The sequence below is a fragment of the Polypterus senegalus genome, chromosome 17 (assembly GCF_016835505.1).
Source record: "Polypterus senegalus isolate Bchr_013 chromosome 17, ASM1683550v1, whole genome shotgun sequence".
Classification (NCBI taxonomy): Eukaryota; Metazoa; Chordata; class Cladistia; order Polypteriformes; family Polypteridae; genus Polypterus; species Polypterus senegalus.
In genome coordinates, this window is record NC_053170.1 from 50,602,271 (window position 1) to 50,729,661 (window position 127,391).

Below are 127,391 nucleotides of genomic sequence, written 5' to 3' on the forward strand. Positions count from 1 at the left end.
AATGTGTAAGAATATCTGATTTCCAGAGCAGAAAAGGTTGAAAGACAAAAAAAAAACTTAAGAAAACACAAACAGAACAATAATTACAAGAACCACCAAAATCTCTGACAGTGCATTCAAATGAACCACAATGGACTTCAATTCTCAGCCTGTCCTTATACAGGTGGGGTGGTATCTTAACTGTGATGGATGGGTAAGCCTGCCTGATGGAGATCCACCCACAAAAAAAAGGAAAATGAGAGAAATTAAAAACACATGAAGATGCTGGATAATAACCAAACAGAGTAAAATTACCAGATAATTCCTAATTAAGCAAATAATAAATTAACAGAAAAATATCAAAAAATGAAGAAGCATTGTTCATCTGAGAAAGGGGAGGAACTCTGACTTGGCCATAACCTTTGCCCTCTCCCATTTACTCCAGAAGAACAGACAGGCACATCATTTCTAGGTTAATTTTCTCACATGTCTTCTACTAGAGAGACTCTTCTGTTAGTAATAAATCTTCCGTCATTTTTATGTCTGATTTCTGTTGTGGCATTAGCTAATCTTACTGTACCTCATTAGGCAATATAAAAATAAAAAGATCTGTTATCTTTGATCACACAATATGTGTTCACATTCTGCTTATCAATTCCTTCAGTTTTCTCTTTTGGATTTTGTTTTGCTAGGACACTCTGCATTGCTAAAGGGTGGGGCTACAAATACTGTATATGAACATGTGACATCATGGAGTGTTGTCATGTGGTTTTGAAGGCCGTCTAATCAATGCACCAATTTTGTTCACAAAGAAAAGGCATTTTGTTTCCTTGAGGAAACTAGATTTCTCTGGAAATATTTTTTTGTGGCTTTAACAATGTCACACAAAAATAAAAAGACCAATTGTCTTTATTCACATAATATCTGATATTACCTGTTTCTGCTTCTTACTGATGTTATAGGATTTACTTACTTTATTACCGGTACTTTCTCTGCGTTTGCTATATTTATGTTATGATTAGTTAGGTTTAATCATTTTTTGGGGTGATTCCTGCATGGATACATTAGATCTATACATTCATTTGGATTTTTTTTTGACCCAAGGAAATTATTTTCACAATTAGTTTTTGAACTGAAAGTAAGCTGGCAAAGTTATAATTTTGAAGTATGTCACCACATCTCCATCTACGTTTTCATTTGTTCGCAACCATTTTTGGACCTCTAACATTGTTTGTTCCCATGCAACCCACCCAGAATCCCTCAGGATGTTTTCTAGGTTATCTGATTTTGTGGATAAGACCAGGGAAACTTTGAGACTTACCAAAAGATTTTTTGCTATTAACAAATTTTTGTTCCTGTCTCTGATTATTGATTTGGATTAGTGTTTCTCATACTAATGAAATATTGGATTGCTTTTTGGTTCTGGCCTTAGCTTAATAGGGGGCTCTGCCCCCTGCTCACTTTGCTCGCCAACCCCCGGGCAGGCTCTACGCGCTAGCCACTTTGCTGCTATGCTGCTCACATATGGAAAAGCGGATATAGATTTTAAACAGATTGTTATTTTCATGGGAATTATTACATATGCATAATAGACCTAACTATTTTACATTACAACGAGTAATTAACCATAGTAAAAAAATAGTAAAACATAATAAATTGAAAGAAAATTATGTTTCATGTTGCGTTAGAGGTATTTGTTGCGTTATACATTTTCGCTCTGTTTGGCTTTGAAATTAACACTTAAATACTTTTTAAACTTGCACTTTTACTGTAAAACTTCAGTAAAAATAATATTTGGAATTAACTTTTCGTCAATATCGCTTTGAACTTTGATTCCGTGTTTGGAGTTACATCGTAACAACATAACATATAACTGCCCGTAAGTGAATATTGTTTCTTTCTCTATAATAAATAAACTGACTTTTTTGAATGTTTGTCCCTGTGATTTGTTAATTGTCATAGCAAAAGCTAATCAAATGGAAAACTGTAAACGTTTTAATACGAATGGCAAATCAAGATCTCCTTTGGTGCCTAATGTTTTTCGCGGAAGATGTGCTACATTACCTTTCTTGTATTATGGAGTTCTGTATATTAATATATTCTTGTTTATCATAGCATCAGCCTTTAAGCCATTGGTTTTCTTTTTCTTCCTGAACTTATTTATTGATTTATTTAATGGGATTGGCTCCAGCAGACCCCCGTGACCCTGTATTCGGATTCAGCGGGTTAGAAAATGGATGGATGGATATTTAATGGCCTTCTGTAAAAGGCAACATTTTACCCATGGGGAAAAATTAAGTACCAGTGGTGTGAAAAACTATTTGCCCCCTTCCTGATTTCTTATTCTTTTGCATGTTTGTCACACAAAATGTTTCTGATCATCAAACACATTTAACCATTAGTCAAATATAACACAAGTAAACACAAAATGCAGTTTTTAAATGATGGTTTTATTATTTAGAGAGAAAAAAAATCCAAACCTACATGGCCCTGTGTGAAAAAGTAATTGCCCCTGAACCTAATAACTGGTTGGACCACCCTTAGCAGCAATAACTGCAATCAAGCATTTGCGATAACTTGCAATGAGTCTTTTACAGCGCTCTGGAGAAATTTTGGCCCACTCATCTTTGCAGAATTGTTGTAATTCAGCTTTATTTGAGGGTTTTATAGCATGAACTGCCTTTTTAAGGTCATGCCATTGCATCTCAATTGGATTCAGGTCAGGACTTTGACTAGGCCACTCCAAAGTCTTCATTTTGTTTTTCTTCAGCCATTCAGAGGTGGATTTGCTGGTGTGTTTTGGGTCATTGTCCTGTTGCAGCACCCAAGATCGCTTCAGCTTGAGTTGACGAACAGATGGCCGGACATTCTCCTTCAGGATTTTTGGTAGACAGTAGAATTCATGGTTCCATCTATCACAGCAAGCCTTCCAGGTCCTGAAGCAGCAAAACAACCCCAGACCATCACACTACCACCACCATATTTTACTGTTGGTATGATGTTCTTTTCTGAAATGCTGTGTTCCTTTTACGCCAGATGTAATGGGACATTTGCCTTCCAAAAAGTTCAACTTTTGTCTCATCAGTCCATAAGGTATTTTCCCAAAAGTCTTGGCAATCATTGAGATGTTTCTTAGCAGAATTGAGATGAGCCCTAATGTTGTTTTTGCTTAACAGTGGTTTGCGTCTTGGAAATCTGCCATGCAGGCCGTTTTTGCCCAGTCTCTTTCTTATGGTGGAGTCGTGAACACTGACCTTAATTGAGGCAAGTGAGGCCTGCAGTTCTTTAGACGTTGTCCTCGGGTCTTTTGTGACCTCTCGGATGAGTCGTCTCTGCGCTCTTGGGGTAATTTTGGTCAGCTGGCCACTCCTGGGAAGGTTCACCACTGTTCCATGTTTTTGCCATTTGTGGATAATGGCTCTCACTGTGGTTCGCTGGAGTCCCAAAGCTTTAGAAATGGCTTTATAACCTTTACCAGACTGATAGATCTCAATTACTTCTGTTCTCATTTGTTCCTGAATTTCTTTGGATCTTGGCATGATGTCTAGCTTTTGAGGTGCTTTTGGTCTACTTCTCTGTGTCAGGCAGCTCCTATTTAAGTGATTTCTTGATTGAAACAGGTGTGGCAGTAATCAGGCCTGGGGGTGGCTACGGAAATTGAACTCAGGTGTGATACACCACAGTTAGGTTATTTTTGAACAAGGGGGCAATTACTTTTACACACATGGCCATGTAGGTTTGGATTTTTTTTCTCCCTAAATAATAAAAACCATCATTTAAAAACTGCATTTTGTGTTTACTTGTGTTATATTTGACTAATGGTTAAATGTGTTTGATGATCAGAAACATTTTGTGTGTCAAATATGCAAAAGAATAAGAAATCAGGAAGTGGGCAAATAGTTTTTCACACCACTGTATCTATTATCTATCTATCTATCTATCTATCTATCTATCTATCTATCTATCTATCTATCTATCTGTTTGTCTGTCTGTCTGTCTGTCTGTCTGTCTGTCTCTCTGTCTGTCTTCTTGAGATTTAAAATGATACTTAAGAATAGAAAGTGTGTTGTACTTGTTAAACAGGTCATCTGTATCTATTTATGTTTAACTTGTAGTTTTTAAAATACATGACAATCATTTATTAATTGATTATTAATATTATTATGAATAATTATTTATTATATTATTAATTGTGTTGTGTTTATGCGTATCTCAAAATTGTCTTTAGTATTTATACAAATGCATGGTGGGAAACATTTCTTTAATTAAATAATTAAGCAGGAATCACCCATTAACTTAACACACACATCTTTGGAGATACAGGAGAAAAGCTTAGCAGAAACAGGGAAATGTTCAGACTCCACACAGATGATGACCAGGTGTGGGATTTGAACCAAGGATGTTGGATTTGCGAGACAGCATTGCTAGATACAAAGTCCATTAAGTTAGGGAGTCGCTAAACCTTTTAGTGTCATATAAGAGGACTTTGTTGTTACATCAGGAAGGGCATTCGGTGTAAAATTTTGCCAGATAAATATGCGGACAACAATACAAATTTCCATACAGTCGAGGCCAAGGTTGACAAAGGTCACCACCTGTGCTGTTAGCCAACAGGGTGCTGGTGGAAATTGGGCTGCTGTTGGCCGAAGAAGGGGAAGGGTGGAGACGTGTCCGGAGGCAGAAAGACAAGAGGAAGGTGAAGACAGTGGAACTGGACATGTGCAGAGGAGAGATGCTGAGTATATTGGGAGAAGGATATTAAGGATAGAGCTGCCAGGCAAGAGGAAAAGAGGAAGGCCTAAAAAGACATTTATAGATGTGGTGAGAAAAGACATGCAGGTGATGGGTGTAACAGAACAAAATGCAGAGGACAGAAAGATATGGAAGAAGATGATCAGCTGTGGTAAACTCTAACTGGAGCAGCCAAAGGAGAAGAAGAAGATAAGAGGACTTTTTCATCCGATTTTTGACTGCATGGAAGTCAGCAAAGAAACCATCATTTTAGTTTTGGTAATAACTCAGCTACAGTAGTTTTCATTGCTAAAGAAGAGAAAGTCTGCAGCTTGGCCTCCCAGAGATAAGAACTTTGCTGCAGCCGTGCCTGCTGGAGACTCATATATGTGTGAATTTCTTTGAACTACTGGTTTCAGCTGTGACATTTTTCTAAGAAAGAGATCACGCAATCTTGAAATGTGCTTGCTGTAAGCTGTAAATGACAGTTCTGCAACAGAAACTGCTGCTGATGTGTGGTGAGAAAGGCAAGAGCCTGTGGCTGTCAGTAGCTTGGCTTCTTCAACCCACTAGACTTTCCAGGGTGGCTGTTCATGATGCATTTGCTTCAGACACCAGGAGCATCTCTACTGAGGAGGTGATGTGTGAATGGTGTTGTTTAGGAGTTATCCTGGAGTCAAACTGCTTCTCCCTGCCACTCTACAATCACACACTTCTGGATTGAATTATACAGTATAAGATAAACCTCAGTCATTTTGCCTTTTTCATTGCGTAGACACTTAGTGCATAAATAGGAACAGGACATGCATGGCTTTAAAAGAACAGCATCACAAAGGACAATTTAATGTAGCAGATGCCTTTAGGACACAAGGACCCAAAGCCTGCTACTTGATGGCTTTTCCTGCTTGGTGTCACTTTAAATAAAGTGATGTTAGAAGTGAGTGTTTTCAGAAGCGGCACATGTCATATGTTTTTTCTTGAGCTGAAATAAACCTGCTCTTCCAGACTAGTGCTGCTTGATTGCACTCGTTCAGTGTTTATTTTTAATAATTCACACCTCACTGAGGCAGCGATGTGAAACTCGTGGGCCCACTGTACCTTTCTTCTTTTTGAAGGTTAAAGCAGTCAACTGCTGGAAACATGTTATCCTTTGCTGTTTCTGTGAATGGTTAACTCCAAATGGCCCATTGAAATCTCCTGTACCTGGGGGCACATTTTAAAGCAAAAGGAAAGTTGTGTCTTGGATACAAATTACTATATGCAGATCTGAAATATCTTTGTTGTTTTTCTAGCTTTTTCCACAGTTTTCTTTTTAAAGGTGTAAAAACATGCACCTAGTGATCCCATTTGAATTCTAACACTAGCCATTTGCTCGTACCATTTGATGAGAATTATTCAGCACCGTAACAGGGCAGGATTCTTCCAACATTACGTGCGTCATTGCATTTTTAACAGTTTAGCGCCTGAATGATCACCTTCACGTCTCATCATATCTTTAGCAGTCTTTTAAATTCAAAATCACTCTTTATTAAAAACATGTTGTATACTATCAGATCTTCTCTGATTACAATTTCACTAATGTTTAATGAGTTTGGATTACGATCTAAACAAATTCTTATAATCCATTCATTGAACTTTTTCCACTAGAGAGGTTTCAAGTATGAGGTAGCAGCCAATGCTGGATGGGGTGCCATTCTATCAGAGGGCCCACTCGGGCACAGCCATTCAGATCAGGCAAACCTGGACACCATCATGGAAACACATGAGAAAGCAGAACAAACAAAAAAATCTACAAGAACACAAGGAGACACTTTATCGGCCAAGCCTAGGGACTTCACATGGGTCCTTGGAAATGGGGCAGCTCTTTTAATCTGTGCCATTCCTTCATTACAATATAGAATGCTTTTGTGTTATTATTGCATATGTGGCTGTTGCCTTGTTTTAAGAATTCTTACAAGACTAAAATACTTACAGCTTCTAACTAGGTTGAACATGTTCTTCATATATCCATGAGGACTTAAGTTTAGTTTCTCTTCATACAGTGCCTATTGTGGAAGACAGGGGGTGCCACTGAGCCCCTAACCCCAGACAAAACTGACACACATACAGTCATGGGTTCAAATAAAGGTTAGTTATTCTTTCCAATACTTTTCACAACAAACAATCACAATGGGCTATGATTCCTTTCTTCACTCTTCTTCCACACCCTACAGGTGTTGCCTTCTTCCTCCTGACTCCTACTTACTGAGTGAGGTCCTTTTTTCTTGGACGTGGGAATACTTCTGGTGCCAGGGCATAGCCGGATGGAAGTACTTCCAGGTCAATCGGAAGTTCCCTAAACCAGGAAGTGTAACTCCCTGTAGCGTCCTCTGGAAGCACCAATGGATCCCAGCAGGGCTACCTCAGTGCACTACAAGTCCCAAGATTCCTTGTGGGTATTGTAATGGGTCCAGAAGGCCAGGGATGCTGCCATCTAGCCAGCTGGGGAGGCATGTGGTTTTGAAACGAAGCCTCCCTCCATCATTCTGTCACATTGGCCTCCCAGGTGGTTAATGGAATAGAACCAATGCCGGCTGGGATGCCCGTCCTTGCATGTGGTCCTTTACATTATTAAATTATTCACATTCTTGGAAGTTTTTTGAAACTGATCACTGAAAAAGATTTAGTGTCAAAGTAAAAACAGATCTAGCCAAGTGGTTTAAATTAATTACAAATATAAAACATCTTGCCTGAAGAAGGGACCTGAGTTGTCTCGAATGCATGCTTATTGTAATCTTTTTAGTTAGCCAATAAAAGGTGTCCTTTTGCTTGTCTTCTCACTACATTCATAATGGCTAACATGGTACAACACCCTAGTACTGCAAGGTTCACCGACAAAAGCACGATAGACATATGAGCCCCGACAAAACCGCGACAGACAAATGAGTGCCGACAAACCCGCTAACTGGTTTTCGACAAATGCGTGCCAACAAAATCGGCACAACAAAATTGCGAGAGAGGCCAAGAGAGAGGGACGTGTACGTGCGCATTATGTGCACATTATGTGCTAGGTTATAACTGCTATAACTGCTGATGGCATGCCACGAAAAAATAACTCATTCGAGGGTTGGCATAACGCGTCATATACAAAGCGGAATTACCAGCAGTCAGGCAGCCAGCAAGTCTAAATACGCTCAACTATCAAGACGTCTTGCTACAATTCTTCCTACATATGCAGGGCGTGATCTTAAGGACTATCTGCGTGCCGTGATCATGGCATGCCGCGTCTCATAATATTGACTTCTAAAATAAACTTTATTATATATGCTTTAAACTAGAAATTCATATTTAATGAAACTTTTCCGATTTTGTCCACGTGATTTTGTTGGCGCGATTTTGACGCCGCGTTTTAATCGGCGCTATTTTGTCGGCGCTCATATGTCTATCGTGCAAATGTTGGGTCACAGTACTACAAATATAAGACAAAAAATAATTGTATCACCTAAGTATTCACTCGCTTTAATATGCTCCCCTAAATCATCAGTGGTGCGGCCAACTGGTGTTTTAAATCTCATCATTAATTCAAAGGAGATCATTTGTCAAGGGGTTTCATTTGATTGTAATATAAACGCACCTTATACGGAAGGGTCCCATTGTGGTGAGTAAGTATGGGAGCCTAACCTACACAATGAAGACTGAAGAACACTTCAAAGAAATCTTTGAATAGGTGACTGCAAAGCACAAGTCATGGACACAAGATGCTGAATATGTCTAGGAGTCCAGTTAAATCAGTCATGAAGAAATGGAAAGATTATGGCACAGCAGTAATTCTGCTTATAGCAAGACATCCACAAAAAAGTAGTAATAAAGCAAGAATAAGACTAAGAGAGGGAGGCCACTAAGTGACCTATGAGAACTCTGAAGGAGCTGCAAACTACAGCGGCTAAGACTGGAAAGACTGTGCCTACAATAGTACTTCACCAGTCACAGCTTTAAAGGATAGTGGCAAAAAGAAAACTATAGTTAAAAAAAAACACACTCATGACATTTAACTGGAGTTTGGCAGAAGGCACATGGGACACTCTGGAGTCAGCTGGAAGAAGGTTCTATGGTCTTATGAGGCTGAAGCTGAGCTAAATGCAGAATAATATCAAAAATACACCATCCCTACTGTAAAGCATGGTGGTGTCAGTACAGCAGGCCTTTGTTGTCTTGTTTGGGTTGAGGGAAAAATGAATGCAGCAAAACTGAGAGAAATCCTGACAAAAAAGACTTCAAGAAACCTGCACCTTGAGAAAAGACTTGTTTCAAGCAAGATGATGATCTTAAATATGAAGCCAAAGCAATAAAGGGATGGCTTAGAAACGACGATGTTAATGTCCTGGAGTGGCCAAGTCAGAGTTCTGATCTCAATCCAACTGAGAATTTGTGGCTGGACTTGAAAAAAGCTGTTCACTCACAAACCCCACGTAGCCAGATAGAGCTTCAGCAGTTTTGCAAACAAGAATGGGGAAAACATCACAGTGCCCAGAGAGCAATGTGGGAGCTTATGGGAGAGGAAACAAAAGCTGACAGAGACCTGTGCATATCGACTCGAGGCTGTAAAGACTGCCAGAGTTGTAAATACTGACTGATGAATGCTTATACAATCAATTATTTGGTGTTTTATATTTATTAATTTGAACCACATTGTAGTGACCTGTTTACTTTTTACATTAAAGAATTTTTTTCTGTTGATCAAATTAAACCCAATATGATTCAATGTTATCTTCTTATATAATACGCTACCGTGGCTGTCCTTTTGTCTGTCTAGGAAATTAAATCACCTGTAGCTTGCAAACCGTTTGACCTATTGACCTGAAATTTGGTACACATACACTCACCAAAAGGATTATTAGGAACACCTGTTCAATTTCTCATCAATGCAATTATCTAATCAACCAATCACATGGCAGTTGCTTCAATGCATTTAGGGGTGTGGTCCTGGTCAAGACAATCTCCTGAACTCCAAACTGAATGTCAGAATGGGAAAGAAAGGTGATTTAAGCAATTTTGAGCGTGGCATGGTTGTTGGTGCCAGATGGGCCGGTCTGAGTATTTCACAATCTGCTCAGTTACTGGGATTTTCACGCACAACCATTTCTAGGGTTTACAAAGAATGGTGTGAAAAGGGAAAAACATCCAGTATGCGGCAGTCCTGTGGGTGAAAATGCCTTGTTGATGCTAGAGGTCAGAGGAGAATGGGCCGACTGATTCAAGCTGATAGAAGAGCAACTTTGACTGAAATAACAACTCGTTACAACTGAGGTATTCAGCAAAGCATTTGTGAAGCCTCAACACGCACAACCTTGAGGCGAATGGACTACAACAGCAGAAGACCCCACCGGGTACCACTCATCTCCAATACAAATAGGAAAAAGAGGCTACAATTTGCATGAGCTCACCAAAATTGGACAGTTGAAGACTGGAAAAATGTTGCCTGGTCTGATGAGTCTCGATTTTTGTTGAGACATTCAAATGGTAGAGTCAGAATTTGGCGTAAACAGAATGAGAACATGGATCCATCATGCCTTGTTACCACTGTGCAGGCTGGTGGTGGTGGTGTAATGGTGTGGGGGATGTTTTCTTGGCACACTTTAGGCCCCTTAGTGCCAAATGGGCATCGTTTAAATGCCACGGGCTACCTGAGCATTGTTTCTGACCATGTCCATCCCTTCATGACCACCATGTACCCATCCTCTGATGGCTACTTCCAGCAGGATAATGCACCATGTCACAAAGCTCGAATCATTTCAAATTGGTTTCTTGAACATGACAATGAGTTCACTGTACTAAAATGGCCCCACAGTCACCAGATCTCAACTCAATAGAGCATCTTTGGGATGTGGTGGAATGGGAGCTTTGTGCCCTGGATGTGCATCCCACAAATCTCCATCAACTGCAAGATGCCATCCTATCAATATGGGCGAACATTTCTAAAGAATGCTTTCAGCACCTTGTTGAATCAATGCCACGTAGAATTAAGGCAGTTCTGAAGGCGAAAGAGGGTCAAACACCGTATTAGTATGGTGTTCCTAATAATCCTTTAGGTGAGTGTATACTACATGATGTCTACTATCTGCTTTCGGGGTGATGATTGACCTCCAAGGTTATTCCTCTTTTTATTTTTATTTTATGTTATAGTAGAATCAACTCTCGGCAGTGGACTGCAGGGCAGCCATGTGACGGATGCGTATGGACGCCGTTCTCATCCTTACCACCTTCACCATCACTTCCCCTACCTCTTCATATCTTAAATCATTCTTGAGGCAGATTGAAGAATTAAGTGCCAGGTTAAGTGAAAAATTAAAGAAAGCGTACAAAGTAATTGCAACACAAACACTAAGTTAATGAGTTTTTAAAATGAAAAGATGCCGACAAAAGAAGAGAAGCAGTGGGCCACTAGGGTGGAGAAAAGAAGAGCTACTCAGGAAGCAGCAAGCACATCAGCCTCTGATCAAATGAATGATAAACGTACAGAGAAAGAGTTTGAAAACTATGCATGCTCAAGTCAAGTGTATTCACTGCACGTTATCATGCAGTGCGTCATTACTGGTATAACAATAAAATGTGAAAACATTCAAGGAGGTGAATACTTTTTTCAGGTACTTTACTCTGGTTGTTTCCCACATCTAAGATACATGTAGCTGCACTGTTCAGTTACTCAGTGGTGGAGATGAGTGGCCTGTGAAGCAACTGAGAGCTCGCTAAAGGTTGGTTCTTATCCTGTTCTAAAATCTACTGCGATAAGTTCAGGACCCCTCTAGTTGACTTTATTAGAATAAACCAATTTAAAAGGTTACAAAAGCAAAAAACTTTTGAGAGCTGTTACTTTCTCATTACCTTTTTATCTTTCTGACATCTCATGTACAGCGTTGCTTCCTGTGTGTCTGCAGTGAGCAAGCTCAACAGTGCATGACATGGTCATGAACTCCGCACACGTCTGTCTTAGGTGTCTGTTTGTTTTATCTGTATTGATTTTTCTTTGTTTGTCTGGGGAGTCAAAGTACACCTTAGTTTCCATTCTCTAAGCTGTTTATAAGAACCTAATTTGTTCACGTTCTCTTGTGGTAGGTTATCCAGCAGGCCAAAGCATATCAGGGGTAGTATGGGCACTAAAGGGTCAGTAAACAGGGAAAGCTTCACTGCTGGAACAATAATCAACCAGATGCTTGGAGGGAGAGTAGCAGGTCAAAATCATGGGGACATGTGACAATGTATATTATGTGTTTGCTTGGCTTTCAAATTGAAAGCCTGAAAAAGAATCCTGTTGTTATTGTGGCATGCAGTAAATAAAGTAATGAAAGAGAAAAAGAAAGTGCCATGGAAAAGCTACTAGAATACACCACAGAGCTTCTGTAGGGCACAGCTTTGACTGTTATCAATGTGATGAATACACTAAGAGAATTGTCCTATAATGCAGAGATCACAGTTTACACGTGCAAATCCTACCAGGTGACATTATACTAAACTGTCTCTGCAACTTAGTAAGACATGCCTGGACTTCGGAGTTCTGAAATCATAAAATCCAAGATTGTGGAAAAACGTCACTTCATTCAAGGGCTCATTGAGGCTACAGTTAGGAGATGAGGTGACAAAGAAAGCATGTTGGATTGACATTACTGTGGGAAAAGCAAAATTCACTCCAGTTTGGAACTAATGCATGTTTAGGTGGGCCTTTTAATTATGCTGCACTCTTTATTTTACTGCCACTCTGTATTTTTAAATAATGTAATTTTTTTTATGGAACAAAGAGCATGTTTAAATATGGATTGGTATAATTAGCTGGAATTGTCAATCATAGTATTAGTTCTGTGAAAAGTATTTGTCCCATTCCCATTTTCCTCTGTTTTGTATATTGTACATGAATGGACTTTCATCAAAGTGCAGTATTAGAAAACACAAGGTCAGGTAAATAAAACAATAATAATATATTTTATTTATATAGCACCTTTCCCATGCTCAAGGCACTTACAGAATTTAAGAAAGAACGGCAGGGTATACAGTATATAGCATTGTACAAACCAGATAAATAAATAAAGAAGAGTAAGATAGTAAATAAAGAAAAAAAGCCTAACAGACAACATAATTGATGGTCTACCACACACACAGAGGTTACATGAGCATCTTGACAGAGAGGTAGACTGAGAGAAGGGTAATAAAGTTAGGTAGAGCTAAAGACCTTCCTGGACAGAAGAGTTTTGAGTTGTTTTTTAAAAGAATTCATGGAGTCAGCTGACCTGATTAATTTCGGTAGGTCACTCCAGAGTCTGGGCGCTATACAGCTGAAGGCCCTGTCACCCATGGGGTGTAGATTAGTGTGGGGCACAACAAGATTACCAGAATCGGAGGACCTTAGTGGGCGGGCAGGCACATAGTGATGGATAAGGTCACTGATGTAGTTTGGCACAAGGTCGTTTAAGGCTTTGTAGTTTATTAGTAGAATTTTATATTCAATTCTGTAAGATACAGGGAGCCAGTGAAGACGGAGCAGGATGGGTGTGATGTGCTCGCTGCTGCTGGTTCGAGTGAGGACTCTTGCAGCCGAGTTTTGAATAAGCTAGAGCTGTGATATAAGATTAGAAGGGGCACCTGCCAGCAGCAAGTTACAATAATCTATGCGGGATGTGATAAAAGCATGGACAAGTTTTTCAGCACTAGAAAAGGAGAAGAAGGAGCGAACACGGGATATGTCACGGAGGTGAAAGTAAGAAAGTTTCTTAATGTGATTTATTTGGGTTGAATAAGAAAGATTCTTTACAGTAGAGGCAGGTCTGATGAGATCACCGCCAAGATGGACTGGGAAGGAGCTCATTTTATTAAGATGCACTTTAGTCCCAATTTGCAGGAGTTTAGTTTTGTTGCAATTTAATTTTAAAGAGTTCTGCTCCATCCAGGTATTAATTTCACTGAGGCAGGTTGTGAGCAGAGAAAGCTCTGATGAAGTTCCACTTTTAACATTGAAATAGAGTTGAGTATTGTCTGCATAAAAATGATAACCCAGTCCAAAGCTACGAATAATATTGGCAAGGGGAAGCATATAAATACAGAAGAGCAGAGGGCTGAGGACAGAGCCCTGAGGAACTCCTTGTGTGACTGGCACTGAGCTGGGTCTGCTGTTGCCAAGACTAACAAATCAGTCAGATAGGACTTGAACCACTGGAGGGCAGTGCCAGAGATACTAAGCATGTTCTCCATTCTGGACAGTAGAATGTCATGTCTGACAGTGTCAAATGCTGCACTGAGGTCTAATAGAATTAATATGCTGGTTTGTCCAGAGCCTGCTGCCATAAGCAAATCATTGGTTACCCATAGCAGAGCAGTTTTACAGCTGTGCTGTGCTCTGAAACCAGACTTAAAGGGTTCCATCAAATTATTAGAGGTTAAGTAATTGGTGAGTTGGAGGCTACAACACGCTCAAGAACCTTTGACAGAAAAGGTAAGTGGGAAACAGGCTGAAAGATGTTAAGATGGTCAGCATCGAGACCAGACTTTTTTATCATTGGTGTTACAGAAGCGATTTTAAAAGTGAGCGGCACAGCGCCAGTGTCAAGGGATGAGTTTATTATTGTTGTAACAGTCGGGATTATGACATGAAGGCAGGATTTAATAAGTGTGCTGGGGATGGGGTCCAGTACACAAGTAGTCGGCCTCATCTTACAAAGCAGGTTATTAACAAAAGCAGATGTGACTGGTGAGAACTTAGAGAAGGAGCTGGATGGAGTGGGAAAACAGGGAGAGATATAAACAGATGATGTATTTATGTTAGTTGAATTATTTAGATCTTTAATTTTGTTACGGAAAAAGTGGAGGAATTCTTCACAAACTTCAGTTGAAGAGGTAGTTGGGCCAGATGCGGGTTTGAGTAGTTTATTAATTACAGAGAACAAAACCCTTGGGTTGTCTTGGCCACTTTCAGATTCAGTGAGACTTTTTGCAGGAATATTGCTGTTGGTATAAAGGAGCTGCAGTCACGTTTCTTGACACACTTTTGCTGAATGATTTGTTTCCTGTCAGTCCTCAGTGTTGCTGTCTCAGAGAGAGGATGTGCAGCATTGTTCATAATGACACTCAGTTTTGTTTTAATTCTCTCGTTTGCTACACCCTCAGGGGGTCCAGAGTGTGTCCCATCACTTTTAATTAGATTGTTGATTTAGTAGGCCTCTCTTGAACTGATGTTACCAGCCCAGTACACCACTGTGTCAAAAATCACACTGGCCATTGCAGAGTTGTAGAGAATGTGAAGGATGTCACTATCCATGTTAAAGGAATGCAGTCTCCTAAGAAAAAAGACAATGCTCTGCACTGCATTGCTCTTATCCATGAATGCCATTTTTTCTCTTTTGTATCAAGGAGTCATGTGGAGAGGCCTCTAGTTATTTGAATGTTCTTCTGGGATCCTCCATGACTTTTTAAATGAGCTGTTGCTATAATTTGTGTCAGGCCAGTCTTTCCTGTGAAGATTCACCACCGTCCTGTGTTTGAAGATGATGGCTTTTACTCTGGTGTGGCGGAGTCCCAGAGCCTTAGAACTGTCTTTGAAACGATTTCTTCATTGGTAAGTTTCAAAAGCTTTTTTCATTATGTCTATTCTGGGATTATCTTTAATTGAGGCATAGTGGTCCTCAAGAAACCTAGTGTTGACTGCTTCACACTTTATGGGAATTGTTATGATATAATCCAACAGGGATGGCTACAATCAAGTCTGGCTGAGTTCAGTCAGCTGAGTCTAATGTATCATTCATCTGGTTGAGTGAGCAATCAAGAGGTACAATAACTTTTCAGTTGGGATAATTTTATTACTTAAATATATTATGTAGCAATTTTGAAATGGTGGTATAGGTTTTCTCTGGTTCCCTTTACTTAATATTGTATTTTTTTCTAAAGATCTGAAGCCATTTATTGTGACAAATACACAAAAACAGAAGATATCAGGTAGGGGACAAAAACATTTTTTTAGAGCTCTGTATCATGTCATTAGAAACCCTGTTGAATGATATAGTTTGGGAATACCCAATCATCATATGCATTTTTCTGATGGGATAAAAGTAAATAAATAATATTCATAGAACCATTGGTCCGACTGTAGCCCAAGTGACCAAGAGTATCAATCATCCCTTCCATGGGTCTTCGTGTTTTAATTTTGGTAGATTACTGATCTTCTGACTTTTGTCGTAACCCACGTCCAACCTGAAGATCTTTCTTAAACTGCCTACTTCACAGGTGGTGTAATGTCAGTTTTCTGGCTCTGCCTTTGGTTTCGCTCAATGCCATCTTACCTTCCCAAAGAATCCCTACATATAGTTCTGCCTCTTAGACTCTTTGACTTTCTTTCATTTTCTTTTTACTGCATTGTTCATAACATTCCAAACAATTCTAGCACATGGGTCAGTAAAATCAAATCAAATCAGTATCTTATGTTCAAAATGTGACTGCATTGACTTTAAAGCTGCATACATTCTTTTATTATTTGGCCATTTCTCAATCCAGAGACCTCAGCCTATGGGGGTCAATATTTTAAATACTTCCTTTTGTTACATTGATAAGTCCTGCAAACCACAAATGTTTGCGCTTTCTGTATGAGAAGGTCCTCTGATGTTTGTGCTGAGCTGCAAGGGGGATGGGAGCTTTAAAGTAGGCCAGAGGCTACTGCAGTACATGAAAGAAAGAAAGAAAGAAAGAAAGAAAGAAAGAAAGAAAGAAAGAAAGAAAGAAAGAAAGAAAGAAAGTTCTTGCATATGCAGTATAACATAAGAACAGCACAGAGGCACAGTGAGCAGCACTACCACCTAAAGGGTCCTGTGTCTTGGATTGAAATTCTTCTGCATGTTCGGCCCTTGTTCATATGGGTTTACATTCAGAGATGCGCCAATTCGGTTACTGTGATGGACTGTGATGAAATTGAATTAAGTAGATTTGAGTATTTTAGTTTATGTTGTAAAAGAACAGAAGTTTAAAGGTTATTTTCATAATGAAAAGGAAAGAAAGTCAAAGACACAAATTTCTGACTGTTGTAACCATTAGGGGGCACCACTGAGCCTCAAACTACAGACACAGCAATACCAAGTGCAATTCCAAATTCAAATAAATGATTTTTCTTTGACAAAATGCCTTCCTCATACAATTACCAGTAAAACAAACCATTCACAGTTCCTCCTACCTCATCCAAAAGAGTGCTGCCTACTGCCTCCTGACTCTGACTCAATTAAAGTGAGGCTTTCTTTTAAAGTTAATCTTGGTCTCTTGGCCAAGTTACTCCGGAGCACTCCCGGGTCGTGAAAAAATTAGGGCAGTCCTCCACCAGCAGATCCAGACAGTGTGGTGTCTATGGACTCCAACTCCCATACCATCCTGTGGGTGTCACGATTGGGTTTACCTTTGAGGAACACTACCACCTACTGTATGGGGGAATGAATTGCTCCCAGTGAGCCTGTTCGTCCAATCCTTCCAATATTGCCTTTTTGGCATCTACACTGTATTGTGTTCATCAGGTGTGCAAATGGAAAAGAAAAAGAGCACAGTGGCAAAATGGAGTTGCCTAAAAACACAAAGCAATCCAAGGTGAACACAGTCCCAATGCAGAAATTCAGAAACTTAGTCAAAAACAGAGCAGAGGTCAAAAGTCCAGAGATATCTGTCATATTTCAGCCAAGGTTCCTCTTCTGACTAGGATTACATTTCATGTTTAATGTCTCTTTTTGTTTATTTTTGATTTTTTAATTTATGTGCATAATGTTTATTCTTTATTTTTGGTTTTGTCTATTTTATATGTAACCTGTGTTATGTACCCAACTCAATTTTTTGTTGTACAATAATATATAATTTTCTATGAGTCCAGGCCAATGGCATGCTTCCATCCATCCATTTCTAACCAGCTGAATCCGAACACAGGGTCACAGGGGTCTGCTGGAGCCAATCCCAGCCAACCACAGGGCACAAGGCAGGAACCAATCCTGGGCAGGGTGCCAACCCACCGCAGGACACACACAAACACACCCACACACCAAGCACACACTAGGGCCAATTTAGAAACACCAATCCACCTAACATGCATGTCTTTGGACTGTGGGAGGAAACCGGAGCACCCGGAGGAAACCCACGCAGTCACGGGGAGAACATGCAAACCAATGGCATACTTGCCCAATTTAATAATAATAATAATAAAAATAATATATTATATTTAAATAGCTCCTTTCACTTCTCAAAGCACAATTTCATTCTTAATTGTTGGCTTAATATTTGCAAACTTTTCTTATTGTTGTGGTGGTAATTAGATGGATGACCCCATATAAAAATGGGAAATGCTAAGGAAGAAGATGAAGAAGAATAAATTACATTCTGCACTCAGCTATGATTAACAGTGTATATTCTTATAAATTCTGAATTGAAAAAATCATATCATTTGTGTAAACAGTCAAAATATGCAAAATATCCAACGCACAGGCCTTCAGCAGTCGTGGCGATACACCATCTGGACCCGTTGCTTTGCTGGCACAAAGTCTTTTCAGCTCTTTGCTCACCTGGACTGCTGTAATTGTGGGTGGGGATGTCTCACCTATGCTGGTATCAGCAGAAGGATGGTTGGAGGATGCAGTACTCCGAGGTGAGAGTGGGTTAGGGTGATCAAACCTATTAAAGAAGTTGTTCATTGGGTTTGCTCTCTCCACGTCTGTCTCGATGGCGGCCCCCGCTTCGAGCTGCATCCAGTGATAATCTTCATGCCATCCCACACTTCCTTCATGCTGTTGTTCTGCAACTTCTGCTCCAGCTTTCTCCTGTACTGCTCTTTCGCCGCCCTGAGCTGGACTTGGAGTTCCTTCTGCATGCACTTGAGCTCATGCTGGTCACCACCTTTAAAAGCCCTTTTCTTCTGGTTCAAAATGCCCTTGATTTCACTTGTAATCTATGGTTTGTTGTTAGCATAGCAGCGTACTGTTCTTACTGGAGCTACAATGTCCATACAGAAGTTGATGTAATCAGTTGTGCATTCAACAGCCTCTTCAATGTTCTCACTATGTGACCCCAGCAATATATCCCAGTCTGTAGTTCCAAAGCAGTCTCTCAGAGCCTGCTCTGCCTCAGGGAACCACTTCACACTTCACACAATGAGCGTGTAGTTGTAGGTACTACATGCTGGACGTTTAGGAGCTCTTTAGAGTACTGTCTTTGTGGTCCTCTCTGTGTTATATCATTAGTACTGTATTATTTACTGGTGTACAAAATTTTTATATTTATATTAACGATGCATCAATTGGGGCAGAGTTTATGCTCTAGAGGAATGATGCACACGCCCTCATGAAGAGGCATAAAGTTGTAGTTTGAGTCGTTCAGCTAAGACCTTCTTTGTTAGCCGAGCAGCTTTGCGTACCCATTGGGGATGGCTTCCAATCTCACAGCAAGTATGAAGAGACATTTGTTACATTAGCACGACAGTATATCATAGTGAAGCTTTTTTTTAATTTATAATAAATATTTTTTTGCACACACATTCATTTCGAACACCATTACTATAATAGTACATTTAGCACAAAAGTGTACTGTAAACACCAAGGTGGGGGCGTGGAAAGGGGGTGGAGTCAAAAGTGATGCAGATGACAGGGGCATCAGCTTATGGGCCTCAGAATGTCTCAGGTTGCTAAATCTGTCCAAGGCCTTAAACTGTCCTGACTGCAGCTAGACTATATTGGTTCTCCCGGGTACAGGATAAAAGGAGCAGCCTCACTTCACTCTGGGAGCCTGAGTTGGGAGGGAGAAGATGAAGCTTGCTGGAGGACAGAGGAGGTAGAGAGAGATGAAGAAGACAGAGACTGGGAGTATTTGCTGTGCTTTATACTGTGTTTGTAACTGTGCTTAGTGCTGTGGGAAGTGACTGGGGAAGAGTTTCCCACAATAGGACACAATAAAAACCTGTGTTGTGCTGGACTTGTGTCTGTGTCAGTCTTCTGTGTGGAGTGTTGTGGAGCTGGAGTGAGCGAGCCTGCTCCTGCAGCTGAGCAGGGAGCCTGGGTGTTTTGTGTCAGTGTTATTCAATGTTTTTACATTAGTTTACTATTACACTGTGCATTCTATGGTGTAATTAACTATAGTTGTGCTTAATCTTTAAAAAAAATATATTTATATACAGTTCGTACGGTCTGGAACGGATTAATTGTATTTAACCAACCAGAGTTTTGGAATGAATTATGGTCGTGAACCGAGGTTCCACTGTATATAGTTTTTTCTATTTTCAGCTGACCCTTTTTATGTGTGCATTGAATTCCTTCAATCAATAAAAAAAATCATCAGAGACAAATTAGTTATTTGGACATTTTTTTTTCTGTCACAGAGTGGGGCTGCATAATGCTGGATAGCAGTGCACTGTGGAGGTGACCCAACAAAAGAATCCAGCATCCTAAGAAAAGTCAAAATGAAATGCCTAAAGAAAACACACACATTTCTCAATGATGAGCTCCAGAACCATGCAAGCTCAAAACTAACTTTCCTTGCTACATAAAATAATGAAACCTTATCTGACTGACTGAATGTTTCACAAAACATGCCAACCAGCCACAGTGATCGAAGCAATAACCAGCACCATAAAAAACATTGCACAGTTTAGGAAGACAAGGCTGTGGAGTTCAGGTAAGCTGGACATTCCCTCAGAAGTTTTACACTGGAAGCCATGGTAAGCAGATCATTTATCTTCAAAAGTTGGCATCTGTTCATTTCAGTTTCTCTCAAATGAGGTCTTTTTTTCAGATTATGTCATATATTTTTCTGTAGGAACACAAATATTTTATCTTTTAATCAGTGGGCTGGGCTCAAATCAGTAGCTAGAATTTCTCAGGATGAGTCACAGACTTCATTCAAGACAGGATGCATTATCTGCGTTCACACCATGATTCATATCACTTTTATTTCAAGGTTGGTGGGGGGGGGGGAGTAGTACTGTAAACCACTCCTGATTCTGAGCCTTGTGCGGTGAGGACAAGTGAGCCATTTCCTTCATCACTCGGTGCTTACATACAACATGTTCAGTAATTCATTATGCTGGATTGTATCTCTTAAATAATATTTAATAAATCACCCTAAAAAGCAGACCTACTGCTTTTCTCTTGGTGCATTTGATGTTTTCAAGGAATTCCCAGGATAAGACAGTTATGCAAACATATATTTGATAAGGAAAGTGGATTGTACCTGCTGACTTTTTATTAAGGCTATAATTACGCTACTTAGAAATCATGCGATTATATCTATCACTTAGCTCTCTCACCTCCCCTACTCCTCTTTGTCCACTTGTCTACAAATCCTGCTATATCTACTGATCCTGCTGTTAAACCGTGGAAAAGAACTCAGCAGCTCAGGGATTAAATCATAACAAGTACACTTTTAAAAGGCACACTAGAAAACAATTGCCGGCCTATTTGTTAAATTTAATACGTTTTGGTTAATTGGGATTTGTTCTGCCTTGAGTGTGTCAATAACCAACAATAAATGGTGTGCCAATTTCTTGCAGGGCACAACTACTCAGAGGGCAATTTGGAAATACCAAATACAATTACAAAATCTAGAGAAAAGCCACAGAGACACAGGAAGGCCATACGTATGTGACACAGGCAGTAATCAAGCTGGGCTTTGAACTGTGTTTTCTAAAGCCGGGTGCACATTATATAACTTCTAATTGGGGCGGATATTATACTTGATGACTGCACTTGCTGATCTTGTCACTTGAGGATGTCAGATGTCACTTGTGTGACCAGTACAGGGCATTTCAGCATCCCAAATCACAAACACAACCCCACTACACAAGTCCTGGGTTCAAATAAAACAGGTTTACCCTTACAACAAGGTTCTTATCATTGGTTATCCACAAATATTCTGTTCTCCACACTCTTTCTCTCTGTCTTATATATCCACTCCTTCCAGGTGAGTGTTGTACAGCTCCTCTCCCAACTCCGACTCACCAGGATGGGGTTGAGTGGCTTCCTTTATCTAAGAACCAGAAGTACTTCCAGTACTAGGAAAGAACCTGGTGGGAGCACTTCCAGGATGAGCACAAGTCCCCAAAAGTAGAGATCATAAACTCTCTTACCATCCTCTGGCAGCACCTCTGAAACCCAAAAAGGCTGTCTGATGGGACTACGGTTCCCATCATGCCTTGTAGTTGTCCACATAAGGCCCAGGGATGCTGTCATCTAACACATTGGGGGAGCATGTAGCCCTGACCATTTGTTTCACCAGGTTCTTCTATCAAACTGGCCTCTCAGCTAGGTATTGTTCCTTGATCTGACCTTGCCAGGACGCCAGCATACCCAGTTCAAAACTGGCATCTTCTGCCTTCTTCCTGTCTAAGGCAGGGAACACCCTGTCTTTCCTCTTGAGCTCCCTCCATTTAAGGAACCTTGCCCCATCCCAGCTGGGACACCCACCCAGGTACATCATCCTTTACACTAGTTTAGATATTGCAAAGCATTACAAATTACATAAGTCCATTATGACTTTCTAGTATAGTTTTACATTTTCAATGTATCACATGCACACCCCAGCCAAAACTCATGCTGCCTGACAGAGCCAGTGCTGTGCAAATGCTTTACAGGTATGACAAGTTCAGCTGCAATAGCAACCCTTTGTTTTTCTTTTTTTCCATAGTGTCTTGGTACATTGAACATGAGACATTAGACAGACAAGCATCTCCTTTTTTTTGATATTCAACCAATAAAATGTAGACCACTGGTCGCTGTTTTTCTTTACTTTACTGAGTAGTGAGAAAAGCGCTATATAAATGTAAATTATTATTATTACTATTATTATTTACTGCAAATGGAGAATGAAGCTGCCATGTTTACTCTTAGAAAACAACAAGAAAATCTGAACGATCAAGGTTGAAAGTTTACCACTGTGACCACAGACCGCCCATGTTTCTAGATGTGTATGGTTAAGGCTGTAGAACTAAATCAAACAAAATGATCACAAAAGTGCAGATAAATATTGACTTGCCCTTGTCCATGTGCAGATGTTCCATGGTGTTATATTTTCTGTTTCTCTTTTAATAGTTCCTGCTGGAATAGGCTTCACTGGTCCGAAAAATGGAATGAGGGGTTAGAGGTAAGTGTGCTCTGTAGATAGATAGATAGATAGATAGATAGATAGATAGATAGATAGATAGATAGATAGATAGATAGATAGATAGATAGATAGATAGATAGATAGATACTTTACAGGTATTAATCCCAAGGTGAAATTCACATAATCCAGCAACAGCATACTGATACAAAAAACAATATTAAATTAAAGAGTAATAAAAATGCAGGTAAAAACAGACAATAACTTTGAATAATGTTAATGTTTACCTGCCCGGGTGGAATTGAAGAGTCGCATAGTGTGGGGGAGGAACGATCTCCTCAGTCTATCAGTGGAGCAGGACAGAGACAGCAGTCTGTCGCTGAAGCTGCTCCTCTGTCTGGAGATGATACTATTTAGTGGATGCAGTGGATTCTCCATGATTGACAGGAGCCTGCTCAGCACCCATCTCTCTGCCACAGATGTTAAACTGTCCAGCTTCATTCCTACAATAAAGCCTGCCTTCCTCACAAGTTTATTCAGGTGTGAGGCGTCCTTCTTCTTTATGCTGCCTGCCCAGCACACCACCGCGTAGAAGAGGGCACTCGCCACAACCGTCTGATAGAACATCTGCAGCATCTTATTGCAGATGTTGAAGGACACCAGCCTTCTAAGGAAGTATAGTCGGCTCTGTCCTCTCTTGCACAGAGCATCAGTATTGGCAATCCAGTCCAATTTATCATCCAACTGCACTCCCAGGTATTTATAGGTCTGTAGCCTCTGCACACAGTCTCCTCTGATGATCATGGGGTCCATGAGAGGCCTGGGCCTCCTAAAACAACAACAACAACATTTATTTATATAGCACATTTTCATACAAAAAGTAGCTCAAAGTGCTTTACATAATGAAGAATAGAAAAATAAAACACAGTAAGAAAATAAAATAAGTCAACATTAATTAACACAGAATAAGAGTAAGGTCCAATAGCCAGGGTGGACAGAAAAAACAAAAAAATACTCCAGGCGGCTGGAGAAAAAAATAAAATCTGTAGGGATTCCAGACCATGAGACCGCCCAGCCCCCTCTGGGCATTCTACCTAACATAAATGAAACAGTCCTCTTTGGATTTAGGGTTCACACAGAAGGACTTGATGATGATGGTCACGTAGACTTCTGGCTTTTAATCCATCCATCATTGTTGGAGCATCATGATGCTTTGAGTAGGTGGTGGTGGCGCAGGCCACCACAAAGAAACCGGAAAAAGAAACAGAAGGGAGAGTAGGGGTCAGTACGGATTTTAGAGCCACCATGAATAGTTATTATGATGAATTGAACATACAGAGTATCAGGATTAAGTTAAAGTGAAGTTATAAAAAGGCCATTTTAAAGTAATGTGTTTTCAGCAGTGTTTTAAAGTGCTCCAATGTATTAGCCTAGTGAATTCCTATTGGCAGGCTATTCCAGATTTTAGGTGCACAACAGCAGAAGGCCGCCTCACCACTTTTAAGTTTTGTTCTTGGAATTCTAAGCAGACACTCATTTGAGGATCTGAGGTTACGATTTGGAATATAAGGTGTCAAACATTCTGATATAAAAGATGGGGCGAGATTATTTAAGGCTTTATAAACCATAAGCAGAATTTTAAAGTCAAGCCTGAATGACACAGGCAACCAGTGTAGTGACATCAAAACTGGAGAAATGTGCTTGGATTTTCATTTCCTAGTTAGGATTCTAGCAGCTGCATTCTGCACTAGTTGCAAACGATTTATGTCTTTTTTGGTTAGTCCTGAGAGGGGTGCGTTACAGTAATCCAGTCGACTGAAAACAAACGCTTGAACTAATTTCTCAGCATCTTTCAGTGATATAAGAGGTCTAACTTTAGCTTTGTTTCTTAAGTGACAAAATGCTGTCCTAGTGGTCTGATTAATATGCGATTTAAAATTCAGATTGCAGTCAACAATTACCCCTAAGCTTTTTACCTCCGTCTTGACTTTTAATCCTAATGTATCCAGTTTATATCTAATAGCCTCGTTGTATCCATTATTGCCAATGACTAAGATTTCAGTTTTCTCTTTATTTAACTTGAAAAAGTTACTGTTCATCCATTCTGAGATACAAGTCAGACATTGTGTTAGTGAATCAAGAGAATCGGGGTCATCAGGTGCTATTGATAAGTACAGCTGTGTGTCATCAGCATAGCTGTGGTAGCTCACGTTGTGCCCTGAGATAATCTGACCTAATGGAAGCATGTAGATTGAGAATAACAGCGAAACCAGGATAGAGCCTTGTGAAACACCATATTGGATATCATGGGTGTGTAAAATCCACCACCAGTGTGTTCAGGTGTAAGTGGTTTGAGTCGCACCATTTAACAATAAATTAAATATTTATTTATTTATTGCTCTTTTACAACCAGTCCTGCTAGGGTGGGCTCAGGCAAGCAATTTAGATTTGGATTAAGCGAATTTCAGAATACCTGATGAGAACTTTCAGTTGTAAAATAGAGAAACTTGAATGATGTCAGTACCTCTTGAATGAGAATGGAGTGTTTATTCCTGTTAACCGAAGATCATTTTCATAAAATAACTGTTATTTTTGGTAGTGTCTGCTGGCTAACAGAGTGGACTTTAATTCATAAATCATTTTGTGATGGAAGGGGGCACGATGGGGCAGTGGTGCAGTGGTAGAGCTGCTGCTTCAAGTTAGGAGACCTGGGTTCACTTCCCAGGTCCTCCCTGCATGGAGTTCGCATGTTCTCCCCGTGTCTGCGTGGGTTTCCTCCAGGTGCTCTGGTTTCCTCCAATAGTCCAAAGACATGCAGGTTGGTACATTGACAATCCTAAATTGTCCCTAGTGTGTGTGTGTGCCCTTAGAACTGGCGCCCTGCCTGGGATTTGTTTCTGCCTTGCACACTGTACTGGCTGAGACTGACTCCAGCAGATCCCCACGACCCTATGTTAGGATATAGAGGGTTGGAAAATGACTAACTGACTGACTTTGTGATGGAGTGATGTGTACAATTTGTAACAAACGCATGCAATAAATTGCACTTATACTGCAGATTTGTGAATGGCCACTCGAGAGGAGCTGCATACAATGAACATTACTAAAGGTTCAGCTTTAAGAAGCCCATGTGGTTTACCGGCTAAGACTGTTAACCGGGCTCTTCCTCTGTTTTATTGAGTGAGCTGGACTGAGGCACCTGACTTGTCTGGGTTTCAGTAATAACATTTCATTTACTCCACCCATCCTTCCATTTTTTGAACCTGCTTAATCCAGGGATACAGAAGTCAGGACTGACCTTGGTCAGGAGCCCAGCCTATCAGACTGGGGTGTCTATGCTTGTTAACAATTGTACTTGTAAAGTTCCTTAGCATATCAGTCATTCAAGAAAGGCGCTATATAAAATTAAAGTTTTTTTATGTGCTTTGTGTGTCAGTTGCTGCAGTGTTTGTGGCTGGAAGTTTGTTCACCACTCAGAACATTACAGCATTATAAAAAGTGTGATATTAGAATAAATTCTCGTTGATGGTATACACTAAAATGTAATGTTTAAGAATGAAAGCTTAATGATATTGTATTCTGCTTTGAGCTAATTAGATAACCTAAAACACAGAAAAGCCTTTATATGACTAAATGTTATTTGTGCTCTTATGATTTTAGCCTAAGTTTGTATTTTTAGTTCAAAAAAATGAAAGTTCTCTGCTGCCTCCCTTGTGTCCACATTTCTGTCTGTTCTTGTAATGTCTGGCCCTCCTTCCTGGATTAGGCATTGGAGAGCTGAAAGATGTTTACCAGATGTTACACGGAGAAAAGAACAAGCCAGTGAAAGATTTAAGTTTTATACGATCTGCCATATGAATTCCCACTGCTTCATTTTCCTTACTATTGCCATACCCTCGGGCCTTTTAAAGAGCTTACTCGTTTTTGTTCCAGCAATTAAACACCCTGCAGTGTCGGCCTTCTAATCTGTAATCTGAAATGTTGATTGAGTTGCATTTGTGTTAATCAAGTGTATCCATCCGTCGCAAAAGCGGCTTTGTAGGTCTGATGCAAAAGCTGCTTTGAATCGCCTCCAATCTACCTCGGGACGCTGAGGCTACTACCATTGATGCTTTACTAGAAGGGGGCACACCCTTGATTGTCTATTTCCCATTGTATTTTCCTTCTGGAATTGGAGCAGTTCAGCAGGAAAAAACAAAGCATCTGGCATTAATGAGTCTAAATACTCACTCTGGGGCGGAAATCTTCATTACTGAGTATTCATGAAGTCTTCTTGGAGTAAAATTCTGAAGTGAAAAGACGGTGGCTCTACAATTCCACAATAATTTGGGAAAACAGTGGGAGGATGGCTAAACACTGTGGGCAGTGCACATTTTCAAAAAGTCAACATGTACAGTAAGTTTATGGTGAACATTTATGCAAAAAATATGGGCTCTGTTATTACATGTGGTAAGCTGTGACTTGTATAGTAGAGTCAGGTGTGTTTGCAGTGCAGTAATCCTGCTGCCATGGCCGCTGGTACCAGAGAGCTTACTCAGAGCATGGACAACTCCTTGTTTTTTTACCATTTTCATTCTGGCAAAGAAGGAACCAGTTAAATGTCTTCACGTGTTATCACTGTTTTATTTTCACCTTATAATGTTGGATTGGCACCTCACCCAGGACTGGTTCCCCCATTGCACCTGATGCTGCCAGAACAGAACTCGGTTTTCCTATGACCCTGAATTGAATAGGCGGGTAGAGAAAATGAATTAATGCATGTATATTGTTGTTAAAAATTACTTATTATAACCAGTGGCAGTTCAAGCACATTTGGTGCCCTAGATGAGGCCTTAGTCAGGTGCCCTCCTGCCACCCCCATATTGGAGAAAATACAAGTTTATGCTCCCCACTCCATCAGGAATGACAACACGTCATCAATTGGAATGCAGTAGAATATGCACCACATTTATTGAAATAGTTAAAAAAATGCAAATGCAAAAAGGGGAAACAGTAACTTACTTATAACAGTTGTAATAGTAAATGTTTCTACAGTTACATTTATAATCCATAATGCAATGTGATACAAATAAAAAATTACTCCACCAATTTTCACATTGCATAAGTGACTTGCAGGGGTACGCCTGCACCTCCAACACCCAGACCCAACCAAAATACACAGTTATGGGTTCAAGGAAAGACATTTGATTCAAACAAAATACCTTCTACGGGATTTTGTCACCTTAGAAACCAGCAACACTTTCATTTCTTTTCTTTCCTTTTCTACCTCCACTGTCCTCTAAACAAGCCTTGCCCACCTCCTCCCGACTCTTGACGCTAGATGAGGTGGAACAGCTGCTTTTCAACATGAATCCTGGAGTACTGTATTTCTGGTGCCACAAAATTGCCTCCTGGAAGCATTTTTGGGTCTGGTAGAACATCTCTGTAATAGGGAAGCCGCTTCCTCCCCTAGAAGCACGCGAGATCCCCAACAGAGCTGCCCAGCAAAACTACAGCTCCCATGGGTGTTCAAGCGGGAGCCATACTGGAGGGACAGTGCCAACCAGTGTACTGAGGGAACACAAAAGCCTTAAGAGGCGGTTTCCCATCTGTCATGAATGCCCGTCCATCCATGTCCTTTTGTTATCATGACTTTCTGGTCTGGTAAGTAAACGTCCACCATGGCCATGGTGTCTTCTATGACAGCAATTCCTTCCTCTTCTCTCTGTCTCTCTGTGTCTCTTTCATTCTGCCTCCACTCCTCCTCCAGCAAGCCTTGTCCCTCTTTCTCCCAACTGTGGCTCCTGGAACAGTGGCAGCGAGCTCCTTTTATTTATTCCTTGGAATATTTCCGATGGCCCATTAGCCTCATCTGGAACCACTTCCACGTGAGGTGGAAGCCCAACAAAGTAGGGCTCTGCAGTCCTTGCAGCATCCCCTGGCACCACAAATGGAACCCAACAGGGCTGTGCTGAAATCCAACTCCCATGGAACCCTGTGGGAATTTGAGGCTCTGCTGCAACTTAGGAGGGCTGCCATCTAGTGCTCCAAAGGAGATAATGCCTTGTGCATGCTCTTTCCTCCAGTCCTTCTTTTAAGACGACATCCAAGCCTGGTGAGAGCCCAGGTCATCCTCCTCAATGCTCATGTTGTTCGATGACAAATCAGGCAATCTCTTTAACTTCTATGCAAGTTGTCTTCCATCTAAGTCAAACTATCCTCTTTGGTTTAATGTGTTTCCAATTGTTTTGTTTCCTCAAGGCAGAGCAGGAGGAGGCAGACGCAGATGGCCTTTTATTAATGGGGTCAGAAGAGGGTGCTCCAAATATTTAAGAGTCAAATCTAAATTAATTTAAAAAGATGCAACTTTGGTTTTTATACTAACATACTATCTTTGTTATTTGTTCAATTAGTTTATTATCTAATGTCCTTTTTTACAAACAAAAATGTCATGTGATTTAGCATTTGCAGTAAAACAGTAAAAGCTGTCAAGTTATTATACTTCTTTTCACCTTGCCTTAGTTTTGGAGAAAAGGTAAATTAGCAATAGATAACTTAAAATTTGGAAATAATATGTTTTGGCTTACAATGGGAGACATAAGAAAAACAAGAAACAACAACTTGATAGTTTATGTTTTTCTGAGGACAAGAGAAAGTTCAGCTGAATACTTTTTTGTGAGTCTAGCTCATGGATGCATACTGACTTGGAGTGTAATGGTGGAGCTCTATAGTGACTCAACTACAAACTACTATTCTAAAAATGTAACATAAAATGTTCATGATAGATGACATACAGTAATAGAATATCTTTATTTTTAATTTGCTTCTCCGATTCAGCTTTCTTTTCTTTTGGAACTGTGCAGTGGAAGGCTTTGTCCCTTTCATGATGAACAGTTCTTCACTTCTGCAATGCCTTATATGTGACTTAGTGATTGATTTGAGCCCATCCTGCCACCTTGATCAGTACAGTGCAGAAAGAAGACACACACACACTTCAGAGAAAGAGCAGAAAAACTTGTACTGTTTTTTTCTCATTTTGTCATCATAACCAAACAACAAAAATCATGTATTTGTGTTCTGTAGTTTTTGTTTAAGTTTTGTTTATGTTTGCACTGGCCACAAAATAAACACATTATATTGTAATCAGTTCTTACTGTCCAACAGGCGAATGCCCTATTCAGGTGGAAGATAGGGTGGAGGGAGATTGTGCACCACCAGGAATATGCTACGCTACGCCTATATCACCTATACCAGAAACTGCAGAAACTGCCTCAAATTATTACTATTGTGAAGGGCTACCCAGTAGAAAAGAGGATGTCATGAATGAGGGAACTGTTAAGATGGAAGAGGACAGACCTAATCCCAAAGAAGACCTCAAAGAAAATGAGAGAGAGCCACACAGAGAAACAAAAAAGGCCTTGCAATTGCTTTTGTGAGGGTGCAGGGGCTGCTAGGGGGCAATACAAGAACAAGAGAGAACATTGTGCCATGTTTCTGTATAACTGTGTAGAACAATTCTGAGAAAAACAGACCATTCAACCTAACAACCTCATCCATCCTATGCACCTAGAATGTCAAAAATAACATCAAATCAAGATGTGATGGTCCTTCAAGTCCTACACTCCATCAGACTACTTGGTGATTTTTTTCATGTGTCTGTGGTCCTTTGTGTGAAGAAAAACTTTGTAGCATTTGTGTGAAAGTTACCTTTAACAGGTTTATAAACTGTCTATTTAAAAAACAAATACAGCAGGGATTCACTGTATTAGTACCTTTCATAATTTTAAACACCATTTATATCACTTTTTAATCTCTGTTTACTTAAACTAAAAGCGTTTAACTCCTTCAATTTCTCCTCATAGCTCATATGTCCTAGTCCTTCTCTGAACCTTAACTAGCACTGCTGTGATCTTCTTTGCAATATGGAGACCAAAACTACACACAGTACAGTAAAACTGAAGTATAACCTCTCTTGACTTGTCCTTCACAAAATGAGATATTCAGTATAACCTAACAACTTGCTAGCCTTCTTGATCGCTTCTGCACACTGACTGGATGTATAGTACATAACAATTAGTCCGCTATGACTCAGATGTCCTTCTGATAAGGGGTACTTTCAAACTTCCCATTGTGCTTTCACATCTAACATGACCAATAACTAAAAAAGGACCCTGGCTGAAGCAAAATTTAAAAAGCAACTGACAGAGATTAGTTTTAGAATTCATTCCAAACTACCAGTTCTCTTTGTTTGGGAATGGGACCTTCTCCCAATGCCTCAGCTTTCTTCTTTGGAAATCTATTTTTACTAGTATTTTATACTCATCTAAGAAACATAATCTTCAAAACATTCAATTTAGGATTGTTCACTGTAGTTATTTTAAACCACTAAAAGCATTTTTCTGTGAGTCTGTCAATTCATCCATTGCATTCCTTCTGCCAAGCGAGAATCCCAAGTACGTTTTTGCATGTTTTAGAAGTGACCCCTAGTCTCAGCTTTCTGGATTGCTAAATTTCTCTCAACTGTCTTTTGCATTAAATGCGTTTCTTTTTCAAAATTGTTCTCTTACTGAATCTCTTCTCTCTGTCACTCATTTATAACATTAATTAAAGCTGATTTGTCTAGGTATAATAACTGTAAAGGCATCCTTAGCTTCCTGCTGGAAATCTGATGCCCTTATCTCTTTTTCATCTTCTTAACTTCCATTTTGGTACCACTTTAGATTAGGTATCCCTAATTACGTTGTACTTACCATATAATTACTGGTATAATTACAGAGTAACTATGTGTTTATTACCTTTTACTTACTGTGTAATAAAGTGTAGCACTATAATTAAGTATTCAGTTGTAATTGTTATTCCCCAATTTTTATAAGAACGTGTACCATATATACTTGCATATAAGTCAATCATAAAATCAAACCCCGACTTATACTCCTGTTCAAAAATGCGACCCTTACATTGTTTTTTCTTCACATCTTCTTGCTTCCTGCAATCTCGCACCAGTTTCTCAGACGCTTTTTTGTTGCAGCTCTGTAGTCACCTCTTTCACCACTGCAATAACTTTTAATTTAAAACCAGCTTCGTATTTTCTTCTGATTGAATGCTCCATCGCAGATAAGGGATGCTCTTGCGATAAAGGTGTATAAGGGTGTGAGATACAAAAAACATAAAACAGTAGAAATGTCGCGTCGGAATAGTTCAGATCTTACATTGTAGTCACATAGGCACAATACATAGAAAAATTGGCAGTGTGGTTATTCTCTCAGATGGGCATTAACATATAATCCCTTGGACCAATAGTGTGAGCTTTCCGCATTCGACTTATATGACCAACATTATAAATATATTGGAAATCAAAAATCAAGCCCCGACTTATTCATGGGAGAACTTAAATATATACCGAGTACATACGGTATATATAAACTGTGAGATAACAATTACAATTGAGTACTTAATTATAGCATTACACTGTATTACACAGTAAGTACTAGGTAATAACACCTAGTTACTCTCTATTTATACAGGTAATTACAGTACATAGTAAGTACAGTGGGACACCAAATCTAAATCATTTTTCCTTATTACTCTCGGCTGCAGTGATCAATGGGTCATCCGCTTCATATATTAGAAAATGGCATGCTCTGGTGCAAATTTTGTGGAGCCAGATGGCCTGTGGTTGCTGCCATTCTCTTCTTCGTTCTACCTAAATTCAATGTCAATGGGTCCTGACATCCAGGGTACATTTTCCTCCTGGGTTTTGGTCATGTGGTGCTTTTTTTTTTTACCTTTTTAAACTGGTTATGTCTTGTGGGTTGGTCGGGTGGTATGGTGTTTTCTACAATTAATACTGCCATTATGGTTGTATTCTTTTGACTGTTTATTTCATGAGGTACCTATAGATTACTGCTTTTTTCAACTGTTTATTCTTGTTATTTAAACACCAATTAATATTTGATCACAAAAATAAATAGAATTCATCCACATGCTTGGAAAACAGCATAATAAAGAGTGATCATGTGATGATGTCACGCTTTATGACACAGACAAACATGTGCTTCATAAGTGGAGCCTTTGTTAAACACAACTTGACTATGGAAATGAAAAACAAGTGGAAAAAGGTGGTACCTTTGATGAAAACAACTAAAATAGTGAAACAATGTCACTGTCGTTATGAGAAGAATAGCAGAAAATGAAATATTTGAGTTCAATACTGGTGAAAAATAATAGACAAATGGAAAAAATTAGAAATCGCAACACTGAAGAGTTCAAATATTGCAAAGGAGGTTGAGCCAGGAATGAGACTACCCGAGAACTGAATGGAAACACTGGGAAAGTGAAGTATAATTCTCTTTGTACTTCTACTCCCTCTGCAATAATTTAATGAGACCAACCTCAGTTTTATTCTGTGGACTTGTAAATTCCTATGCCATGTTTTCAAAAGAGGTCTTGCTGAATGTTTAACTTAAACGAATGTTGATGCTATAAGGATTTAAGGCATTAATCACCTGAAGTCATTGGTTTCTCTCAAACTATGTCATGGTTTGACCATTTGACAAGTTTCCCTTTGCTGAACAGTTGAACCAAGCAGGTGGTGAGTTATAAGACAATTCTTTTGCTTGTGCATTTACAGAGAAACTGAGGGTATTTTTGCCTCTTTCATTCTTGAAAACCAGGCAGAAGCTAAAGATTCAAAAATAAAAGTTAAGATTTCATTAACGCTTTGTGCCATGAAGGAATGTAATACATGAGTGGGCACATCTTCACCCACTTTCACAAAGAGCAGGAGAACACAATGTTTTCTTTTATTAAGTCTTCTACTTGAGCTGACAGAGCTTTGTGAATTCAATGCATAAAGGAGGAACAAAGAAATAATGAAGAGTTTTAAGATTTGACGTTTTACAGAAGCCACAGAGTTAAGCTAGGCTTGATATATTGAAACAAATAGCCCATTTGTCCAAAATTTTTGTTTTGTGATCACACTTATATTAAACTTAGAATGAAATAACAAAGCACATTAAAACTGAATGCACAACAATACAGCAAAGGAATATTTATATTTAAAAAAAGTATTATATGAAAACCCCAGCACGGTGCCCACATCCCATAGCTTGGCCCAGCTTGGGAAAAGAGAAAGGGAATGGAAAGAAAGGTTCATGGCGAAACTTCAAGGGGTGCAGTCTTACAAATATTCCTCTGCAGAGAACAGAGGAAGGGAAAGAAAGAAAACGGGGCTACCAAATGGTGGCTGACCACGAGTTAATAATGATACCAGACATATTGTTAGTCAGGGATACATGCAATTCAAGAAGAATTAAATTGTGAAACAAGGATTTTTAGAGATTAAAGGAAAGTGAATCAGATGCCTTCTGTCAGTCTGAGATTATTAAAAGACCAAAAGTAGAATGTGGGTAGCAGATGACATTGACAAGGTTACACATACTTAGTGCAAGGACACTACACACTCATGAAAACAATATAACAAAATGAGAACTAGCGGCAAGGGGTAAAGAACAAAATTGCGAAAAATTGTTACTTGAATGTAAAGAATTAGACAAGAGGTGGCACATAGAAATACCAGGGTATGGAAAAAAGGACAAGTGTAAAATGAATGCAAGCATCAACAATACATTCATGTTCCATGGATTGCATGCAAACCTATCTACAAGTGGCAACCATGAAAAATAAATATTAACGCAAGAAGACAAGTAGCAAGCACTGAGGGAAAATTCCAGTTCTGGATTTTTGTTGTAAAAGGTTCATATAATACAAATTTGATTAGTTTTAGCCCTGCATGCAGAATTCTGGGAGTTAGAGAGTTTCTGGTGAATTTGTAAATATTGGTTTACAATATTGTGACCCAGTCAGTATCAAACTTCAGACAAATATCATGCCTACACCATTATGAATTACTCCTTAAAATACAAGATTAGCCTAAACTCTGAAAGCATTTAGCTAAAGTACTGGTGTGCTCAAATGGATCTAATAATCATAACAAATGTCAATATCTGCACTTGCATGAATCTTAAAGGTCTCAACCAAGTGCTAAGTAGAAAAGGTTTGTAATGCCTACATCATTGGCCAGTGTTCTAAGTGCTAAGGAGCCTGTCTTATTTTTAACCTATGTTTATATTTTGATACATCATTAACTTGTCTCAAGATCATAAAACACTACAGAAGATGGTAAATGTGGCTTAGAATATTACCAGCAACAGTTGTAATCTGTTCAACACGTGTACAACACTTTCTGCCTTAGAAAAGCAAGCATGATTATAAAATGCATCAGTCATCCTGCACAACCACTTTTCTCACTTTTTCGTTCTGGCAAATCATGCAGGATCATTGGATCTTGAACCAGTAGATCCAGAGGCATGCAGGTCATAAGGGTATTGAATATATATAATATTAACAAATATTGTAGCATTTCAAGTGCTATTTATATTTATCTATATACTGTACATATATACCTGTTACATGTATTGTACACTTTTATTAGTGTGTACGTGTCTTTGTTGGTATTTTGTCATTGTCATTTTTCTGAGGAGATTTACAGTAAGAATTGCAATGTACTGCAGTAGTGTAGTGCAGTGTGTACTATGCACACATTACAGTAAACTAGACCTAATTTGTTTGTTTGTGGTTAACCAACCACATAACTCTGGTTGCCTCTTTTTCAATTTAATAAATATGTTTTGGTTCAAATAAGCACTAGGTATGTTTCAAAGACACTGTAAAAGAAGCAATAGACAATATAAAGGTTTGGGGTTTCGAAGCGGTTTAAGATCTGTCCGCGGCCTCCTACTCGCGCATGCGTGACAACACATAAGCTTAATTCTCCACTAACTTCAGGGTTCAGTACTGCTGATAAATTAGCATGTATAGACCAGCTCCATCATAACAGACATCATAACAGACATCTCAAGGTCTTTCTGAAGTTTACATGGAGCCTGAGCTAAAACTGAATATAGACTAATGCTACTATCACTGTTATTATATAATGCATATCCTAGATCGTGAGAACCTGAAATAATGAAATAATTGCTTAATTTGTTTATTGACTCTGTACATAAGCATAGCAGCGGAATTAATAGCTTGTAGACCCAAAAGGGCGGAGTCAATTTCCCTTATCAGGCATCCTCTCTGTGTTGTGGTTGGAATCCATCCATCCATTATCCAACCCACTATATCCTAACTACAGGGTCAAGAGGTTCTGCTGGAGTCAATTCCAGCCAACACAGGGCGCAAGGCAGGAAATAAACCCCGGGCAGGGTTTGCCGGCATGCACACACACACACACTCACCAAGCACACACTAGGGACAATTTAGAATTGCCAATGCACCTAACCTGCATGTCTTTGGACTGTAGGAGGAAACTGGAGTACCCGGAGGAAACCTCACACAGAAGCCAATTTTGACCCGGGAAGCGAACCTGGGTCTACTAACTGTGAGGCAGCAGTGCTACCACTGCACCACCGTGCTGCTGTGGTTGGAATAAGATGGGAAAATGTTAGAGCCAGTGCCCCCCTCAACTCAAAGTGGTATTACATACCTGTGATGGTCCACAGATGTGTATGCGTTTCAAGAGGTAATTAGATAATGCCAATTAAGAAATTCATGGCACTGCCATAGCAACTACGAGATAACAAATGACAGACACCATTTTACTATGAGGATAACGACAGTTTTACAAAGTTTTTAGTGTTATTCCATTGAAAAAGAAAGACTGAAAAAAGGAACAATCATTTACTTAATGTTTCATTAAAATTGTTGAGATAATGTGAAAAGTGTAATTGTGCCAAATCACTCCACATTCAGTAAAAGATAACAGAGTGTGATAGATGGACGACCGTTCATCCCGGCCAATACCCCCATGTGGAACCCTCCCTGCAGCATGGAGGTGCCCCGAATGCCAGCAGGGAATTATCGATGTTGGAGTTTTCCTTTACAGCTCTGCTGGATACCATGGGGGCCGATAGAAGGCGCTGCAGGGAGGAGCAGTGACTATTTTCCTTACGTCCCGGAAGTACGACCGAGTCACATGGACAAGGGGAATGACGCGCTTCCGGGGTGAAGAAAAGGACTTTTTATCTGACCCGGAAGTGGTAAAGAATCACATGGACTGGGAATTGGAACACTTCCGGGTCAGGGAATATAAAAGGATTGTGGGAGCTACGAGACGGGGAGCTAAGCTGGGTGGAAGGGTTAGGGTCTGGGAGTGGAGGATTGGTTTATTGTAGGTATTGTGGTTATTAATTAGTATTGTGGAAAGAAGGGTGCTTTGTGCACATTGTGTGAATAAAAAGTCAACTATTTGGACTTTTATCTGGTGTCTGGCGTATTGGACAAGGGTCCAAGGAGCTGGCCGTCGAGTCAGGTTCTGGGCTGGTGGGCCTCCGGACTACTGCGGGAGCTGGGGCGATCCTCCTGGTCTACACCCCAGAGGTAAACTATACATGGGGAGTGTGAGTGCGTGTACAGTGTTCATTTTTTGTATGTCTCCATGTTGGATGAGTGTGTGAGCGATTGTATACGTGCACATGAAGGTGGGAACGTATGCTTGTGTATACGTGTGCCTGTATGTCTATGTCTTTGTGTCAGGTCAGATCTTAGACTCCACCTCACTCAAAACATCGCAAGCTCCCTCAGGGGAGGGGGGCCTTACTCTCCCCACTCCCTGCCGGTGGATGATCCCCCCAACCGCTGTTGTGTTGGCGGTTCTTGATGTCCTGGGCTGGATACTCGGGTGGGTGCTGGCTCACTCCCGGCGAGTGCTTGGCAGGACCTGGACCTCACAGCTGTGTCGGGCCCCTGCTGGTGGGCGGGGGGCTCTTGGATCCCGGGGCACAGGGCCCGGTCCTCCCTGGTGCGGCCGACTGCCGGCGGGGCCCTCGGGCTCGCCACCATGGCCCCCCAGGGCTTTGGCACAGTGGCTGCTGGATGACCTTCCTCCGGGGCTCTCCTCTGCTCTTTTCTGAGTGGGGGCTGCAGTCATCCCTGCGTGGATCCACCTAGGACTCCTATGTCCGGGGGTTTCTCTGGATGTCTGGGGCACGGGTCTCCTACATATCTGCTTCAGGTCCTGGGGAGCGGGGCTGCTGCTGTTCCCCACACACACTATTACACTATTAGACATTTACATGGAAGAACCTTATGAATACAAGTGCGCTCACATATACGGGTGTGCACACAGGTGAACACGTATGTATAATCAGGTAATCACAGACACACACTGTCTTGCCTAGTGGCTCCCTCTAATCCTATCTTGTAATATTAGTACTATGTGCTGTTCAATAGCATTTAATATTTATTAATCACTGTGATTGATACAAATGTTGGTTGCTGTGTTTTTGCCTGCTGTTTTTTTTTTTTTTTTTCTCCTCTCAACAGGTATTGAAGCAGATTGTCGGTGTTTTGTTTTGTCTCCCCCTCTCTCTCTATCCTCCTTTTTATCTTTTCTTCCATTGTCCACCATCTGACTCTTTCCCCACTTTCTTCCTTTTTCTTTTGTTTTTGTTTTCCCCCGGTCCTGTCTGTGACTATAACAAACCTATTTAAAAGAAAAATAAATATATATATATTTAAAAAAAAAAAATGACAGCACAGCTACACATACATTACATATGCATGTGTCATCTGTGTTACTGACAGGCTGGAAAAAAAAAAATAAAAAAAATAAAGACAAGGGTTCAAGGGAGAGATAGTGCCCCCTATCTGTCACAAGATTTATGAGCACAGTGTATTGCTGGGACATGTATAGATGCTGGGAATTGAAGACCTGTTTCTGTTCATTTGTGTGCATCTGAGGAACTCCATCCATCCATCCATTTTCTAACCCGCTGAATCCGAACAGGGTCACGGGGGTCCGCCGGAGCCAATCCCAGCCAACACAGGGCACAAGGCAGGAACCAATCCTGGGCAGGGTGCCAACCCACCGCAGAACACACACAAACACACCCACACACCAAGCACACACTAGGGCCAATTTAGAAACGCCAATCCACCTAACCTGCATGTCTTTGGATTGTGGGAGGAAACCGGAGCGCCCGGAGGAAACCCACGCAGACACGGGAGAACATGCAAACTCCACGCAGGGAGGACCCGGGAAGCGAACCCGGGTCTCCTAACTGCGAGGCAGCAGCGCTACCACTGCGCCACCGTGCCGCCACTCTGAGGAACTCTTTGAAAATAATAAACCTCCTGTTTCTTTATTCAGTTCCCATCACCAAGGAGGAATAATTCTGATTTTTACTGGCTCCTAGACAGTGTCTTAGCTCTTATTTCTCACAATATCGTGCAGAGTTTTTTGGGAAGTATACTACTACAGCCTGCATGTTTGTTTGTTGACTTAGATCAGGCAATGATTATGCTGCTCGTTGTATCCCATGGGAGTTTATGTGGCAGCTCTGGGTCAGCTACTGTGTGCTATTTGGTCTACTTATGCAGTGAGAGCTGAATCTTGGCACTCAGTCAGGTTTGTTTAAGGCGGATGTTGGACTTAATCAGCAGAATGTCTTGTTTTTACTCCTGCTTGTAATTTTCAGAGACTGGATAGCAAGCAGTGGCAATCAACACTTCTAAATCTGAGGCCATTTTCCTCTTTCATAAAAGAGTAAACAGCTCCCTTCAGGTGAAGGAGGAATAGCAGTCCATAGCACATTGGTGTCTTATTCATAATTGAGGATAGTGTGGAACTTAGCATTAACAACAGGGTAGATGAAAGGTTAGATGCTTAACAGGTGCTGTATAAATCAGTAGGGATAAAGCTGAATTTGAGGCCTGGTTCTCAGTTTGCAGGCCAGTGTTTGTTCCATACAAATTGTAGTTTCAAGTTAGAAAAATAAGGTAATACATACAAGTTAAATAAATATGGCCTTTACAAACTCTCTGTTTATAACAGGGTCAAGAGCTAGGTGTCACCTGACTGCATGCCTATGCCATTAATCGCATCTTGTTTTTACTTTTTTCCCTGTAGTACCCTTTTATTTTCCTTAGGTTTTTCCTTTGGATATTAATGGGCATGGACAAATTTAGCTAGCTAGAATAGATGAGAATAAGTTTAGTGGTGAATCTGAGAAGACAAGTTAGACAGCAAGGAAAATGATAGCATAGTGAGACTAAACAGTGCATTACTGAGAAGCATGAAACAAAGGGTACAGGTGGAAAGGATGTCAAAGAAAGGAGAAAAGATTAAAGGAAATGTCTGGCAAAGTACGGTAGGAGCAGAAAGGCAGGGAAATTCACAAAGTCTAGGTCTTATAGCAAAGGCAGTAATTAGCTGCCATCTATTTCTTAAAAGACTGCTTAAATAGAACCACAATTAGTACTAAACAATTCTGAAGTGACTGCCAAGTAATTGGAGCTGCTATGCAACAGTAATAAAAATGCATGATGGCTAAGTGCTCATAAGCAGTTGTGGCCCAGGGTAGTGTTCAGTGCAAGAGAATTCTGATGTAAGACTGGCCACAGGACAGTCCACACTCTGGGCATTCCTATCAATGTTGCAATGTATTTAACAGCTCCTTCTCTTATGCCAATGAAAAGACCAGCCAAAGACTTTCAAAACTAAATAAAGAATGAACCAGGAAGTGAAGACATTAACCAAAGGCTGGGCAAAAAGTAGGTAAAAACTACAAGGGTAAGGATACCAAATTGGCAAGAAAAACTGATCGCCAAAAAAGCAATAATGAGTCCCCGGATTTCACCCGTCTAAACTAACATTGCGAGAAGGAGATTGTTAAGGTTTCACCCAAAGTTTGGACAATGAGCACTGCACATTGCCATCTTATACAAACAGGGAATTATGTTGTGGTGTTGTGGCTATGACTGTCATGACCTAGAGCTTCTTTTTAATTTTTCAATGGAATCTGATCATCTCATTGTTTTATAAATCAGCTGCATTTTTAATAGTAAATAAATGTAAAGGTGTAAATGTTTCACTTGCAGGCCATGTTAAGATTTTCCAGGAGTGGAATTGTGGAGGTCCAGTCTATTCTGGTTAGTTGATCTCATTGGAACAAAATAAAAACTGATGATTGACAGAAGCCCAGTTAACAAACCACCACTTCAACTCCTCAATGTAAAAAGCTCTGGGCTCATGGTCCTTTTTGCTTCAATGACTACCACATTATATTCTTATTTTGAGGTTAAGAACATTTAAAAATTCCAAGAACAGCTATTATTCTTCCATTTGTGGTCAGCCAAGTGGAGAAAGTTCAATTCAAATCAAATCAAAATTTATTTATAAAGCAAAATTTTAAAACACCATAAGTGCAAAACCAATGTGCTGTACAATAAAATAAAAAAAAATATCCATAATAAACCAGTACATGAAACAAAGTGCAAAAATTACATAGATACTAAAACAAATAAGTTAAAAGAACCAATTAGAAGATAAACAATTTACAGAAAAACAATATTTATAAAAACAATTAATACATTATTAATAAAATTGATACCAGAGTTATTCATATACAGTTAAACGCAATTGAAAACAAGTGTGTTTTAAGTCTAGATTTAAACATTTGAACTGAAGAAGCTTACCTAATTTCAATTGGCAGAGCATTCCATAACTTAGGTGCTAGAACTGCAAAGGCACGATCACCCCTTGTCTTCATCTTAGACTTTGGCACGACCAACAATTGCTGTTGAGAGGAGCGTAAAGAGCGGACTGGTGTATATGGAACCAGCAACTCTGCCAGATAGGATGGGGCAACAGCATTTAACGACTTATAAACCAAAAGTAAAATTTTAAAATGAATCCTAAATTCAACTGAGAGCCAATGAAGCGAGGCCAGAATTGGAGTAATGGACACAACTTTCTGACATCCAGTAAGAAAATGAGCAGCAGCATTCTGAACCATCTGGAGCCAAGAAAGATGAGATTTACTGATTCCAGAATAAAGTGAATTACAATAATTAAGGCGCGATATAATAAAAGCATGGCATACCTTCTTCAAATCAGAGTGCCCCAGAAACGGGCAGAAAAAAAGCAGCTCTTAACAATGGACGAAATCTGTTTATTAAAATAAAGATCGTAATCAAGGGTAACCCCAAAATTTTTGACGTGGGGTTTGCAAAACCCAGCTAATGAGCCGAGCTGATCCCTGATAGCCCCATCAGAAGCCATTGGTCCAAATACAATAACCTCAGTCTTACTCTAATTGAGATTCCAAAAATTAGAAGGTTAGACAACTCTGGTATATTTTGGGGTGCCAACATGGCCCTCCCCGTTTACTAGGAGTGTTCAACCAAAAACAGCACTCGATGATGTAAGAAAACAACCGATAAGAGAATCACTATGTAGTGAAGTGACTTCTGATTAATTCGGCTCTGCCAGTGGGTTGTCAGACTTAGAGCTCCTTTGGTCAAGTCATCTCCGCAATAAGTGATGCTTCCTTCTGGGCGATCGTATTTTGAAGCTCCAGGATTGGAAGGGGTGGGGTCAGTTGCCCTCACTGGGTGATTTCTTGAGACTGTGGAGGAATAAAATGACAAGACAGTTAGCGGCAGCGCCCCCTCTTGGTCCGGGGTGATATCACATAATTGGGAACAGCCTGGACAGTGATCTTCAGATGCACATGTTTGACACATCCTACTGTGCAAGGGTGAGCATAACTTATATTTAGAAGAAACTTAGAAAGCTGCACATTTTCATTATTTTTAGGAAACAAGAGACTGTTTATACAGCATAGCAGTTCTATCTTACACCTTTAAAACCCAAGCGTGGCTATTGGCTGAGTGCCATCTCTGTGATGTTTTTATGTTTTTGCAGTGCTCATCGATCTTCCTCCTACAACCTTTGACTGTCAACTATACAATGGACATGAAAATTGTTCTCTTCAAGGTAAGATGCTAACCTTAGGTCTTTTGGTTGTAGCACAGACTCTGACTTCTGCAGCCACATTCCAAATAAACTGGGTTCAGAAAGTAGATGTTGTCTCTACTAATATTATTTATTTGAAGATTCAAATTAATAATGATTTTTTTTCTAAACATTTAGCTCAGTTGGGGTTTCCTTTAAAAATTGAAAATAACAAAAAGCACACACTGGTGCAAATGACAAGACTTCAGTTCAAGAAGATAAGCAGGTCTTTGTTGTCATCTGCACCTGTTTGCTCTCCATCAGCACACTCATTTTCATACTTAATAACAAATAAAATCTTTACCAACAATTCAGAAAAAATAATGCTTAAAGAGTAATTATATTGATATTCAAACACACTAAAAATAAAATTTAATATGGATAACTAGATTTATATAGATAAAAAGGAAAAAAAATATATTTAATTTTGGTTTGAAGATAAGTTAAATGCAAGAATTCTGTAAATCTGGCAAAAATAAAATAAAGGAAAGTAATTACAGGTCCAAGAAAGACCCTTTCTCTTTACATGGTGGTCATATTTTTAAAAGCATCTAAGAGTTAGAGAGCCACTTCAAAGGTATCAAAACTTTGTTAATGATTAATTCCTTCTTGCAGTTTAAGCATTTAATCAAAACCGAAGCAGTTCTTTTAGATTTATTTATAGAGCAAGAGACAGCATTTTACATAACTTGATGTTAAAATGAAAAGGTCCACTAAATAGGTTTGCTTCTCTCTCAATGTTCTGTGTCAGATATGCTTGGCTTTTTGCATGTATTCTACTGTACACTGCCCTGAACTGCTGAAGCTGATAATGGAATATTCATGTTATCTGCTCAGAACTGTAAGACGTGCATGACAGAAAATCATCGGTATTTTAAGTCAGTTCACTCGAAGACCTTTCCGAGATCACAAAAGGAAGAAACCACTCATCTGCCAAACTTTGTTTCCCTGGCAGTGTTACAACTTATAAGTTTGCAAGGAGCTGCTTGTTCAAGCAAGATTCAGAATTTTTTTTGTCTCACTTCAGGCTCTGAGTTGTACTTTCGATAATGTGTACATTTTCCAGGCAGAGTTGTCAATGAACCACTGCATTGCAGTTTTTAACTACTCAAAGTACATTACTGCTTAATCAACCAGTCTTGCACAGAGACATTTAAAAGGGGTTGAGGGAGTATGATTTGGCAGTGTTTTGCACAATAAAACTTTATTGTGCAATGCAAACTTTAAAATAAACAATGAATTCCACATGCTTAACTAATAAAAAGTATCCATTCATTTTCTGTAATAAACAGGACAGGACAAGAGCCACCTCTGGATAGCAAGCCAGTTCATTACAGTGAATATTTACAGACATACGCACACTTCCATAGGGCTAATTTACAGTTGGTACTCCGCCTGCAGTAACAAGATATATTTGGATCATGGAAGAAAGCCAGAGTCAGTGAAGGAGGAGGAGAATTACTTGAACACATGCAGAAAACACAGACTCCCCCATCAGCAACCAAGTTCCTGGCAAAGAAATACGACTAGGCTACCCACTAAAATATTCTAATGTCTTCTTCTTAAGTCAACTCATAGCCAAACACCAAATACATGAAATTGAAAGGCTTTTGGATTACAAGTGTTTTTAGTTTTTAAATGTTTTTCCTCATTCCCCAGCTTCTGCCTAGCTCATTTGTACATCTTTCCCAGTTAATAACTAAGGAGATAGATATGAAAGCTTGCATTATCATTCCTCCTGCATTACAAACTACCATGAATTGTAAAAAGGTTACAGAAGAAATATCACTTTCAGACTCCCAATGCACACACTATCTAATCCATTGCTGTGAAAGTATTATAAAAGAATGATCTCAAGATACTCACGGGGAACCACTATGATTTGGTCCCAAAAAACAAGCATAACTCTCCCCAAATGAGTACTTTATCAAAGTAACATGCCACAGCAGCTTAGGCACTACAAGCTTCAGGGGCACTGTAACAAGAGACATCTGTCAAGCATTGTAAGTATACAACCGGTTTCATCGATAACTTCACATCCAGCTTTTGAGAGTTGAAACATTCATAAACAACAACAACAACAACAACATTTATTTATATAGCATATTTTCATACAAAAAAATGTAGCTCAAAGTGCTACATTCATAAACATCAAAGTGTCCACTACTGAAATCGTCACCTGTCAATCTAAGATGTTTAAGAGGCATTGGCGGTTGTCAAAAGGTGTAAAATATTTGGCCATTTCGGTATACTTAAAAGCGACAACCGAACAAATTACTGGCACCCATCAACTCTCATGCGGAACCATAGGTGAAGGGCTTAAACACTTCACTCTTCTAGTGCTCCTGTGTAGTATAATTATCTCCTGTACCGTCATCAGTCCACACCTTGAACCTGTCCCAGTCATTCAATACACAAGACACAATGTTCCTCCGGATATCAAGAGTGAGCCTGATATGGCCGTGCAATACTTAACAAAGAGAATGGAAAAGACAGGTGCCATCTCCAGGCATGGAAACCACTCGGTAAGTGACAGTTCTTTGATCGATGGTGATCACCTCGATAGACATGTTAATGGGGGTACGGTTGGAATGATAAAGGAAATGGGTACCTGAACAATGTAAAGTAAGTCTAAAATACCTACACAATAACTATAATCGTAATAAATGAACAATAAAACAGCGGAGAAGCCGTAGATTAAATAAAAAGGCTGTAGTTATCAGCAGGGAGACGTGAATCCCGTGGCGAAGCAAGGAAGGGAATGTAGAGACTGGAGCGACGGACGGCCTTATATAGGCAGGCAGCCAACAACATGGGAGGCGTTGGGATGGGGGACTCAACGTTGCCTCACACGGTGACTGAGCTGCAGGCTATGGACGTATATATGTACGTAAGTAGGATTCAGTTAACGTTGGGAACCCGCGTACCAAATTTCTTGAAGGTGGGCCCATAAGTAACAAAGACCGTTGAAAAGTTCAATATGGCGGCCGACAGTGGCATCATACCTCCGAAATAAGTACCAAATTTCAGCCTTCTACCTACACGGGAAATTGGAGAATTAGTGACGTTGGGAAGTTCAATATGGCGACTGACAGTGGCGTCATACCACCGAAATAAGTACGTACATTGGTTTCAGTTAGCGCAGGGAACACGCCTATCAAATTTCGTGAAGATGGGGCCATGAATAAGAAAGTTCAACATGGTGGACGTTGTTGACCGTTATGACTGTTACATGTAGAATTTCGAAATGAAACCTGCTTAACTTTTTTAAGTAAGCTGTAAGGAATGAGCCTGCCAAATTTCAGCCTTCTACCTACACGGGAAGTTGGAGAATTAGTGACATTAGAAAGATCAATATGGCGGCTGACAGTGGAGTCATACCACCGAAATAAGTACATACATCGGTTTTGGTTAGCGCAGGGAAGCCACCTACAAAATTTCCTGAAGATGGGGTCAGCCTTCTACCTACACGGGAAGTTGGAAAATTAGTGACGTTGGAAAGATCAATATGGCAGCCGACAGTGGCGTCATACCATCGAAATAAGTACGTACATCGGTTTCGGTTAGTGCAGGGAAGCCGCCTACCAAATTTCGTGAAGATGGGGCCATAAATAAGTTCAACATGGCGGACGTTGTCGACCGTTATGACCGTTACGTGTAGAATTTCGAAATGAAACCTGCTTAACTTTTGTAAGTAAGCTGTAAGGAATGAGCCTGCCAAATTTCAGCCTTCTACCTACACGGGAAGTTGGAGAATTAGTGATGAGTGAGTGAGTGAGTGAGTGAGTGAGTGAGTGAGTGAGTGAGTGAGTGAGTGAGGGCTTTGCCTTTTATTAGTATAGATAATTCGAGTTGTTTTTTATCCCTTATGTAATATCTCTCCATTATATAAAAAAAATCTTGGGACGAGACGTGACTTTTTCAGTGAGATACTTTCAAGTCCCTCAAGACGAGACTTTGTGCCAAGAGAATTAGCCATGCCTGGGGGCCAAAATAAAAAAAACAAAGAGTAGATGACAAAGTAGAACATCGTTTAAAGGTTCAAAAATGTTGGCGTGACACACATGCTGAACAGATCAGAGATAATGAAAGTACTAAAATTCGAAAGTCATAAAAAATGATAGTAAAGATCGCATTAACGCAAACAAATGGAAATTATTACTCGGTGAAATAACGGAACAGCGAAAAGAGATCAAAAATATTGTTCGGATTTAAACTTTAAGTCGGGGAATTGTAGATCGTTTAATTCTTGTTGCCTTCAGGGAAAAGTAGTGTTTCTTTCCAATGAAGAAGTGTATCCACGAGAATTAAAAGATTTGTTGATTGGTGAAAGTGAAATCCACGTTTGCGAGCAGCAGAAACTTTAAGTGACTGGGAGTTGGCAAGCAAAACGAGCAGGGGGCAAAGCCCCCTAGTTTTTAAATAATTAGAAACCACTGGAGTCACCTCATTCACAATGGCAGACTGAGCCCATCTGAATGTCTCAAGAAGGACATGTGCACAAAACTAAGGAACTAATTCTACTGTTTGTGGTGATGCTTTCTTTACTGGTAGTCATACTAGAGAAAATCTGGCCTTCCCCTCCTAAGGTAAGGAATGGTTTTCAGGCACATCTTTATGGTCATGCATTTAAGTCACTTGAATGTTTGATCCATGTAACCTTTGCATGAAGAATTTTTGAACGTACTTCTCCTTAATTTTTTATTATGTAATTCACAATTGATAAGAAAGAATTCTACTGTTGATTCCTTTGACAATGTTTTTCCATTGTGTACAAAAACTTTTTCAAGACCCAAAGCTTTTAATAAGTGCCTTCTTAGCAACGAACAGGCATAGACAAGGCCTTATGCTTCAATTTAAATGTTTCTCAGAAGATTATTTGACTACCAAGCAGGACCTGTGTAATCAGAATATATGTTTAATAAATCACTGTGCTCTGTGCAAATATTTTAAATCTGTTTTTGTTTTCTTCTCACATGTACAACTAACACAAAGCAGGTTTAGCACACAGGGGCTCATCATTTAGAACTGCTAGGCAAGCATTAGAAGACAAGATAAGGACAAGTGAAAAATGGGCATTGTACTATTTCTGTGTGTCAGAGTCAGCATGACATTGGATCGTCTTTTCCTTGTTTGGAATGGCATGATTTACCTAAGTGGGGGCTTGCACATGGAGAAAGAGTATAAAGCCTCGGAACATTGTCCGGCGCACCATTGAAGCCAACGAACAGATGGGAGATAACGTCATCTGATCCCGAAAATCCTTCCAACGCAGTGACGAAAATGGCAGACTCTACACCTTGGGCCCCCACTACCCGAAAGGTTTAGTCATGGCTTCCTTGTCTCTTATGCTACGTAAACTGTCATTATAGAAAGCTAAGTTATTTCTCCTATGTGATTTTTTTACCGCCGTATCACTAAGGGAGGGGTATTGCCTTTTAATATTATATCTGTATAGTTTTGGGTTATGTAACATGCCGCAATTACAAAAGAACTTATTCCAACCAGGGAGCTAGGGCCCCCAGCTGGATACAACCTGCCCCCTAATGAACTCTTGGTGAGACTTGGGGTCTGCAAAAGCTTTCTGAATATACTGTAGGTAAAGTGCTTTTGAATGCAGTTAGCTGTCACAGTGGAGCTTCCTCTAGACATTTCCAAGAAACCTTTGTAAATGGTGTGTGTTACAATGTCTGCATGGCATGATGAATCCTATTTTAAGAGTAGTAGATGAATTACGAAATGAAATATACCATGGTAAAGTATGCTGATTATTAGAACATAAGACATTTTACAAATGATAACAGATTATTCAGTCCTTAATGCTTGATTGTTTAGCTCACAAGGAAGGTTGATCCTGGCAACCTTTGCATTAGGCAGTTTTGAATGCACTTCTTAATTTCACCAGTGTTCTTAAGTATCTTTTCCTTCTTATTATTTCATACCATCCCATTAGGGTTTGCTGCAGCGGATCATTTTTTTCCATATCTTGCTGTCTTCTGTATCTTGCTCTGTTACACCCTTCACCTGCATGTCCTCTCTCACCACATCCAGAACGTGATTCATAATTTAAATGAAACAATTCTACTGTGGATGTCTTTAAGAATTTTGAACACTTGAATTAGATCAAGTGGTATGGTCCCATGACACCAATATCTTGGGTTCAGTCCCCAGCCCAGATACTACCTCTATGGAGTTAGTACATTCCTCCTGTATCTTCATTGTTTTTAATTCCTCATCCCTAAGAGATGGGAGTTAGACTAGTTAGTGCCTCTACACCAGTCCCACATAACTGAGTATGGGTATGTGCCATAATGGACTGGTTCCTTCTCCAGAGTTCACTCTCATCTTGTGCTTAGTACTGCCAGGATAGGTTATGCCTCCATGCGACTCTGAAATTGATGGGCATATTGAGAAAGAGATGGATGGACGGATGGATAACATATCCATGTAACCTTCTCTGTTCAGAACTGAAGAGTTTTAATTCATTTAGCCTGTCACAATTTAACATGCCCTTGAGTTCAAGGTTTAGTCATCTCTGATAAGTGTCTATGACTACTATGAATTTTGAGTCAGCATCAAACTCAATACTCTGGATATGGTCTATCAAATGTATTAAACGGTGTAAGGAAAATGCTGGTTGTTTTATTTAACATTTTGTATACTACACCCTAGCATTGCTTTTGCTTTTGTAATTGCTCCTAGGCATTGCATGCGCTCATTATTTTATTAAATTGGGTATTTAATTTATTTGGAAGCAGACTAAATAAATATGTTTTTAATAATAGGGACATAACTATTGACCTTTAGTTAATCATTTTAAATAAAGAACTTGCAAAAGTATTTTCTTCCTAAAGATTAAAAATAGAACTAAAATAGTCCCTTGTAAAAAGTCCAACTTGACTTCGTAAGACCGCATGGGCTGGCAGTATTCCCATCTCCACATTGCTGCTGTAGCATTTTATACATGTTTCATTTATGGCAGAGGTCACTTTGAAGGCCATTTGATTTAAGACTCCCAAGCCCAGCACCACAGAGCACTAACCCTGTTAACAAATCTGCAATTGTATGTTTGACTAAAATATAAATGTAACAAGTCTAAGAGCTTTTTAGAACTGAAAATTGCATCATTTCACAAAATTAAAAGAGCATCCATTCTTTTCAAAGTAGCATCATTGGTGTTTAAATACAAGCTTCAGTCCCTAACTCTCTAGCTCTTAACTAAAACTACCAAATAACATTAAATTTGCTGTCTTGTTTTTTTTGAGATTTCCTGTTCCTGTTTTTTTTTAATATACAAATGATCATAATGAATTCATTTCCTTAAAGAAATGACAATTTTAAGAACTTGATATCAGTATTACTGAGAACAAGAGCCACTCAAAAGTTACATTTACCAAAAATGTTTTGTTATGGGATTCACACATTTTTGGCTGTGGCTCAACATCTCTTCTATCTGGCTGCACATGTGCAGGGTGTATCAAGAAGGCATGGCCGGTCATTATGTAAGTCTGGAGATAGTTAAAGGAGATAAAACTGCAAAGGCACTCAGAAGCATTCCATTGCCAGCAAACTCTCAGCAAAGGAACTTCAGCGTTGAATCCCCACAGAAAGATGTCAGCAGAATTTTTACTGCTTCACCTTAGAACAAAATTATGTTCTTGCAGATAAACTGTTTTTGAGTCTATGATTTGCCCCAAATATGCAATTAAATGTAATTTCATATCCTCTTAATTATAACTATTACACACATATTTTAGTTTTGATTATGATTATTTGCTTGTGGCTCATTTTCACTGAATGTTCAATCAGAAATTCACACTGTCCTGAAAAATATATACATTAAATACATACAGGTATACAGTATATATACTATTTATACATACTATACATTGAGAGAGAGAGAATGTGGATGAATATGGTATGTGGATTATGCTCATATTTATGCGGTTCTGCCTGGAAATGTTCCAGCCAATATGAGAAGCGGGTTTGAAAATGTTATTTTATGCTGTGATCTATCTATCTATCTATCTATCTATCTATCTATCTATCTATCTATCTATCTATCTATCTATCTATCTATCTATCTATCTATCTAGTAACATAAGGAAAGAGGTACATAACAAGAGATATAGTCCCAGCTGGCAGAAGAAAATCAAGTTCAAAAGAAAAAAGGAGAACAAAGGCTAATTGCCCCAATGATTAAGCCATGCCAATTATGGCCTGCCAATGAGGGTTCAAATCACTGCAGCAGCTGATTCAAAATGAACACTGACTTATGGTGGCGATGTTTTTTCAATGGTGTGAGATTGGAAGAGGCAGGGCTTTGTATGTACAGCAGTAGTAATATTGTTCTTCAGAGGTGTCTTCCTCCACTTTAAGGACAGAAACAGACAGAAGTCAAGTTAGTGATTGTGACCCACTCTTATTAATCTGTTTGGCAATATATATATATATATTTCATCCCGATACCTAATGGCAGTCAAGGTGCCGTTGTCTAGCCTGTAGAGGTCTGTGCGTCCCTCCAACAATATGCCTCCCCGGACCATCACTGACCCACCACCAAACCGGTCATGCTGAATGATATTACAGGCAGCATAATGTTCTCCATGGCTTCTCCTGACCCTTTCACATCTGTCACATGTGCTCAGGGTGAACCTGCTCTCATATGTGAAAAGCACAGGGCACCAGTAGTGGACCTGCTAATTCTAGTAGTCTATGGCAAATGCCAATCTAACTCCATGGTGCCAGGCAGTGAGCACAGGACCCACTAGAGGATGTCAGGACCTCAGGCCACCCTCATGAAGTCTGTTTCTGATTGTTTGGTCAGAGACATTCACACCAGTGACCTGCTGGAGGTCATTTTGTAGAGCTCTGACAGTGCTCATCCTGTTACTCTATACATATATAACACTTTATTGTTATACAGCCTTGAATCACAGTGGAAATAATTTGCCATTTTTGACACTGATAAACAGAAAATGACTCTTTAATGTTACAAATATAAAACAAAAAATAATTGCTCTTATAAGTATTTACCCTCTTCAAGCCTGTTAGGTGGTGAAGTGGTGAGATAGATAGCCAATTAGAAACCTGGAATGATTAGGGGGCCAGAATGATTAAGTCATGTAGGCCAATTTAGCCTGGACAATAAGATACACCCTGCTCTTTATGAAGGATGCCCAAGGATCTTTTATGACCACAGAGAGTCAGGACCTCGGTTTTACATCTCATCCAAAGGATCGAACCATCTTTGCAGCACAGTGTCACCATCACTGCACTGGGGCATTGGGATCCACATTCAGACCACAGGCTAAGCGTGCCCTGCAGTACTCACCAATACCTCTTTCAGCAGCAACCCATGCTTTTTCCTTGATGCTCTCCCATCCAATTACATTTTAGTGCTCCCTATGCAGAAGAGTTGACCCTGATAGCTGTTTCACTTCCCTTCACAGTGCTTCACCCATGCTCTCCTTTCTCTGTTTCTGGTCTTACTTTCAGGTGAACTCTTTCCTTCACCCCAACCACCCCCACCTCCAAGTTGATCTCAATTCTATCCTTAAGAAATGCCCTCTTTTTTTTAGACCAGAGGTTTCCAATCTTGTTAAAATCTAGAGAATGAGATGCAACTTACTGAGTGTGCCATCATCCACCCATTTATCTTTTTTTGTTGATTTTTTAAAATGTGCTGGTTTCCCACAAAATATGGGTTCTTTCTTTGCTGCCATCTTAATATCTGGTGTATAGATTAAGTAGGTAGGTGGATGGATACATGATCTGTTGGATGGATAAAAAAACTATTTGCATAAGCTATCCTGTTAAAGAAACAATAACAAAAAATATAAATAGTGGGTTCTTTCAAGTCAGAAACAGGTAAATATCCACAAGAGACAGATAAGTTTGGTTCCAGTAATCTCTTTCATTGCAGGGCTGTATCCTGGTATAAAGAATCATTGTATACTTTGTAAATCACAGCATGAAACTCTATAGCATCAGTTTTTCCAATATCCTGTCTATTCGACCTTTTGTAGTGAAATGAGAAACAGAACTGCATAGAGATCTAGAGATGGAATTTGTCGCTCATCATAAGGCTCATCATTATAAGAATCTGGATATTGATAGTACTATTCGTTTAACTGTTTGGGATTTTTAAAGATGTTTGGCTGCATCCAAGAACATTGACACAGCTAACAAGAAACAATTTGCTTACATGATATCATATATTTTATCAATAAGAAATATTTCCCTTGATTCATATATGTATTTGTCAATATATGATTAATTTAAGATGGCATGGCAGTGTAATGGTTAATGCTACTGCTTCACAGCTTCTGAATTTGACTCTTAATGAAGACAGTGCCTATGGGGAGTATACGTGTTCTCCATGTGTCTTAGTGGGTTTTCTCTGGGTGCTCTGGTTTCTTTAAATATCTCAGACAAATGTGTAAACTTTAGGCTGATTGGCAGGTTTAAATGATCTCAGTGTGATTGTGTCCTTCCATAAATGGGCATCCCATCAAGCAATGGCCCTTACATTTCATCATTAAAGAAGCTCATCTTTACTGTTACTTCATCTTGTAAAATCAGGTGGCTCAGTAAAGAGCGAAGCTGCCTCAAAGATCAAGATAATGGTTGTTTTTTACATTCTCTTTCTGTTACTGCATGTCTTTCCTTGAGTCCTACGTCATGGGCAGATCCTATCATGTCTCTTCTCTGGTGTGAAGAGATGTCAAGGGCAAGCAAAGGGGAGCCCCAAAGTTCAGTTGTAGGCCTTCCCTACTTCTCTCTATAAACACCTACCTACTTGACCCTATCATCCTGTCCCAAGGTTTCTTTTATTAGTTCTATGCTGATGATAGACAGCTACACTTTTTATTCCCTCCAAAAGTCCACACATTACCAGCCACAATCTCTACATGTCTCACTTATATTGTAACTTGAATGCAGGAACACCATTTTCAGTTCAAAATGGCAAAGACGGTCTAACTTGTTATCCCAGCTATTCTGACTGTTCAGCACCCCATCTCTATTCAGTTCAGCTAATTTTTTTGCTAACACCTGCCAATATGAGGCCTTGAGGTGGTGATCAATGACCAGCTGTCCCTCACTGACCATGTTGCAATGGTCTCTCATTCTTGCAGATTCACTGTATACAACACTTGCACAATCTGACAGAGTAGGCAGCATAACTCCTGGTGCAGGTCTTAGTTGTGTCACTTCTCTTTTCAGATCATTATGTTGGCTCCCAATAACGGCACATATTAAGTTCAGATCCTTGATGCTTGCCTACAGAGTAGAGAAAGGGTCAGCAACTATGCATATGAAGACGCTTGCAAGGTCCTGTGCTCCTTCTTGACCACTCAGGTCTGCTGATGAATGGCGTCTGGTGATGCAGATCTCATTCCAGACTCTTTTCATGTGTAGCTCCTAGTTGGTGGCATGAGCTGCCCATCTCCATTTGAAATTCTATCTCCCTCAATGTATTTAAGAAGCTTCAAAGACTCTCTTGTTTGGTGAATTTTTATCTGGCTGATATTAGTTGTTATGCTTTTGCAACCTAAGAATTGTAACTAGCTTTTAGTTTGTTCTGAACTCTTGATGTGTGGTAATCAATTTTTAAATTTGTCCTTAGTACTAGGGTGTTGTACCGTGTTAGCCATTTCATTTTGCTTGGCTTTTCTCTAAATTTGTCCTGTAACCCTTTTTGGCCTCTTTTGTAAGTCACTTTGGATAAAAGCGTCTGCTAAACAAGTACATGTAAATGTAAATGTCTTTTAAGAGTCAATTTACCTCACACTTTCCAAAGATGTTCAGGTTACGTATTATTAGCTCATCATGAACGTTTGCTTACGAATAACGTGGAATAGATTCACGGGGATTCGGGATCAATGACTCTCAACATACTATACGTGCAGGAAATTCGGTTTTCGCGATCTTGAACTGGATTAAGCGGATTGGAAAATGAATTAACGATTAATTATACATATATCTCAATCAGTTGTGTAATTCGTAAATGTGCGTTGTTGTATTTACTGAGAAGCAAAAAAGAGGATAAGAGTGTTCTTTACTGCTGTTTGGGCAGTGAGAACACAGTCAGAATTTGGGTATTATTTAAACGAAGAGTTCAGATTTACATGCTTTTCGGAAAACGCGTTACGGATTATTTAAAATGAATTTCTTCTTTTTAATTCCAAATCGATCTTTGTTGTTTCCTATTTATTTATACAGTATTCAACCTTTCGCAGGCACGCATCTCCTAGTCGTATTTACAAATCGACTGCTGCTTTAAAAGGAAGAGACTAAGCCGGGCACGTTCCCCCTATATTTACATATATAACACCACCCCGTGGCGCCGGACGTGATACTCCGCCGACTCCGGGGCGGGAGGGAGTGTGGACGACGGACAAGAAAAGTTTGTGGGAGAGTAGAGGGAGCGCGGTGACTGGAGATTTCGCTGCTCTTGATTACTTTGCCTTTTAATCTCCCATTCTCTTTTTGGATCTGGTAGCATGGACGCGCTAAAATCTGCAGGAAGGGCTATCATTCGGAGTCCCAGCCTCGCCAAACAGTCATGGGGAGGAAGCAAACACAGGAGTAAGTTAACAACCGCTGTGTCTACGCGAACTTCAGTAGCTTTAGCCGTCTGATGTTTGGGAAGAAAGCCGACGCGAGCTGCGGGGTGGGTGAAACGGAGCCGAAGTACAGGCTGTCTTTTTGCGTCTGGGCTGTCCGACGCCGTTGTCTCAGCGGGATTTTCGGATTGGAAGCGCGTTACACTTCGATGTGGTTGGGCCGAGGACCAGTGTAAGGTTTTCTTGAGATAGCGAAGTTCGTTGCTCAATTTATGAGCCGCCGTTTGGCTAATCTGTTTTACAGCCGGACATGCGGCCAGTCTACTTGTTGCTGTTCACCGACGGGACTGCAGGTGGTCTTGAGCCCCTCGACGAAACACCAGACGCTTCACCCTATTTATTTATTTATTTTTGGTGATGTTGATCCGCCTTCATTAATGAAACGATTTGGCGAGATGTCGCCGCTGCTGCAGCAAACGTACATTTTGGGGGTTGTTTCTCATCTCAAGCGGCATTCGTGTGGGCTACCGATTATGTGTTGTATGCCCTGTCAGGACGTGCCAGTCTTTACTTTGTGACGGCCACTACATATCAAATCCCTGTTCAGTGACGTTAACGTTATTAACGTTTAGGCGGTTTTCCCAACGTACTTTAAGTTTAATAACAATATTTCGGTGAAATACTTGCCATCTTTTCTAAGTTGAGTATGCCGACTCATTTTATTGGTTTTTTTTTCCAGTTTACCTATCATCAATGTGTTACTGTTTAGAGTTACACGTGGGCATCCCGTTAGTCCATGCTTGTCTCGTAAGGAATAAACCTTTAGATCTCATTTCGACGGGGCTGTGCATACATTAGCTGCAAGTTTCAAATGTTGATGTAAACTGCTGCACGGGTTACGGCTCATTTTGTGTTTTGCCATGCTATACAAATCTCTTGCAGCACCTGCTTGCTGACATGCTTTTCATGAGGAACATCCACTTCTACATTATGTTCTTAAAACACAAAGTGGTGTTTATACACTAAAGGTAATATCTCTAATCCTTTGCCTGTCCATTCAGTGCTGAATGTGCCTCTAATTGAATATGCAGTGTTCAGTTGACCTTTCTCTTTTCTAAGGACTGTTGACTACAAAGGTTAACATTTCCCAGGATTTGTTTAGTTTATTTTATTCATACTCCTGACTTTTACTTTATACTTCTTTTAGAGGGAGTGTGCTGAAGAGCTCTTTGAAAACTCTAAAGAAAATTTCGTTTGCCACAGCTGTACTTGCATTTTTTTTTATTCTTTTAGTGAATTTATTTTACCTACTTTTTTGTCTTGTATTATTACTGCCCCTTTACATTTCTAGTTTTCTGGTTTTGAATTCCTGCTTGTGGTGCTGTCTGTGTGTAGTTTTCATTTTGTTATCCAGTTTTGGGTTTACTTGGGTTCTCCCTAGCTTGTCCCCATGTGAATGGAGGTGCATGTGTGTCCTGTCCAGGTTGGTTCTTGTCTTAGGTGCAGTGCCACAGGGTCACTGTCTCTATGTTCTTTCCATGTTCATTTGAGCTTTGTCTGGTTTCATTCTATGTCTGCATTCCTTAAAAAAATTATAGTAGGCTGTTGATTGTTTACATTGCAGTAGAGCAATTCTGAGCAACTTTAATAAATCCCTCGGCTTTTGTCTGGTTATCCACAGTTCTGATATTTTCAGTTTTCAGGTAACTTCATTCTCGTCTAACTCTGTCTAGCTAGTCCTTTACATTGTGTGTAGTACTGAGCTTGTGTTTTGCATTCACTCTAACTATTGCATGTTAAATTGTATTTTGTTGCAAGTCATTCAGATGTTTTTTGTTTTTTTTGTGTTGGCTTTTGTTATTTTGTAATGCCTTCTGTGAGGAACTGGAGTTCCTATTAGGTTTACTCCCATTCTTGGTCCAGTGTTTCCAAAGTAAGTTCCTTTCTGTCTGACTGGTTCTGAATACAAACGCATGAAACAATCGATTACTCAATGATCCGGTTTGAACCAGTAGTTCCAAATCTGTGTCCTTTATGCAGCATTTTATACTTTTGAGTTGCATGTTCTTCCCAGCCTATTTCTTGCGTAAATCCTTGTCCTCTGGGCCTTCTAAGCATTCAGGCTGAGACTGTTAGGAAAAATTTTGAAGTAAGGAGTTTTGTGGAAAGTGTTATTACCCAAACCTCGTCCTCTTTAATAGTCAGGAAATCATCGCACAGAAATCCAGCTTGGTTTCTAGCAAGATCAACTCTTATGCATGCATGTTGAGTGTTTTTAATCCCTGGATATACTTGTGTGGTCTTGAGTTGTCTCACTTGTGTACTAGCAGGTTGCTTGGGTAAATGTGGCCATTAGAAGTGAGATTGTTTATGCTCAAATATTTCCATTAAATGACTGCAGTCCATTAAATTTTTTTTAATTCATTTGTTTGGGGGAGGTATTGACTGTAGATGCAAAGAACCAATTTGTACTTCAATTTTTCATCACAAGTAAAATGGAAGGCAAGAGATCGGCAGCACATTGTTTAGCAAAATTTGTGTCGCAGCTTGATTGGACACCTTAGTTTGGTCATGGCCATTGGGGAGTGTTTTTCTTCCTTCTGTTTTAGCTGCTCAGTTTTCCTTTTGCATTCTACATGTTTTAGGTTGAATTGTAGTACTACGTTGATCTACAGTAGTATGAATTAGTGGGTATGTATCCTGTGGTGGTCTTGGTTCCTCTCTAGGATTTTTTCCTGCCTTGTCTTCGCCACATCCTTGTTATGGTGGGTTTAAATAAGTTTAGGAAATAGATTGTTAGATGAAATAGAAGTATGTGTTTCTTATTTTTGGGGTTTTGTTGTAGGGTGAAATGTATTTATTTTTATATATAAATAGCTGCTTAAGGGTGCTTATTTAACATCCGAGTGTATTTTTTGTTTTCTTGTTGCTTTTTAGGTTCTCCATTGTCAAGATGTGGTTATGTTTATTTCATGTGGAACAAATTCTGATTGTTGCATCCCTCTCTGAATATCGGACTGCTAGTACTTTTTACATACATTTTGTGTACTTTTTCTTTTTTTCTTTTCTTTTTTTTTTCTTTTAAACTGATTGATTTCTGAGTTAATAGTTGATAGCTACCTTACTTGTTAGGTATGGTTGAGTGTTTACTTCACACTTCCTGCTACTTATCATGTACTTGGCTTTAACATTACAGCCTGTGTAGGGGAAATGTTGTTGTTGTTGTTGTTGTTGGTTAAATTCTTTTTCCTATATTACATTTGGTTTGATGCATGCTGAAGGTGACTTGGCAGTCACCTTGTGCTGGCCTCTGTTTTGTTTAAGTACTATGGAGTGATTTCACATGTTCGTTTTTTTTTTTTTCTCCAACTGGAAGATGGTATTGGGAACATTGATTACAAATTTGAAGAATTAACGCCAAGGATTAAAGGTAGGGTTCTTAAGACATGGGGAAAGAGCAGCAAATGTGGAGCTGAGACATGTGGGCCACAAAGGGACACAAGAGAAATTGGATGTGGCAGAAGTGAGAATGTTAAGATGAACATTTTGGAGTTCCAAAAATGGGCAGCATAACAAATGATGAAAATTGGAGTTACAGCAAAAGTGTGCTGAAATGTTATGGATATAATGAGAGACCATGCATATGTGGACGAAAGACTGATGAAAATGGAAGTACAGGGAAGAGAAAGGAAGGGAGGCCAAAGCAAAGATGGATGTATCAAGTAAAAAAGATTTGAAGGTAAAGTGAGTAGTGAGGAGCTGCATGGCTGAGCTATATGGAGAGTCTAACCAGGCATATACAGGTGCCGGTCATAAAATTTAGATTAAATTATCATGACAGTTGATTTATTTCAGTAATTCCTTTCAAAAAGTGAAACTTGTATATTAGATTCATTCATTACCCACAGACTGATGTATTCCAAATGTTTATTTCTTTTAATTTTGATGATTATAACTGACACCTAATGAAAGTCCTAAATTCAGTATCTCGGAAAATTAGAATATCAATTAAGACCAATGTAAAAAAAGGATTTTTAGAAATGTTGGCCAACTGAAAGGTATGAGCATGTACAGCACTCAATATTTAGTTGGGGCTCCTTTGGCCTGGATTACTGCAGCAATGCGGCGTGGCATGGAGTCGATCAGTCTGTGGCACTGCTCAGGTGTTATGAGAGCCCATGTTGCTCTGATAGTGGCCTTTGGCTCTTCTGAATTGTTGGGTCTGGCGTATTGCATCTTCCTCTTCACAATACCCCATGGATTTTCTGTGGGGTTAAGGTCAGGCATGTTTGCTGGCCAATCAAGAACAGGGATACCATGGTCCTTAAACCAGGTACTGGTAGTTTTGGCACTTTGTGCAGGTGCCAGGTCCTGTTGGAAAATGAAATCTGCATCTCCATAAAGTTCGTCAGCAGCAGGAAGCATGAAAAAACTCTAAAACTTCCTGGTAGACGGCCGCGTTGACCTTGGACCTCAGAAAACACAATGGATCAACACCAGCAGATGACATAGCACCCCAAACCATCACTGACTGTGGAAACTTTACACTGGACCTCAAGCAACGTGGATTCTGTGCCTCTCCTCTCTTCCTCCAGACTCTGGGACCTTGATTTCCAAAGGAAATGCAAAATTTACTTTCATCAGAGAACATAACTTTGGACCACTCAGCAGCAGTTTTGTCTTTAGCCCAGGCGAGACGCTTCTGACGCTGTCTCTTGTTCAAGAGTGGCTTGACACAAGGAATGCGACAGCTGAAACCCATGTCTTGCATACGTCTGTGCGTGGTGGTTCTTGAAGCACTGACTCCAGCTGCAGTCCACTCTTTGTGAATCTCCCCACAGTTTTGAATGGGTTTTGTTTCACAGTCCTCCCCAGGGTGCAGTTATCCCTATTGCTTGTACACTTTTTCTACCACATCTTGTCCTTCCCCTTGCCTCTCTATTAATGTGCTTGGACACAGAGCTCTGTGAACAGCCAGCCTCTTTAGCAATGACCTTTTGTGTCTTGCCCTCCTTGTGCAAGGTGTCAATGGTCGTCTTTTGGACAACTTTCAAGTCAGCAGTCTTCCCCATGATTGTGTAGCCTACAGAACTAGACTGAGAGACCATTTAAAGGCTTTTGCAGGTGCTTTGAGTTAATTGATTAGAGTGTGGCACCAGGTGTCTTCAATATTGAACCTTTTCACAATATTCTAATTTTCCAAGATACTGAATTTGGGACTTTCATTAGTTGTCAGTTATCATCAAAATTAAAAGAAATAAACATTTGAAATACATCAGTCTGTGTGTAATGAATGAATCTAATATACAAGTTTCACTTTTTGAATGGAATTACTGAAATAAATCAACTTTGTCATGGTATTCTAATTTTATGACCGGCACCTGTAAACCCCCACATAGAAGTAGGAAGAGAGAAAGTAGAATATTCATCTAATAGGGCATGCCCATCACCTACTTAGTCTTTTAAATATGCTCACATCTCCTTGTTTCTGGTGAATGACAATGCGTTAGAATAGTTTGGCCTCAAAGAACCCTTCCTAATCTAGAAAACTTAGTCTCCTTATGTGAGATAGATCTGCTGCTGAGCTGAGTTAAAATTAGACTTTAGCTCAATATAGCCATCCACAAAGTAGAGGATAATTTGTGTAATGTTTACTTCTCAATATCTGCTTTTGAAAAGATCTTGAAATATTAAATGCCCAATGTATTTTATATTAACCAGTCAACCCAGATAGTGGTGATGAACGGGAATGAGAAATAATTACAAGGAACAAGTGGTATCTACTTCACATTCTGGATGCAGTGTTAAGTTGGCAGCATGTAAAATCATTTCAAAGAGTTGCCTTTGTGCAGTTACTAAAGTATTTACTGTTCTTTGAAAGGTGCTTGAAACCTTTCTTTTATGTAAAATTAAAGTTAATATTCTGTTTTGCTGGCCTATATAGAACAGATCCTCTGCCTGTGGAGTTGTGTATCCAAAGCAGCTTTTTTTTTTTTTTTTCTAGCTTAAGATTTTGAAAGGGTGTAAAAACCTTTCCTAGTAATGATTGGCACAGTATGTGCCCACTCCAGAGAGGGAAACCAATCAAAAGATCTTGCAGCCTTGCAGCGTATAGGAAAAGTTAAGCTCATTTAACATGCTGGTTAGATGGCTTTTCGGAAGGAAGTCAGTTTCTTAGTTTTTATGAACAGTTCGAAAGTGCCTTTCCACATTTTCCTTCTTTGGAATAGCAATGATGGATTGACAGATCAAATGCACTTCGATTGTGACATTGTGAGAAAAAAATTCCTCTTCCAATTCCACATGCCCAACACCAATTTTTTTTATTTTTTTTTTTATTTATTTCATACCCCTTTAGTCGATATAAATTGGAGGGCTAACTAGATCACTTAGCTGGAGTTTTGCAGTAACTCTCACATTTGATTGTGCGCGTGGGAAGGCCTGTGTGTTAGAAGAAAAGAGACTGGCTGTATGTTAATCAAGTGGCAAATGCCATAGGGAGGATATGATAGACTAACATCTAAAAATTTTTTTTGAATGCAACGTGATCTACCTGCTCTACCTTTCCAATCTACCGGTCGATAGTGATCAACGTTTTGGACACCCCTGCTTAAGTGCATGTATATTTATATTTAAGCAGTGTTTAATTGCCAGTATTAAGTGATTGTGTGAGGGGGTTAGGTGCACGTATTGATACAACGTGTTGCCGCACCCACCACATAACAAACCATGACACTTTTTAGTACAACACTAGTTCAGATGGAGTGGAACAGTATGAACTTTATTTTTGGTGGCCAGAGTGCCAATTCTGCCACCAACATCCAGGTTTTTCCCTGCATGTTTGTGGGCCTACATCCAGGGCTGGATGCTGATTAACATCATACCCAGGACAGAGCAATTACGGACCTTGCTGAAGGGCCCAAAGAAGTAGTCACTTTTGGCATTTACGAGATTTGAACCGGCAACCTTCCGATTGCCAGTGCAAATCCATAGCCTTGGAGTCGCCACTCTGCCCATTGTGTGAGAATATGTATTTTATTAGAGAAATGGTGAAAAGTACTTTTTTAATTAAATTTTATTTCAGATAAGTACATTAAAAGAAATGTTAAACAGTATGACAGCTTTTAATTATGAGAAGTATTTTAGTTTTATGCTGTATGTATTATGGGTAAATATTTTTGCTTTACATTTTATTAAAGTATGCATTTTAAGAATTTTATCTATTGTATTTTTATGGTCACTAAACAATAAGACCTACAGAATTTTTTCTTTGTTGTTAGTTTAAAAAAAAAACAACAAAAAAAAACAGTTCACACTTGTGGTCTGTAGTTTAATTATTAAACTACCAAAGTTAACAGTTTAATATAAGAAATAACCATTTTGTGTGTCTGGTTATAAAGTGGCTTAATGTAAAAAGACAAAAAATCAAAATGGGTCGATCAAGTGACATGAAATCTGTAACAAAACCTGATTGAAGTATCCTTACCTTCAGATTTTAGTTTGGTATTCTTCAAAACTTTTAATACATCCTTTTAGCCCTAAATGGGAGGCATGAGTTTAAAGCTGCTGCACCTTTTTTTTTTTTTTTGGAAACCCACAGCAGAGTTTTCTTAATTCAGAACCCCATACTCCTGTGGCAGCTCCTGCAAGATACAATGGGTTCCATTGCCCTAAGCCTTTGCTATGTCTTCAAAACGTGTAGATATGATTGGTGTTGTATTTGACTGAAACGTTACAGATAAAACTTTTATTACAGAAAAGACAATGTGCGTGTCCGTGAGGAGTATGACACTGGCTAGAGAAACCAAGACTAACCGTTTTCAAAAGGATATCTAAGTTTGTGGAATCCAATCCTATTCCTTATGCTCGTGCATATAAAAAGTTAATAGTTGGTTACACCTTACTATTATTAATAAAGCGTAATTATTGCAGTAAAGTTTAAAGGCCATTTTTTTCTTCAGTTTATGATGCACACTATGTACAATATGTGCACATTTGACCGAAATGCAAAGTAGTAATTAGGCTGGCTTTGTGGGTTTTGAATGCATAGGTTATGAGTCTTAGAGCCTCTTAAAATAGCTCAGCTTCAGTGGATTACAATACAGTTCTGCAGCAAAATGCAACCTCTATCTAAAACATTAATCAGCATTTAATCTCTGGTCAACAGTGTCTAACAGTTTATTCTGTTTTACATTTCTTCAGATTTAGCTGCAATAATTTGGTATGTAGTAGCCATTGATTTAATTTCAAAAAGGCCTTTGTTTGTGAAATGGGCTTACTTGTTGCCTTTGTTTGGTTTATTGTTTACTGATGGTTTTTGAATTGCTTGGCACATGTTGGATGCTAGCAACGTGAGCAGCTGATGCTGAGTTGCAGTTACCGGAGTGATTAATAGGAGTAGGCAGTCCTGTTTGTTTGCTTAAACAGATATGTCTAGTTCAATTTTATAAAGGCCTGGCTGCCTTCTCAATGCCACCTTCTTAACCCCCCAAAAAATTCATTCTGAAACCAGAGAAAACTGTGCTTAAATTTAGATCATAAGAAATATAGAATATTTAAAGTGGCAAGAGTGTTCAGTGTTAATTTTGTACTTCGTTTACGAGTTAGAAGTTGAAAAAATTGTAAACATTTGCAAGGTGTGAAAAATAGATTTATTAATGTTGTAACCCGGTGGTGGTGGAAACAGACTCCAGGAAGGCAAAATTGTCGGGGGGAGGGGAGTTGGTAAACCATTATAGAATGTAACTGTATAATTTTAAGACTAACATGTGGTTGGGGGGGCAATCTGCATTAACATTATCCAGGTTGCTTTGTTATGAAATTATAGAGCTTTGGTAATGCATTGCTGTAGAATTTTACCTTCCAGCTGTTTTTGCTTTGGGTTCATCTGCAAAGCATGCAATAATTAACTCGTGCAGTGATGCCCCATCACACAAATGTGACTTTCTGTCCATGGAAAGATATGATCGAATTGTGGAAGATGGGTCAAGTGTGCGGAGCAGCCCAGTTTGATAAGTTTGTAGAATAGGGTGCTAGTGGTCAAAGAGTAAAAAATATGATTAAGCAGATTTTTTTTCCCCCTTTCCAGATTCAGGAAAAAATAAAACACTTGGTAATCTTAATACCTATTTTACTTATTTTTGATTTTGCCTTTGTTTTAGGAATTGTAAGGCCACCACCTTCCAAAAGACATGTTAGTTCAGGTAACTTTCCTGATTCTGAAAATGCTGTTTAAAATGGCAATTTTAAAGCCTTTTAAAAATAAAAGGGAAATGTATAAATATGGCAGTTAATCACATAATGTTTAATAAGAGAATCCGCTCATTTGCTCAGATGAATGTTTAACAGTTTTTAGTTAAAACAGCAGCAAATTGGGCATCTTGGGTTCAAGAGTGAAATATTAATAAGGATCAGGAGTGAAGTTTATACTTAAGGCAATCGAGGAGTGTTGTGAAACTGTTAGTAGAGTGGTAAATCAAAAAATAGTGCAGTGGAAAAATTGGTCAGTTTTATTAATGACGATAGAAACTGACAGTGCAAAAACACTTATCATTCAAATGATGTACAAAATATAGAAGTGTTGCAGCATAGCTTGTTTGGAGTAATAAATACTATGCCAAAATTGGAACTTCATCTCTTGTGTTTTTATTCTAGCTAGGTTGAGAAGATTGGTGTGAATGATGTGGATAATACTGTATAAAGGCAAGCATTGTGGAATATATGAAGGCACAAGATTTTATGTAATTGAAACCTAGTTAAAATACTTTCTAAGCATCAGTTTGGAATGAATAAGTAGTGGATAAAATTGATGTGTTGTGGTACAGTGAAGCCTTGGATTGCAAACATAATTAATTCCGGAAACGTGCTTGTAATCCAAAGCACACAGGAAAGCAAATTTCCCCATATATAATAAACTCGGGTGATTAGTTTCACAACAAAAACTATTCTTATAAAAACAGATCAGTACAAAATATAAAGTAAAAATACATTAAAATAACCTGCACTTACCTTTTGAAAAGAATCATGGCTGGTTTAAGGGAGACAAGAGAGGGGTTATTGTGTAGGACGAATTTCACTCAAACAGAATCCCTGCTATCTTGGCTCACTTGAATCTTCTTTTTTTGTGACTTAAAAGGAACCTATCCAATAACAGTTGCTTTTGCCTGAAGAGTCACTATACTTGGACACAAAAATGCTTTACGCACTGCAAGTATTGTAAACTCTTTTGGGATTGCACCCAATGGGACGACACGCCAAAGAGCGTCCCGAAGCAACTGCAGACTCCCAGCACTAGAGCAGTTCACCGTAAAAGCAAATCCGAAAAGATCACGGACATGCTATAAGTGCCTGCTGCTGATGGGTGATACAAGGAACATTTTAAATGCGCAGGGCCACAGTATTACTTGGCCACTAATCTGGCCATGACCTTGCCTGACTGCTGTGTCTGTGTATGGGGGAGTGGCAGATCTCGCTACAATAAATAGCCGTTCTGTTCCTGTTTCAAGCCAGAATAAAGCTGGTGTTGCTAAAGTACTGCGACTCGGCTTCGTGTTTTGGGGTGTAAGACTGGGACTCGCATTTTGCAACACATGCACGTGGTCACAATGCTATAGTAAACGGTATATGCTCATATGGATGTTGACTATATGAGTGAGGCACGTCGACTGAGGCAGAATGGGAGACGATTACCCTCAATCCTGCAGCGAGAGAGAGAAGAAACATCCGTTCAGTTGTGATCACGTGGTGCTCAGCAGACAAAGTGTATACATACTACTTGTATTGCAAGACCTCACTCATTTGTCAAGTTAAAGTTTATTAAATTTAGCTCGTCTTGCAAAATACTTTCATACCAAGTTACTCGTAATCCAAGGTTTTACTGTACTTGCTTTTTGGTTAGAACTGTTCCTGCTGTATTTTGAGCAAAGCTGTAGGCACTTTGGCAGTCTTGTTAAAGAGCATTAAAGTAGTCATGTTGGGTGAAAACACAAGCACAAGTCTACTTCTCAGCATCCTGTAGGATTTGATATTTACAGTCAGCTATGCCTGAATCCTTACACTTTGCAGGCAAAGCTAGGGAAAGTGTGGATGACAATAATAACTTGATCTGTTTATTGCTTTTACCATTGATAATTTCAGTAATTTTGGACAATAGTCCAAATGTGGAAAATCCAATCTTTTGGGACTCTGCTACATAACAATGTGCTACTATAAAATGTGCTAAAGTAGTTAATTTGTTTTATAGAATTCCCAGTTGGGGCTAAGTGAGCTTATGGCCTTGGCACCCCTGCAGATTTATTTGCTCTATCATGTCACCACTTGTTGGTGGCTTTCCTGTTTTCCCTGGCCATCTTTAAGTAGTACAAATGGCACACTTATTCAAATAAGGATAAATGGCTGAAAAGATGTCTGCATCTTTTTCTTTTTTTTTTTTTGTCTGTCTGTACGTATAATGTAATTTTGCCTTGATTTTTATTTATTTTCTCTGAATATCTTAAAGCAGTTTCAGTCACATGCTTTTAAAATAAATTTTGTACAGCTGCTTCTTAATCTTCCCATTCAAGACATAGTAACACAAACTGACACAGGACAAGATTGGAAGAATGGGTTTTGGGTCTTGTAGTTCATGTTGTCTTTCTCTCTCTTCGGCAGAGAGTAGCTTCCAGACCCACATACAGGGAGTGCAGAATTATTAGGCAAGTTGTATTTTTGAGGATTAATTTTAATATGGAACAAACACAGTGCTATCAGTCAATCCAAAATGTTAATAAACCTGAAACCTGAATGTTTCACAACGGAAATGTGAGTGTGAACATCATCAGGGAAATACATATGTGCGCACAATTATTAGGCAACTATTAGTGTGCAGATTTATTATGCAACTAAAGGAAAAATGAAAATTTTCCCATCTCACTTGTTTATTTTCATCTGTTATAGTGAGAATAATAAACAAACACCTCAAAATTTACAAATAAACATCTCTGACATTTCAAAAAAAATCAATCAATCAATCAATGACCAATATAGCCACCCTTCTTTCCAATAACAGTCATAAGCCTTTCCATTCATGGAGTCTGTCAGTTTCTTGATCTGTTGATGATCAGCTTTTGTGGAGCAGTGACTACAGCCTCCCAGACACTCTTCAGAGAGGTGTATTGTTTTTCTCCCCCGTAAATCTAGCGTTTAAGAAGTGCCCACAAGTTCTCGATAGGGTTTAGGTCAGATGAGGAAGGGGGCCATGTCATTATTCCTTCATCTTTAAGGCCTTTACTGGCTGGCCACGCAGTGGAGAACTTCGATGCAAGTGATGGAGCATTGGCCTGCATAAAAATCATGGTCTTCTTCCTGTATCACTGTTTGAAGAAAGTGTCTTGAAAAACTGGCAGTAGGTTTGGGAGTTGATTTTGAGTTCATCTTCAATGCAAAAGGTGCAACTAGCTCATCTTTAAAAATACCAGCTCATACCAGTACCCCACCTCCACGTTGGAGTGGAGCTCTGTGCCCATTACTGATCCACAGGTCCATCCATCTGGTCCATCAAGAGTCACTCTCATCTCATCGGTCCATAAAACCTTTGAAAAAATCTGTCTTCAGATATTTCTTGGCCCAGTTTTGACGTTTCAACTTATGTTTCTTGTTCAGTGGTGGTTGGGTTTCAGCCCTCCTTACCTTGGCCATGTCTTTGAGCACTGAACACCTTGTACTTCTGGGCACTCCAGGTAGGTTGCAGCTCTGGAATATGAAAGTACTGGAGGATAATGGGTTCCTGGTAGCTTCACGTTTAAATTCTTAAATCTTTGGCAGCTAATTTGCGTCTTTTGTTCTCAACATGTTTCTTGCGACCCTGTTGACTATTTGCAACAAAATGTTTGATGGTTCTATGATCACACACCAATATCTTAGCAATTCCAAAAGTGCTGCATCCCTCTGAAAGACTTTTTACAATTTTTGACTTTTCAGAGTCAGTTAAATCTCTTTTTTGGCCCATTTTGCCTGCGGAAAACTAGCTGCCTAATAATTCTGCACACCTTGATATAGGGTGTTGATCTCCTTAGGCCACACCCTCCCTCATTACACAAATACACATCACCTGACGTGCTTAAATCCAATAAGCATTCGAGTTAATACAGCTTGGAGTTGGAATATACGCATTAAAAATGATGATATGGTCAAAATACTCACTTGCCTAATAATTGTGCACACAGTGTATAGCATCTTTCTTTCATCAAAGAGATGAATTCCTTAGCTTTAATTGATGGTATAACCTTTGGTGACTAAATGAAGGGCTCTTCCAATTACACACGTAGTGACCATGTATAGGCTTTTTTTTTAATATTGAAGTGGTCCATGATGGCAGTGAGTTTAAATGAACTTAAGTGTGATATGTCTTAATGGGTCTTGAGTTTCACTAGATGTGTGGCAAAACAGGTTAATGGCAATTTTTTCCTACATGTGTCTTTTCTGCAGATTACTGTACTTTCCACTACAGCCATTTAGAATTTCTGGCTTTCCTTGAGTTTAAGAAAATTACTGCTCATCCACCCCCTCATGCTAGGCAGATGTGTTTTTAGTAATGTAGTTGGGAGCATCTGGGTCATCTGGTATCATTCATTGGATCACTGTTTGACTTCTTGTTAAAAGTAAATTTTGATTCTTAAAGTCCTTATATTTTAAGGCAAAATTATATTATGTAAGCTTCAGTTTCAATTGGTTACTAAAATGAGGAATAATTCCCAGACATCTCTGCATCCTGCATGGATCAGAGTTTTACACCCCTGCTCTATTGTATCTTCAAGTTTCTGATTATTTTCATAAGCCTAAAGCCTTAAGTGATTTACCAATAACTAAACTGTCGGTTTGCACCTCACTATGCAAACCTATGTATGGCAAAATTGGAGGAAGATTTCATGTCAATGTGCATATTAAAACCAATGTATCTCCGTTACATAGATGACATCTTCATAATCTGGACTGCCAGTGAGAAGGACCTCCATTTTCATAATGAATATAATTCCTTTCACTCCAACATGAAGCTGAATTACTCAAAAACAGAAGTCTGCTTCCTTGACACCACCGTTCAACTGAAAAACACCCTTTTAACTTCTGTTTTTCACAAACCAACAGACAGACGGACCTACCTAAGAAGTGACGACCACTTCCACCCCAAGCATATAAGGCGCTGCATTATTTTTAGCCAAGCAATACGGTACAATCTTATTTGCTCAGACCCAACAGACCGGGACAACAACTGCAGGAGCTCAGACAAGATTTCATCAGACAAGGTTATACCACCAAAACAGACACTCAAATAAGAAGAGCTACTGCCATACCCAGAGACAACCTTCTGGAATATAAAAACAAAGACAACAAGAACCACATCCCCCTTGTCACCTACAACCCACATCTTGAAACACTTCGAAAAATTCTAAAAACTTCAGCCAATGCTAAACAATGATCAAACACCGAAAAATGTATTTCCTGAACCTCCACTCCTGGCATACAACCACCAAACCTTCAGCAACTAATTGTCCGAAGCTCCCTAAATGAACCGACAGAAAATGACACATCTCCCTGCCTACAGAAAAGATGTAAAACGTGTGCCCACATTTACAATACAGACTGTATAGTTATACCACACTGCCGACTTGAACATCACATAAAGGGATCATTTTCCTGCAGATCATCTAATGTCTACCTAATTCTCTGCATGAAATGTCCTGACACTGCACTCTGTGGGAGAAACTGGACAAACACTCCACCAGAGAATGAATTTGCACAGATTCCACATTAAACATGGCAACACAGATGTTCCTGTAGCGGCCCACTTCAACAGCCATGGACACTGAGAGGGACTTTAAAGTCACAGTGCTTATGGGCAACTTCAAAACACAGCAAGAGAGAAACGAATGGGAATTTAAACTCATGTTAAAAATGTAATGCATTACAACATGGTTTAAATAGAGACAAGAGTTTTATACCTGGACTGTTTGCATCTCTCAGACTGACACAGATAACCGGTCTACAGACCCATATTGTTTTGAAAAACTCACAGACTTCAAAGGACTTTGTTGGACAGTTATCTTATCCAAAGAACTTGACCATACATTGTTCTTCTCTCTCGTTAAATTAATCTTAGCCTGAGTGAACCTATAAATTTTTTTACATTTAGGATTTTTCATTTAAAGATTTACCAATGTTTCTTGTCCTAGTGTGTGGATATAAACACGGGGAACTTCAGTTTCTGTGTGTGTTAGCCAATAAAAGGTGTTATTTTGCTTGGCTTTTCTCTACATTCATAGTGGCTAACACGGTACAACACCCTAGTACTACAGTGCTATACAGTAATTAGTTCTAAAACTTGACTGATACCTTTTCTAGACTAAATCTTTCATTCATATTTAACTATTTAAAGGAACTTGTCTAGAATTCTTTTTCATGGTAGAGTGGATATTTTGCCTCCTAAATTCTATTTATATAATATTTAGACACATTACTTATTCAGGAGTTTAAGTATTTAAGTTTATATATTTAAAAAAAAAAGTTTGAAATGCATTTGATGACAAATATCCAATTCTGTTGAGTAGCTTACGATTAGTGACTTTGAAAGTACTTTTTTGGGATTTATGTTCAATGATCAGTGGCTTAATCTTTTTTTGTTCTGATGCTTTGTCTTTCATAATTTTAGAATTTTTTTTTGCAAGCCCTTACTACTGTTACATTTTAAAAACCTGAGACCTATGAAATTGAGTCTTCAGCCTAGCATTAAAATTGTTTATCCATATGATTCATAAAAGCATACACTCAGAAGCACCATCAAAACATTTCTTAATTTAGCTCCTCATTTTTAGTCTTGGACTTTGTTGAATTAAAGAAGGCCCAATGATCCGAGATACTTATCGACAAGCTGTCACATCCAGAACAAGTCTGCTCGATACGAATAGATCTAACAGATGATTGCAGGTGTGTGTAGGCTCCACAACATGAAGGGTAAAATTTGAAAGCAAAATGTTAAATATTGCCTTTGGTTTTGGATTGTAATTCTTGTTTATATGTAAAACAAATTTAATGTCTTCATCTAATAATCCCATCATAGTTGCTGAAAAGGACAGGGTGGAAAAAAAAAAACCTGAAGATTCATAAATAAGGCAATGTTTTTAGGCAGGCAGTAAAAGGCTAATAAAGAACAGGAGGGTTAACTTAATAGTGATGGCAAGATATTCAAAAGAAATATAAATACCAGTAGTTAACCTATATTTGAATAGAATGGACTATAAAATTATTTGAGTGTTCCATTTAAATTTTGCAAAATAAGTTAACACCATCTGTGTGGAAGTATGATAACATCAACATTTAGTAGTAAAATCTGCCTATTGGAAATGCATTCAAAAGGTTTTTGTTTTTTTGATTGACAGAAGTTGACAATTAGTGTTTTGAGTAGGGACATTTCCTGTCTGGCTTCAAATGTAAAATCTTGATTGGAAATTGAAAGTATGTGTAAAGTAACAATGCTTCATGGAGCTATAGAAGACAAATCCAAGCAGCTACCCAACTTGAGGTTTTCTATTTGTGAAAAATGGTTCACTTTTGAAATGAAATTTTCTGCATTGAAAATGGTATGTAGAGTTATTACCTCTGTAAAGTGATGAAGATGAGTGAAAGAAGCAACATAGACGTCTCAGCGCTAAACTGAAGACTTTAATTGTATTTATTGCACATACAATGGACTGGGTTTAGAAAACCAGTGAAAAGTACCTTGAATACTCCTTCCAATATGGTAAACGAAGAACCTTTTTAAAAATTCAGTGAGTTCAGAATTTCTGACGATTTGACTTCCACAGATAGCGTTAAGTTTCTGTAAAAACAAAGTTGAGCAAGATCAGCAGTCACCTCAGTTAGCGTGCTCATGGTGTAGGAGGCAGAACATGCAGTACTGCTAACTCACACTGAAGCTTTAAAGGCAGCAGACTTTAGACTTAGAAGCACAGGTAGGAGCTAAAAAAAGAATTCGAAGAAGCAAGCCTTGAGACACAACTGAGGGCCAGAGAATTTTGAAGAAGCAGAGCTAAAAGATGAGCTGGATTTAGAGGCTGCTATCGCAGAATCCAGTGCAAAATTGAGAACTCTTCAAGGACACCATCACATTTCTGGTAATCCAAATACTTGCAGTACTCCTGGAAAAACAATATTTCTAAGAAATCCAGATCCTTATGTTTCTGAAAAACCAGTGTAGAGGAATGAAGAGACATATGGCACAAGTAGAAGTAGTTCTTCGCACACTAATGGAAGTAAATTTGAACCTTGTCAAATAATGAACTTTGCCAAGATCAGAGTTCAGGTAATGAGTACCAAAATAAAGCACATGTACCCTAAAGAAAGGTCCAAGTGTTTTTATGGTGACTCCGTGACATAGCTTATTCAAGCCTTATTAGAGCATTTGGACATGCTATGGGAGTTGTGGTCTAAAACCCCTGAGAAAGTAGATTTCTTAGTGCCATTTACCAAAGGTTCACCATGTGAAATTGTTAAAAGCTGTACATACCTGCTACTGGAAGAAGCTTACAAAAAAGCAAATAAGCAGCTTGAAGGCTATTATGGAAACCAGATGTAGATAGCTGCTGCATACCTCCAGAAAGCAATGAAGTGGCCACATATAAAACCAGATGATGGAGCAGGTCTGAGATACCATGCTGCTTTTCTTACCAGATGTATGAATGTTATAACCAACATGAAAACAGACATGAATTTGACAACCCTGCAAACATTCGTACTATACTCTTAAAGCTTCCTTATCCGTTGCAAGACAAGTGGGTATACTGTATACGGCCTGTGTGAATATGGAGGGAAATGAAGACGAAGCACACAACCTCCTGACCTAGTCAACATTCTAGATTGACAGGCTAAATGATTTTTGCATCCTGTGTGCAATAGAGCCTATCAAAGTGATATACCCGGGAAGGAAAAGAACGACAAAAGGATGTCTCCCCTGAAAAGTGGCACAAAAAGAAGCAGTTTTGCTACAAACATTACAGTAGCTGCTGAAAATTGGACTTGGGACTCCTCTGTCAAAAAGCCGCAGATGAATGTTTGTGCATTTGGTAAGCTCTGCTTATTTTGCATTGAAAGTCACACTTGTTTTAGTTTCTTGATCTTGCTGCAATCAACATGAAAGTAGGATTGACTTTTTCAAATCTAAAGGATTTATGCTTTAACTGCATTAATCAAGGAAATCTTAGTAAAGACTTTGTTGAAAAAATGTAAATTTTCAATTATGTTCTTGGTTATATCCAGACGTATTGCATAGGAGTAAAAAAAATAAAGCCTCTCCCATTAAAAGAGGAAATCAATACTGAAAAGAATATTTCTTGCTCTTTATGCCTCCTTGGAATCAGACATGCTCTTTGCTGGCCTGGTAGCGGTGCATGTCGTAGACAAGGTTAAGTGTAAGATGAGTGAAAGGTTTATAGAGCTGTATGCTGTAATAGATTTTGGGAGTACAGCAACATTCTGAACAGAACCTTCAAGAGCAGTTAAATATTCCTTGAACAAGTGCTTGGGTCCAGTTCAGCACAGTGGAAAGGAAACTAGAAAAGTCTTCTGCTCTGTCAAATACAGGTTTGTGGAGATGAAGAAAATATATATATTTTTTAATTATTGCTGGAAGTTTACACAATGAACCTCCCAATGCAAGAGGATATTGCAAGATGGTCTTACCTGAAAGATGCACAGCTACTACAGATAAAAGCAGAAGTGGGTTTGTTAATAAGTACAAATGTCCCTAAAGCTGTGGAGCCATAGCAAGTCATACGTAGCAGAGGTGAAGACCGTTCTTGGATAGATTGTCAGTGGTTTGCTAAAGGGGTCAGATAATGTGAGATTGCAAAGATATACAGTCAGTTGTGTGTCACTAATGGAAATAGAACAAATTTTATTTCATCAATACAATACAAACTTTCCAGAGTGCAGCTGTAAAGAGAAAGAGGAACTGTTAAAGGAAAACATCAAGTTCATGGGCACAGTCTCAGTCTGGGAAATTGGTGGATGGACACTATTGCATTAATCTGATTTTAAAAGATGCGACACATAAAATGCTAAGCAGTCATTACATTTTAGAACCGTGTACCATTTGCCTCAAAAGAGAGCTTAAAAAGAACATTCCATGTGCATTACAAATTTTCATGAAAGACTTCTTAGATAAGTAATATATGATACTGACAGAACAGTTGTCATTCAAAGATGACAGTGTGGTGTATTCCTCATCATGGAATACATCTGAAGAAAAACAAAATTAGAGTGGTTTTGACTGTATAGTCCCTTATCAAGGGATTTCACTGAACGAACAATTTACTGAAGGGACCTGGCCTAACTAATACACTTGTTGGAGTTCTTGCAGGATTCGGAGAACAGCCAGTAGCATTAGTGGCAGATATTAAATCAATGTTTTACCAATTAACCAGATGAAGATGCTGATCTTAACTTCCTGTGGTGGCCGGAAGGTAATCTGATAGATAGATAGATAGATACTTTATTAATCCCAAGGGGAAATTCACATAATCCAGCAGCAGTATACTGATACAAAGAAACAATATTAAATTAAATAGTAATAAAAATAAAAATCTGCATGATTGGTTAGAGGAATCCAAAATGACAATGTATCTCTGGTGTTGCTTATTGAAAAATTTGGGCTTGTGTTTTACAAAGAACAGCTGAGGATGCAAGAAACACGGCTTCTGGAAGAAGCAATTAACGCTGTGCTTCACAATTTCTATTTTGATGACTGACTATAGTTGGTTTCTACTGAAGAACGAGCTTTAAAATTGGCAAAAGAGATCTTCAAGCCTTGTTTCAAAGGAGGATTTCACCTGATCAAATGGGTGAGTAAAAACCCGAAGTCTTGGATGTCCATACCTGAAAAGGACTTGGACTTAAGCCATGACTTGTTAATAATAGAGTGCTCTAGGAGTTCAGTGGTGCACACAAACGGACTGTTTCAAGTTACAAGATAAGCCTCCTGCAAGATGTTGTATTCTGACAGTTGCCAGTTCAGTATGTGATCCACTTGGATTTTTAGCACCAGTTATATTGCCTGCTAAACTTCTCTGAAGGGACCTCTGTAAGACACATGAGTGGGTAAAGTAGAAGTATGTCCAGCAATGGGGAAAAAATAGGTGGACAACTGGCAGCTATTTGTGGATTACAATGACCAAGTATAATTTTGTCTCATTTGTTTAACTGGTTTCTCTTTATCTACTTTTAGGACTTGAGTGAAAATCTGATGATGTTTTAGGTCATATTTATGCAGAAATATAAAGTCCTAAAGGGTTCACAAACTTTTTCAAGCAGAACTGTATATTCACCCTGCGATGTACTGGCGACTCGTTCAGGATTTGCTCCTGCCTCGCAAACGATGCTTGCTGGGATGGGTGCAACCCTGAATGGATGGCATAATTAAACATATATAACAAAGATATTTTTAAAGTTCTGAACACTCCGTGGGCTAAGTTTATAACTAGTTTTAATTTCACAAAGATGTTTATTGTGTGGTGATTGGTTATGTGGAGCAAGAAAAAGGAAGGATGCGAGCGGAGGGTTTTGTACGTCAGGCAGCACGCATGCAATAAAGAGCCTGCTCAGAAGAACATCCATTTAATTCTGTGTTTGTGTCTCCGACCACCAGATCACAAACCCAACATTTACACAATATTTAAGTTAAACCTTTGCAATACCCATTCATGCATCCGGTTTTTTGGAACCTCGCCACACCTGCCATAAAATTCTCTACACTGAGCATACACCTGGGGACCCCTTACTGTGAGGAAACAGCACTACTGCCTCACTACTGTGTATGTTTAATACCTGCTTTAATGCATTTTATCATGAAAATATCAAGTAGTTATCTTAGCATTCTAAATTTTCAGAGAGCAGGAATATCATGAAGTGAATGGATTCTGTGCGGTGAGCACTGTCGGCGTCTCCTCTTAGTGCGGAGGAAGTCAGTTTAAGAAGCATAGTGATTAACAACCGGGTCGGAGAACATTTAACACAAAGCATTTAATGTGCTGCATTAAATTTTGACGGGGTTTGAGGAAATCTAGTAAATTAAACATTGATTTTAGGATGAAGTTTAGTTTACGACATTCTACTTTATTCTCATAGTTTTATAATTAAAGTGGACATGTCGACTTTAATCTCGACAGTTTGGTTTTTTTTCTTCCCTGTTTCTGTATTTTTTTTTCTTTTTTTCTTCACTGTGGCACTAATACGATTCCGTAGGGTTATACCACAAATAGCATTATGAATGCAAGTTGCAGTTTAATTATTGACTAGCAAAATACCGGCTTAGCGCGTACTGCCTTAAAATTTTTATTAAGAAGAAAAGTAAACCTTTTTAAACTGGGGGATAATATACCAATAATTATTTCTTAAGGATCTCTTTGTATACCACGTTGTCAGTTCGGCCCTCTGGTTGTAATATGACCAAGCTGTGCGCTGAGCTTACTCTTGAGCATGCAATGTACAGTTGGCCATGTGAAGAGCAATCTTGCCTCAAATCTCACAGCTTGGATTCACAGCGATGCTTCTGTCATCCATCGGTTTGAGTTTCATGGTTTGTTTCAATTACGACAGTATTTGCAGGACTTGTGTTGAAGTGACATTCGGCATCTGTCAAGCATTGTAAGCATACAACCGGTTTCATCGATAACTTCGCATCCAGCTTTTGAGAGTTGAAACATTCATAAACATCATAGTGTCCACTACTGAAATCGTCACCTGTGAATCTAAGATGTAGAGGTATTGGCGGTTGTCCAAAGGTGTAAAATATTTGGCCATTTCGGTACCCTTGAAAGCGACAACCGAACAATTCAGCATCAGCCATCAACTCTCATTCGGAACCATAGGTGAAGGGCTTAAGCATTTCACTCTCTTATAGTGCTCCTGTGTAGTATAATTTCTCCTGTACCGTCATCACTCCACACCTTGAACCTGTCCCAGTCATTCAATACATAAGACACAATGTTCCTCCGGATATCAAGAGTGAGCCTGATATGGCCGTGCAATATGTAACAAAGAGAATGGAAAAGGCAGGTGCCATCTCCGGGCATGGAAACCACTCGGTAAGTGACAGTTCTTTGATCGATGGTGATCACCTTGATAGACATGTTTAATGGGGGTACGGTTGGAATGATAAAGGAAATGGGTACCTGAATAATGTAAAGTTAGTCTAAAATACCTACACAATAACTATAATCGTAATAAACGACCAACAAAACAGTGGAGAAGCCATGGATTAAATAAAAAGGCTGCAGTTATCAGCAGGGAGACATGAATCCCGTGGCGAAGCAAAGAATTGAATGAAGAGACCGAAGCGACAGACAGCCTTATATTGGCAGGCAGCCAGCCAACAACGTGGGAGGCATTGGGATGGGGGACCCAACGCCGCCTCACATGGCGACCGAGCTGCAAGCTATGGATGTATATATGTACATAAGGAGGATTCAGTTAGCGTTGGGAACCCGCGTACCAAATTTCTTGAAGATGAGCCCATAAGTAACAAAGACTGTTGAAAAGTTCAATATGGCGGCCGACAGTGGCATCATACCACCGAAATAAGTACGTACATCGGTTTCGGTTAACGCAGGGAAGCCGCCTACCAAATTTCGTGAAGATGGGGCCATAAATTAAAGTTCAACATGGTGGACTTTGTCGACCGTTACGCGTAGAATTTCGACATGAAACCTGCTTAACTTTTGTAAGTAACCTGTAAGGAATGTGCCTGCCAAATTTCGGCCTTCTACCTACACAGGAAGTTGGAGAATTTAGTAACGTGTTAGTCAGTCAGTGAGGGCTTTGCCTTTTATTAGTATAGATGTATATAGCTTAGCTTGAAGCAAGGTCCATATTAATGCTGTTTGCCCAAATGATGGTTCAGTTGGTCATCACCAAGTTGCACTTGTTTTATTTTAGTTTGAATACTGTGTAATGCACCTGGGCTTGAAGTGATAGTGCATCTATCAGTAATACTATTTATTTATTAGTTTAAATATTATGCAGTTTAATGATGGTAAAGTTGTTTAAAAAGTCACTTTAACGTGTCAGTGGACAGAGATTGTTAACATTAACAGAAAGTGTAGTTGGTTTACAAAAAATATTTACTATTTACAGTGAACCCTCGTTTATCACGGTTAATCCGTTCCAGACTCTACCGTGATAAATGAATTTTTGCGAAGTGGGATTCTTTATTTATAAATCGAATATTTTCACAGTTAGAGTATAGAAAACCTGTTTACGACCTTCTAAATACGTGTTTTAACATTATTTGAGCCCTCTAGACCTGAAATAACACCCTTTAGTCACCATTACACTCGCATTACCCAATATATTAGACAAAATAAGACATATTAGACGTTACAAATATCATATTACTAGGCGCACTCACCTTTTAAGGCGATCGACTTTTATCCTCAATTTTTGTGCGCTCCATGTGTACATCAGGCATGTAAGTGTAGGGAATGAGAACATCAAAGTGCCCATTCATAACATCTCCCGAAAAAATTTTTTTTTTTTTTTTAATCCCCTCAAGTGCCTGTCCAAAGTCGTACAATGTCAGCCCGATTTTGTACCGCTAAAGACGGAGTTGCACTAAATAAGCTATAGATGAGAATAAGCAAGCGCCATCTCCCCTGATATTTACTACGTGGTGAGGCATTTGTACTCCAACATTATTTCCAGAGACATAATTTAGTCTATTTTTCCATCGCATCGCGCACAAAAGCAAGGGAACGATGACCGCACCAGAACTCTGCTCACATCGCGCCGCCTGCCTCAAGCCGCAAGTAGTAAGTCTGTAATAAGCGGAATACCGCTACGCTTTGCACTCATGGGACGCAAGGACAATCCCGAACGCTTTTTTATAGTAGATTATTTTACTGTACATTTAATTGCACACAACCACTAACCTATGAAGGTACGACCTCAGTAGGAGAGTCTTCAGAGGTGGTGCAGTATCTTCAGCAGGTGCGTTATTGTCTTCAGTGAAGAAGTACTAGGCAGTGGGTGTCTGGGTGCGAGGCTGAAGAACATCTTGATAGGCAGTTGCTGGCACTGTCTTTTCATATGCGTGAGGAGGCTTTTGTAGGGTATTGCCATCTTTAATCATATCCAAGAGTTTCACCTTCTCCAGGATAGTAAGCATCTTCCTCCGGCGCTTAGTTTTATTGTCAGAAGGCTTAGAAAAAGCTGCACGTTTAGGAGCCATCGTAGGGCTTAGATAAAAGTTCTCAGAAAGCGCATGTGTAGTGACGTAAGCATGTATGAGAAAAAAATCGCGATAGAGTGAAGCCGCGAAAGTCGAAGCGTGATATAGTGAGGGATCACTGTATTCCTTTTCTAAGAAATGTTCAGTGCAGTACAGCTTTTGACATTCACCTCTGGCTATTTTACGAAGTCTAAATGCCTCTTTGGATGGTTGAAAATATGTTGTCAAAATTATAGTGTAAGAGCATAGACTATGAGCGGTTCTGTTATAATGCCCACAAGCTAAACTATAAATGGAATATTCCAATTTTTTGTCCATTTGACTACAGACTAGTCCCATTTTATGATCTACCTTGCAGTTGGTAAAGCATAGAGGGCAAAAGGTTTCAAATTGTACCATACATACTTACAGAAAGTACTGAATGTATTAAGTGAAGCCATGGAGAAATAACACAACTGTTAAGTATATAAAGTACCTGAAGTTTAACAAGAACAAGCCAAGATTGTAGAAGAAACCTTTTCCTGTTTTTACCTTTTATTCTATGTGTGTAATGTTTTCCGAAGTTTTGTGATTGTTCCTTTTTGAAATTTTCACTAAACCTTTTTAAAACAAACTTTATTGGACTGAGAAAGTTTTCATGCAATTCTGTATATGCCCTGTTCTGTAAATGGGAATCCTGTGTTCTAGTAAAATTTTGGCCATATGAAAGTTGTACCTAGCCTTCAGTTCTGATATTTTCATGTTGCCTCTGTATGCTTGCATTTCAAAAGGGTGTTTCACAGCTCGTTATGTTCGAATTACAACCTAAAATATTTTTAAATGTTAACACTGCCACACACATTGATGTACTAGTTATTGGATCCATGTGCACTGCACTATCATTGAGAATAATGAATAAATACTGCATGATGGAAATTCCTTGAAATTAGAAATAACCATAAGTTTCACTTCTAAAGGCTAGTAAGGTTTTATCTCCAATTAATTGCCAAATGTTTAATTCCTAAAATAAAATTGTTGTCTGTTTTCAACAGAACTGCCGGAGAACTGGACTGATACCAGAGAAACTCTTCTGGAAGGCATGGTTTTCAATTTGAAATATTTAGGTATGACATTAGTGGAGCAGCCAAAAGGAGAGGAACTGTCTGCTGCTGCTGTTAAACGGATTGTGGCCACAGTGAGTGTTTCCTGCGCCCCCTTTTGAAATTTACTTCCCAATTTAATATAACAGTGGTAGCAAAGGAAAATAAAACCTGTGTTTCATCTGTTTATCCTGAATGATCCAGTGTTGATCATCAGTGTCTAGTGTAAGAACCAAACCTTCAAAGCATGCCAGGCCATCTCCAGGTACAAACTGTTTAAGTAAGAGATGATGATGATGATGATGTTTTCATGGTGAAAAGTAAATTAATGAACTTATAGAAAAAGTTTTCCTGTGTTTATGAATGTTTCAAAAATACTTTTGCAATTCCAGGCAAAAGCTAGTGGGAAGAAACTTCAGAAGGTCACATTAAAAGCATCTCCGAGAGGCATCATTTTGTATGATAGTTCTACACACCAGCTAATTGAAAATGTATCAATATACAGGTAGGTGGTGCTTTGTGTCGTACATTAACAAGCCATCTCAGTTCAATGTAAAATTCTTAGGTGTGGTCCATAAATTCTTTTCTTTCTGAATGCTCGGGTTCATTTTGTTCTACAATGATTTGTCCTTTAGAGTTTTAAAGCCTAAAACAAAGATGTGAGCAGGATGACGTGCAGTAAATTTTTGTATTCAGATCTTGCATTTTAAGAATCTTCAGTAGCAGTGTGATTTCAGATTAATCTGTTTTTTCTGATGGTTAGAAAACTGTCTTGCTGTGGTGTGTGTGGGTTTTTTTTAAATCGGTGTTTAATCACTTTTTTCTGATGTAAGTGAGGTGAGACTAAATGTTACACTGTACTTGCAACAGTACACAAAACAAAAGGTTCCAGTAACTGCAAAGAATAGGCCTTTTCACCTGCAGCAGTAAACTTGCTTGAAAGATGTTTACCAAAGTACTTGAGGATTGCCCGAATCGGCTTATACTTTGGTGGCATCACAATACTGTTTAGTTTTTTTCTGGGTACAGAATCAACTGTTGCTTTCATTCAGATCCCTGTAAAGGATATGTTCTGTTTTTCTATATAATTGCGGTGTTTTCATTTGCTCTGGAAACTTGTGTTTTGAAGTGAAAAATTCTTATAACTTTTAAAAAGGTAGGTCCGTAAAATATGCAAAAGTTTTTAGCGTGCCACTGTGATCTGTAAGGGTTATTCATACACTTCTTTTTTTTTTTTAATATTTATAATGAGAAACAAAATGCCAGGGTGAATTTGAAAGGGAGACGAGAGGAATCAAGTATTATACAGCACTGAAGTACTGATGTTTTCCATGTTTGTTCATGATCAATATTTTGGCCAGGGTCGACAGCTGTTTCAAGGTTTTCCAAGCAAACAACCTCTGCAATAACTTTGCTTTTCAGCAAACCAATTGTACCCATGTTTGGAGGTTGCGTGTTCAAAGAGAAGATATAAAAACTCCTGGGCTTACATATGAATGGATGGAAGACATTGTTCCTGTCCATGCCTAGGATCCCTGAATAGGTACTTTAGTTATTTATCTGTTTACATTTTATAGCATAGATTCCATTTTTATAATGTTTACACAAGGGAAGCAACCTGCGGCCTAGAGAAAGGAAGGTCACTGTCCCTCTTACATAAGGCGACTAAAGGAGGCATGCTCCTGGAAGGGTATACAGTCTTAATTTCTGTGCCTTGGCTCCCTTTTTTGACAAGGTTGTGGAGTGCTGAGGTAGAGATAGTAATTAAGAAAAGAGGAAATGCTGTAATTAGTGGCAGAGCCTAATCAGAAGTTAATGGGCAGAGTATCCTGAAAGAAAGCAAAACATTGTTAAAGCAGTTGAGGGTGCAAAAAGGTATAAGGTAAATTTGCAGATGAACTTAAGTGAGAAAAGAGTTTGGCATCATGGACCAGACTATGGAGTAAAGGTGTGATGTAGTAGCTGTGAATTGTTTGAAAAATGCAGATGGAAGTATTGGAAAGAACTGTTTTGGAAAGAACTTATACAGAGAAGTTGCTCTATGAGGAGGAATGAATGGTTTTGAGTGCAAGATAATCGTTAGATGCAAAAGAACAGAAGGTGTCCAAAGTGGTGGGTGAATATCTGCAAAGCATGTATAGTTGAGGTGATAGAAAAATTTTAGTCGGTAGTATGTGTGTGTGTACACACACAGTGGTATAAGTGTAGTCTGCAAGCTGTGAATGTGACATTTGTTTGCAGAAATTTGCACTAGTAGTGGAGGATGCCAGTGTTTGTAAGTGTAAATTTCAATATTGGCAATGGATCTGTTTTGGAAAGAATAGGGATGATGTGCTGGGTGTAGTCAGTGTTTCAGGCACAGCACTAACAGTGAGGGTGAGAAATTTGTGTCTGCCAGTCATTCTGTCTTTATGATGGAGTATCTCTGGCAAAGAAGGAAAAAAGTTTATAAAAGTTGTGCGATGAATGGTACACTATATAGGAGTGAATCATGGCCAGTGAAGCAAAGGTGGCAAGAACAGATGAAGATTTGGGTGGATGTGTGAATTTTCAGAGTGAGAAAGGTGAATTCCAGGTTTAGAGAAACTTGGTGTGGCAGTGATGAGTAGGTAGTATGGTAAAGAGAATAGACTAAAGTAGTTTTAAGTGTGTGGAGCAATAGGCCAAGAATAATCTGGTGAAAAGATACCCCAATATGCTGATAGAGGGGAATACTAACGGTGTAATTGGAGGTGATCTCCGAAGCGGTGAAAAGAATGTGTCTTATTCTAAAGTATGTCTAGGATTGTGGCGATAAGAAAACTGATGTAGGGGCAACAAGCTAAACCTTGGGGGTTGGGAGAGGTAATTAAAATGGTGGTGATGCTTACCCGAGAACCCAGTGTTCACCAGTTGCCAATAACAGAATGTTATACATGTATCCTTCCTTGGGGAAAGAAGTTTATCTGTAATTATAATAATTTAAGTTAACGATTTTATTTTTATAGCACCTTTCCCCTTGCTTAAGGCATTTCAGGGTCTCAAAGAGCAGCAGGGTGTTCCGGATTCCAAAAAAGTTGGGACACTAAACAAATTGTGAATAAAAACTGAATGCAATGATGTGGAGATGGCAAATGTCAATATTTTATTTGTAATAGAACATAGATGACAGATCAAACGTTTAATCCGAGTAAATGTATCATTTTAAAGGAAAAATATGTTGATTCAAAATTTCACGGTATCAACAAATCCCAAAAAAGTTGGGACAAGTAGCAATAAGAGGCTGGAAAAAGTAAATTTGAGCATAACGAAGAGATGGAAGACCAATTAACACTAATTAGGTCAATTGGCAACATGAATGGGTATAAAAAGAGCTTCTCAGAGTGGCAGTGTCTCTCAGAAGCCAAGATGGGTAGAGGATCACCAATTCCCACAATGTTGCGCAGAAAGATAGTGGAGCAATATCAGAAAGGTGTTACCCAGCGAAAAATTGCAAAGACTTTGCATCTATCATCATCAACTGTGCATAACATCATCGGAAGATTCAGAGAATCTGGAACAATCTCTGTGCGTAAGGGTCAAGGCCGTAAAACCATACTGGATGCCCGTGATCTCCGGGCCCTTAAACGACACTGCACCACAAACAAGAATGCTACTGTAAAGGAAATCACAGAATGGGCTCAGGAATACTTCCAGAAACCATTGTCAGTGAACATAAATCCACCGTGCCATCCGCCGTTGCCAGCTGAAACTCTATAGTGCAAAGAAGAAGCCATTTCTAAGCAAGATCCACAAGCTCAGGCATTGTCACTGGGCCAGGGATCATTTAAAATGGAGTGTGGCAAAATGGAAGACTGTTCTGTGGTCAGATGAGTCACGATTCAAAGTTCTTTTTGGAAATCTGGGACGCCATGTCATCCGGACCAAAGAGGACAAGGACAACCCAAGTTGTTATCAACGCTCAGTTCAGAAGCCTGCATCTCTAATGGTATGGGGTTGCATGAGTGCGTGTGGCATGGGCAGCTTGCATGTCTGGAAAGGCACCATCAACGCAGAAAAATATATTCAGGTTCTAGAACAACATATGCTCCCATCCAGACGTCCTCTCTTTCAGGGAAGACCCTGCATTTTTCATAAAGATAATGCCAGACCACATTCTGCATCAATCACAACATCATGGCTGCGTAGGAGAAGGATCCGGGTACTGAAATGGCCAGTCTACAGTCCAGATCTTTCACCTATAGAGAACTTTTGGCGCATCATAAAGAGGAAGGTGCGACAAAGGCCCAAGACGATTGAACAGTTAGAGGCCTGTATTAGACAAGAATGGGAGAGCATTCCTATTTCTAAACTTGAGAAACTGGTCTCCTCGGTCCTCAGTGGTGAAAATGGCCTTGTCCCAACTTTTTTGGGATTTGTTGACACCATGAAATTCTGAATCAACATTTTTTTTACCTTAAAATGATACATTTTCTCAGTTTAAACTTTTGTTCCGTGATTTATGGTCCTTTCTGTAATTTTCTAATTCTTAATAAGAAAACCATTACTTTAGTGATGTCTGCACCTTTTTACATATGTTCAGAGTTCCAAATTATCCATGAGTTATCATTGGATTTATTTTTGAAATATTCAGTCTTTTGAGTAAGGTCTTAGTCTATACAAACTTATTCAAACTTCATCTTTTTATTGCTGTAAAGATGGTGATGAGGAGAAATCATGTCAACCTCTTTGCTAAGTATGTAGCCAACAACATTTAAATGTAAAACCAATAACCTATTGCAAATGGTTAATATTGAATTTTCTTGTCGCTCTCCTCTGGCATGGGGCTACCAAAAATATGGAAAAGAAATCTACAGTCATTTCTTCTTGCTTGAGTCAGTCCAGTTATGCCTGTCTAGTTGGAGAGCAGGTGATTAGGAAGCCCAAGGTATTTTGTGAATTAATGACCCCCTTGAACATCTGTAAATTGGAAAGATTGCATTTAGAGGAAAGACCTACACTTCTACCTACCTGCTGGCTGTTCCCCTTTTTACCAGATGTGTTAAATTAGGGCTGTAACTGATGATTTTGGTAGTCGTCTAATCGTTCAATTTATTTTTCGATTATTTCATGCCTGACTTTTTTGATGCGTGCGACCTGTGGTTGCAAATCCTGTTCTGGGCTCCAGTGCATGTCTTACCTCATCTGCTCATGTCTGTCAACCTGTGAATGTCACCCTGATGTCTCTGCATTAACACAATTAAAATTTATAATAATCAAATTAAAATAACAAGTGAAACCTATGAATTTGAAAATAGATGTTTATATTAGTGTGACAATCACAATAAAGAAATACATTAAACAATACAAACTAAAGTGCACATAGTTTTTAAACAAAAAACTGCATTTAACTTAACCAAAAAATACATTGTTAAAACTGAAACGTTTTTCATATTTTAGTAATAAATGACAAAATGTAGAAATCTATATAATGTGTAAGGATCAAATAAACACTTTCACAAAAGGTTCAAGGATGATGCAATAGCTTCCATGGTGCAGCGGTAGGAATTGCTGACTCGTAATCAAGAGTCCCCCGGTTCGATCCTGACTGCCTCGTATATTTACTGTTTTGAGTAGCGAGTTACTCTTATTGTTATCTCTATATATAATCTTCATTTGGATCTTGATCTTTGTTTGTCCGTGAATGAATTAGAAGAAGCACTAGATGGGAGTAGAGAGACCGCTAAAACACAGGCATTGCATTAAGGATCTCCTCCAGGCTTATACTACTGAAGACTGTAGTACTCCAGTCACACCTCAAAACACCAACATTCAAACTAAACAAATTGTTGTGCTTTAAATTAACTAAAGATATCTTCATTTAGGTCTTTGCTTGTCCACGAATTCCACGCATGCGTAGACCACCTTCCAGTTTAGTAGTTGTTACTCACGGATGTCAACAATATGCCGGAATAACAAAAGGGGTGGTAGACAGTGTTACGTTGGTTAGCTCCTGAGGCCTGGTTAGAGAATGAGATTGCTGAAGATAAAAGGTACATGCCTACGTAACATATGAATGAATGAAAGAAAGACAGTGAGTAAAATGAATGACAACGTAATGGCACGTTCCGGAAATTATTATTGTTACGTTGTAGCCGGCGAGTGCTGCGCATCTCACAGTTGTACTGTGGCTTGCTCACATGTCAGTGAAGTGATCCCTATTTATGCTTTAAAGAGACTGGATACCTATGTGTCCCCCTTTTTATATCCGTTGCTCCATGTATATTGCCTTACTCTTTGGATTGCCACAAAGCTGCCTGCGAGATTGGAGAAAGGTTGAGAAGACATTGTGAGAGGAAAGAACAGCGTCGTGAAAACGAGACGGACTGTGAACGGACAGAAGCAGAAATGCTCCTACACCACCACATAATTACGATTCGGACAGTGATTCTGAGTAGGCCGTTCCTATTGAATCAATATCCAAGGGTTTTCTTTTGTAATTGTTTCCCTTTTATATAAAAAAATCATAATGCTGTGCGACGAAGGGCCCAGTTCACGACTGGCAGCCGCGTTTAAACAGGGAGCCCTTCAAAGACAACTTTAATACGCACAACGTAGTTTGGCGCACGTGGCTAGTTATACAATAAACGCATGCATTTGATTTGTGTCTGTAACAGCCATTGTATTAATTGTATCATACTTGTAAAAGTTACCTTTTTTTTTTTTTTCTTTTTCTATTATCTTTATTCTCTCAGTCACGATACATACTACCGCCCAACCCCTCCCCCGCCAGGGATCTGACACTGTTACTTTTTATCTGAAACTGGGAATCACTGTAGATGTGAGTGGTGTTTTGAGACAATCAAACTGGAAATTCACTGATCTGGATGGATAAAAGCAGACACACAAACGCTGGGGAATCTGCCTTATTTGTATCATTGTCTCTTGATTTTATAATTAAATTTTATTGAGTGTTCCTGCTTACGCTGAATTAGTATGCGTCTTAAGGACTGTGATGTCAAAGCCGCACTGAGAAAAAAAGACATAGGTACAGTGTATCCGGAAAGTATTCACAGCGCATCACTTTTTCCACATTTTATGTTACAGCCTTATTCCAAAATGGATTAAATTCATTTTTTCCCTTGGAATTCTACACACAACCCCACATAATGACAACGTGAAAAAAGTTGAGATTTTTGCAAATTTATTAAAAATAAAAAAAAATTGAAAAAGTACATTTGCATAAGTATTCACAGCCTTTGCCATGAAGCTCAAAATTGAGCTCGGGTGCATCCTGTTTCCCCTGATCATCCTTGAGATGTTTCTGCAGCTTCATTGGAGTCCACCTGTGGTAAATTCAGTTGATTGGACATGATTTGGAAAGGCACCCACCTGTGTATATAAGGTCCCACAGTTGACAGTTCATGTCAGAACACACACCAAGCATTAAGTCTAAGGAATTATCTGTAGACCTGGGATTGTCTTGAGGCAAAAATCTGGGGAAGGTTACAGAAACATTTCTGCTGCTTTGAAGGTCCTAATGAGCACAGTGGCCTCCATCATCCGTTAAGTGGAAGAAGTTCGAAACCACCAGGACTCTTCCTAGAGCTGGCCGGCCATCTAATCTGAGCGATCGGGGCTTAATCATGGAGGTGATCAAGAACCCGATGGTCACTCTGTCAGAGCTCCAGAGGTCCTCTCTGGAGAGAGAAGAATCTTCCAGAAGGGCAACCATCTCTGCAGCAATCCACCAATCGGGCCTGTATGGTAGAGTGGCCAGATGGAAGCCACTCCTTAGTAAAAGGCACATGGCAGCCCGCCTGGAGTTTGCCAAAAGGCACCTGAAGGACTTTCAGACCATGAGAAACAAAATTCTCTGGTCTGATGAGACAAAGATTGAACTCTTTGGTGTGAATGCCAGGCGTCATGTTTGGAGGAAACCAGGCACCGCTCATCACTAGGCCAATACCATCCCTACAGTGAAGCATGGTGGTTGAGGCATCATGCTGTGGGGATGTTTTTCAGCAGCAGGACCTGGGAGACTAGTCAGGATAAAGGGAAAGATGACTGCAGCAATGAACAGACATCCTGGATGAAAACCTGCTCCAGAGCGCTCTTGAGCTCTGACTGGGGCGGGGTTCATCTTTTAGCAGGACAACGACCCTAAGCACACAGCCAAAATATCAGGAGTGGCTTCAGGACAACTCTGAATGTCCTTGAGTGGCCTAGCCAGAGCCCAGACTTGAATATGATTGAACATCTTTAGGGAGATCTAAAAATGGCTGGCACTGACGCTTCCTATCCAACCTGATGGAGTCTGAGAGTTGCTGCAAAGAGGAATGGGCGAAACTGGCCAACGATAGGTGTGCCAAGCTTGTGGCATCCTATTCAAAAAGGCTTAAAGCTGTAATTGTTGCCAAAGGTGCGTTGACAAAGTATTGAGCAAAGGCTGTGAATACTTAAGTACATGTGATTGCTCAGATTTTTTATTTTTAATAAATTTGCAAAAACATCAAGTAAACTTTTTTCACGTTGTCATTATGGGGTGTTGTGTTTAGAATTCTGAGGGGAAAAATTGGTTTTAATCCATTTTGGAATAAGGCTGTGTGTGTGTGTGTGTGTGTGTATATGTATATGTATATGTATATATGTATATATGTATATGTGTGTGTATATATGTATATGTGTGTGTGTGTGTGTATATTACAGAAACCAATGTGGTTCTTTGTGACTGGAGCCTCTATTGAAGGTTCAGTTTATGAAGTGTCGACGATTTTTTGTAGTCGATGTTGACTAATCGTTGCAGCCCTTTTAAAAATGGTGAATAAATGTTTTTTGTTAGTAATTTTTTAAAAAAGTGGAATCATGCAGTGACCATTTAGGTTAGAATTTTGACTTCAGTTTTTCCTTTTTAAAGTGTGGGGTTTTTTTAATTTTATATAGCTCTTTTAAAATGCTTAAAGTGCTTCAAAGTTTAACTTTACAAAGGCAGTATAACTTGCTTGTTGGTGTTGGGACACTTGATTTAAATTAGTATATTTTCTACCTTCTTTAAAAATGTTTTAGTGCAAGTCTTGTGTATACCAAGTGTAACTGAATAAACCATTAAGGTTCTTTTTATGCAGCTTTTTATATAACTATCGCAAATTGGCTTTTGCTAAAAGTTTTCAAAGTTTGCCCTGAAACATTTTGCAGTAAGCTACATTTCACTCTTAATGGTAATTTATTGTCAAATTTTCGAGTGCATCTCCTGCATTAATCATGAGTATGTAATATGTTGCTGCTAGGACATGTTAGCTACCTATGCAATATTTTTGACAATGGGGAATGACTAAATGAGTGACTAATGTAGCTGGGAGTCAAGTTTGTTCCCACAGCACAGATGTGGTCTGTGGGAATTGGGTCTTAAATGTTAACAAGTTGGAAATGTTTGAATTCGGTCTTTAAAGCAATGAATTAGTGTAGTCAAAATAGAAAGGCAAATTAACTCTTAGGTTTTCCGTCTTGGTAACTCGGTGTTATATTCTGAAAAAAGCTGCCTTTTGCTGCAAAGCCAAATTTTAAATGGCTAATTTTAATTTATAAAAATACTATCTCTCTTATCAGGTTTAAAGTATCTGAGATGAAATTTTCCTTCATCGTGGAAACATTTTTCATAATTGTTACACTGTACACTTTTTAGATTTTTCTCTCTGTTAGACCTTTAAAACTCTGCAATGAGTTTTCCATGAACTATAACCTTTTGTTTTAAAACACTGTTTCTGACTTAAGCAGTGATTTATGCTTCCCCCTCCAGGATATCATACTGTACTGCTGACAAGATGCACGATAAAGTCTTTGCATATATAGCACAAAGCCAACACAATGAAACTCTGGAATGTCATGCTTTCCTTTGCACCAAAAGAAAAGTGGTAAGTACTTATTACTGATGGCCAAGGTAAGGGGTTTCTCTGTTTTGGAGTACTTGAAGAATACTGTAAACTATGTACATGGATGGCTAAAATAACACTACTCTTCTGATTGTCTAAAGCAGTATTTCTTAAACTATGGACATGTATGTGGTTAGTTGTCATATAATTGTGTAGTATTGCATTCTGTTCCAACAGCCTTTTTTCAGCCCGTCCTACTGCAACAAATGCTGTCCAACTGCCACCAGCCCTCACTACCTGCAATTCACTTCAGATGCATTGGACCATTTCAGAACTGCATAAGAATACCAGAAAATAGTGTTGAGGCAGTCTGTAGTGCAGAGCCCTTGACAATACAGCATGGTGTCAAATCAGTAGAATGAAACATTTCATGACAGACTGTTCACTGGATTATTTTTAAAGATTTATCCTGTTGCCCATATTTATATTAAAAAAAAAAAATAATGTAATAAAAATAGTGCAATTTGATTTGTTTAACATTTGTTTTAATTTATTTGAAAACTTTATTTAGAAAATGTATTAATGGTGGTGCAGCTCCTTTTGAAATACATTTAAAAAAATATTTTGGATAGACTGCATTCATTTAATTTTCTTTAACCATTTTTTTTTCCTTACCAGGTAGCATTAGTCAAAGCTGAATCATTCACAAAGAAATTTTCTTGTCTTCACTAAAGCTTACACTAACCCTTCACATTTGCATATACTGTATCTCTGGAATCTCTTTCCTGCTTTGAGTGATTGTTAATAAAACAATATATTTCCACTTTTCTCTCATGTTTTTAAGAACCTCTCTAGCCTAAAGAACTAGTTAGGATGAAAATTTGTACTAGCTCTAGTAAATCTCTACTAGTACTTTTATGTACATTACAAATGAAAAATCAACATATATTTGTAGTAAGCTTTGTATCTGGTGTCTGAGCTTAAACTTAAAGAAATGCTATTTGAATAAAAATGTTAAGCTTTATTATCTGAAATTATTTTGACTGCTGCTTTTCTATTAATACTAGAGTGGTAATAAGGTTGACTGCCTGGTTTCTTTAATGGGTTGGTTGATCTCCAAGGAGCCAGCCTTCACCCCTCTTTTTAAAAACAAAAATTCCATAAGAGTTCTGTCCTGTGCTGAGTTTGTACATGAGTGTGCCTTACACTGCTTTTGCAGTCTGTCCAATATTGACTCTTGCTTTGTGCCCATTGCTGACAAGGTAGGTTGTAGCTCCCATGACATAGAGTCGGATTAAGAGATTGTTGGCAAATTTGTGACTACATATACTTTCTTTTATATATATATATATATATATATATATATATATATATATATATATATATATATATATATATATATATATATATATATATATATATATATATATATATATATATATATATATATATATATATATATATATATATATATATATATATATATATATATATATATATCTCTATCTTCCAATCCTAAGTGTTAATGGTGTATCATCAAGTTGGTATGACAACCACAAGAAATACAGTAAGTATGATAGTTCAGTGGAATTAGGGTAGGGATTTTGGCATGTGCAGGTGGATTTGAATACAGATTTTTAAACCCATGCAACATTTTGTCCTTTTTGAAATGAAAACTATTTACATGTGCCAGCACCTTTTTTAACACTACAAAAAAGACCCACAAGAAAAATGCTTATTCAATATACAGTAACTGTTTACAAAGCTTCCATTTTTTCAACATTTTTATATATATATAATTTTGATCCTACCCCTAGTATTATAAAATGTACCACTAGCTGGGTCTGGCATTATTTATGTAACTTGCAGAATTTGTGTATGATCATAAGCAGTTAAGTGTAAAAGACTAGTCATGCCTGCAAATTAAACAGATATGAAGCGGTATCCAGTGTTTGTTTCATTAGCACCTACCTCTTCAAATACCAGTTCAGTGTGTGTGATTTTTAATCCTTTTTGTAAACGGGTCCTCTGGCCTTTTTTTTTTTATAAACTTAAATGTCATTAGTTAAGTGTGTCATGGCTACTAAAATTTTATTCTTTTGCTGTTGAACAATGATGTTCTTAAAAACCAATATTTGCCGTGGTAACAATACAGTCATGTGCTGACGTAGGCTCCATTTAGGATTTCTCTATTTGGCCATGTCTGTCATAAAGAGTATGGTAAAGTTTTGTGGGTCACTTTTTTTTTTTTTTTTTTTTTTTTGCAAACTTTTACTGCTAGTACGGAGAAGCACAAACTAATATTCAAAACTTTGTAATTTTGTTGACCGATGTGAAAGCCTGCTGAAGTTATTGTGTATTATATATATATATTTATTTATTTATTTATTTATTTATTTATTTATTGTGTGTTGTGTTTTATCAAGTCCAAAGTCAGCACAGCCATCTGCCAGGAAATTTTGGAGCATGTCATGCTTCCCTTTGCTGACAAGTTTTTATGGAGATGTTGTACTTGGCACCTGCCTACACTGCCTAAAGTACCAATACCTGGTTTAATGAGCATGGTATTAAATGCTTGATTGGCCAGTAAACTCCCCTGACCTAAACCCCATAGAGAGAATCTATGGGGTATTAAGAAAAAGATGAGACCAGACCCAAAAATGCAGACGACCCAAAGGCTGCTATCAAAGTACCACAGGCTGATCGCCTCCATGCCACATCGCAGTGATGCAGTAATTCATGCAAAAGGAGCCCCGACCAAGTATTGAGTGCATATTTATTTATTTATTTATTTAGTTATTGGTCTTATGTAATATTGAAATTTTCTGAGATACTGAATTTTGAGTTTATTACCTATAAGCCATAATCGGCAAAATGAAAAGAAATAAGCGCTTGAAATATCTCTGTGTGTAATGAATCTATACAGGTGCCTGTCATAAAATTAGAATATCATGACAGTTGATTTATTTCAGTAATTCCATTCAAAAAGTGAAACTTGTATATTAGATTCATTCATTACACACAGACTGTATTTCAAATGTTTTTCTTTTAATTTTGATTATAACTGACAACTAAAGTCCCAAATTCAGTTTCTCGGAAAATTCGAATATCAATTAAGATCAATGTAAAAGGATTTTTAGAAATGTTGGACAACTGAAAGGTATGAACATGAAAAGTATGAGCATGTACAGCACTCAATATTTAGTTGGGGCTCCTTTGGCCTGGATTACTGCAGCAATGCGGCGTGGCATGGAGTCTATCAGTCTGTGGCACTGCTCAGGTGTTATGAGAGCCCATGTTGCTCTGATAGTGGCCTTCAGCTCCTCTGAATGGTTGGGTCTGGTGTATTGCATCTTCCTCTTCACAATACCCCATAGATTTTCTATGGGGTTAAGGTCAGGCATGTTTGCTGGCCAATCAAGAACAGGGATACCATGGTCCTTAAACCAGGTACTGGTAGTTCTGGCACTTTGTGCAGGTGCCAGGTCCTGTTGGAAAATGAAATTTGCATGTCCATAAAGTTCATCAGCAGGAGGAAGCATGAAGTGCTCTAAAACTTCCTGGTAGATGGCTGCTTTGACCTTGGACCTCAGAAAACACAATGGACCAACACCAGCAGATGACATGGCACCCCAAACCATCACTGACTGTGGAAACTTTACACTGGACCTCAAGCAACGTGGATTCTGTGCCTCTCCTCTCTTCCTCCAGACTCTGGGACCTTGATTTCCAAAGGAAATTTGCTTTCATCAGAGAACATAACTTTGGCCCACTCCGCGGCAGTCAAGTCCTTTTTGTCTTTAGCCCAGGCGAGACGCTTCTGATGCTGTTTCTTGTTCAAGAGTGGCTTGACACAAGGAATGCGACAGCTGAAACCCATGTCTTGCATACGTCTGTGCGTGGTGGTTCTTGAAGCAATGACTCCAGCTGCAGTCCACTCTTTGTGAATCTCCCCCAGAGTTTTGAATGGGTTTTGTTTCACAATCCTCCATTCTGCGGTTATCCCTATTGCTTGTACGCTTTTTTTCTACCACATCTTGTCCTTCCCCTTGCCTCTCTATTAATGTGCTTGGACACCGAGCTCTGTGAACAGCCAGCCTCTTTAGCAATTACCTTTTGTGTCTTGCCCTCCTTGTGCAAGGTGTCAATGGTCGTCTTTTGGACAACTGTCAAGTCAGCAGTCTTCCCCATGATTGTGTAGCCTACAGAACTCGACTGAGAGACCATTCAAAGGCTTTTGCAGGTGTTTTGAGTTAATTAACTGATTAGTGTGGCACCAGGTGTCTTCAATATTGAACCTTTTCACAATATTCTAATTTTCCGAGATACTGAATTTTGGACTTTCATTAGTTATCAGTTATCATCAAAATTAAAAGAAATAAACATTTGAAATACATCAGTCTGTGTGTAATGAATGAATCTAATATACAAGTTTTAATTTTTGAATAGAATTATTGAAATCAGCTTTGCCATGATATTCTAATTTTATGACCAGCACCTGTAAATACACGAGTTTCACTTTTTGAATTGAATTACTGAAATAAACTTTTCAGTTTTTCAAATTTATTGAGATGCACCTGTACAAGTTTAGTTGATAAATGCCTGAATAAGCTTTTATGCTGATAAGGCAGAAATTAACTTTTTGTTCATTCTGTTTTCAGGCTCAGGCAGTAACACTCACTGTGGCACAGGCATTCAGAGTGGCATTCGAGTTTTGGCAAGCAGCCAAAGAAGGTATGTTGCCTTCATTCTTATATTGCTAAGATTTGAAGGACCTCAAAGATTTCCCCCCACCACCCCTTTTTGAGGAAAATTATGCTTTTAAAAAATGGACTGGCAAGGATGGGTCTTGGTATGTATCAGAATTCTAATAAGGTTGGTCTCGAAATAAGCGGCAAACTGTAGCTACAGAGACCTGCATGTATATCAAGACACTTTAGTAGCTTACTAGTGGTGCTTGAATATTTTATGACATGGTTATTTATCTGCTTGATTTATGTAAAAGGTAGACACTGAAATAACCTAAATGTTAAGTGTACAATATGCAATGTAATTAATCCATCTTTTTGTCAAGTTCTGTCCTGTCTTGGGCAAGCAGCAGAAGCTGTCCAGATTGCAACAAAAGGCATATTGTTAGTGATCATCTGAAAACCTATCCCACGAAGGATGTGTGCTAAATTTGTATCCGTGTAGCAGTAGACACTAGACATACATATTTTCTACCGTATTTGTCAGGTTTTTTTTTTTTTGTAAACCAAAAGTTTCTCCTGGAATAACCATGGCATTAAGGAAGCTTCATGCAGCAAGTAAGCCGAAAGAAACTTGGGCTATGGTGACCAGGACATTACCTGAGCGACACGAAGTGTGTGGTGGCACTGCAAGTTCTAAAAGTTCTAGGTTATGATCCTGTGTTTTCCCTTTTACTGTAGTAAATATTTTTACAGTCTTTTTGTGTGCTGGTTTTTGTCAGAATCCTGTTCAGACTCTTGAATTGCCTTTAACCTGCCTGGATAAGTGACATTTTCGTGAGAAAATCTAAATTATGATGTGTACCTTTTGTTTTACATTCAGGATTCCATATACAGTGGGTACGGAAAGTGTTCAGACCCCCTTAAATTTTTCACTCTTTGTTATATTGCAGCCATTTGCTAAAATCATTTAAATTTTTTCCCTCATTAATGTAAACACAGCACCCCATATTGACAGATAAAAAAATAATTTTTGAAATTGTTGCAGATTTATTAAAAAAGAAAAACTGAAATATCACATGGTCCTAAGTATTCAGACCCTTTGCTCAGTATTTATTAGAAGCACCCTTTTGAGCTAATACAGCCATGAGTCGTCTTGGGAAAGATGCAACAAGTTTTTCACACCTGGATTTGGGGATCCTCTGCCATTCCTCCTTGCAGATCCTCCAGTTCTGTCAGGTTGGATGGTAAACGTTGGTGGACAGCCATTTTTAGGTCTCTCCAGAGATGCTCAATTGGGTTTAAGTCAAGGCTCTGGCTGGGCGATTCAAGAACAGTCAGAGTTGTTGTGAAGCCACTCTTTCGTTATTTTAGCTGTGTGCTTAGGGTCATTGTCTTGTTGGAAGGTAAACCTTCGGCCCAGTCTGAGGTCCTTAGCACTCTGGAGGAGATTTTTGTCCAGGATATCCCTGTACTTGGCCACATTCATCTTTCCCTCGATTGCAACCAGTCGTCCTGTCCCTGCAGCTGAAAAACACCCCCACAGCATGATGCTGCCACCACCATGCTTCACTGTGGGGACTGTATTGGTTGTCTCCACACATACCACATACATAAAATTAAGGCCAAAAAGTTCTATCTTGGTCTCATCAGACCCGAGAATCTTATTTCTCACCATCAGAGTCCTTCAGGTGTGTTTTAGCAAACTCCCAAGAGAACTTTTTGAGTGTGCATCTTCAGATTTGCAGATAATGTGCTGTCTGTGTGGTCCATGTCTTCATGGAGTTCAGTCCTTTTAGAGATACTTCGATATTTGGAGTTTGGGATCTGAAAGGGGTTCAACCTTTTGATTTTGAAATTCAATAGGTTTTTGTTCTGATATTGGAGGGACATACCAAAAAGAGTAATTGGTAGCTTCAGAATCTCTGACCTGACCCTAGAAAATAGTAGAAAGTTAACATGATTTGCTTTAATGCTCTACCCTTCAGAAGGCATTTGGATAAGTAGTCCCAGGACTGCATGTTGAGCAGAGTTGTATATGATTAAAATCTCGAAATACTGTTTTTACATAAACCTTATGGAACTTGTTTATCATTCATCTCTGCTTGACAAATATTTGTTTTTATTTTTTTTAAGAGAAAGAAAAAAGACTGAAGTCTGGTTCAGATGGTGAAGTGGCCAGCAGTTCCCAGTCAGAAAGCTCGGCTAGCCTAGCAAGTCTGAGGGGTGGAGGTATGGCCCTTTTTTGTTATTACACAGTAGGTGTATATGGTCTTAAAATTTTAACTTTCTATGGTTTGGAATAGTTATGCCATATTCATTTGAGATGCACAGTTTTCTCCCTTTCATTTGTACTTTAATCTTTTGTAGTTTATATTTTTAATATACTTTTATTATCTTTTTCAGGTGACTTAAATTGTTGCATTGAATTGTGGGAATTGTAGTAGTTTGAAGACTGGAAGTAATGCCAGCAATTCTGTAAACTGTGTGTGAGAGTCGTGTTTTTTTTTTTTTTTTTTTCTTTTTTCAGTGGTTGATTAAACCTGATGGTCTTATGCTGAATAAAATTCTTGATGCTGTGTGGATCTCAAGTAAACAATTTTTTCAGTATGCTAAAAAATGAACTTTCGAACATATTTAAGTATAAAATATGATCTCTCACAAAGCATACAAGTCTCAACATGAAATAAACAGGAAATTAGATTTTTGGGTGTGTATTTGTTTTAAATGTAATGCCTTTGACTATAGACTTGTGTGTGAACTGTATGTAATAAGTGAACAATATTTTAACTATTACCCAGTGTGAGGTATGGTTCAGCCTGCTTGGAAGAGTGAACAGGAAAGACCTATCTTGAGCTGTTTTTGCTTAGTGGTACTATGACTAAGATGGAAGCAGCACTTTTATCAGATTAAGAGATGTAAATGCCTACTATTGAATCCATCTGAGTTATAGAACATAAAGCATTTTGATGGTTAAGGGTGGCACCTGCATACACAGTTAATGTTGTTGTTTTTTTTTTTTTTTTGTTTTTTTTTGAATTTCAATATAAAACTGGGTCATACAATAGTTTGTTTTTAATTTAAAATTTTAACATTTTTGTATTATGGCCTAGGCTTGTGCTGATGGGGGATATCCCCAATCAACCATAGGCGCTGATGGGTATTTGTCAATTTGAACCACTTGTTTACACTAAGCACTTGTATCCCAGTTGTATTCAGATATATTGTACATGCATTGCATTTACTTTGGGCACTTTAAATGCTGCTTTAGCAGATGTCAGATTGCCATTGGATTTGGAAGTTCTTCTACTTTGGAGGTCACCATGGTAGGCATGTGAATTTGTAGGTGGTACAAAGTCTAACAATACTCGGACAATTTGCAGACCTTATTGTAGGAAAAGTGTGTAATTTTGATTTTTAAATAGTCAATCAAATCGGTGACAGGCAAAGGAAGACCTTGAAACATTCGCATTGGTTCTAACTTATCTCGTGATCAACAGGACTTAAGAAAATAGGCTTGGTAGTGTTTGAAAACTGAAACCACTCCACTGTTTATACCGAGTAAAAAGCCTGCATGTCAAATCAACCCTTATACACTTGAAAATAAGGGGAGGGTACGCCTGACTTTGATCATATGGTGTGTTTTTTGTTTTATATAAATACACCTTAGTGATTGTTTTTTTCTATCAACCTTTGACGATAGCCAAATTTGTGTGCCAATGTTTAAACCAACTATTGATCTTTAAGCATAATTTGTAAATAAATGGGGAAGCAAGCAAATGGCTATGAAATATGGGAATATGGGGCAGAGTTTCAAGAGTTAAGGGTTTAGGTTATGTCTGGTCACCTGTCTCTTCAGTTCCATTATAAAAACAAAAGAACAGGCTAGAGGTGTTTCACTTAAGGACACCATTTCGTATAGTAATTTTAATATATATTTGACTTGGAAAAACAAAACATACCCTTTAACTGCCAATAAATTATTGGGGCAAATATGCTTTAGTTGACTGACCTTTTAAAACCAGCACTGATTGAGATGAAACTTGTTTAGCTTTTTAAAATGATGTTTTTTCATGCCACTTCTAAGAATTATGCTGTCCTGAAAATTGAAGAAATTGTACCGATAGTGATCCAATTTAAAAGATCATAAGGGGGATGAGCTCTGCTTCAGTTGACAATTTTAATGAGTTTTCAGAGTATTCAGTTAAGTGAGCATACAACAGCTTGTTTACAAAAGTCCGTGTATGCAACCCCTCAGTCGCCAACTGAGATTAGCAAATAGAGTATTGTTGGCAGACTTCAGAAATTTTACAGATTAGTGGAGGTGATTTTGTAGAGGAAAGTGAAGAAAGCATTTCCTTGTTAAGGACTTTTTCTGTATTAAAAAATTCACATGTGCAAGGGAAAACGGAAATGAATCCTGTCGCACAAATTATAAAAACATCAAAGTTTAACTCTTCATTGTAGTACTTAGTACACTATAATAATGTGGAGGTGTACTTAACTAAAATAGTTTGTGTTTTTTATTTTTTTTGGCCAATTTTATTACTTGAAATTTTGCTGATGGGAATCGGCCCTAAAAACCTGATTGGAGCATCCCTGCTCACCAGTGCTTTTAGGTTTCAACATTACAGAAGAATTTGGCACCATGTAAAGTGTCCTAAAAACTGGTTCAAGCCCAGTGACTGCAAACAGTGTAATATGTTTGCAGTGACATTTGCTATGTAGGAAATGTTCAGTTTTTGGGCAGCAGCAAAGAATTTTTTTTTTTTTTTGCACTTGGAAAAACTGCTTCTGAAAGTTCAAACCTCAAAGGCTCAATAAGAATAACAGTTCCTGAAACATGCACCCATATTAAAAATCATAAAGTTGGATGACAGCTTATAAAGCAAAACTTTAAAGTATTAAGTAACAAGCATATATACCGATTCAAGAGAATATGCAGCTTCAAGGTTTTTGAAGCAAAGTGTAAATGAAGGTGAAACAGAATAGTAAAGGAGGCTTAAAAATGATTTCTGTCTACTGACATTCATAACCCTATTTACTGTATATGCAATTTGGAACTTGAATTGATAATGCCTGTTAATGGCAGTGTCTGCAAAATTGGTTGTAAAGCTTAATAAAATGACTGCGATGAAGTATCACTGTACTTTAATCACAAAACAATTTTATTATAACTAGAAAGGGACACAAAGATAAAAAAAATCCTTTAAAAATCTGTCACTCCTGATGCATTCTGATCTAAGGCACTGGATATAGGCCTATAAAAAGGAACAGTCATAAAATTAAGTGCAACTCAAGGAGTTTAGCTTTAGCTTCCAAAACCATTTCCAGTAATATTCCAGTAAGAAAGAAATAAGAATAATGAGAAATAAGTTAATCTAGAAATGAAGTGGAAGAAATGACAACTTCTGTCATGTATTTAGAAAAGAAATTAAATGGATTCTGTTGAAGTAAGAACAAGCTCCAAGTTTAGATATTAAAATGAGTTATAATTCAGGCCTTGACCATACATACCTGAATGCATTTTATCAGTTACAGTGCATCCGGAAAGTATTCGCAGCACATCACTTTTTCCACATTGTTATATTGCAGCCTTATTGCAAAATAGATTAAATTCATTTTTTTCCTCAAAGTTCTACATACAACACCCCATAATGACAATGTGAAAAAAGTTTACTTGAGGTTTTTGCAAATTTATTAAAAATAAAAAAAACTGACAAATCACATGTACATAAGTATTCACAGCCTTTGCTCAATACTTTGTCGATGCACCTTTGGCAGCAATTACAGCCTCAAGTCTTTTTGAATATGATGCCACAAGCTTGGCACACCTATCCATGGCCAGTTTCGCCCATTCCTCTTTACAGCACCTCAAGCTCCATCAGGTTGAATGGGAAGCGTCGGTGCAGAGCCATTTTAAGATCTCTCCAGAGATGTTCAATCGGATTCAAGTGTGGGCTCTGGCTGGGCCACTCAAGGACATTCACAGAGTTGTCCTGAAGCCATTCCTTTGATATCTTGGCTGTGTGCTTAGGGTGGTTGTCCTGCTGAAAGATGAACTGTCGCCCCAGTCGAAGGTCAAGAGCGCTCTGAAGCGGGTTTTCGTCCAGGATGTCTCTGTACATTGCTGCAGTCATCTTTCCCTTTATCCTGACTAGTCTCCCAGTTCCTGCTGCTTAAAAACATCCCCACAGCATGATGCTGCCACCACCATGCTTCACTGTAGGGATGGTATTGGCTTGGTGATGAGCGGTGCCTGGTTTCCTCCAAACGTGACACCTGCCATTCACACCAAAGAGTTCAATCTTTGTCTTATCAGACCAGAGAATTTTTACTCATGGTCTGAGAGTCCTTAAGGTGCCTTTTGGCAAACTCCAGGCGGGCTGCCATGTGCCTTTTACTAAGGAGTGGCTTTCGCCTGGCCACTCTACCATGCAGGCCTGATTGGTGAATTGCTGCAGAGATGGTTGTCCTTCAAGAAGGTTCTCCTCTTTCCACAGAGAACCTCTGGAGCTCTGACAGAATGACCATCGGGTTCTTGGTCACCTCCCTGACTGAGGCCCTTCTCCCCCGATCGTTCAGTTTTAGATGGCCGGCCAGCTCTACGAAGAGTCCTGGTGGTTTCGAACTTCTTCCACTTACGGATGATGGAGGACACTGTTCTCATTGGGACCTTCAAAGCAGCAGAAATTTTTCTGTAACCTTCCCCAGATTTGTGCCTCAAGACAATCCTGTCTCGGAGGTCTGCAGACAATTCCTTTAAATTAATGCTTGGTTTGTGCTCCAACGTGAACTGTCAACAGTGGGACCTTATATAGACAGGTGTGTGCCTTTCCAAATCATGTCCAATCAACTGAAGTTACAACAGGTGGACTCCAATTAAGCTGCAGAAACATCTCAAGGATGATCAGGGGAAACCGGATGCACCTGAGCTCAATTTTGAGCTTCATGGCAACTGCTGTGAATACTTATGTACATGTGCTTTCTCAATTTTTTTAATAAATTTGCAAAAACCTCAAGTAAGCTTTTTTTCACTTTGTCATTATGGGGTGTTGTGTGTATAATTCTGAGGAAAAAATGAATTTAATCCATTCTGGAATAAGGCTGTAACAAAACAAAATGTGGAAAAAGTGATGCACTGTGAATACTTTCCGGATGCACTGTATGTTGATATAGACAGTTATAAACCTTTACTAAGCATGTTTTAATGATCACATCATGTTGAACTACCTGATGAATGAAACTTTGCCAGCATGAGTCCAACCCACAAGAAGGATAAAGTGAATCTCAGTAATTGGATCGGTAAGTGTAAGATCTGTCTTGTTTAAAATGGAGAACTATTTAGAACTTGGAGCTTTTATAATATCGTGGAGACTTCTTGTTCAAGTTGTTAAACAGGTTCTGGCAGATGTAACACTTTATGTTGAATTTTACCAGTCTGTAGCCTATCCAATTGAAAATGAAATGAGGGCACCTAGAAAGTGTGGGTGGAGAATACTTCTAAGTCAGTCTTCAGAATTTGTTTGGACTCATCTGAGTATAAGATGCCATAGGAGAAGAAACCCACCTAAATATAATAGTTAGTAAATAGGACACTGATTTTTAAGTTAGGTGATAAAATATTAGATAAATAATTAACAAAAGTTGGCATGTTTGATGCACTCTGTGTGGCATGTATGGTACATGGTATTTAGAGAATGTGGTAGCTAGCTATCTTAGTCAGTGGCTACTATTAAATTGAATCCAGTTTAATTACTGATCTGATAACTCTTGAAACCTTTTGACATAATTGTCACATTTAATAATGTGATTCCAGATAAGGGATTGTTTGTAATGTTTACTATGAATAAATTAGTTGTGTTTTAACTTATGACAGTGGCTTTGAAGTCTCCCCCACCCCCCATCACATGCCTGTGACGATGGATGGTTAACTGTCTCACTATGGTGAGCTGTTTTTATGTGCATGTGGCATTTGGTGGTTTTGTGTGGGTTGTGTTTTTTTTTTTTTTGCATAGCAGTGGTCAGCCAGTAGTGAGTAAAATCTTAATTTAAAAAAAAAAAAAAAAAAGATGATGAATATATGTGCAGCAAACTCTTACCTCTAAACACCACATAGGCATCACTGATGCTACCTGGATAGACCAATCTAGGTCATCAAAGTGGTGCTTGCATTCTAAGCTTTCTAATGTACCAGAGATTTCATTGTCTAATGTAATGATTAGACTGTTTCTACTGTAGGGAATAGTTTCTAGTGTGTTTTTGGCACAACTGCCTTGGAAGAAGACAGTAACCCTTTTAGTGACCTTAATTCAGGTTTAATAAATATAAGGAACAGTGAAGGTATTTCAAATTCGGTAAAAATGAAGACAGAGCAGCCACATCTGCTAAGACTGTTCACATTCCTTCAAAAATAATGTCTTGCTGCCTGTCCCAAAAGTTGTTACTCAGTCTTGAGCGGGACCCACTGTTAACATGAATAAGCAATGAATATGTGAAACATTTACAGAGGACTGCTTTCTTTGTAGAAAGGGAAACAAAAGGACTTCCAGAATTGTTCGATATCTGTTCAGTGTACAGATGGAAATGTCACTCCATAACGATACTTAAAGTGTAGGAAAAAAGTGTACAGTAGATCCCGGAATACAGGCCGACCCAAGATATTGGCCGAACCCCTTCTCCAAGCAAAATTTTCTAAATTTCCTTAAAAGTGACGTCTCGGGTACATTTATAATGTTTATCGGCGAGAATTTGAGACTGCCGGCATTTTTGATGGAAACCAGGAAGTTATTGCGGAGAAGTTTGGTAAAATTAAACCTTTGTGTTGAAACTATATACGCAAATACGGTACATCGGCGGGTGGATTTCCGGAGACTTGTTATAAATTTGATTAACTTAAATACGCAATACAGTGGACCCTTGACTTACGAACTTAATTGTTGTCGGTTCTAGGAGACGACACAGATGGAGGAGGGAAAGAGCAGAAGCGGTGCCGCAGATCCGACGTTATGCTAAAGCTAAAAAACAACCATACAAGCCCTATACAGAACTGCACTGAAGGAGCTGCTTTTAATCTCATTGTAGATGCGTATAGTGACAATAAAAGGCATTGTATTCTAGAAACAATTTCATACTGTACTCGCCATTTAATTTGACATCTTTGGGCTGCAGGAAGGGATGAGATATTTCCACACAATCTTATATCAGCCTTGTTGGCGGTGCTGTGAAACGGCTACTGGCAAGGTTGTTTTTTTAGTTATAAAAGTAAATGTTCTAATTAAACACCCATAGCTTCATGTCTTAATCTTATTTAATTAAATTTGCCTGTACTTATTCTGCTTACAGAAATACACAATAGTGTGATTTATAAGGATTTTGATATATGCATTTGGAGAGCTTCAGGTATACAGTAACTTAACTAAACTGTGTTATCTCTTGACTGTATATGTTCACTCAAGAGTATGTGTAATGTGGAAAAAGTGCTCTGAATGTCTTACATGAAAATCACTTTGTTGGAAAAAGCGATAACAACCCAAAGCACCCAGTCCTTTGTTATGCATCTCTGTTCTTTTTACAGTATATACATTCACATAAATTATTTCAGTCCTTTATTTGAATGTATTTATCATTTTTATAATGGGGCTTCTTCCCAAACTCTTAAGTCTATTCTTATTTAACATTTTAATTCACTAACTGTAGCCTTGTAACTGAAGCTAACCATTCTGCTGTTGGTCTGTCTGTAGTGACTTTGAACAGGTTAGGATAAAGTGTTTTATGAATCCATTAAATGTTTGAGTATGAAATGTTTTTCTGTTGGCATAATCTGTCAGTTTTGTGGTGGGGCCCCATCCCCACCTCAGACACCTGCCCCTTCAAATTATAAACCAGCCGCTTTAGATGGTCAGCTGAAAAGCATAATTTCAAGATGCAGGTAGGAAGCTAAAGTTGAGTTTAACACTAGAATTACTCCGGATTTAAGGTGGGCTGGGTTTACGAGTTTTCTCGTAGGCTTTGGTAATTCTAGTGTTAATGTGCCTCGATACCTCCACACAGACTTTTTTGTATTTCTAGACAAAAGCTTTTTTCCTGCTTACTGCAAGTATGGACTGATATTGCTGCTTGCAGGATGCAAGGGTAGTCCATAAGGACTGCTAAATGTGCATACATATGAGGTCTCATAGCTCTTTAGTCCATCTTGTAGATCCAAAAGAAATTGCAATACATGCTAGGTAATGTAGTCACAGTATGACATATTTCTATCTGTAGACTTTATTCCATGAGATCTTATTTTCATATAATGTACTAAGACATCCAGCATTGTTTCATGAGTGTAGGACTCTGCCAAACCAATCTGCATTTTATTTAACTAACCATTGAAGTGGTTAAGTGCCTGCATCATAATTTACTTAAACTTTCAAAGTTCCTTCAGTACATTAGTGCATTGAATGTTATCTGGTACCAGTCACTTCTAGGTTTACTTCTAGGGCCACCTCTTTGGACAGAGGATTATTTGAAGAAATTGGAATCCTCAAGTTGGGAGCCTTAAACTTTTAAAAAAAGAAAAAAAATGTAGAATGTTGGGATAGTTTCGCTATTTAGGTAAACCTGTAGCATCGTCCTGGCAGTGGCCCTGATTGGACATTGCTGGGTACAAGATGAGCTGGCGGGAGCTTTAAAGGGAATCCAGCTAGACTGTAAGGGAGGTTTGTTTTGAGTCTGAGTTCACTCGTCTGTCTTGTCAACAAAATCACCCCCTTGTCATCTTTATCCTGGATCACTGCATACCTGTGAGATGTAAGGACTGTCTTGTGCCTGCTTGTATTGTGAGTAGTCAGTCAGTTTTATCATTCTTAATCAGAGGGAGTGCTCCCAAATCTCGCCACTCCTTGCCACATCAGAAATATCAGTAGGATTGTTTATATATTACTTACAGCAAGCTGCTCACTGGATTGTCATTTTTCTCCATTCCACATCTATTGCTGCTGCATTGGGACTGTGTTAACACTAGAATTACCTGAGCCTACGAAAAAACTCGTAGATCCGTCCCACCCTTAAACGCTTCACCTGTCTGTCTACGTCTTTTGTCCTTTAAATGTGTTTGATAAGCAGCCAACAGCAAGCAGTCTGCTATCACATCCCCCGCGCAGTTTTCTCAGCTCAAGTCTGTTTTACCTGCGTGTCAGTTGCTTAGAGTTGTATAGAGTGAGAAGTCAAGCAAAATGATAGCTTTTTATAAATACTATATCATTATTTGGAACATAATTGACAAAATGTAGACATGAAGTGTATGTGTGAAGTGCACACATACACTTGGTTTGTGTCTGTAACACATGGTGTACATTTATAGGACTTGTAAAAGTTGTTTTTTTTTTATAAAACTTCTCTCTAAATCACGATGACGATACATACAAAGTCGTGGATAGCGGAGACAGACTGCTCAACCAATCAGTGCGCAGCAGGCCTGTTGCGCCTTAAAGACGAGTTCAATTCCCCGCTGGGGAAGAAGTGGTGTTTTTTTTTTTTTTGTTAACCATATAAAGTGGTATGCACAGTCAATCAGATCGTTGTATTTTCATGTGGGATGCTCCTTTTTAAAATATTTTTAACAATTGAGACAATTGCAATTAACATGAACAAGTGTCTTTAACGAGCAATGGTACGAGAATGCAGTTAGACTTTTTTTTGGGCACATACACCATGCTAGATCTGGACAGTGTAGCGTTGGCAAGCTCTGTAAGCCGTGCTGCTTCTTTGAAGGACATGTGATTGGCAGGATGACACCGGACTTCGCCCTGTATTCAGATGGTGCCATCTTTCTCCTTTACGTCTAGTGCAGCTGTTCAACATTCCAGACACGCACAATCCCCCTTCAAATAAAGACGTGCTATAACAGAGGCGAACTCTGATCGGAGAAAACGGAAGCCCTTCCCACCAGGTGCAGCTGCATTGTTCTTATGTGAGTGGACGTTTCTTGCGGGTGGGCTTCTGTTTTCGCACTAATACAATATTTGATAACGAACAGCGTCAGATCCGGTGTGAATGTATGCTGTTGCTTAGAGTCGGATCAGGAGCTTATTCAGTGCATTATATAGTTTATGCCTACATTTTGTCATTTACTACTAAAATATGAAAAACGCTTGTTTTACAAATGTGTTTACACAGATTACTATAGAAACGGAACACACATGAAATGCGTGTGTTCCAAATAATAATCTATTATTTCCACTCTAAAACTCCACTTCTCTCCCAGATAATCAAGGCATGAGCTGGGAGAAGTTCATGCACGTTCTAAGTTGGTTGGGGGATGAAATAGCCGGCTGCTTGCAGATTGTCTTTATCGACACATTTTACAGGACAAAGGACACTGGTGTAGCGGTGTGAACGGATTTAAGGTGGGCCGGATCTACGAGTTTTTTTGTAGGATCTGGTCATTCTAGTGTTAAGGACTTTGTCATTTAGTGTTTATTCAATTTGATTATTGGTTAAGCCATTTTGTTTGTGTCTGAGTGACTGTGTACAAGTTGGGCTAAGGCTGGTTGCCTTTCTGGGGTCCCTACAGATTAAAATAAATGTTCTTTTGAAGATGTGACTCTTATCGGCACTGCACCTGCTACAAACAAAAAATTTGTTACACTGAAATGACTCTTATCAAGTTCCAAAATGTGCTGTCCTAATCTAGACAGTTGGTTAATAAAGAATAAGAAATATCCCAACCACCAACTCCCCAACCAACTAATCCAGTTTACGGATGTAGGAAATAGCGATTCTGGGCACATCACCTAGTCGCCAATTTATCTAATATTTTTCAGACTAGGTACATCTAGGCTGCACTTTGTTGGGGGTGTTTTGCGAGGTTGATGTTCCAAAAAAAGTCTTTCAATTGCTTCATGATTTGTTTTAAATAAACATGACTGAAATGTTCTGCAGTTGTTGCATGAAAATAGTTTTGCATAATCGTAAGTACAGTAGTGCTATAGTTCTCATCCAGTGTAGTATGTAAGCATCTGTCTTGTTTTGCACGAGGAAACTCAAACACAAAACGGGAAGGGGACATTTAAAAGAACAGACAGTAGCTGAACCTAATTCTTAGTGTTAGGCTGCATGTCCGTCTACTTCTCCAGCTCATTGTGATCCTGCAAGAAGTCTCCACTTCTGTCTGTCTCCTGACTTTGTTCAATTATTCTGTGTCTGACACCCAGGCCAGTTTATGCCTATAGGATCCGAGTTAATATCTACTCCTCTCTTCCCATCTCTAAGATGAGCCATGCCATGATCGACACATTTTTTTTTTTGTAAACGATAGTTAATTGAAAAGCATCATTCTTTCAGTTTTAGAATATTTTTATTTTGATCTTTTTTGCAATGTCATTTTCAGGACAGTGTTTGAAAATGGCAGACTTCCAAACAGAGGCAAACTTGGGTAGAATGAACTAAGAATATGTAGTATAATGAGAACTTTTAAATATTCCATAAGACTAAAATTTGTCCTTGTTAACAGTTGTGACTAAGTGAGCAAAATTATCCTATTGGTTATCAATTCCCCATTGCTGCTTTTAATGGTTTTTGTATTTTGATTTAGGAATAAAGTTTTGTATACATTAATATGGGTTTTGTGACTAAACCTATAATGAGTTAGTGTGTGGTATATGAATCTTTGTTGACGTGTTAATTGTTCCTACACCTTATAATGGATTTCCCTTTCCTGAGGCTGTATTTTTAATTATTTATTTTTTTAATATACTTCATAAAGAAAAGTCCATCATAGTATAAAATTTCAAGTTTATTTGCATCAACGCCAAAGTCTTTTATTTATATCCTAAGTACTGTATGTGTGGAGTCAACAATGATTTTTTCTTGGATTCACACGAGTTTCCTGCTACATCATAAGGGCATGCATGATAGAGTTGGTAGGTGGCCCTAAATTAGCCTGTGATGAGTAAGAGGGTGTGCCCTGTAACAGACCAGTACCTTTTTTTTTTTTTTTTTTGTGTGTGTGTGTGTGTGTGTGTGTGTGTGTGTGTGTGGTTGCTGTACTATTGTGTACTATTGGCTAAAACAGGTGGATATAAAGAAACCAGAACCAAATTGAAGATGGTGTCACTATTTTTATTCCTTTTTGCTGGGGACCCTTTATATGACACAAATAAAACTTTCCAGATATTAAAACCTGAAGAAATGCTCCATCTAAATTTCATCCTGTAATCTTGTTAAGCAGCATTGTATATGCAGCTAGCACATAATTTGAACATTGTGTATTTTTTTTAGTGTTATAATGACATTTATTGCTAATGCAATATGATGTATAACAGTTTGTCGGAATCATCACATTTTTAGTTTCCTGAAGATAACAGTAAGTGTTACTGTTAACTAAAAGCAGCTTTCATGTATGTATAATAATAATGCTCTAGTAAGATGGTCTGTTGCTTGAGTGTATGAGGGACAGCACAGTTCAAAGTTAAGCCTTCATTACCATGCGTGCTAGTTTAGTTTATGAAGACTTGATTTTTGTATCATTGCCTAATGGCAACCATGATCCTCAGTATTTACATCCTTCAATATGGGCTGTCCTGCCAAAGAAACCATCTCTTTCATCACGTCTGAATTCAACTTAACTGTGCTGACTTGTGTGCCATGGACAACACAGTTCAAGATTCTGAAGGCGAAACTTGTTAAATATAAAAGTGCCAATATAATCAGTTGGCAGTCCATGGCTCTGTTAATCACTACGATTTGAGGTTGATAGAAAACCTTAATTTTCATCATTTGGGAGGATGCAGGTCTTTTTAGGACTGGTTTTCATGCCTTAGAAGAAGGGGTTTGCCACTGTAATGCAACGAAAAATATAGGAAATATTAAATTCTTTTAACTTGCAATGTACAATTCTTATAATGGCTTTCATTTTAATGAAAGTATGACCTTGCCTTGTCACTGGTAGCCTATTTTATAGCCATGAGGCACAGCTCTTATTCTATTGACAGTTGAATGTTCATGCCTGGCCAGCTGTCTTCCATATTCTGGTTTTTACTTTGAAATACTATTACACTATGAACACTTAGTAGTTGGTTAGATCACTGCCCAATTCAATTGTATCAAAATCCTTTCACACTTTATGGGCTGTTCTGCACTGCTTTGTGTCTTAACTTGAAATTCTGCTTGTCTTGTCGGCTCTTTTACAAATGATCCATCTTTTAAAGTAAAGTATGTTCAAGCCACAGTTGAATAGACCTGAAACAAGCGCACATCTTCTTGTGAAATTGTATGCAATCAAAAAATTTCACAAGCAAATATGACTGTTTATCCTGTTTACATAAGTTATCGATGTCGGTTTGTTTCCCCATCCTTATTTTGAGTAAGATTAATTCTGTAGTCCACGCCTGTGGGGTGCCTGAATTCCTTTTTCAATCCTTTTATGTGGAGACTCTTGTGGAAAACTAATCTGTTTACAGGTTTAACATTTTCATACCAAATATTTTCGTTTCCTTGTCTTTAATGTTCTTAAATTTGAAATTCTTCAATTCTGACCAGAAGCTTATTTTCAAATGCAGGAAACAAGGTTTGTAGTAAAAGTGTGTTAAAGTCCTCTGCTTCAATAACCACAAAAGCACTGATAGCCTACTATCTTAGGGGTTTGGTTTTTCTAGTGAAAACGGATGGTGCAAGTAACAGAAGAATTCAATTTTGATAGTCGGATATTGAAATTGAAGAGTCAAACATCTCCTTCAGGTTGTTTGTTACCTGTAAGAGATTCCTCCTTGCAATCTTTCTAGATTATCTTGTGTGAATTTACTACTCGTGTGTTTTGAATTCTTATTGACTTTGATTACAAGTTAACCCTGCAGTTCTTCAGGTGATTTGTCACTCTTATTTTTAAAAGCAGGTTTTTTTTTTTTTCCCCCATTGACAGTCTGTGATTTCCAAATTCAAACTACAACATAATCCCCTCATTTTGTGGAAACTTTGTCCCTAGACTAATTGTTTATCTTCTGCAGTGTTATCTGTGCACTCCTTTCCAAAAACATACCTTTTGCCAAAAAATGTTGCTCTCCTGCCTGTTGGTCTTACTGAAATTTCAAAAGAACCAAGAAGATTACCAATTTAATGCCAGTCAAGTGTCAGTGTCATGTAACCAAATAACATTGTAATAGGTGGTTTAATAAACTGAATATTTATAGAGCGTACTAGTTGATTACTTATTTAGATGTGGCTACATTTACCACTCGCATTTCAAAATCCTATACCTTTTAACTTTATCTTGTTTTTTTTAAATCTATGTAATAAAATGCTAATGTCTGTGTGTCCAGTCCCTTCAACCAGTCTGATTGGTGGGTTAGGATTTGAACTGATTGTTCAGTTTCATTGTAATTGCTCAGTCAAATATTATCTATACAGGATGCCCCAGGCAAGAGAGGTTGACACACACTAGGATACCCGGGAAAGGTATAGGACGAAAACGGGAGTCTCCATCAAACACAGGAATATTCAAAAGGAATATGAATGTTTTCACAGATGGTAATGCATACCCATCTTCCACTAGTGATAATCAAACTGGACAGATGGGAAGCAACACACCTCAAAATGAAGAGCAGGCTTTGTAACCGCAATCAAAAGTGCAGGCCATGAGGATACTGAAAAAAGGCATAGGATGAATGCAGAGGAAACCTTTAATGCTAGAGTCATCAGATATTTTTAAATGTATTAAATTGCATGTCTTCCAAAAGGTAACATAGCTAGTTTAATAAAGCATTTCATTTCTGAAAACATTTAACGCAAACATTCATGGAGCCTCTTTAGTAAGAAAGTGTATGCACCATGGAAATTGGTGGTTTTCTTGAATTGGCATGTTTCAGTAATTGCTTTGTTTTATCTAGCTAGAAATGTGTGAGCTCTTAACTTTTTTATAACACACCTACTAGACTGTTAATGTGACCCCCCCAAAAGTGGTTTAACCTTTATTTGTTTTGAACAGAAGTGGCCACAGGAAACCTGCTAGATTTGGAGGATGGAATGATACCAACTTTAAATGCAGATATTGGTGCCTGTCATTCAGATGAGAGCTTCACTCTGCACCACAACTCTTGTGTTAATAACAACATTGTATGGGTATGTAAGAGTTTAGTCAATGACTGGAAATTAAATAAATGTTTGAGTATTTTTGTACATTTCAGCTGATTATAGTGCTTACAAACCGAGATTTGAGTATTTTGCTGTCAGATTATTTGTAAAGTTTTAAAGCAAAATGCAAAAATCCATTTATTAAATTGATTGAATTGTTTCTTTAGTATGCTGCTAACACAGTGTTAAAGTTGCATTTTTCCTAAAGTTTTACTTTTTATGTAAGAATATACATCGGGTGTTTATGAGAATCTTGGTTGCATTTTTGTTTGTTTTCAAGGCAGGGATATTGGAAGCATTCTACCTGAATGTAACCAGGATAATATTGGCTGCTTATGAACATTTTTCAGAATTTTGAAATAAACTAAGTAATGGGTTTTTTAGACTGCTGTCATTCAGTGACACAGTGTGCTTATAAATTATGTCAAAAGGGTTAATTGATTAGATTAAGCTTATTAAAAGATTTTTATTCAAGTAGAAAATATTTCAGCTTTTCAATTAAGACTAGAATCCCTGAAATGCTCGTGTACTGAAGTCTATAGCTGCAGGTGGACTGGGCACATACACTGTTCTGATCTAAACTCTAGCGTGGAGAGTCACTCATGTACTGTACAGTCTCTCTCTATAGCTGCAGGTGAAGGCTGCTGTCGCACTTTTCGTGGCATTACACATGTACTTTGTCAGCATGCCCGTGTCAATCAAACACAGGAAGCTCTAAAGGCTACTTGTGACTTTGCGCTGTTTGAAGATAAATAAATGTAGGTAAATAACAAATAAGATTCACTGGTAGGATAACGCCCAACCCCTTGCTGCATCCAAACAGTGGCATATTTCTCCTTTATGCCTGGTGCAGCTGTGTTGTGCAAGTTGACGTGTCTTGTGGGGAGGCTTCTATTCTCTTTCTGATGTAGAATCCTCATCTGAGGGAATAAAACTGAATTAAAAAAAAAAAAAATCCAACCATAAATTTACACTGGCCATTACAGACTCAAATCAAATGTATGCTTTTATTCTATAATAGTAACAAGAGCAGCAGCTCACTACTCAAAAGGGTGTTGCTCTGAATTGAACCGGCGACCTCTTGATTACAAGTCATTGTATTGGACTTAAGTCTTCACACATTATACACTTAATATCTACTTTTTGTCAATTACTAAAATATGAAAAGTTTTTTTTTTTTTTATTATAAGTTGTGTTCAACAATTTCTGCCTCGTATTTCATCCTACATTTACACAGATCGCTGTAGACATGGAACACACAATGTGTGTATTCCAAATGCCATTTTTTTACCCTATTCAACACCAGGCACCTCATATGCAGATAAGGAGCCTTGACTTGAGCTGGGAGAGCTTTTTACCCAAGGTGAGCTCTGTCGAGGCAGGGATGGGAGAGCAGGCTGCTTGTGCTGATACACATTTACAGAATGAGACGCTGATGGAGAGGTGCGAAGGGATTTAAGGTCAGCCAGGATTACAAGTTTTTTGTAGGCTTCAGGGATTCTAGTGTTTAATCTGAACCTGTCAATTTGTAATTAATCTATATATTGTTGCATTTCACATCCCCTTTAATGTACAGCAGACATCCAAATCGGCCAGTCAAGTATTTAAGGAAACGATTCCCTTTGTCTAAATATGGATGATAGCATTTTAATGAAAGCTTGGAAGGAGTTAATTTGTTTGAGGACTTCATCTTAAAGCGAATAATTCAATGGTTAGACTGCTTAAGAAAAATAAGATGTGTCTCTCTTTTCAGGAAATTGATGATGGTCTAGATGAAGCCTTCTCAAGGTAAATAATCCAAGTATCAGTGATTCAGAGTCTTCCAACCTTTATACCATTTAGTTAAGGCTACACTATAAATACAGTATCTATCACTACTACTTATGGGTTTTTTATTCTTCGCAGTCAATTTTAAGATAACCGGCTATTCTTAGATTACCTCTTGTTTTGCTTAACTCCAACCAAAAAAAAACGCTGTAACATTAAACAGGTCTGATATGAGGTTGGGACATCTGTTAGGCGATTTTATATATAAATAAAAACAATAGCAAAAGAGAATGTATAGATACTTAAGAGTTAAATATACCTATATTTTTCAGTCCAAGTATCAGCTGATATTTAAAATCCTTTACCAAATTTACAGCTTAACTCAAATATAGATCCCATGTCCGCATACTTTATTGCTTACCTGCTTGTTCCTTACCTTGAGTATATACTTCCAATTGATCCTAGTCTGTCTTACAAATGAAAGCAATCCTCCGTAGGAAAGTCCAATAACATGCAAATATATCCTTATTTACTTTGAACTTCAAGTTTTCAGCTCTGTTGATCTTTCTTTGTCCACTCCAAACCAACAGAATTATATGTACTTTCTATTCTTAGGCAATTTTTTTTTTTTCCCTCCTACCTCTGGAAGTACAGGTACAGCTATAGAATCCTCCAAGGGATTTTCTTTGAAGTGGACTGACCGTTTATCTATTTCACATTCTATTCTTTAAACAGTGTTTATAGAGGAAAGCAAATGGCAACACACACACATAAATGTAGCTCTGTTACACAGTAAAAAGTGTATGAGTTCTTCAGAATAACTTGACCCCTCACCTCAAAAATAAATATAAATAAATAATTTTAAACTGATTATCTCGGTCCTTTTAACAGCCAAGTGAAATGGAGGCAGCTATATAGAGAAGGGGGTTAAAGGGTTTTTTATAATAGAAAAAACAAAATCAAACCATACTATTTTCTTTGGATGCTAGTTAAGGCCATAGAGGCGGTGGAAAGATGGTTGATGGATCCTGAGTGATTTGCAGTGTACATGTGCACACATACATGGAGACAAGCTCGGTTTCCCTGCAGTTGTGTACATGCAAATGATTCAGACCCTAGTACTGAATAATTAAGAAATTAACGGTAACAAGGGTATATACATCTGCATTCTATTAATCTGTACTAGTTTAAGTCGCTTCTCGTTCAGAGCAGGGGGATACACTTGTGTCTCTTCCTTATCCAAAGACCAAAAAGCATCCTTACTCGGGTAAGCCAGGTAGAAGTCCTTTCTTTTGTTTCTTCATTTTCAAGTGCATTTATTTGCACTTTACATATTTATACATGTAGCAGTGTGCTGGTGAATTGAGCAGCTCCAGTTAAACAATTTTACATGCTATTTAGTAACAGTACATAGTGAAGGACATTCCTTGCTGACCAAAATGAATCCTTTAGCTCATTTTGGTGAAAAAAAATCTGATCACTGACTCGGTTATTCAAGTAGCAATAGGTTTTGTTGCAGTCTTGCCACCAGTAAACCATCCCTGCTACACACACACACACAAATTTAGAATGGAGGCAAAGTTTTAAAAAACAAACCCATTTGCAAGACAAATATGATAACATGTTGCTTTTTTCTGTGATGTGTCTGTGTAGGGATTTGCAGTTCAGGGATGATTGCTTTCATATAATTCAGTTAGAGGCTATGTAAATGCAGACCTGAGAAACCAGGTCCTGTTGTAGAAGGAAAAGCCCTTCTAGAGGCAACCTTCAGCACAGCTGCTGCCAACCATGATAATGCTGTGTGTAACAGTGGCTCTCCCTGTGGATTTTCTTCTTCTACCTATTTAATTTTCATAATCTGTCTTGGCCTTCTTCCTTTTTCTAAAACATGGTTGAGAAACAAACATTGACAAATCTGAAATATAGCCTACTGATTGTCTAGAATTAGTGGTCATGAAGTAGCATTACAATTGTGTTAAGAACCAGTATAAATATAAATATTAATGGTTTCTTGTGAAGTGATCATGTTTACAATTAACTCTAAGGATATTGTAATCAGTTTTGATTTTAGAAAATTTCTTTTTTGTGAAGAATTAAAGAACAGCAGGTGATAGTATTCATGTTACTGAAGATGTTACTGTTTTTGTTGCATCTAAATTTTTGAGTCTTAATGCTGGTTTATACTTCACGCTCAGAATGGGTATGTGCACGCATCATGGCCGCCACATGTACCTAGCATTCAAATCCTCAGGAATTAACGTGACACATGTGTGAGTTGCAGTACCAGCAAAAAATCGGGGCGCAGTGTTCAAGTTGGAATGTGACGTCAGTCTCTGTTTACTATCAACATGTGACAGCAAGCCGCTTCACGGGTCCTACAGGATCAGTGTCTGTGCTTCGATATTTAATGAATGGTTCAATGTGGTGAAGCAATACCTCAAATTTTAATGCTCACATACAGATGTATTTGTGGTGCTTTTCTTAATCTGTTTCTCACATAGGCAATACAAGCATCGCATATTCCCCAAAATGACACATTACATTTTAAAGGTCTCGCATACCATCTTCAGTGCTTTTACAACAGCATCAGACTTTACGAAAGTGTATTTGAGCCATGGAGAAAAAAAAATAGGAACACGGTAAAGAAAATAAGGTCTATTCTGTGATTAAAGTGAAAATTTCAGTTTTAATCTTGTAATTTCCTCTTTTTTAATAAAATAAACTATGAGATTAAAGTAGGCCGTTTATAAAAGTCATTTTAAAACCGAGCCCATTGTTAAATGCTACATGACTTAAAATCCTTAGATTTATACTCTATCACTTTCATGGTATGTTAAAGCATGTATGTTACATATTACAGTTAAATCATTAACTTTCATTAAATAATGAATGCTGTTAATTACCCATGGTGGCGGAGTGATAGCACTGCTACCATGTCCCTGGAGTTTACATGTTTTCCTGGTGGGTTTCCACAGTGTGCTCCAGTTTCCTTCCAAGGACATGCAGGTTTGGGGATTTGATGATGCTAAAATGACACTGTTGTATGTGAACGCTTGCGATGAGCTGATGCCCTTGTCCAGGGATTGTTTTTGCCTCGTGCCTTAAATCATTGAACATCCATCTTTTTCAGAGATATTGTGGCAAGAGGTCCTGAATTTAATGGATGTTTTAGGCAATTTACAACACAGAAAAGCTAAACGTTGTTTTCTCACTGGATAGTTTGCACTGACACCCAATGGACTCCTCCAGATTTATATAAATTATGCATGTTAGTGTAAATAGTACACTGCTTGGGTAATAGTAGCATCCGCAGGAGCACATGTTGCATGAATTAAAAACCAGGCTTTATTCTTTAAACCTGCATCTGGCCCAATGCAAAGCCCTGGTCAAACTGTTGATTCAGTGTTCACATTAGGTCTTAATCAGTTTATATAGTTTTCCATGGAGTCCTGTTTGTATTAAAAATATGACCTGCGCTCGTATCATTGCCATTCTGATTTCTTATTAAAGGAGAAAGAGGCTCCTGTCCACCATGGCTCTGAATTGGTTTGTGTGGGTGTGAAAATGAATGAATTTTGGTGAAAAAATTGCTGTTTCTCTGCAACTTATTTTTTGTCATGAAGTAATTATTTAAACTTATTCAAAGTTGTAGTGTATTTGTAAAGTGTCAAACTCTGGCTTTTTTTAAAACACATCCTTTACCCCATGTATACTTTTCCCCACCCATTAAAATAAGGACTTCAGTAAAGAAACTTTAGTATTGACCTTTTTCTTTTCTGTTCTCTACATACCTTTTATAGCCGCAGTCTGGATAGCTTTGAATCGGCTACAGGTAAAACCGTGCAGTTTGACTAGTGCCTTTCTTCCACAGTTCACTCTACCCCTGTCTTTTCATGTTCATCCCCATTCTCACTGTTATGAAAGAATGTTAGTCACTTCTAGTCCATTGAGAGCATTTGCCAGATGTACTCATCATCCCTCACTTTGAAGCTTATAGTCCTTGAATGTTTGCCAATTAACAAGTAGTTTTAGAGCTAGAAATATGCCCCAAGGTTTAGGTTTCAGAAGAATAAATATGCCTTAGTCTTTCTAATCTAGTTCAAAACTGTTTGTGTGCTGAACAACGTGGGACAAAGCAATTTGCTGCAGTATACATTCAGTAATGTAAAGCTGTCATTGGCTTTGACTTTAACTCAAGTCTGTGTAAAGACAGCTTTGCATTTGATTATATTTCTTGATGTTTCTCATCTTAAATCAAAAACTGCTTGGTAGTTGATGTACTGAAGTTTGAGTGCTGGAGGAATATTTTGCTAATGTATGGGATGTAGTTGTAATCTGTTATACATTTGCAGTATTGAATATGTAATTTGATTTAAAAAAAACTTATTTTTTTAAATTGTATTTTTAAGCTTTATTTTATACTTCCAGCTAGACATTGATCTTTAGACTTTGGAAATTGGTAGATTAAGCTTGTTTAACATTATGTTTAACATTTTGGAGATTTTGAAAGCAGCTGATCAGATATTTTGTATTATGTCAAGATTAACCACAGATAGGGGCAAAGTAGTAAGGTTTGTTTGCCCGGTTATTTTAATGTAATTGTGTATACGATAGTTGCAAATGTCAAACTGAAAATGGTATGTGTATCTTAGGAGTATTTTATCATTATTAGTGTGTGATTATAGTGATATATCATAGTATGTAGTCCTCGGTCATATACCAATGTTTAGTCAAGACACAAAGTGAACCAGATTTATTCGTTTTTTGGGATCTGTATTGTTGCATATACTATTTCTTACTACTTTAGAGGGTTGGTAATTAATTTCTACATTAAGTAATCAAGCTACTTTGTGTGTCTGAATATTAATAGTTATTTTTTTCTTAAATGCAGACTCGCTGAGTCTAGATCTAACCCCCAGGTCTTGGACATTGGAGTGAACCCACAGGATTTTCAGACAGAGTGCCTTTCTCCCACAGACTGGGATAAAGCAGATATCAGCACGAGTGACCGAGACGACATCTTTAGCTTCTAAGAATTACTTCTAAAAAGTGGAGATCCAGCGCCGCTCAAGGTTGTCTGTCTTGGAGAGACTGCTGCTATAGCCACGAAGAAGCTTGAGCTGAATTAAAGCGTGGACATGGGATGCCATATATATTTATATTGTCCTGTCAGCTTCCAGACGCTTCAGACCAAAGCAATAAAACCTTTATACCACTATTTGTTTTTTTTTTTCTTCTGACACAGGAGTTATTTTGTCATTTGGAAGATTTTTATCTCGGCTCTTTGAACTTTTGCCTTTTTGGCATCACATTGTTTAATGTGTGTGTATATATATATTCACCTGAGACTTTTTATAGCTTCGCCATCTTGATATTTATAAACACTTTTGTATTGCTTTAAAAGCATCACAGCACATTGTTTTCAGTAGTGATTAGTAGTACACTATTTATTCAGCAATAGATGTTTTACAAGATTACTTGACCTGCTGATGTGCTTTTTGTCTCTCACACCAAATGATCAATGGATGCTTTTTAATTAAAGATGATTGGTAAGTTTAATTGTTACTGGAAGCAAAATAATGAAAAGGTGCACTTTAATATACAGTTCTAAAAAGAATCAGTGTAATAAACTAAGATTGTGTTTTTTAGTGCTTGATATGTTGCAGTTTAACTTGTTTTCCTTGAAGTGTGTGAAGACTCGGGAACCAACAGGATTTGTCTGGAAATTTTGTTTTAGATTGGACTGATGAAGTTTAAATCTGACATCTCAATTGAGTTTTCACTTGCAGAAAGAGGTAAATGGACAACTTGCTTTAAGTAATCTGCAAATATCAAAGGCAAACTGCTTTTAATTTGCCAAAGGTATAACTGTCAAAGACCCAGAGTCTTATATATAGCTCATACAAATCTCCTTGGATTCTAAAGGAACACTTTTTTTTTTTTTTCTCTCGCTGTCAATAGTTCCTTATATAGCCCTGTTTGAAATATTTTTATACCTTCTCACCTTTTTTAAAATCACTGTATTGTTAGAATTTTTGGCTGTCCTCCCCCAACACAATATTTTAATAACATCCAGTGCTAGTTACCTATGTACCGAATCAATCACCAAATAAAATGTATGTTAAAAGGTATCCTTTCCTTTCTTACTCCCTATTGCCTTGTGTACTGTGGGAATTGAAAAGTTAGTTTTGTTTTCAAACTAGAGTATGTCATCTCCTACTACAAAAAACAATGTGCACACTCCAAAATCCTTTATTGTCCATATCCAGCTATCTATCAAGTAGTTTATGAGCTAACTTGGCAGTGTCTGAAATGTACAGCATTATATTCTATTCCTATTTTCCATTTCCTACTCCAGCGCTTCACTGTTAATGCTTTTACATTAGATTAAGTGTGTGGGTGACACTTGAACTTACTGTAATTGTTGAATGATCAAGCAAACTAGAACTGCATAAACTCATGCTTTTTGCCTACATCTAGCATATAATGGATGTGTGGCATAACATTATAGAAAATAATTTTGCTGTTAATCTAGATTGTTAAATGAAAAATACTCTATGCTGTTCTGCTTCTTTCATTATTTTACCTGTGCTTATTTATCTTCTGTGTTTTTGATTTATGGAGACATCATAGTCTTAGTCTTTAAACAAGAGGTTCTTTTCACTAATGCTTTAACTCTTCCCAACCCTAAGCTATTTTTCAAACGGTCACCTTCACGTAATTTGAACCTTTTTCTTTAAGTGACATGTCGGCTCGGTCAGTGTATCCCTACACTCAATTCAGTGCTATTAAATTAGAGAAACTATTCATTGATCTAGCCACCTGCATTCTGTTTACCAACTTCCAGTGGCGTTGAGCCATTTATGATAAATCTTTTCTGTTGAAACTAATATCAGAAAACTTACATTTCGGAATTCAAGATTAGTGTTTTCCTAAAATAACCCTTGGGGGATCCCTTTTGGGAGCTTTATAATGTGGTTCAGATATAACCTTAAATGGTCAGCCAAAGGGCAACTGCTTTAAAAAGTGTTGTACTAATTAAGCTTGAAATAATAAAAAAAAAAAAAAGTAGTGCAGTTGCTCATATTCCATTTCAACTGCAGTGTTAATTTAATCTTTGGATCAAACTTTCATTGGGGACATAGTATGCATAAGAATGTGGGACTTTATGGTGTTGAGTTTAAATAACGGCATGACTGGTGTAGGCATTACAAGTTAAGAGTTCAAGTGTTTAATTTGTATTACTGAATTGTTTGTTTGTTTTTTTTCCATATTTAATCCCTCAGGTTGCATGTGTTATTTAAAATAAAAGCTTTGATCATTTACCAGAAACTTTAAAGGTGGTGTTGCAAAATTTCTTTCTTGATTTGCATGTTAGAAATATCAAAAGCAGAAAACTGTTTTTTATTATAATGCAGATTCTGGGAGCTGTAATTGCTGAACTTCTTAGAAGGTATATGCATTGGCTAACCTCGTGTTCACAGTAATTGCTTTTGTGCACTATCTGCCTCTGAATCGCTAATGTAGAAAAGAATTTAATTGTTAATGCAAATATATTTACTTTAAGCCTCATTTGGCACATTTTACACTAATGTTTGCATTGTTTTGTAGTATTTGAGTTCCAGTTTAGCTTCATTTTTGTAATTTCCAAACATTTCATTATCTTTATCTGTGGAATATACTTCTAGAGTTCATTTACGATAAAGACTCATTCTTTATCTACTAACATGGCTGTCATTTACAACAGTTGGTGCAGTCAGTTATTTAATGCAACATGGCAGACTGAAGAAATCTAATAGGATGGCTTTATCATGTACTGTAGGTTCATTTACTTTTGCACCAATCCGCATATAGATAAGTTATATATTCTATTGACATCCCTTATGTCATTAAGAATTATGTAAAGACCCAAATTAGTTAAACATATTAAGTCTTAAGTAAATATCTTGTTCATAAAAATAACACTTCTCTTGCTAGAGAACTATAAAGTTAAATGTTATTAATGATCTTTGTCTTCTAATTTAAATGTGTTGGTGCAAATCTCTGAATACCTTAAACAAGCAAGCAAGCAGCCTCAAGTACGTTTTTTCTTACAATAGTACTTTATGTTTAAAATGTTTAGAGGAGAATAATTTGAGATGTTTTAAACTGTTGGCAGTTTATTGTTTTTCAGTTTCACACAAATTACTTCAGCATTGCTTTCTCTGCCTAATACTGGATAGACTGTCACTTAAAGTAATACTCCACCCAAAAATGATATTCGCTGGACTGACTTTTTGATGATCCATCTTTCACCCTTCCTGTCTTCAATTCAAAAACTCACTCCCGTGTGAAGTACAGTGTGTTTCTAGTTTGATATGTGCCTTTTAGCCAAAGATGCACGTTTTTCATGTTGTGAACATACAGTTGGATGGACAGACCAATAGATTATACAACACAAATAACAATTTCCCACAACTATGGACATTTTTCACATTTTGCTGTTGTACAGCGTTGGTCACCATTGGCTTGTATGATTTTTTTTTTTTTCTTTCTTTGACTATTCCACATCATAACATGATATTCAGTTTTTCTTGGACATTACAACAACCTACGTGGGGTAAATAACCTATTTTAGTAAAAAAAAAAATAGATCCCTCTTTCTCTTGGGGATGAGTATTCCTTTATCTTCACTAGTTCTGCCAACTTGGGGTAAAACATAAATGTAGTTACCTTTTTATATAACTAATACTGATTGGCCATTTTAAAGATGAAACTATGGCCATGACCTTTTCTATTTTATTTAAAATGTGCAGATCTTCGTTCACCTAGTTTTGCAAATGAAAACGTTACTGTTAAGATTCTTATTTACAAATTTTAACTCCCATCATGCTATCCTAACTTCAAGGTCAACTTGTACCTCATGCATGGATCTGTGCTGCTCTGGCGGAGTCCAAACTGTGTTGAATGGTTGTCAACCTTGATGACCAGACTTACTAAAACTTTTGGGAGGGCCCACCTATACAGTCAGATTTTAAAAATGGATGATCTGACATGGAGTGGTTACTTTTCTGTGTGCTTTCTATACTTCTATGTAATCATTCAAATTTTTGCACCACTTTCCTGGTGAATGTTGAGGTAGCAGCAATGTCCCAGGCTTGACCTTTAGTAGCTTTTTTTCCAGCTTCTGCTGGAGAATTTTGAGATGCTCAATAGCCAGTTCAGTCAGACTCCTGCCAATATGTCTTATGTCTGCTTTGGGTCTTCTCTAGGTGCATACTGGTATCCGTGGCCTGGAGAAGCGGCAGTACTCCAGCTACGCACAGGTTCTCTTTTTGTTTCATCATTTTATTGTAAGTTTAAAGAAAACAAACCTCTGATATGGAGGTGTAAATACTGATACAGTTGAGTTGAGTTTGTGTTGTAGATTAATTTGAGACGAAGGAGTTCATGTTACAAGAATGAAATGAGCACTAATTTTTTTGCTTGTAATGGGAAGAGGAGAAGCTTGCATTTTGTTCATTTGTCCTGCCCCACTAAACTAATGTCTGCATTACAATTGAAGGGGAAACGTAGTTATGTAATTTAGCAACTTGAAAAATTTGCATTGCAGTTTACTTGAGAACTTGTCTCGCCATCTGCTCCAACACTCGGTGAAGAGCATTCTATAAAATAAACTGAATTTAATTGAAAACTTGCTCCACATTCTCACTCCAAGATTGGCTGCCATCCACTAGCCACGTTATGGACTGGACCTTTCAATAATTTGATTTTGTTGAATTATGACACAGGGTAGGCTCCTGCTGCTACCTGCCCTGGATAAGCGAGTCTAGAGGGAAGATAGATGGATCAATGAATATACAGTATAATCTGTCCTGCCCAAAGCAGCTCTCACTTGCATGTCACCAATCCTTCAAATGCTCTTTTCAGTAAGTTGCAGGTTAGTTCACTGTTTTGGATTGATCTTGAGAGAGATTTCAACTTGTACATTTTCAACACTGTTTTATACTTTAACATGCTCCAAAGACTTTAAGCCATGTTTCTTATATAAATCCCAAGTTATGTATCAAAAATGGCTTAAGCACATTTTATGTCCAGAGGAAAGAGGAGAGGAGGAAAGTAAAGAGTGGAGCTGAGGGTAGTAACTTGGAATGTTAGCAGTATGACTGGTAAGGGGAGAGAGTTAGCTGATATGATGGAGAGAAGGAAGGTTGATATATTGTGCATGCAAGAGACCAAATGGAAGGGAAGTAAGGCCAGGTGGATTCAAATTGTTCTATCATGGAGTGAATAGGAAGAGAAATGGAGTAGGGGTTATTCTGAAGGGACAGTATGTCAAGAGTGTTTTGGAAGTGTAAAGAGTGTCAGAGTATTGATTATGAAGCTGGAAATTGAAGATGTTCTGATGAATGTTAGTGCATATGCCCCGCAGGTTGGGTGTGCGATGGATGAGAGAGATTTTTGGAGGGAGTTGATGTGATGAACAGTGTACCCAAGGGACAAAGTAGTGATTGAAGCGTATTTCAATGGACCTGTTGGTGAAGGGAACCGAGGAGACGAGTAGGTGTTGTGTAGGTATGGTGTCAAGGAGAGGAATGAAGAAGGTCAGATGATAGTGGATTTTGCGAAAAGGATAGGCATGGCTGTTGCATTTTAAGAAGAGGGAGGAAGATGCACACAGGTAGATTGCATCCAATGCAGAAGAGACAATCTGAAGGAGATTGAAGACTGCTAAGTGGTGGCAGGGGAAAGTAGTTAAGCAGCATAGGATGGTGGTCTGTAGGATGATGTTGGAGATCAAGAAGAGGAGGAGAGAGGGCAGTGCCAAGGATCAAATAGTGGAAGTTGAAAAAGGAGGACGAAAACGTTGAGTTTAGGGAGGAGGCGAGACAGGCACTGGGTGGCACTGAAGACTTACCAGACAGCTGGGAAACTACAGCAGATGTAGTAAGGGTGACAGCAAGAACAGTGCTTGGTGTGACATCTGGACAAAGGAAGTAGGAAAAGGAAACCTGGTGGTGGAATGGAGAAGTACAGGAGAGTATACAGAGGGGAAAAAGATGGTGAAGTGGGATAGTCGGAGAGATGCAGAAAGTAGACAAGAGTACAAGGAGATAAGGTGCAAGGTGAAGAGAGGGGTGGTGAAGGCTAAAGAAAAGGCTTATGAATTGTATGAGAGGTTGGACACTAAGGAGGGAGAAGAGGACCTGTACCGATTGGCTAGACAGGTGGACTGAGCTGGGAAAGATGTGCAGCAGGTTAGGGTAATGAAGGATAAAGATGGAAACATACTCGATAGCGAGGAGAGTGTGTTGAGCGGATGGAAAAAGTACTTTGAGAGGCTGATGAATGAAGAGAATGAGAGAGAGAGAAGAGTTTGGATGATGTGGAGTAAATCAGGAAGTGCAACGGATTAACAAGGAGGAAGTAAGGACCGCTATGAAGAAAATGAAGTATGGAAAGGTCGTTGGTCCAGATAATATACCTATGGAACCAGGGTAGTGTTTGAGAGATGGCAGTGGAGTTTTTCATCAGAATGTTTAATGGAATCTTAGAAAGTGATAGGATGCCTGAGGAGTGGAGAAGTGTATTGGTACCGATTTTAAGAATAAGGGGGATGTTCAGAGTGGTAGTAACTACAGGGGGATAAAATTGAGCCACAGCATGAAGTTATGGGAAAGAGTAGTGGAAGCAAGGTTAAGAAGTGAGGTGATGAGTGAGCAGTAGTATGATTTTCATGCCAAGAAAGAGCACCACAGATGCAATGTTTGCTATGAAGGTGTTGATGGAGAAGTTTAGAGAAGGCCAGAAGGAGTTGCATTGTGTCTTTGTGGACCTGGAGAAAGCATATGACAGGGTACCTCGAGAGGAGTTGTGGTATTGTACAGTATGAAGAAGTCGCACATGGCAGATAAGTATGTAAGAGTTGTACAGGATATGTACGAGGGAAGTGTGACAGTGGTGAGGTCTGTGGTAGGAGTGACGGATGTATTTAACATGGATGAAGGATTACATCAGGGACCATCTCGAAGTCCTTATTTGCAATGTTGGACAGGTTGAGAGATGAGATTAGATAAGAGACTCCTTGGACTATGATATTTGTTGATGACATTCTGTAGTGATAGTAGGGAGCAGATTGAGGAGACCCTGGAGAGGTGGAGATATGCTCTAGAGAGATGAGGAATGAAGGTCAGTAGGAATAAGACAGAATACATGTGTGTAAATTTCAGGATTCAGAGACTTGAGTTGGTGAAGGTGGATAAGTTTAAATACTGGGATCAACAGTACAAAGTAATGAGAATTGAGTAAGAGAGGTGAAAGAGTGCAAGCAGGATGGAGGAGTGTCGGGAGTATTTTGAGGACATCAGAGGGTCAGCTCAAGTTGGACGGTTGGGAGACTGAGGCAAGATGGCGTTGGTTTGGACATGTGCAGAGGAGAGATGAGTATATTGGGAGAAGGTTATCAAGGATAGGGCTGCCAGGCAAGAGGAGAAGAAGAAGGTTTATGGATGTGGTGAGAGGACATGCAGGTGATGGGTATAATGGAGCAAGATGTAGAGACCAGGAAGATATGGAAAAAGATCTGCTGTGGCAACCCCTAACGGGAACATCCAAAACAAGAAGCTGCATCTGATACATTTTTTTTTGTATATTAGCCTTTTAATAAACAAGCATCAACAATTTTTAAATGCACTGTCATTGTTAAGAAGTAATACAAGTGCCCTGTGTAGCTGTTTTTTCTCTCTCCAGCTTTGTACATAAAGGACTGCCAGACAGTTGGGGAAACTACAGCAGATGTAGTAACCAACACAAAGTTAAATTGCAAAAAACATTTACCGGCGAGCAGAGACATGGGGGCTGAACCAACAGCAGTGGAAGGAAGAGCATCTGAAGATGCAGGCCTTGTCCTACTACCTCCTGATTGAACAAGTAATGGTTCTGTTTTTCTCTATAACCCAGGCAATCTTGAGTAACAATAAAGTTGATAAGGTTTTTAGGGTATTGTATCCTTGTTTTGAAATTTTTAAGCTCATATGCCTTTGGAGGATTTTTATCAATTCTAGAAATGCTGGAAAACTATTTGGTTAAATGCTGACCAGATTTGGTAACCAGTCCTTGTAGGAGCTTGGAGATGTGAGATTTTTTTTGTCATCTTGGCTTCATTTCTAAGGTTTCCACAGTACCGCAATTCTCTGCCCTTTTTTGAATATGACATTGGGTAAGGGTACAGAGGTGAAAAGAAGGAAAAATGTCTCGCATTAACCAAGTTTTACTTTTAGCTGAAAGTTTTGGTGTCTTCAGTACAAAGATCAAACTCTGCAATTTAGCAAGTTTAGCAAAATTATTTGTTTGGAACTGATCATAAAAAGCACCCTTAACTAACAGTTATCTATACTAATAAAAGGCAAAGCACTCACTCACTGACTCATCACTAATTCTCCAACTTCCCGTGTAGGTAGAAGGCTGAAATTTGGCAGGCTCATTCCTTACAGCTTACTTACAAAAGTTGGGC

General features: G+C 38.5%; 1 protein-coding gene across 3 annotated transcripts; it reads left to right on the forward strand.

Annotated features, from left to right (window-relative positions):
• Window positions 1–54,953: 54,953 nt before the first annotated feature.
• ldlrap1b (low density lipoprotein receptor adaptor protein 1b) lies at window positions 54,954–121,238 on the forward strand. Of its 3 annotated transcripts, XM_039740668.1 has the most exons (10): window positions 54,954–55,198; window positions 80,458–80,600; window positions 80,898–81,010; window positions 90,260–90,374; window positions 94,994–95,066; window positions 97,157–97,252; window positions 111,987–112,120; window positions 113,886–113,920; window positions 117,700–117,731; window positions 118,791–121,238. In XM_039740668.1, the coding sequence occupies exons 1-10, from the start codon at window positions 55,114–55,116 to the stop codon at window positions 118,835–118,837; spliced, it is 873 nt and encodes a 290-aa protein (XP_039596602.1). In that variant the 5' UTR covers window positions 54,954–55,113; the 3' UTR covers window positions 118,838–121,238. The 3 variants fall into 3 exon arrangements, with proteins under 3 accessions (XP_039596602.1, XP_039596601.1, XP_039596603.1); XM_039740667.1 differs by lacking the exon at window positions 117,700–117,731; XM_039740669.1 differs by lacking the exons at window positions 54,954–55,198; window positions 117,700–117,731 and adding an exon at window positions 75,026–75,044.
• The last annotated feature ends 6,153 nt before the right edge of the window (window positions 121,239–127,391 follow it).

What these genes read in the sequence shown, in the direction of transcription:
- ldlrap1b (XM_039740667.1), top strand. Translation starts at nt 55,114, where the DNA reads ATGGACGCGCTAAAATCTGCAGGAAGGGCTATCATTCGGAGTCCCAGC. An exon ending in TTTGCACCAAAAGAAAAGTG is followed by an intron (nt 90,375 to 94,993) that starts GTAAGTACTTAT and finishes TTCTGTTTTCAG; the next exon opens with GCTCAGGCAGTAACACTCAC. An exon ending in TTGGCAAGCAGCCAAAGAAG is followed by an intron (nt 95,067 to 97,156) that starts GTATGTTGCCTT and finishes ATTTTTTTTAAG; the next exon opens with AGAAAGAAAAAAGACTGAAG.